General features: G+C 43.1%; 6 protein-coding genes and 1 non-coding gene across 9 annotated transcripts in view; 3 read left to right on the top strand and 4 right to left on the bottom strand.

The window, feature by feature from the left end:
* LOC139371350 (leiomodin 1b (smooth muscle)) overlaps nt 1–2,424 on the bottom strand; it is a 6,296-nt gene extending 3,872 nt beyond the window's left edge. Inside the window, exon 1 of the mRNA XM_071111697.1 lies at nt 1,916–2,424. Within this exon, the coding sequence (XP_070967798.1) occupies nt 1,916–2,176 (261 nt within the window). The 5' untranslated portion in view covers nt 2,177–2,424. The remainder of the gene's footprint in view (nt 1–1,915) is intronic.
* Nucleotides 2,425–5,531: 3,107 nt separating this feature from the next.
* LOC139371349 (protein shisa-4-like) lies at nt 5,532–13,862 on the bottom strand. The gene is made up of 5 exons (XM_071111696.1): nt 13,555–13,862; nt 12,009–12,186; nt 10,062–10,198; nt 7,668–7,871; nt 5,532–7,220 (listed from the first exon to the last, which is right to left on the bottom strand). Exons 1-5 carry the CDS (start codon nt 13,628–13,630, stop codon nt 7,171–7,173), a joined length of 645 nt encoding a protein of 214 aa, XP_070967797.1. The 5' UTR covers nt 13,631–13,862; the 3' UTR covers nt 5,532–7,170.
* Nucleotides 13,863–19,963: 6,101 nt separating this feature from the next.
* LOC139371347 (importin-9) lies at nt 19,964–44,137 on the bottom strand. 2 transcript variants are annotated; one of them, XM_071111694.1, is made up of 22 exons: nt 43,950–44,137; nt 41,474–41,535; nt 41,235–41,321; nt 40,895–41,096; nt 40,489–40,784; nt 40,287–40,387; nt 40,024–40,082; nt 35,753–35,904; nt 34,495–34,593; nt 34,187–34,293; nt 32,601–32,740; nt 32,073–32,235; nt 31,599–31,825; nt 31,097–31,245; nt 30,624–30,752; nt 30,251–30,526; nt 29,699–29,865; nt 29,395–29,528; nt 29,095–29,214; nt 21,490–21,609; nt 21,103–21,179; nt 19,964–20,884 (listed from the first exon to the last, which is right to left on the bottom strand). In XM_071111694.1, exons 1-22 carry the CDS (start codon nt 44,113–44,115, stop codon nt 20,774–20,776), a joined length of 3,144 nt encoding a protein of 1,047 aa, XP_070967795.1. In that variant the 5' UTR covers nt 44,116–44,137; the 3' UTR covers nt 19,964–20,773. The 2 variants fall into 2 exon arrangements, with proteins under 2 accessions (XP_070967795.1, XP_070967796.1); XM_071111695.1 differs by having other exon boundaries at nt 20,189–20,884; nt 40,287–40,333; nt 43,950–44,136.
* Nucleotides 44,138–50,237: 6,100 nt separating this feature from the next.
* On the top strand, nt 50,238–50,313 carry trnae-uuc (transfer RNA glutamic acid (anticodon UUC)). The gene has a single exon. It is a non-coding gene; the product is annotated as a tRNA-Glu (tRNA).
* An 8,811-nt stretch (nt 50,314–59,124) lies between these two features.
* On the bottom strand, nt 59,125–110,004 carry LOC139371346 (guanine nucleotide-binding protein G(s) subunit alpha-like). Of its 2 annotated transcripts, XM_071111692.1 has the most exons (11): nt 97,281–98,607; nt 94,831–94,903; nt 90,140–90,194; nt 89,841–89,960; nt 82,457–82,554; nt 60,947–61,075; nt 60,753–60,811; nt 60,486–60,606; nt 60,155–60,285; nt 59,825–59,892; nt 59,125–59,662 (listed from the first exon to the last, which is right to left on the bottom strand). In XM_071111692.1, the coding sequence occupies exons 1-11, from the start codon at nt 97,462–97,464 to the stop codon at nt 59,516–59,518; spliced, it is 1,185 nt and encodes a 394-aa protein (XP_070967793.1). In that variant the 5' UTR covers nt 97,465–98,607; the 3' UTR covers nt 59,125–59,515. The 2 variants fall into 2 exon arrangements, with proteins under 2 accessions (XP_070967793.1, XP_070967794.1); XM_071111693.1 differs by lacking the exons at nt 59,125–59,662; nt 59,825–59,892; nt 97,281–98,607 and adding an exon at nt 109,457–110,004 and having other exon boundaries at nt 59,900–60,285.
* A 3,418-nt stretch (nt 110,005–113,422) lies between these two features.
* Nucleotides 113,423–114,765, top strand: LOC139371344 (glutathione peroxidase 1-like). The gene is made up of 2 exons (XM_071111690.1): nt 113,423–113,724; nt 114,027–114,765. Exons 1-2 carry the CDS (start codon nt 113,647–113,649, stop codon nt 114,372–114,374), a joined length of 426 nt encoding a protein of 141 aa, XP_070967791.1. The 5' UTR covers nt 113,423–113,646; the 3' UTR covers nt 114,375–114,765.
* Nucleotides 114,766–119,944: 5,179 nt separating this feature from the next.
* Nucleotides 119,945–133,521, top strand: LOC139371343 (RNA-binding protein 5-like). The gene is made up of 25 exons (XM_071111689.1): nt 119,945–120,064; nt 120,322–120,346; nt 121,079–121,244; nt 124,804–124,962; nt 125,186–125,255; nt 125,671–125,744; nt 126,598–126,681; nt 127,009–127,069; nt 127,438–127,500; nt 127,634–127,794; nt 128,017–128,114; nt 128,214–128,301; nt 128,383–128,454; nt 128,554–128,617; nt 128,988–129,079; nt 129,195–129,312; nt 129,552–129,643; nt 129,773–129,955; nt 130,172–130,312; nt 130,438–130,515; nt 130,629–130,814; nt 130,953–131,027; nt 131,162–131,265; nt 131,859–131,988; nt 132,376–133,521. Exons 2-25 carry the CDS (start codon nt 120,339–120,341, stop codon nt 132,499–132,501), a joined length of 2,493 nt encoding a protein of 830 aa, XP_070967790.1. The 5' UTR covers nt 119,945–120,064; nt 120,322–120,338; the 3' UTR covers nt 132,502–133,521.
* Nucleotides 133,522–144,179: the final 10,658 nt, after the last annotated feature.

Here is a 144,179-nt window from a genome sequence, read left to right as displayed (position 1 = left end):
GACAATGAATACAATTGCATTTTATCAATGGTCTTGAGGCACTGCCCCATGTCGCAAGGATCTGTACACAATTCCTGGAAGCTGTCCCAGTTCTTCCATGGCCTGCATACTCACCAGACATGTCACCCATTGAGCATGTTTGGGATGCTCTGGATTGACATGTACAACAGCGGGTTCCTGTTCCTGGCAATATCCAACAACTTTGCACAGCCATTGAAGAGGAATGTGACAACATTCTACAGGCCACAATCAACAGCCTGATCAACTCTATGCGAAGGAGATGTCGCATTGCATGAGGCAAATGGTGGTCACTGGTGGACACTGACTGGTTTTCTGATCTACGCCCCTACCTTCTTTTTAAAGGATTCTGTGACCAACAGATGCATATCTGTATACCCAGTCATGTGAAATCCATAGATTAGGGCCTAATGATTTTATTTCAATTGACCACACGATCTGTCACTTCCTGCTATGAACTATTACTCAGTAAATATTTCTTAAATGTTGCATGTTGCATTTATATTTTTGTTCAGTAGTTTTCTACGGTATCATCCAATTTGAATCCAGATATTGTGTTTAATGTGTGTTTAATTTGTCAATGTGCCTTGCCTGTTATGGTCATCCCTGCATGGCCACCATTCTATGATGTCAACTAGCAACAGCCCTATTAAGATGATTAATCACAGGCCTGTCCTCCAGCTCCAAATCCAAATCAGTCTGTATCCTTGATTATGTAACCCTGTAACCCTTTGTTTACCAATGATTACACAAAAACATGCATTTGCTCATTCAAATTCTCAAAAAATATTAAATATTAAAATGAGTCTTGGTAATACCAGTCTAGTTTTATTTCAAAGCTATTTATGAAGAATAACATATTGGCTCCCTTCGAGCACAGTATGACAAACTATGATATAATCCCACAGCATGTAATGTAAACTTGACATTATATACCATGTGTTTACAGTGTGCATGGGGGAGCCTTTTTATAGTGCAGAAATACATTTGCAGAGCAGCTAAGTGTTTGATTTGTGAGCCTTGCTCCGTCTGTTTTGCTGTGCAAGGCTGTGGCCCTGGCAGATGTGTCCTTAAAAGGCGGTAAGGAACAATCAACCAAGGAATTCCATCAGGCCGGGATTAAGAAGCTCCACAGGGCCCAGGCTCCATCATCTAAAGTGCCTTTTTTGACACACTTCCAACGGCTACCTCATGGCTCGGTTTCCCCCTACCTGGTGGGCCCTATGTCAAAAAGCTGTCACTTACAAAAACAACAAATATTTGACCTATAAACTACAAAGCTACTACAATCTGACATCTCTGTATCTTTAAGCATTTCCTCTGTTTACCAAAGGAGACTTGAGCGAAGAATGTGAAAGCCTCTTAGGGGTATACAATAATGTTTTTTCTGGCATTAGAACTAGCAGCAGTGGAGCATGATTTATGTGGAGCATGAGCTGCTGGAATCTTTTCCAAGGTCCCGTTGGCAGGGGAATAAATGTCAGAAGTATCATCAAAATACCTGTTCAAGAAACACTAACCTAAATGAACTATTAGACATTTGTGAATTGTAATTTGTTTATCTGGCTTCCAAAAGCCAGTCCTATTAACCAAAATGTGTTTTATTATAGTATAACAGTTATGTGAAACGGGTGGAGCTGATGTGATGGGGTTGAAAGTAGTCCCGATCTGAAAGGATGTGATCAACTTCCACCACTATCGGCTTTGTCAACATCGCTGAGATTAAACAGATTTATCAGTTAAGGGATAAACCAGGTAGATTAACATAGGATAAACACCTAAAGTGACAGATTGTGTGGTAAAGCATCTCAGAAGGCAGACTTTAGACCATCTCAGTCTCACACATAATACACATTAACTGTGGAGGTTCCACTGACTTGATGTTCAGTTATCATACCTCAATAGACTGTTCCCTTTGGCTGAGCTTCCCTGGACGCTCTCGGCTGTCCAGCTTAGCATCCCGGTCCCGGACAGCGTTAGTGGCAGGCTGTTCTATGACTAGTTCCTCGTTGGGATCCAGGTCCGGTATCACCAACACTTCCTTCTCCAGCTCCTCCATCTCCTCAGGGGACAGGTTGGACAGCAGGTTGTCCAGATCAGGGTCCTCGCTCACCTGCCGCCCCGTTCGCGTCAGTCCCCTAACCTTCCTCCTGGACATGGTTACCTCTGGCTGGAGAACACTCAAAGAAAATACCCTCGGAGCAGAACAGGTGTAAAGGGTTTGTAGCCTATGGTATCTCCTTTAGAATATTGTTCTTTCCTAGTGTAGGAGCCTGCAGAATATCGGCCATGGGCCGAAGGTGGTGTCTCTCTCACTGAGACGCCACCAGAGGCATCAATTTTGGTGCTAAGAGGGAGGACTAGAGACTCGGCTTGCAGTCAGGTACCAGTATGGAGTGTTAGCCTATCATGAAAGTTGGTGTGTGAGGCTGGGACATTCTTTGAAATCCTGTGAAACTGCATGTCCATATTCAGTATAGGGTACATAGTCCTTTAAAGGCAAAGGGAAGGGCGGCGGTTTACAGAAATGCCAAAGCATAGTATAACACAGAGCTACTTCCTCTTTCATGATTACAGCATTACTTCAATAGGGTTCGGTGTTCAATCAACACAGACTTCATAAAAACAAACTTGTAAAGTTGAATTTGTATTATAAGATGTGTCCATGCTATTGAGGTGTTTTATTACATAGTTTCACGAGATAACTAATAACGAGCTAATGACTACAAAAACACATGAAACATTGTTCCAACATGAAAAGTCTAACACTGTGCTGAAATACTGTACATTCAAAAATTGCACTATGAACTAAAAGAAGAGGGATATTTCACTTGGTGGAAAAGTAACAAATTGAGGACATCTACTGGTCAAAATAGTAAACTTCCATCAGGGTAGCCTAGTGGTTAGAGCGTTGGACTAGTAACCGGAAGGTTGCAAGTTCAAATCCCTGAGCTGACAAGGTACAAATCTGTCATTCTGCCCCTGAACAGGCACTGTTCCTAGGCTGTCATTGAAAATAAGAATTTGTTCTTAACTGACTTTCCTAGTTAAATAAAGGTAAAATAAATAAAATATCATGACCCCTTTCATACGTTCAGTGATAGATTGACCTTACATCAGTGGCAACCTGTAATTCAGGGCAGGGGCTGCCCCACCTTTTAATCTTAAAACAAATAAAATGTGTTGTATTAATGCCAAAATAACATGCATGTCACACATCAGTATGCAAACAGTGTAAAAAGATAATAAATAATAATTGACTTAATAAAGCTGCATACAAACATGGTCGTTTTCTTGAGTAAGGCAGTTCCAAAATGTAGGTGTTTCAGTCTAGCTGTGCTTTCTATGGTTGTGGGGCAACCAGCGGAAAATATGGAGCGTAAGGGTTGGTAATGTTCTCTAGTTGCACCGTGATTGGCTCAGTGTTCTGTCACTCATGAGGATACTACGTCACCACCAAATCTAAGGATAGAGCTCGAAAATTCAAGACCCTTGGATGCTGCCATAGAGTTAAATTAGAAAGTGCCCATCCAAGAAGGCTCAAGGTCATTGGCCACAGATACAGTGACGTAAAATCATGTTATATCTACAGTAGCTTTGATTGGACTGATCATGTCAACATCATACTTAGCTAGCAGTCATCATGAATGAAGTCGACAATCTACTGGCAAATCATTTTTAATCGTTGTCATATGAAGAGAAATAACTAACAGAAAATATACATAAAACATATTGGTGCTCATCGGCCATTGGACATTAACATTACACAACAAGTTGGGAATCACAAATTCAACAATGAGTTTGGAAGGAATCCGTGGCTAACTGCAAGCATTGCAAAGCAATCACTAACCTGCTATTCAGTGGAGTGTGTATGTGGTCTAAGTGTCTCTTTTCCAAGCTTAAAAGGATAAACATTCAACATTGGCCATGCTGTCAATCCAACATGACTTATGCCGCGTTCTAAACAACTGGAAACTCGGAATTCTGAGTTCCAGACAACTGGGAACTCTGGGGAAAAAACGAGATCCGACTGGGAAAATATGTTTTGAGCAGTCATCCAACTAGGAATTGAGATCACTTTCTAGAGCTCCGACCTGAAGATCACTGAATTCATCATGATTCGACCAATTTTTTTTCCCAAGTTACCAGTTGTCTTGAAAGCCCCATAAATCCAGAGAATGCCAGACTTTGATGACAAAATTTGCCCACGAAGGACCGCCGCGCTACTTTCCTGTTCAAGTGAGCACAGCACAAGGTGAGTCCAAAAATGTATTTTATGCTGCTGATGACGTAATATGCCAAATGATGTAATATGCCAAGGAGATAGTATTACTTTCTTAGCTACAGTATACTTAAGTTTATGTTGTGTAGTAAGATGTTAGTAGCCCATGTGCCTCACCCTAATAATTTGGTCCCTTCCCCCCCCTCTTAATTTTGCCTACTGTTCTGACTTGGTGGTGCACATGTAGCCTATAGTCTGTTTTAGAGAAATGTACTCATATATTTTAAGAGCTTTCATTGCCTGCTTATATGCCCCCTTTATTTATCCTGCGGTTCTGACTTGGTGTACAGGGAGAATACTGTAAGAACGGCCCATGTTCTGAATTCTGTCGCTGTACATTTCAAAACTGCTGAACAAATAGTTATATTGACTACGTTCGTCCTAGCTCGCTCATTAATGTCTTCATCAAAATTACGCATTGCCTCTTATCCATCGTCATCTCCTTATGTCATAGTTTGTACATCTCAATTGTCAGGCCACATTTGTTTCAGCAAGTCAGCCATGTTTTATTTTTTAAACGCAGTAAATGAGGCTGAATGAAGCGTTTCACTGCCAGACAAGACTCCACTGATAGCCAGGTATAGCATTGGTAAGGTATTCGGATTGTTGTTGGGACACCTTTATGGGCTCCTGAGTGGCACAGCAATCTAAGGCACTGCATCTCAGTGCAAGAGGTGACCCTACAGTCACTGGTTCGAATCCAGGAGGAATCACATCCGTGATTGGGAGTCCCATAGGGTGGCGCACAATTTGCCCAGCGTCTTCCGGGTTTGGCTGGGGTAGGCCGCCATTGTAAATAAGAATTTGTGCGTAACTGACTTGCTTAGTTAAATAATTATGCACGCCCAATTTTTCAGTTTTTGATTTGTTAAAAAAGTTTGAAATATCCAATAAATGTCGTTCCACTTCATGATTGTGTCCCACTTGTTGTTGATTCTTCACAAAAAAATACAGTTTTATATCTTTATGTTTGAAGCCTGAAATGTGGCAAAAGGTCGCAAAGTTCAAGGGGGCCGAATACTTTCGCAAGGCACTGTATATATATATATATTATTTTACAAATTATTTGCCCGACCAAGATTTATATTCTAAAAACACCCCTGCTTAACATACTTACTTTTCTGCCTTCCAACCAGATTCAGAAACCACCTTGAGGGCGTCATCAACAAAACCTAATAAACTCAAGTTTCACACAATCAAGGTAATGATATCATTGATTCCAAGGCAAAAATCAAAAGAAATATTTTTTAACTATGGGTATTTGAAATGCAATTAAAGACAGCTATTACAGCATTTTACATTCTAAAGTTATAATTTATGTTATTAGAAAAAAACAGCACTTACAACATCCATTAAACCACCAACAAGTAATATCTGGTAACTGTTCTACTAGTAACAGATTTGATTTACACGCTGGTAAAAATGTTAAATGTACACAATAAAATAAGTGCATTCATAAAGCAAACCCATCAGCAAACCCAGTAGAAAGTCAAGTATGTACTGTGCTGTGCATATTACTTTACATGTTGACAATAAATAAAGTAATCAAGTAATTCAAATTGTGACATAGTTACAATAGTGTGTCGTTGTTAAACATTGACACATAAACAGTAGCTGAATAGGGAGAATCACTAGATATTTTGCATAATTGTTCCACCTTTTTCATGCCAAGATTCTCAGTGTGCTTTCAAACAACTCGTGTTTTCAATGGAAAAATGTATCAAGAATCTCAGTGATGGTAAAATAGAATGTCACCTTATCCAACACATTTGACCTGGATGAGCCATTCACTGGCTGGTAATAGTAAACTGTACCACACATTCCCTACACGTCATGTGTGATGTTAGAGCTGCACAGTAGGACAAGGGGCACAACGATGGCTCAGAGGGAAATGTAATAACCAGAAATATAACCTGTAAAACAAAATGCTCAAACCATTTAACAGTACAATGTTTTTAAAAGTTGCGATAGTATGTTAAAACGATAATTATTTGTTAATACGCAAACCTTCGAACATAAAATATGTTTGACAAAATACGTATTGAAATTGCTTATCTTGAATTCACGATGACATAAGGCTCAGATTTGTTATTTAAGTTATTAAATATACATTGACCTGATATATTACAGGAAAAACATTTACACAGCTGCCACTAATAAATAAACTTTCTGACAACTGATTACGAAGACACATTGGGACGTGGCAGAACCTGTATAACTGACTCTCTAATATGAATAGAGTTAATGATATTCTATTTGGAAAGACAAGCTAAGCGTGAGAGGGCAAAGAAATCCCCACAGAATATGAACCTGCAGTAAGAGCTGGCTAAAGGGATCCGATAGAGCGAGAGGAGCAATCAACTCAGAGCATTCTGACTTTTATACAACATATGGATCTACCATCAGCTCCCACACACAGTGTTATCTGCAGGCAGGTATGACCTCTGTCTGTCCACTACCAGATTAAAGCCAAGCCAACATGTGAAAATAGATGTTGACCATTGCTTAAGTCAAACGTCTTAAAACAGAGAATTAATGTCAAACAAATGGTAGTGTGTGACTTTATAGAATGGGTTACCCTAATTGTGATGGATGGATGTGAGAGTGAGTGCATGGATGCAGGATGGTTACCTCACTTGGTGTGAAATTTTCCAGACTGTCAGTAGGAATCAAGTTCAGTGTCAGGACTGACAGGAAAACCCAACTCAACACATGCTCTGTTCCATTGAAGGATGTAGTAAATAAAGGAAAGTGCCTCTTTCACTGGACAACCACTAGGAGAGCTGAGTTGTCTCGTGGTCGCCTTCTCTTTCTGACGCAGTCCTTTCTTTGTCCTTCTCATCTCCCACCATGTACATGTTATCATCCCATCAGTGACTGGGGTGGGGGGTGTACTGGGGTGGGGAGTAAGGAGGGGGTGCTGTGACACACAACAGTAAAAAGGTCTATTATTATTTATAAACTGTGTGGTTCGAGCCCTGAATGCTGATTGACTGATAGCCGTGGTATATCAGGCCATATACCACAAGTATGACAAAACATGTATTTTTACTGCTCTGACTACATTGGTAAACAGTTTATAATAGCAATAAGGCACCTCTGGGGTTTGTGATATGGCCAATAAACCACGGCTAAGGGCTGTGTCCTAAGAAGAGTCCTTAGCCGTGGTATATTGGCCACACTCAGGCCTTATTGGTTAAATAAAATATCTGGCTCTAGATCTTTATGAATTACAACCCATATTAATATTAGCCTCATGATTTTGCTTAAACTTCAGACATTGATATTGCATTAGTCTAAAAATCAAATCAACCAATGAAAAATCATGTCAGTCAGTATTAATAACAAAGTGTGGTTGTCCTCTTACCTCCCTGAGGGTAGCCAGGGTCTGCCATGGGGTACGGGGGATACGGGCCGGGGTGCATCATGGGGTACGGCTGTGGCACGCCAGGATACTGAGATGCCATTGGGTAACCAGTGTGTGGATAATCTGGATGTCCCATCACCAGCGGCTTGCCGTAAGCGTCATACATGGGCTCCACGGGGTAGGTGGCCATAGGGATGTGCTGGGCTGAAGCATACAGGTTGTAGTGAGCTTCCTTATCAGTGAGTCAATATGGAAATACAGTACACTGGAATCTCACTAATTCAATGAATCCCCACCCCCATTTTCACTTTTTCTCAAATCCTTTTCACATACAGTGCCTTGCGAAAGTATTCGGCCCCCTTGAACTTTGCGACCTTTTGACACATTTCAGGCTTCAAACATAAAGATATAAAACTGTATTTTTTTGTGAAGAATCAACAACAAGTGGGGCACAATCATGAAGTGGAACGGCATTTATTGGATATTTCAAACTTTTTTAACAAATCAAAAACTGAAAAATTGGGCGTGCAAAATTATTCAGCCCCCTTAAGTTAATACTTTGTAGCGCCACCTTTTGCTGCGATTACAGCTGTAAGTCGCTTGGGGTATGTCTCTATCAGTTTTGCACATCGAGAGACTGAAATTTTTTCCCATTCCTCCTTGCAAAACAGCTCGAGCTCAGTGAGGTTGGATGGAGAGCATTTGTGAACAGCAGTTTTCAGTTCTTTCCACAGATTCTCGATTGGATTCAGGTCTGGACTTTGACTTGGCCATTCTAACACCTGGATATGTTTATTTTTGAACCATTCCATTGTAGATTTTGCTTTATGTTTTGGATCATTGTCTTGTTGGAAGACAAATCTCCGTCCCAGTCTCAGGTCTTTTGCAGACTCCATCAGGTTTTCTTCCAGAATGGTCCTGTATTTGGCTCCATCCATCTTCCCATCAATTTTAACCATCTTCCCTGTCCCTGCTGAAGAAAAGCAGGCCCAAACCATGATGCTGCCACCACCATGTTTGACAGTGGGGATGGTGTGTTCAGTGTGATGAGCTGTGTTGCTTTTACGCCAAACATAACGTTTTGCATTGTTGCCAAAAAGTTCAATTTTGGTTTCATCTGACCAGAGCACCTTCTTCCACATGTTTGGTGTGTCTCCCAGGTGGCTTGTGGCAAACTTTAAACAACACTTTTTATGGATATCTTTAAGAAATGGCTTTCTTCTTGCCACTCTTCCATAAAGGCCAGATTTGTGCAATATACGACTGATTGTTGTCCTATGGACAGAGTCTCCCACCTCAGCTGTAGATCTCTGCAGTTCATCCAGAGTGATCATGGGCCTCTTGGCTGCATCTCTGATCAGTCTTTTCCTTGTATGAGCTGAAAGTTTAGAGGGACGGCCAGGTCTTGGTAGATTTGCAGTGGTCTGATACTCCTTCCATTTCAATATTATCGCTTGCACAGTGCTCCTTGGGAAGTTTAAAGCTTGGGAAATATTTGTGTATCCAAATCCGGCTTTAAACTTCTTCACAACAGTATCTCGGACCTGCCTGGTGTGTTCCTTGTTCTTCATGATGCTCTCTGCGCTTTTGACGGACCTCTGAGACTATCACAGTGCAGGTGCATTTATACGGAGACTTGATTACACACAGGTGGATTGTATTTATCATCATTAGTCATTTAGGTCAACATTGGATCCTTCAGAGATCCTCACTGAACTTCTGGAGAGAGTTTGCTGCACTGAAAGTAAAGGGGCTGAATAATTTTGCACGCCCAATTTTTCAGTTTTTGATTTGTTAAAAAAGTTTGAAACATCCAATAAATGTCGTTCCACTTCATGATTGTGTCCCACTTGTTGTTGATTCTTCACAAAAAAATACAGTTTTATATCTTTATGTTTGAAGCCTGAAATGTGGCAAAAGGTTGCAAAGTTCAAGGGGGCCGAATACTTTCGCAAGGCACTGTAACTACGCCTGACATTAGAACTACACACACCCCCAACTGCAACTCCACACACCCCCAACTGCAACTCCACACACACCCCCAACTGCAACTCCACACACACCCCCAACTGCAACTCCACACACACACCCAACTGCAACTCCACACACACACCCAACTGCAACTCCACACACACCCAACTGCAACTCCACACACACCCAACTGCAACTCCACACACACCCAACTGCAACTCCACACACACCCAACTGCAACTCCACACACACACCCAACTGCAACTCCACACACACACCCAACTGCACACACACCCAACTGCAACTCCACACACACACACACACACACACCCAACTGCAATTTTAAAATTGACATTTGCCAAAAACAATATACAGTACTTCATCACATCAACACATTGTGCTAATATCAACCCAACATGTTACCATCATAGTGCGTCCTGCCCCGCTGCTGTCGCTGCTGGTAGAGGTAACAGCAGGAGCACATGAAGCAGCTCACCATGGTAGCAATGATAGCCACGAAGAGCAGGATGGACGAAGCCATGCTGGCGATGGTGGTAGGGCTAGGAGAGGGAGGGATGGGAAGACGTTGGATTCTTTCTAAAAACACTCAGAGTTCATTATGTAGAGAAGTATCAGTGTTCCAACTACCAACTGTCTTCTTCCAGAGTAACTCTGTGAGCCCAAAGTTTCAGGGTTTATGAACAGCTTTCAAGTCCCATCTCCGGCTCAGCTCAGCTATTCACAAATCTTCTCAGAGTATTGCATTTGCCTTTTAGATCATAATAAATTAAGGTATATGGACAGTGGGGACCTAATCCTAGTTTCTATGCATTTCGATGGGTTGCTGTGAGTTTATATATTTTTAATATATTTTTTTCTTTATTTCACCTTTATTTAACCAGGTAGGCTAGTTGAGAACACGTTCTCATTTACAATTGCGACCTGGCCAAGATAAAGCAAAGCAGTTCGACACATACAACAACACAGAGTTACACATGGAGTAAAACAAACATACAGTCAATAATACAGTAGAAACAAGTCTATATACGATGTGAGCAAATAATGTGAGATAAGGGAGGTAAAGGCAAAAAAAGGCCATGGTGGCAAAGTAAATACAATATAGCAAGTAAAAACACTGGAATGGTAGATTTGCAGTGGAAGAATGTGCAAAGTAGAAATAAAAATAATGGTGTGCAAAGGAGCAAAATAAATAAATACAATAAATACAGTAGGGAAAGAGGTAGTTGTTTGGGCTAAATTATAGGTGGGCTATGTACAGGTGCAGTAATCTGTGAGCTGCTCTGACAGTTGGTGCTTAAAGCTAGTGAGGGAGATAAGTGTTTCCAGTTTCAGAGATTTTTGTAGTTCGTTCCAGTCATTGGCAGCAGAGAACTGGAAGGAGAGGCGGCCAAAGAAAGAATTGGTTTTGGGGGTGACCAGAGAGATATACCTGCTGGAGCGCGTGCTACAGGTGGGTGATGCTATGGTGACCAGCGAGCTGAGATAAGGGGGGACTTTACTTAGCAGGGTCTTGTAGATGACCTGGAGCCAGTGGGTTTGGTGACGAGTATGAAGCGAGGGCCAGCCAACGAGAGCGTACAGGTCGCAATGGTGGGTAGTATATGGGGCTTTGGTGACAAAACGGATGGCACTGTGATAGACTGCATCCAATTTGTTGAGTAGGGTATTGGAGGCTATTTTGTAAACGACATCGCCGAAGTCGAGTATTGTTAGGATGGTCAGTTTTACAAGGGTATGTTTGGCAGCATGAGTGAAGGATGCTTTGTTGCGAAATAGGAAGCCAATTCCAGATTTAACTTTGGATTGGAGATGTTTGATGTGGATCTGGAAGGAGAGTTTACAGTCTAACCAGACACCTAGGTATTTGTAGTTGTCCACGTATTCTAAGTCAGAGCCGCCCAGAGTAGTGATGTTGGACAGGCGGGCAGGAGCAGGCAGTGATCGGTTGAAGAGCATGCATTTAGTTTGACTTGTATTTAAGAGCAATTGGAGGCAACGGAAGGAGAGCTTGCCTGGAGGGTTGTTAACACAGTGTCCAAAGAAGGGCCAGAAGTATACAGAATGGTGTTGTCTGCGTAGAGGTGGATCAGAGACTCACCAGCAGCAAGAGCGACATCATTGATGTATACAGAGAAGAGAGTCGGTTCAAGATCTGAACCCTGTGGCACCCCCATAGAGACTGCCAGAGGTCCGGACAACAGACCCTCCGATTTGACACACTGAACTCTATCAGAGAAGTAGTTGGTGAACCAGGCGAGGCAATCATTTGAGAAACCAAGGCTGTTGAGTCTGCCGATGAGGATGTGGTGATGTGGTTACACACACACACACACACACACACACACACACCTGAACTGGAAGAGCATGCAGCGCTTCTGCTCCCTCTCAGTGATCCTCTTGAGGCCGTCCAAGCAACAGTAGCGCTTGTGGCAGTTCCCACAACAGAAGGTCATGAGGGGACAGGGGACCCCGTTGTGCCAAGTGCCATTCTTATCCACGTACCACAAGCAGTCATCAATGGCACCCACTGCAGAGACAGACAGACAGACAGACTTAGAAGGGTGGGCTTACAGAGGCAATAGAAAGCTGATTACACTCATCCTGAGACCACTCAGGGGTCTTAATATATTTAGTTAGACACCAAAACAGCCCATCTGCTACATCTCACCGAATAACTACTGTGTAATTAGACTTGAAAGAAGAGGTTGGAGAATGACACAGTAAAAATGTTCAGAGGTTACAGGCAGCAGGCTGTCCTTTTGGGCCACCTGCATAGAGGTCCTGCATATAGGTCCCTCCAAACTCATATTAATAAGTCATTAATATAATTTCCTTCTGGCCCAAGGGACTACAGATTCATCTATTTGAGCCCATGTCATATGAAACCATGTGAATTGAATTAAGTCAATCCACATTTAGTGCTATATATATACATACATATATATATATATATACATACATATATATATGTGTATATATATATATATATACATACATACATACATATATATATATATATATATATATATATATATATATATATATATATATATATATATATATATATATATATATATATGTATATATGTATATATATATACACATATATATATGTGTATATATATATATATATATATGTATATATGTATATATATATATATATATATGTATATATATGTATATACATACATACATACATACATACACACACATACACACACACACACACACATATACATACACATATATATATATATATAATGTAATTCTATAATGTAATGTAATTTATTAAACAGTTAATTGATTGATCAGTTGATTTCATCCAATCAAATTAGATGCAGCAGGATAATTTCTGCCAATTATGTATTGTTGACACCAATGGGTTCTAATACTGTTGATTTACAGCTTATTTTGTGCTGAATAAAATTAATAAAATTCACATAATTAATTTTCAATAAACCGGTAAGACTATTAGAGATACAATTACGAAATTAAATAACACATAGCGTTAGACCTTTAACAGAATAACAATTGTCTACGTAGGCTAGGGAATATTTGGCTATCGCGCGTTTCATATTTGAGACCACCATATCTTGATAGCAATTCTTAAATACAAAAATCCACATTAGTTTAATTAAAAAAATTATAAGGTCGATAATAAATATGAGTAAAATAGGCGGAAAACAAAAAATGCATTAATACTGTCTGGACCATAGAAATAGAATGAATGTATATTATTTCTATGGTTGGACACCATTTTAGCCCTAGGTGTCGAGTGGATTCGACCGCTACAATGTATGGATGGATACATTTTACACATGTTACAAGAATGTATCAAGAAATATAGCCTAGTGCGGCCTGTTAGAAAAAACCAAGCAGCATTGTCAATACTTACCCTGCCAGGCGGAAAGAAGGACGGTGATCACCGGCAGAGCCATAGCGATAAGGGACATCTTGCCCACTGTAAACATGCTATGCAAAATGGTTCAACTGCTGATTTTCCGGAAACCAATGGCAGATTTAACAGCTATTTCGCCCCATACGCCGCTATAAATAATAATCTATATAATAATGCTCTAGTTACGGAATTATATGACAATCAGAAATGAGGTTAATTATCAACAAAATCTGGATAGAATAACATCGCATGTGACGCTGTTCACCCAGTGAGACCCAATGAGATTCCGTAGCGCCACCCTGGCCTCCGGTGGAAGGAATACATTGCACATTATTCCATTAAATATTTTTAACGATAACAGCCAGAATAACATCCTACAGTACACAGGATAAGAAGCCTCCTGTTGAGTTAAGTGACGGCTGAGCTGTTATTTTCAGTCTGTACCCTGTATAAAAATTCGTAAATTACCCCAAGCCAGTAGTTTACAAAACAACATGTGTTGTTTACCAATACAATGGTTCTTCTACATTTCCTATTCATTTATATAATTACTCGTTTATTTTTCAAGTGATTCGGTTTTTAAATGTTTCTCCTTTTCTAAATATGAATAGAAGTAGCAGTCATAAAAACATATGGCAATAAAAGTCCTGCATTACCCATTCTCTTGCACAAAAACCCAATTTACAAGCAGGGTAATCTAAGAACCACTAAAAATTTGACTTGTGTAATGCATGGCAGCTTCATGTACTTCTAATTTACATTTGAGAAGAGACACTGTGTGACTGCCAACACTTACGAAAGCACATCAATTTGTAAAATAAACACTCACCAAATTCTTCCTGAAAGAGATTGCAATTGTCAAATGAGTCAAGGCCCTAAAGGAAATGTCAACCAAACCAACAGAAATCCAGTGGTGTAAAGTACTTAAGTAAAACTACTTTAAAGTAGTGCTTAAGTATCTGTACTTTACTATTTATATTTTTGACAATTTTTACTCCACTACATTCCTAAAGAAAATAACGTAATTTTTACTCCATACATTTTACCTGACACCCAAAAGTACTTAGCAGGACAGGAAAATTGTCCAATTCACACACTTATCAAGACAACACATCATCATCCCTTTTGCATCTGATCTGGCGGACTCACTAAACACAAGTGCATCTTTTGTAAATTATGTCTGAGTGTTGGGGTGTGCCCCTGGCTATCCAGAAATGAAAAAAAAAATAATGAACCATAAACAATTAAATGAACATGCACCTGTGGAATGGTTGTTAAGACACTAATAGCTTACAGACGGTAGGCAATTAAGGTCGCAGTTATGAAAACTTAGGACACTAAAGAGGCCATTCTAGGGCAATAAATTGCAATGTCCGTACTGTGAGACGCCACTACAGGGAGACAGGACGGACAGCTGATCGTCCTCGCAGTGGCCGACCACGTGTAACAACACCTGCACAGGATCGGTACATCCGAACATCACACCTGCGGGACAGGTACAGGATGGCAACAACTGCCCGAGTTACACCAGGAACGCACAATCCCTCCATCAGTGCTCAGAATGTTCGCAATAGGCTGAGAGAGGCAGGTCCTCACCAGACATCACCGGCAACAATGTCGCCTGGGCACAAACCCACCGTCGCTGGACCAGACAGAACTGGCAAAAAGTGCTCTTCACTGACGAGTCGCGGTTTTGTCTCACCAGGGGTGATGGTCGGATTCGCGTTTATTGTCGAAGGAATGAATTTTACACCGAGGCCTGTACTCCGGAGTGGGATCGATTTGGAGGTGGAGGGTCCGTCGTGGTGTGTTGCAGCATCATCGGACTGAGCTTGTTGTCATTGCAAGCAAACCCAATGCTGTGCGTTACAGGGAAGACATTCTCCTCCCTCATGTGGTACTCTTCTTGCAGGCACATCCTGACATGACCCTCCGGCAATAACAATGCAACCAGCCATACTGCTCATTCTGTGCATGATTTCCTGCAAGACAGGAATGTCAGTGTTCTGCCATGACCAACGAAGAGCCCGGATCTCAATCCCATTGAGCACGTCTGGGACCTGTTGGATCAGAGGGTGAGGGCTAGGGCCATTCCCCCCAGAAATGTCCAGGAACTTGCAGGTGCCTTGGTGGAAGAATGGGTTAACATCTCACAGCAATAACTGGCACATCTGGCGCAGTCCACGAGGAGGAGATGCACTGCAGTATTTAATGCAGCTGGTGGCCACACCAGATACTGACTGTTACTTTTGATTTTGACCCTCCCCCCTTTGTTCAGGGACACATTATTCAATTGCTGTTAGTCACATGTCTGTGGAACCTGTTCAGTTAAATTCTCAGTTGTTGCATCTTGTTATGTTCATACAAATATTTACACATATTAAGTTTGCTGAATATAAAACACAGTTGACAGTGAGAGGACGTTTATTTTTTTTGCTAGTTTAGAAGGAATAAAATTATTAATACTTTTACTTTTGAAAGTTAAGTATATTTAGAACCAAATACTTTAAGACTTTTACTCAAGTAGTATTTTACTGGGTGACTTAATTTTACTTGAGGAACTTTTTATTAAGATATCTATACCTTTACTCAAGTATGACAATTGAGTACTTTTTCCCCCACTGAAGAAATCACAACACATGGTATGGGCAGCCATAAACTACGGACAACGAACACAAATCTGGATTTGATAAGACACTATAGGTGAGTAGGGGTGTTCACATTCTTGAATGAAAACAAAGGAAAAGTACTCGGTTGTCTTTGTATTCACACTGCCCTTGCCTTTGAATGTGCAACTCTTTTGCCAGTTCACTTCACCTATTTGGTGGTCTGAGTCCCCCTTGCATTCACACTGCTTTGTTCAGAAAGGAAACACCATGAGATTATGTTAGGACAGCGCCTAGCCACAGAAAACCATACAGCCATTTTCCAGCCAAGGAGAGAGCTCACAAAGTCAGAAATAGCGATGAAATTAATCACTAACCTTTGATGATCTTCATCTGGTGGCACTCCCAGGACTCCATGTTAGACAATAAATGTGTTTTGTTCGATAAAGTTGATCTTCATGTCCAAAAATCTCATTTGAAATTGGCGCGTTATGTTCAGTAATGCATTGTCTCAAACAAACACCCGGTGAAATTGCAGAGCCAAATCAAATAACATAAATACTCATCATAAAACACTGATGAACGATACAAGTGTTATACATAGGATTAAAGATACATTTCTTGTTAATCCAGCCGCTGTGTCAGATTTCAAAAATGCTTTACGGCGAAAGCAAACCACACTATTATCTGAGGATAGCACCCCATCAAACAAGCACAGAAAATCATATTTCATCCCGCCATGCGCAACACAAAACTCAGAAATAAAGATATAATTCATGCCTTACCTTTGAAGATCTTCTTTTGTTTGCACTCCAATATGTCCTATAAACATCAGAAATGGTCCTTTTGTTAGATTAATTCTGTCGTTATATATCCAAAATGTCCATTTATTTGGCGCATTTGATCCAGAAAAACACCGGTTCCAACTCGCGCAACATGACTACAAAATATATCATGTTACTTGTAATCTTTGTCCAAATATTTCAAACAACTTTCCGAATACAAATGTATTTTTTTATGAAAGTAATCAATCAAATGTAAGGAGGGATGAACAGTGTTCGATACCGGAGGAAAAAAACATGAAGCACGTGATCTGGAACGCGCATCAAAATATCAGAGAGCCTTAGCCTGGACCCTCGTTTTGGACAGCTGTACTTCTTCATTTCTCTAAAGAAAAACATCAACCAATTTCTAATTTCCACATCCAGTGGAAGCAATAGGAACTGCAACGAAGTTCCACAGAAATCTAGGAAACCCATTGAAAACACTGTCACCTCACAGACATCATTCAAACAGTTTTAGAAACTTCAGTGTTTTCTATCCAAATCTACCAATTATATGCATATCATAGCTTCTGGGCCTGAGTAGCAGGCAGTTTAATTTGGGAACGCTTTTCATCCGGTCGTGAAAATGCTGCCCCCTATCCCACAGCTGAAGTCGGAAGTTTACATACACCTTAGACAAATACATTTAAACTCGGTTTTTCACAATTCATTAAATCCTAGTAAAAATTCTCTGTCTTAGGTCAGTTAGGATCACCACTTTATTTTAAGAATGTGAAATGTCAGAATAATAGTAGAGAGAATGATTCATTTCAGCTTTAATTTCTTTCATCACATTCCCAGTGGGTCAGAAGTTTACATACACTCAATTAGTATGTGGTAGCATTGCCTTTGAATTGTTTAACTTGGGTCAAACGTTTCGGGTAGCCTTCCACAAGCTTCCCACAATAAGCTGGGTGAATTTTGGCCCATTCCTCCTGACAGAGCTGGTGTAACTGAGCCAGGTCTGTAGGCCTCCTTGCTCGCACACGCGTTTTCAGTTCTGCTCACAAATTTTCTATAGGATTGAGGTCAGGGCTTTGTGATGGCCACTCCAATACCTTGACTTTGTAGTCCTTAAGCCATTTTGCCACAACTTTGGAAGTATGCTTGGGGTCCTTGTCCACTTGGAAGACCCATTTGCGACCAAGCTTTAACTTCCTGATGTCTTGAGATGTTGCTTCAATATATCCACATAATTTTCCTACCCCATGATGCCATCTATTTCATTAGATGCACCAGTCCCTCCTGCAGCAAAGCATCCCCACAACATGATGCTGCCACCCCAGTGCTTCACGTTTGGGATGGTGTTCTTCGGCTTGCAAGTCTCCCCCTTTTTCCTCCAAACATAACGATGGTCATTATGGCCAAACAGTTCTGTTTTTGTTTCATCAGAGCAGAGGACATTTCTCCAAAAAGTGTGACCTTTGTCCCCATGTACAGTGGCAAACCGTAGTCTAGCTTTTTAATGGCGGTTTTGGAGCAGTGGCTTCTTCCTTGCTGAGCGGCCTTTCAGGTTATGTCGATATAGGACTCGTTTTACTGTGGACATAGATACTTTTGTACCTGTTTCCTCCAGCATCTTCACAAGGTCCTTTGCTGTTGTTGTGGGGTTGATTTGCACTTTTCACTCCACAGTATGTTCATCTCTAGGAGACAGAACGTGTCTCCTTCCTGAGCGGTATGACGGCTGTGTGGTCCCATGGTGTTTATACTTGCATACTATTGCTTGTACAGATGAACGTGGTACCTTCAGGAAATTGCTCCAAAAGATGGACCAAACTTGTGGAGGTCTACAATTTTTTTTCTGGAGGTCATTGCAGATTTTTCCATGATGTCAAGCAAAGAGGCACTGAGTTTGAAGGTAGGCCTTGAAATACATCCACAGGTACACCTCCAATTGACTCAAATGATGTCAATTAGCCTATCAGAAGCTTCTAAAGCCATGACATCATTTTCAGCAATTTTCCATGCTGTTTAAAGGCACAGTCAACTTAGTGTATGTAAACTTCTGACCCACTGGAATTGTGATACAGTGAATTATAAATTAAATAATCTGTTTTAAGCAATTGGAAAAATTACTTGTGTCATGCACAAAGTAGATGTCCTAACTGACTTGCCAAAACTATAGTTTGTCAACAAGAAACTTGTGGAGTGGTTGAAAAACGAGTTTTAATGACTCCAACCTAAGTGTATGTAAATTTCCGACTTCAAGTATATATAAATATAGCTAATAGATAAGTCATCTTTTAACTAAATACAATCCCAATCTAATCAAGTAAATATTATTGGTAACAGAATAAATAGAAGAATACTGCAGATTAAATAATGCTGTACTTGAAAATTTCACTCAATTTAGGCTACTGCCCCTTTAAAAGCTAGCGTTGATTTTTTGGTTAGTGCTAAGTCTTCACACTATTCAAACCCCACAATCAAATAAACAGTTTATGAAGCTTCCTTAGCCTATAGATAACACTTTGCAAACAAATAATCTGAACATTGTGCCAGCACCAAACTCCACACATATATTTGGGCATTTCTGTATGTCCTTGACACTTGCTAAAGAATATCCAAAAACAGCACACATTATTTCCACGAACCTACACATCATCTTCTTTCTTTTGTGCCACAAATGTGAGGGGTTATGGCAGGGGAAACTGTGTTGCAGTAGTCTAGTGTGTGGTGCAGGAAGAATGACAACAATACTTTGTGAGCTGTGTTCACATTGCCCTAATATAGGGAACCGGACCACGGGACTAAAGCAAACCGAACATAGACCACCCCGAGATGTCTCCATTCAGTTCGCTTCAAATGCTCTTTTGAGTGCTCCAAGTTTCTTTGGAGTGTTCACACAGCACAAAAAATTATGTGAACAGCACTGAGTACAGACAAATTGTCTGAAAGGGACCAAATGTGAAAATTTGTACTGCACATTCTTCACTATCTGGGAAAGTGACCAAATAACAATGGAAACAAAAATGGTGTCCTATTGGGACTTTTATTGAGAAATTTCACCCCAACTAGTGGGTAAAGGGAAATGAAAAGGCGGTGAGTCACCATGGCAACGGTGTGAATCCCCCATAACCACCCAGGCCCCAGTCGCAACCAGAAATCCTCAAGGTTTTCATCCCAATCAGAAAAGTCAATGGTTTCTGAAAACAAGGCCACCAAAGTTTCTTACTCAGTCTCAAAGATATATTTCTCTTTGTCTGTCCATCGTCATGAAGTCTCTTTTGCCTCTTGGAAGTTTTTTTTTATTTTTTTACAGAAGCACAAAAATAAGTGGGTCGAGTTACAAATGGGACACAGTAAAGACTCCGTTCATATATCACAGCTGCCCTGCCTGCCTGTCCCATTGCAAAACATCAACCCCTCTGTCACATTCCAAAGTCCTCCCACAAGTACAACAGGGCAGAGGAGCGAGGAGACACTAAGGAGGTGTGGTCCCACAACAGTCTCCCAGCCCTCCCTGGGAACAAATCAGGGTGTCCCTCACGACCTTCTCTCGAACTTCTTCCGTCACATCCCTCCACAAATCCGCAGTCTTTTCCTGGTCATCCTTTAAGTCAGAATAGAAAGACAGGATGTTATGGGTAAGTCATGTCTGTCTCTTCTCTCCCGCTTTACCTCCCCATGATCTTCTGTTGGAGATGTAGGTAAAGCATCAACAACTGCTTGGCCAATCAGAGCCTCTCCCACACTCAGGGGTTGGTGATTGGTTGGTGAGAGTGAGGGATTGGGCAAGAGTGTTCTAGTAGGGTTGACATAGGGAAGTGGATGGGAGCAGGTTTAGATGCCGATAGTCTGCAGGACTCTCCTCTCAGCGTCATTGAGATGGCCAGAGAACATGCTGTAGCACGGCGACTGGGCAAACTGGGTCAGGAAATCTGTCAGGTAGGCCTGGAACACACAGTACAACAAACTTTATTTAAAGTTAATTTAAAACATTAAAATACAACCGAAAGGACAAACCGTTGAAATCTGTTCAATACAACTTGATCAATCTCCTTAAGGTCAATTAAGAGGGCACAGTTGGAGCACAACCACGTCAGCCCTAAGTAGTCATGTTTTTGTGAACTAAATCTGAATGACAGATCAGTATATTAGCGAGGCATTACCTGAAGGTCTATCTGATATATGGGGTCCTTCAAGGCATCTGGATCCTCCTCATCATCATCCTCATAGTAGTCTTCATCTGAGAGATTCAAAATACATTTTGATACCTGTGAAACATGGCAGATAGAGCCAAGATGGCTGCCTACTACACTGATGGAGGAGCCAGACCTCTAGAAGAGGCTGAGGGAGGGAAGTTATTTTGTCACCATGATGAATTATTTTGTAGCCGCAAAGCTTCGGTGCATTTTTCATTCTTACTAAGCATAAGCCATAAATAATAAGGGCTTTTAAATTATTTCACTACATGAGTGCCTTGATTACTTCTGTTTTTTTAACTTCTTTTTCGGCATTGTTTACTATCCAGCAAACTTATTTTGGTCTATTCTTACCATATTTGTTGGAAGCGATGAGGTCAGATAGCAGCTGCCCGGCCAGCCCTTCATCCTCCTCATCATCCTCCTCCTCCTCCTCTTCTTCTGCCTCCTGGTCCTCCCACATTCCACCTGAATCTGCAGTGACACAACCAAACAGCTTGGGATTAGATTCAACAGGGCCTACTTGCCTTCACAATACTAAACACACACATGAAGGCCGTTTGTGGTCCTCTGTAGCTCATTTGGTAGAGCATGGCGCTTGCATTGCTAGTGGGAAAACTCCCAGGACCACCCTTTTTTAAAATGTATGCATGCATGTCTCAGTCACTTTGGATAAAAGCATCTGCTATAGGGGATATATTATATTACATACAGTGCATTCGGAAAGAATTCAGACCCCTTCACTTTTTCCACATTTTGTTACCTTAGACTTATTCTAAAATAGATTAAATAAAAAAAAGTCCTCAATCTACATACAATACCCCATAATGACAAAGCAAAAACAGGTTTAGAATTTTTTGCAAATTTATAAAAAATTAAATAAAATTGCTTATTCACAAGTATTCAGACCCTTTGCTATGATACTCGAAATTGAGCTCCGGTGCATCCTGTTCCCATTGAATTGATTGGACATGATTTGTAAAAGGCACACATACGTCTATATAAAAGTTCCCACAGTTGAAAGTGCATGTAAGAGCAAAAACCAAGCCATGAAGTCGAAAGAATTGTCTGTAGAGCTCCGAAACAAGAATGTGTCGAGGCACAGCACTGGGGAAGGGTACCAAAAAATGTCTACAGCATTGAAACTCCCCAAGAACACAGTGGCCTCCATCATTCTTAAATTGAAGAAGTTTGGAACCACCAAGACTCTTCCTAGAGCTGGCCGCCCGGCCAAACTCAGCAGTCGGGGGAGAAGGGCCTTGGTCAGGAAGGTGACCAAGAACCTGATGGTCACGGACAGAGCTCCAGAGTTCCACTGTGGTGGTGACAGCATCATGCTGTGGGGATGTTTTTCAGCGGCAGGGATTGTGAGACTAGTTAGGATCGAGGCAAAGATGAACGGAGCAAAGTACAGAGAGGTCCTTGATGAAAACCTGCTCCAGACCTCAGACTGGGGTGAAGGTTCACCTTCCAACAGGACAATGACCCAAAGGACACAGCCAAGACAACACAAGGATGGCTTTGGGACATGTCTCAATGTCCTTGAGTGGCCCAGCCAGATCCCGGACTTGAACCCAATCAAATATCTCTGGAGCACAGAGCTTGAGAGGATCTGCAGAAAAGAATGGGACAAACTGTGCCAAGTTTGTAGCATAATACCCAAGAAGACTCAAGGCTGTAATCGCTGCAACAAAGCACAAGGTGCTTCAACAAAGTATGAGTAAAGGGTCTGAATATTTATGTAAATGTAATATCCGTTTTTAATTTAATACATTTTGATGGGCTTGGTACCGGGGTACGGTTCGCTGCAAGTGAGAACGTAGTCCGGAACAAAAACAGGGAAAGGGGATATTAGTCAGTTGTACAATGCATCTACCGCATTTAACCCAACCCCTCTGAATCAGAGTGGTGTGGAGGGCTGCCTTAAAATCGACATCCACGTCTTCGGTACCCGGGGAACAGTGGGTTAACTGCCTTGCTCAGGGGCAGAACAATAGATTTTTACCTTGTCAGCTCGGGGATTCGAACCAGCAACTTTTCGGTTACCTGCCCAACACTCTAACTACCAGGCTACCTGCCGCCCCAAAGAACCAGAGGCACACATTATTATTTGTTGTTTGACAATAGCATTTGATGAAATGCACGCAGTAGCCAACCATAGAATGTTTCAGAGATACCAAGTTATGAGTAGCAGCACATTTATGAGCACATCCGATGCAGATTAAGGGAGACGGGGAAGTAAATATATACACTAAACTAAAATATTAAAACTCAACAATTTCAAAGATCAAAGAGTTACAGTTCATTTAAGGAAGTCAGTCAATTGACATATATTAACCAGGCCCCAATCTATGGATTTCAATAGGCATCAGGATCTCATCATGGTATCTCTGTGCATTTAAAATTGCATTTGTGTTCGATGATCAAATTAAATTTGAGCATTTGCCCACTGAAAGTCAGCTATGACACCAAACTGCAGGCAGGTGAAGACTCGTGAGGATGACAAGCACGCAGATGAGCTACTCGGAGACGGTTTCTGACAGTTTGTGCAGAATTTCTTTGGTTGTGCAAACCCACAGTTTCATCAGCGGTCTGGGTGGCTTGTCTCAGATGACCCTGCAGGTGAAAAAGCCAGATGTGGCATCCTGGGCTGGCGTGGTTACACGTGGGTCAGTGATTGTGAGGTCGGTTGGACGTACAGCCAAATTCTCTAATACGACGTTGGAGGCCGTTTATGGTCGAGAAATTACTATTAAATGTTTTGGAAACAGCTCTGGTGGACATTTCTGCAGTCAGCATAGCTATTGCACGCTCCTTCAGAATTGTGTTGTGTGACAAAACATTTTAGAGTGGACTTTTATTTTCCCCAGCACAAGGTGCACCTGTGTAATGATCATGCTTTTTAAATCAGCTCCTTGATATGCCAAACCTGTCAAGTGGATGGATTATCTTCACAAAGGAGAAATGCTCACTAACAGGGATGTAAGCAAATCTGTACACACAATTTGAGAGAAATAAGCGTTTTGTGCATATGGACAATTCCTGGGATCAATACAAAGGCAATCAAAAAATTGAATCAAACATTTCATGAGAGCCCTGGCATTCAGAGTTTGAGTGGCAGTGAGAGCCAGCTCCTCATAGCTGGTTGGTGCATGGAATAAAGTAAGTGTTTCTGTTGCGCAACATTTCTACAGGCTACGCAATTGCATGAGAAAACAGAGTTTTGATGGCCTCAATAAGGATCCCGTCATCTTTCTATAGGCTAGGCTTATATTTATTTCTCAACATTACATGTATTAACACATCGCTTCTGTTCTGACAGGTGCATGATAATGGACCATTCTAAACTAATTTCACACATTATTTAGAATACGTAAAGACCAGTGCCTAAATTTGTGAAAATTGGAAGGTACCAGAACAAAAAGTGAGCTCGAGAGGGGATTGACCCGGGGACCTGAGGTACCGTAACACATGGAGAATAAATAATAATAACAATTCACCTTTATAATAAAGCATTGCATGCATATCATGGTATTTGCGTAATGGCATAGAGCAGTAGAGTGAAGGCAGTTACAGAAGTTGCACACATGGGGTACATTTTTAGTAGCCTAGGGTCTGGAAAAGTGTTGGCCTTTTATAAACGCATTTAATGCATTTCTAAGTCCTTTTACATGACTGGAGACAGGCAGAATCTATTTTAATACTGCACAAATTATCTACAATGTCAAGAAAAAGTATGTGAACCCTTTGGAATTACCTGGATTTCTGCATAAATTGGTCATAAAATTTGTCACAACCATAGACAAACACTGTGTGCTTAAACTAATAACACAAATTATTGTATTTTTCTTGTCTGTATTGGATACATAATTTAAACATTCACAGTGTAGGTTAGAAAAAGTATGTGAACCCTTAGGCTAATGACTTCTCCAAAAGCTCATTGGAGTCATGAGTCAGCTAACTTGGAGTCCAATCAATGAGAAGAGATTGGAGATGTTGGTTAGAGCTGCCCCGCCCAATAAAAAAAAATCCCAAAACAAAACTCACAAAATGTGAGTTTGCTATTCACAAGCTTTGCCTGATGTGACCCATGCCTTGAACAAAAGACATCTCAAAAGACCTACGAATTGTTGACTTGCATAAAGCTGGAAAGGGTTACAAAAGTAACTCTAAAAGCCTTGATGTTCATCAGTCCACAGTAAGACAAATTGTCTATAAATAGAGAAAGTTCAGCACTGTTGCTACTCATCCTAGGAGTGGCCGTCCTGCAAAGATGACTGCAAGAGCACAGCGCAGAATGCTCAATGAGGTTAAGAAGAATCCTAGAGTGTCAGCTGAAGACTTCTAGAAATCTCTGGAACATGCTAACATCTCTGTTGACGAGTCTACGATACATTGCTGCAGGTCTGAAGTTTGAAAAATAGCACCTGAATCTTCCACAGTGCTACTGGCAAAATATTCTGTGGACAGATGAAACTACAGTTGAGTTGTTTGGAAGGAACACACATCACTATGTGTGGCGAAATAAAGGCACAGCACACCAACATCAAAACCTCATCCCCACTGTAAAGTATGCTGGCGGTAGTATCACGGTTTGGGGCTGCTTTGCTGCCTCTGGACAGCATGCTATCATCTACGGGAAAATGAATCCAAGTTTATCAAGACATTTAGCAGGGGAATGTAGGACTATCTGTCTGCCAATTTAACTCAACAGAAGTTAGGTGATGCAACTGGACAACGACCCAAAACACAGAAGTAAATCAGAATGGCTTCAACAGAAGTTAGGTGATGCAACTGGACAACGACCCAAAACACAGAAGTAAATCAGAATGGCTTCAACAGAAGAAAATACACCTTCTGGAGTGGCCCAGTCAGAGGCCTGACCTCAACCCGATTGAGATGCTGTGGCATGACCTCAAGAGCGGTTCACACCAGACATCCCAAGAATATTGCTGAACTGATAGTTTTGTATAGAGGAATGGTTCAACATTCCTCCTGACCGTTGTGCAGGTCTGATCCACAACTACAGAAAATGTTTGGTTGAGGTTATTGCTGCAAAAAGGAGTATCAACCAGTTATTAAATCCAAGAGTTCACATACTTTCCCCACCCTGCACTGTGAATGTTTACATGGTGTGTTCAGTAAAGTTCATGAAAACGTATCATTGTTTGTGTGTTATTAGTTTAAGCAGACTGTTTGTCTATTGTTGTGGCTTAGATGAAGATCAGATCACATTATGACAAATTTATGCAGAAATCGAGGTAATTCCAAAGGGTTCACATAGTTTGTTAGTGTCAAAGTAGCCGGAGATCAATAAAAACGACCTGGTCTTAAATCCATCAATAGTCTAAGGCCTAGGTGTGTGGAGATACATATTGTAGGCTACAATATGAGTTAATTATAGTCCTAAAAAAGCTTTCCAGTTTCACTGACTCACCCAATGCTGCGCAGATCACACGCTGGTAATGGCCTACATGTTTGTGCCAAACGCCCATCTCTAGTTTTATGCAGTAAAACCATATTTGGAAGTTGATCAAAGATTTTGATAGCCTACAGCATAGTCTTTTCAGCAGGAGCCATTTGCTTTCCAACCTGTTACCCTTCGATTGTATTTGAAATCTTGCGAAAGGCCTGTTTTGTCTGCATGCTGTTCACTGACAGATTTGATGCGCGTCCTCAGCTGTATGCTATGCCTTATTGGGCTACACACAATACACAGCTAGGCATTTTTTTGAAAGAAGCTACTGATCCTGCGAGGCTAAATTATAGGCCTTCTCATGGTGTAGTAGACGATTAATAATTACTTTATCTTTCTGAACAGACAGCAGTAATTCTCTAACTTTGGAAAATGTATTTCAATTCAACAGATTTGACTAGCCACTAAACAATACAAGTGGATCCCAGGTTTCTAGTCCTGCTATATTTATTGCTCACTTAAAATAAATTAAGCACATGAATCCGCTTTACAAACGGTGTAGCCTACCTGGCATATTAAAAAAACTATCTGCACGTAACCTCCATTTGCTATTTGAGTGCAGGTTATGGATGACTTTTTTTTGTGGGCCATTCTTAATAAAAAAATTATTCCACACATATACACACAAAAGTATTTGGACACCCCTTCAAATTAGTGGACTTCAGCCACACCCATTGCTGACAGGTGTATAAAATTGAACACACAGCCATGCAATCTCCATAGACAAACACTGGCAGTAGAATGGCCTTACTGAAGAGCTCAGTGATTTTCAACGTGACACCATCATAAGATGCCACCTTTCCAACAAGTTAGACAAATTTCTGCCTTGCTAGAGCTGCCCCTATCAACTAAGTTCTGTTATAGTGAAGTGGAAACGTCTAGGAGCAACAACGGCTCAGCTGCGAAGTGGAAGACCACACAAGCTCAAAGAACAGGATCGCTGAGTGATGAAGCACGTAAAAATCTTTGTCCTCGGTTGCAACACTCCCTACCAAGCTCCAAACTGCCTGGAAGCAACGTCAGCTCAAGAACTGTTCATCTGGAGCTTCATGAAATGGGGTTTCCGAGCAGCTGCACACAAGCCTAAGATCACCATGTGCAATACCAAGCGTCAGCTGGAGTTGCGTAAAGCTCACTGACTCTGGAGCAGTGGAAACGCTGTCTCTGGAGTGACAAATCACACTTCAACATCTGGCATTTGGCAGATGCCAAGAGACCGCTACCTGCCTGAATGGATAGTACCAACTGTAAAGTTTGGTGTAGGAATAGTCCATGGTTTGGGCTAGGCCCCTTAGTTCCAGTGAAAGGGAATCTTAACGCTACAGCATACACTGACATTCTAGACGATTCTGTGCTTCCAACTTTGTGGAAGGCCTTTCCTGTTTCAGCATGACAATGCCCCCGTGCACAAAGCGAGGTCCATACAGAAATGGTTTGTCGAGATCGGTGTGGAAGAACTTCACTGGCCTGCACAGAGCCGTGACCTCAACCCTATCAAACACCTTCGGGATGAATTGGAAAGCCGACTGCGAGCCAGGCATAATCTCCCAACATCAGTGCCCGACCTCACTAATGCTTGTGGCTGAATGGAAGCAGGTCCCTGCAGCAATGTTCCAACATCTAGAGGAAAGCCTTCCCACAAAAGTTGATGCTGTAATAGCAGCAAAGGGGGGGACCAACTACATATTAATGCCATGATTTTGGAATGAGATGTTTGACGAGCAGGTGTCCACATACTTTTTGGTCATTATCAAGTCCTTGTTAAATTGTGAATGAGACTGATGTGCTGTGCAGCCTGCTCAAGAAACAGAGCGCTTCAATTTCAAGCCACTTTTTTCAAATCAGAATTCGTCACATCATGCAGCCTTAAACTATATGTTCTGATTTCTAATACATTCTAACGTTTGTATCACAACTAAAGTAGAATTAATAACTCTAAATTAGAAACACATAGGAGGACCTGTTTCTTTGTTAATTGCGCAACACAGAACAGCTGCATGTGTACACTCCCTCGGATATTGTTTGGGGAAAAATATCCTTTCTATTTTATTCAGCTATGTTCAATTGTGTTGTTCTTACTATAAAATAAATGCCACAGGAATAATAAGCTAATCTTGCCTGCTAAATGAACTTGTGTAGCCCACAGCCATATGGCCTAGCCAGATCAGGACCTGACATAAGGACAACTCAGACTATGCTATTCTGTTCTTCTGAAATATGATAGAAAGAAAAGCCTGTTTCTTTAGATCTGCCTAAAATAAATAGATTCATTGTGAAGGTGTAGGATATATTAAAATGGATTTATTAAGAGTTTTTAAAATGTTTATTTTCCAAAGGTCTGCATCAGTGGGTTGTTAGCTGTGTGTGGAAGCCAGAGATGCTGAAGGCGTTTATATTCATTAACTGTCAATTACAGTGAGACCGGCAGTTATTTGAATGACAATCACCGGCTGACAAAATGTAATGACCGCCACAACCCTGACCTTGACTCCAGTCTGCTGCGGCAGCTCTGGTTGTGTTGGCCTCCACCACTGACGACAGCTCATTGACAATCAGCTTAAAGACCTTCACTAGCAATGGAATGTTGGTCCACTTCTCTGGATCTGGGGAGAGACAGACAGACCTTACAGCCACACTGTAAGATGTGCATACCATCAAAGAGTTGAGCCCCCAACAGAAGCATATAGCCAATGCACCCCGTGTCATACATTAGACAAGATAATGGGGGAGGATGTTTTTTGTGTCCTAAATGCAAAATTAGAGAAGTGAGCTGTGGGTCGTACTCTTGGCAGACTTGGAACGCGTGCGGATGCCCTCGTCAGGGCCAAATATCTCCTCTCCCTTGACCACGATGTCCTGGAGACGCTTGTCATTGGTGTTGAGGCCGTGCTGCAGCAGCTTACACAGGGCTACCGTACTGCACAGGGACAACACAGGAGACGGGGAAACACAAACATTACAAAAGGGAAGAAAATTCCAGGTCATAAATAGGTGGAAAGGGGAGTACAGAGAGGAACACACCTTTTCTTCACCAAGTTGAAAATATTCTACTCTACCATCTATCTTGAGGAGTGTGGATACACTCACCTGACTTTACCCTCGTACTGTCCGTAGAAGAGGTGCTGTCGGCTCATCCACTCAGCCATGACAAACTCCAGGGCTGGTTTCCCCGTTGGACCCGGCAGACTGCACAGGAACTCCAACAGAGGCTCCAGCTGAGAGTGGACCAGGTGGGCAAATACCATGATCAGAGACTGGGGGAGAGGAGGAGAGAGATGGTGATCAGAGACTGGGGGAGAGGAGGAGAGAGATGATGATCAGAGACTGGGGGAGAGGAGGAGAGAGATGATGATCAGAGACTGGGGGAGAGGAGGAGAGAGATGATGATCAGAGACTGGGGGAGAGGAGGAGAGAGATGATGATCAGAGACTGGGGGAGAGGAGGAGAGGAGTCGAATGTCAACAGGGTCTATATGGGTGGCAATAAAGTAATTGCTGGACAACATTGATGCAAGGCTCAAGATTAGTATAAATTGAATAGCGACAGCTTGGCGTGTTGAAACCTCAACATCACAGAGAACACTGATAGATTTAAAGAGGAAAGTTCCAGAGAGGGACAAACAGAATTGTTACGTCCTACCTGCATGACGCTGAGGGTCTCGGCCTGCTGCATCTTGCTGAGGATGGCTCTGAGGATTTGGTCTAACTGCTCTCCAAGCTCAGTGCCGGCGCGGGCGATCAGCGTGGACACCAAACGGCCCACGAAGGCAGCGGTGAATTCTGATGTCCTGGGGTCAAGCAGTTGACTGACCACCTGCATCACGTACCACAGACCACTGTGGCCCTCCGTGTCCCTCCACTGGCCCACCTGCTCCAGGGCAACTGACACATACGCCCGCAGACACTCACCCCCGTTCTGGAAGAGAATAGGGTTAGAGTTCATATAATTACAAAGTGTACTGGTGTAAGAGCAGTTGGTATTAACATCGGAGTCCTTCTCGGTGTGTGTGTACCTGTATTGTGGTGTTGTCGTCTGTGCGGAGGGTACACTGGGCCACCACAGGGAAGGCCTGGCAGACCAGCATCTCAGAGAGCGGGGGTTTGGTGTGTCGGACCACCGTGGTCAAGATGTCTATGGCGGTCTGTCAGGGAGAACACAGGAGACAACTGTCAATATATGACTGACTAGAACCCTAAACGTTGATGGTAAACAAGGAGGCCAGACCACCAACCATGGTCCTGGAGAGCGCAGGCTTTTAATCCAGCCCAGCACTAACACACCGGATTTAACTAAGTCAAAGAAATGACTACTTGATTAGTTAAATCATATGTTCGAGTACCTGGCTGGAATAAAAGCCTTCACACCCCTGTAGCCTAGGCCCTGGGTTGGTGACTACTACCAACTCTGTTAGGCCCCGACACACAGTGCTGCTGCAAATTAACCACTTCCATAGTAGCTAGAGGCACCAGACCAGTGGTGACTTACTGCACACAGACCGGAGGGGATCTTGTCAGGCGGGGCCTGCATGATGCTGACCAAGGTGGGGATGAGGCGCATCTGCATGGGGCCCTGACACGCCTCGATCTGGGCCAGTTCCTTAAAGATGTCCTGGGCCAGAGACGCCACCACCGGGTCTGGGGAGAGGAGGGAAAGTAAGATAGAGGCACATGGGTTGATCTGTAAGGAATGGATAGTCATAGTGGCAGGTAGCCTAGTGGTTAGAGCGTTGACCAGTAACGGAAAGGTTGCTAGATCGAATTGCCGAGCTGACCAGGTAAAAATATGTTGTTCTGCCCCTGAACAAGGCAGTTAAACCACTGTTCCTAGGCCGTCATTGAAAATAAGAATTACTTCTGCCTTGTCTAGTTAAATAAAGGTTAAATAAGAAAATAAAATATGGTAATATCTAAATTATCTATGGGACTCAATGATACACTAATAATAAAATACAAGAGCACCAACTGCCAAGGTTACTATAGTTACCCACCGTTACTATACTTGAGAAAGATGGCGATGGTGAGGGGGCAGATCTTGTTCTCTGCGCTGGTAGTGAAGGCTGGGTCCACAGTGCAGACGATACACAGTGTCTCCATGACCAGGGTGAGAACCTCGGAGCTGAACTGGGCTGCCAGCTGCACCAGTCCGTCCAGAACAGCAGGCAGGAACGGCTGTAGGACATGGGTACTCTCAGACAGCTTCAACTGGTCACAGTACCTGAGGAGAGCACACACACAGAATTACCACCTGCATACCAACACATTTAATGTTATGGTGTAGTGACGGATTGTGTGGTATGGCTAGTTGGGTGACAAACTAGAGGGATTTATCCATCTATCTACTGTATGACATCATCGCTTCTACCTGGCCTAGCTTACTGCTATTATTATGATGACTGAAGAAGTGTAATCTACAGCTTGTCAGAACTATCGAGGTTTAAGTGTTGAACTTTCATCTCCCTCACCCCCAGATGGCGCGTACGGCTGAGATGCGGACTGAGGGGGGCTGACTGTCGTGCAGGCCGCTGACGGTGGCCTGGAGGAACTGCTGGATGAGCTCAGGGGACATGGCTGCTGTGAAGCGGCTGGCCGCCCACAGGGCTCGGCCCAGCAAGAACGGAGAGGCCGCTGGGGGAAGAGAGGAGGGAGGGGTTATTATATAAGCATATACGGTACCATGAGTCACAGTCCAGACCTCCAGGCCTTTGATGTCTGAAGGTTATTGTTTCTCCCTCACTCTTTATTGATCACGTAATCAATTGATCACTGATTGATTTTTGATTTGCAAATAAATTCATTAAAAATCCTACAATGTGATTTTCTGGATTTTTTTCCTCATTTTGTCTTTCATAGTTTAAGTGTACCTATGATGAAAATTACAGGCCTTTCTCATCTTTTTAAGTGGGAGAACTTGCACAATTGGTGGCTGACTAAATACTTTTTTGCCCCACTGTAACTGAACATGGCTGCCCGGAGATGAGCGACTGACTAACCTGTGAGGTTAAGGTCAGCCAGGATGACGTTAGCCAGGAAGCCGTGCATATCAAACTGAACACGGCCGTTCTTCACGTTCTCTGTGATGATGGTCTTCACTGAGCCCAGAGCTAACATACAGGCCTCATGGATCTTCCACCTGCAGAAGGGGACAACACAGGAGTAAGGAGAGAGCACACCTACAGTGCTGATGGTTTAGCCATGGGGTGCAACTCAATAGTAGAACGCAATGTTCACTCATGTTTTTCTGTCACTTAGCAAATTTCAGGTCTGTTGAGTGCAAACTTGAACATTCAGAAAACACTGAGGCTGTACCCGCTTTAAGTTACAATTTCAGACAGTGGTCAAGTAGGCTACTGTGGCTATTTGGACCATAATGTAGGCCTATCAGAGTGGCCTACCCTAACAAAAAAAAATGGAAAAAAAATGCATCCAATAACATTTTAACAGGGAAATAGCTGTTCTATCATTCAGCCTGCAGTAGCAGCCAACGTGTTCAATGTAAGCCTACATTCCATGAGACTTTTGAAAAAAACACGCAGGGCTTGACATGAGTCTATTTATCCACTTGTCCTTCAGACAAGGAGGTGACAGAAAATTTGTTTTTTGATGCAAGAAACCCCTTTACAAAATAAAATGCATTATTATTCCCATACCATTATTACAGAGAATCAGACAAACTATTCTACCCTCTGCCTATTGGCTACTTAGCTTATTCAAACCTATCTCAAAACACAACACTGCCCCTTTAAGACAACAAAAAACCTCTTTACTCGACTCCCTCTTCCTAAGATGTCTAGAAATGTACATGTTTTGTGCTCTTGTTGGAAGCAATCACTCCCCCATTGCTGACTACAAATGATCTATAACTGGGCTAAGAACTCACTAACTAGCAAAGGATATGAACAAATGTGAACACATGGCTACATGCAGCTCTGGCTTTGATGTCAAAACAAGCCGTATCTACTCACGCTCATGCTGTAAACACAATCCAGTTCAAAGAGAATGGCACAGATCCATATATGGCAATGGTCTGTTTGCATATAGGCCTACTGCAGCGCTGATTGGTTATGCCACACCGGTCTGTGTAGAGTAGGGGTTGAGTAGTGGGTGTCAATGCAATAGAATCCTACTCTGATGCTTTCTGCCTACAACAAAATCTGCAGCATAGTTAGTTTTGCATTATAAGTCTTACGTAGTTCGTTTTGTTTCGGTATGTTGCATTGAAAGTGGCTAATATTGCATTGATTCGATCACAATTCCCACAGTAAATCAAAATGTTGTTCGTGTTAACTAAGGGGGGGAAAAAAAACGTGCTTCTTTTCTCTGGGTGATATTTCTTCTGCGGGGCAGTCCCAGGGGAGCAGAACGCGGGAACACTGGTTGAAAGTAATCTCATCACCTTGTTTTCTGTCTGCACTGACAAAAATACCTGGACAGATTAAAGGAAATTCCTGAAAGGCTTCCATATTGCTTTCACCTAACGCGTGTTTTCAGTTCAACGCCGAGGACAAACAGGAGACAAGGACTATTAATTAAGAGGCATCCACTTTGCCATGTCATGCAGCCGGTGTGTGGTCCTCACCAGTGCTCATTGCCACTGTTCTTGGCCTGCTCGGCATCCTGCAGGTGCCTTGTTGCTGCTGCAGCCAACGCTGCCGCACTCTCGTTCTGGAACTCTGTCGCCACAGCCTATTGAAAGAGGAGGAAGGTTGGAGTGAGAAGTCTTCTCTCCAGAAAGGTCACATTGACCAGAACGTAAACATGCAGAAGTAACTGTGGAGTGAAACTATGGGGTTCACACACACACACACACACACACACATCAAAGGTAGTGCACTATATGGGGAATAGGGTGCTATTTGAGCTTTGCCTACAGACTGAGGTACTCACCAGCAGCAGGTCCTGGGCTGAGATCCTGACGGAGTAGGAGAAGGTGTCGTCATCCTCGTCCTCCACAAACTGCTGGGGGTTGGCCGTCCACACCTTGATCTACAGATACACGACTACTGATGAGGAACACATACAACCATGGCATCATAGACTATGGATGAGGAACACATACAACCATGACATCAAATGGGTTTGTAAAGACAGTGGCAAATCAAATTCAAGGACTTTAGTGCTTTTTCAAGCACCAACATTTATTTTCAAAGACCATCAATTTGTAATAGTTCCTTTTACGCAATTGTTCGTAGTCGTCACCAGATGGCAGTATATCTCCACAACCTCTTGAAAAAAAACACGTACTATTCATCACTACCTTACAAGTTTTACTCAATAATAGGCATTCACTAGTTATTTACTAAATACACGAGTGGTAAGTCAGTACTAACGTTGTAATTTGAGTAGAGATGAGCAGAGTTTTGCAACGGTGAACACACATTTCCTATTCGCATTACTACACAATTCCAGCTTAAATGACTATATTGTATTTTTATTTTGTATTGGGGGGGGGGGGGGGGGGGGGGTCTACTAATTAATAGCTACGAAAAAGCGACTTCATTCCAACTGGCAGCTTTAGTGTCACCGGTTCGGCAGAAGAGCTGGTGGGCTGTGTGAGGAAAACAGAACCTGAACAGCCACCAGAACGGCAGGAGCACAGCTGCCTCTTGATAAAGCAGATTATCACAGCTGCCTCTTGATAAAGCAGATTATCACAGCTGCCTCTTGATAAAGCAGATTATCACAGCTGCCTCTTGATAAAGCAGATTATCACAGCTGCCTCTTGATAAAGCAGATTATCACAGCTGCCTCTTGATAAAGCAGATTATCACAGGCGCCCCTTGATTGAGGCAAAAAAGCTCTGGAGAGAAAAAGTCAATGTAGAATTGGCGCTAGTGCATGATGCAGCATTGTCTTTCCCCCCTTCAGGGCTGACTCACCAATGCTCGTCTGGCAACCAGAGCGAGAAACTATTGAGGAAATAAAACTTGGTCGTCTGCCTGGAAATTAATTTAAGACCAAAACATTGTTCTAATGTTTTTCATATGAAATCATTTTCTGTTCTCCTCACATTTTAATTCAAGTACTTTTTAAGTACCAACCAATTTAAACATCTCAAGCACCTTGTGCGAACCCTGCATCAGACTCAGCACCATTAAAAAAAACGGTCTCTCTCACACATACACAGGAGTGAGGGAGTGTGTACCTGATCCTCCGTGATCTGCATGTAGAGGATGATGTAGTAGATCAGCTCAGGAAGAGCCTTCTTTACTGTGCTCTTGAACTTGCTGTTCTCCAGCAAAGTGTGAACAAACTCAAAGATGCTAAACACCAGGTTCTCAAAGCCCAGAACCTCACCTGGAAGAAAAACGCACAGTTGGCAGACCATGGCACTTTCAATGCCAGAATAATTGGTTTGATTTCCGGAACCCTCCGCATGTAAAATGTATACAATGATGACTAGTAGCTTTGGATAAAAACGTTTATTAAAATGGCGCATACGCATGCATATAGAATACCAGTCAAAAGATTGAACACACCTACTCATTCAAGGGTTTTTCTTTATTTTGACTATTTTCTACATTGTTGAATAACAGTGAAGTATTCAAAACTATGAAATAACACATATGGAATCATGTAGTAACCCAAAAAAATAGATTCTTCAAAGTAGCCACCCTTTGCCTTAATGACAGCTTTGCACACTTTTGGCATTTTCTCAACCAGCTTCATGAGGTAGTCACCTGGAATGCATTTCAATTAACAGCTGTGCCTTGTTAAAAGTTCATTTGTGGAATTTCTTTCCTTCTAAATGCATTTGAGCCAATCAGTTCTTGTGACAAGGTAGGGGTGAAATACAGAAGATAGCCCTATTTGGTAAAAGACCAAGTAGATATTATGGCAAGAACAGCTTAAATAAGCAAAGAGAAACGAAAGTCCATCATTACTTTAAGACATGAAGGTCAGTCAATGCGGAAAATTAAAGAACTTTGAACCTTTATTCAAGTGCAATCGCAAAAACCATCAAGAGCTATGATGAAACTGGCTCTCATGAGGACCGCCACATGAAAGGAAGACCCAGAGTGACCTCTGCTGCATAGGATAAGTACATTAGAGTTAACTGCACCTCCTATTGCAGCTCAAATAAATGCTTCACAGAGCTCAAGTAACAGACACATCTCAACATCGACTGTTCAGAGGAGACTGCGTGAAATCAGGCCTTCATGGTCGAATTGCTGCAAAGAAACCACTACTAAAGGACACAAAGAAGAGACTTGCTCGGGCCAAGAAAAACAAGCAATGGACATTAGACCGGTGGAAATTGTCCTTTGGTCTGATGAGTCCAATTTTGAGATTTTTGGTTCCAACCGCTATGGCTTTGTGAGACGGATGATGAACGGATGATCTACGCATGTGTGGTTCCCACCGTGAAGCACGGAGGAGGTGTGATGGTTCTTTGCTGGTGACATCATCTGTGATTTATTTAGAATTCAAAGGCACACGTAACCAGCATGGCTACCACAGCGATACGCCATCCCATCTGGTTTGAGCTTAGTGGGACTAGCATTTGTTTTTCAACAATACAATGACTCCAAAAACACCCCCAGGCTGTCTAAGGGCTATTCGACCAAGGAGAGTGATGGAGTGCTACATGAGATGACCTGGCCTCCACAATCACCCAACCTCAACCCAATTGCGATGGTTTGGCATGAGCTGACCACAGAGTGAAGGAAATGCTTCCAACAAGTGCTCAGCATATGTGGGAACTCCTTCAAGAATGTTGGAAAAGCATTCCAGGTGAAGCTGGTGGAGAGAATGCCAAGAGTGCGCAAAGCTGTCATGACAAAGGGTGGCTACTTTGAAGAATCAAACATGTTAAATATATTTGGATTAACACTTATTTGGTTACTACATAATTCCATGTGTTGTTCCATAGTTTGTGTCTTCACCACTATTCTACAATGTAGAAAAGAGTAAAAATAAAAACCCTGGAATGAGTAGGCGTCCAAACTTTTGACTGTTACTGCGCGCACACACACACCTCGACTTTTTCCACATTCTGTTACGTTACAGCCTTCATCAAAAATTGATGAAATTATTTTATCCCTTATCAATCTACACACAATACCCCATAATGACAAAACAAAAATGGAATTTTAGAAGTGTGAAAATGTATTAAAAATAAAAAACTGAAATATTACATTTACATAAGTATTCAGACCCTTTACTCAGTACTTTGTTGAAGCACCTTTAGCAGCGATTACAGCCTCAAGTCTTCTTGGGTATGACGCTACAAGCTTGGCACACCTGTACTTGGAGAGTTTCTGCCATTCTTCTCTGCAGATCCTCTCAAGCTTTGTCAGGTTGGATGGGGAGTGTTGCAGCACAGCTATTTTCAGGTATTCCAGAGCTGTTCAAATGGGTTCAAGTTCGCACTCTGGCTAGGCCACTCAAGGACATTCAGAGACTTGTCCCAAAGCCACTCCTGCATTGTTTTGGCTGTGTACTTAGGGTCACTGTCCTATTGGAAGGTCAACTTTCACCCAAGTCTGAGGTCCTGAGTGCTCTAGAGCAGGATTTCATCAAGGACCTCTCTGTACTTTGCTCTGTTCATCTTTCCCTCAATCCGGACTCGTCTCCCAGTCCCTGACGCTGAAAAACAACCCCACAGCATGATGCTGCCACCACCATGCTTCACCATAGGGAGGTTCCAGGTTTCCTCCAGATGTGACACTTGGCATTCAGGACAAATAGTTCAATTTTGGTTTCATCAGACCAGAAAATCTTGTTTCTCATGGTCTGAGAGTCCTTTAGGTGACTTTTGGCAAACTACAAGTGGGCTGTCATGTGCCTTTTACTGAGGAGTGGCTTCTGTCTGGCTACTCTACCATAAAGGCCTGATTGGTGGAGTGCTGCAGAGATGGGAGAACCTTCCAGAAGGACAACCATCTCCACAGAAGAACTCTGGGACTCTATCAGAGCTCACCTCCCTGACCAAGACCCTTCTCCCCCATTTGCTCAGTTTGGCCAAGTGGCCAGCTCTAGGAAGTCTTGGTGGTTCCAAATCTCTTCCATTTAAGAATGATGGAGGCCACTGTGTTCTTAGGGACCTTCAATGCTGCAGAAATGTTTTGGTACCCTTCCCCAGATCAGTGCCTCGACACAACCTGTCTCAAGAGCGCCACGGACAATTCCTTCAACCTCATGGCTTGGTTTTTGCTCTGACGTGCACTGTCAACTGTGGGACCTTATATAGACAGGTGTGTGCCTTTCCAAATCATGTCCAATCAATTGAACTTACCACAAGTGGACTCCAATCAAGTAGAAACATCTCAAGGATGATCAATGGAAACAGGACTCAATTTCGAGTCTCATAGCAAAGTGTCTGAATACTTATTGTAGAAAAGGCCCATGTGATCGGGCCATCAGTTATTGTTTATAGTTATTACCGCGGAGCGCGGCTTGGAGCGCACGCTTCAAACATATTGTGTAATGTGAATTGTCAATGATCACAGCCCTACGGATCCTCATAGGCCAATTATGCAATCGATATGGTTAATATGTAATGCAATTAATTACATGTACACATGAAGACAATTGAAAGGGTGAAATGAGAAACGTCATTGTTTGCTAACTGATCGACTTTGATAAACTAATGGGGGTTATAGATTGAATAACCATTCACTATTTGTATCCTTTCATGATTTATGATAAATAGTTACGAGCCTATATGACTCATGGATGATTACTATTGACTTCTTAATGAACTGGATTGTTGAATTCCCTAATTATGTTAATCATGAATGATTGTTAAGACTTGATCTTTGTGATTATGAATTTGATTGGATACATGTTATTTGTTTCCTTTGTGATGCAGCACAGACTACTCAGTAAATATACCACTTTATGGTTAAAGGAATTCCTGCCTCAGTCTCATCCATTCCTCTGTCACCTGACCCGTGACCACCTGTTCACCTTCACTGTCAGTCATCCTACCTGTCCAGCTACCCACACAGATTCCACTAATCTTTCACTTATGTAAATGGGGTATCTGTTTTTAATTTTTAACACATTCACTCAAATGTCTATAAACCTGTTTTCGCTGTGTCATCATGGGGTATTGTGTGTAGATTGATGAGGATTTTTAAAAATCCATTGAAGAATAAGGTTGTAACGTAACAAAATTTGGAAAAATTCAAGCGGTCTGAATACTTTCCGAATGCACAGCACAGCACAGCACTGCACAGCACACACACCTGATCTAGAGGACTTGAGGAAATTATATAGTAATAGCTCACTATGTTCTATACCACTATCTATAGCTACTGTATGTTATAATGCTTTCTATATCCATCTACTGTATGTTCTAGATCAGCCCATTTAAAATGATTAAATCAATGTTACAAGTTCAATTAATCATGAACAATAACAAGTGATCTAAATGCATGAAAATAAGAACAAGACTAAGGTTGCACTCACCATCAGAGTCGATTGGATCGTCTACCTCCTCTGTGTAGTTGACCTCTGTTCTGACATAAGTGCACAACTGGTTAAGGAAAACCCATTCTCAGGACACAGACCAGTGTTTACCTGATCACCCTCTACAGTTAGGTGAATAGGTCACATTCCAAGAGGAACATTGCCAATCATTATGGACAGATATGAACCAAAGCTATGGGAATTAATAGACATTGAGCTATATGAAAGTGGAGAGGACATGGTTGCAGCAGTGTGAAGGATATAAAGCGGCACTCTCTGTCAGGGTGTTCCAGACGATGGGCAGGATCTGCTGCATGGACGACACCATGGGTTTAGGGAAGTTCTTCACTAGAGCTGTCACGGCCTGGCGAAGAGATATTAGGTGAAAAGAAGGTAACATCTGACCTACAGAACCCATAAGGCCAACCTCATCTAGCATATGAATCCTTGTGGTAATCTTCTCACCTTGAGGACCTCCATCTTGAGGCCGCTGTCTGAGGAGGGTCCATCAGGCATCTGCAAGGCCAGAATGAACGCCTCAGTGAACTGCTGCACCACAGGGAAGATCAGGGCCTTGGCTGCTCCCTTCTCCAGCTCCTCTATCGCACAGATCAGGTTGGCACAGGTGGAGAAGATCTCCACGGCTCTGGAGCGGGTACGGATGCTGTAGATCTCCATCATGGAGAAGATCTTGTACATCTCAGGCAGGATCACCGGAGCCACCAGAGGCATCTGAGTGTCTGTCACCTCACGGGTAAACTCTGAGAAAAAGCCAGAAGAATTATGTGAATACACTGAGATCCATGCATACAAACAGTTAAGAGTGGGAACGGCGCACAGGAAAAGGGGTCAATTTGGGATGTGCGTGTACCTGTGAGGACCCTCATTGCCCCATGCACTGCGTTGACGTCGCCACTGACCAGCATGTCCATGAGGATGGTGAAGAGCTGAGGCCAGGCCTCTGGCCAGTCCCAGTGGGCAATGGCCGACACAGCATATGCCACACTGGACCGCACCTTACTGATGGACTCCCTCAGGCCTCCTGGCAACAGCTCCCTGATGGCTGCCTTGGCCTGGAGAGGAGAAAGAGAGAGATTTTAGGCAGCATCAGTGGTTTTGTAACTCCTCTTTCTCAAAATATTTTCAAATAGTCAGCCATCAAAAATTATACATTTTGTTTAGTTGGAAGAACGACGTGTTGCTTTGCTTACCCGGTCTGTGGTCTCTGGGGGTCTGAACTTCTCAGATAGGGAACACCAGTGGGTCTCCACATACTGCTTAAGGATGACTGAGGCCAACTGGACAAAACACACATACGTATAATTGATTGATATAGTAGAGTAAAGGAGATACAGAGATGTGGTCTCACATACACAAGACATAGAATTAGAGCGCTAGAATACTTCTAGAGTTAGAATAGGAAGAAGAATGACAGTTTCTGTTTACTAACCTGACGAATGGCCAGAGCTCCCCGAGGGTCCACAGTTAGCTCCGCCAGGTGGACTCCAAACTCTTCCAACACAAATGGAGCAACAACACAGTGGACAGATCATCAAGAACACATCAATCATCAGATCACATTAGCCTCACATGACGTGCAATATCGGAAACTATGACGGGCATGCAAGGAAGGGACAAAATGTCAGAAATATTCTTATGATTGGATTCATGACTTTGATTTGAAGAAGAAAAAAAACGTACATATCACATTTAGTGCTGAGTGATTATTGATTTGAGGTCGGATTAATTATATTAAACACGGTTTTCAATTGTTATTATTATTTCTTTATTTTTACATTAAGTGCACTACGCATGGTGGGAATAAAACAATTACTAAACGTCCCATGATGGTAGTGACTGCCCATTACTGCTTATCACTTATTAGCCATAATTTATTCACATTACTTCAGTTGTTATGGTCATTTGTTCGACAACTATTATTTCATTCCAAGTGATCATCTCTATAGAGCTGCTGCCTGACAAAATCACTGTATCAAAGTAAATAAGGCATACTTTTATGACTGCTGAATACCAACTATCAAATCACTTAGATCATGTATTTTCAGGTAGAGATACTGCGAAGCAACTGCTCTCTATCCCTCTCGAATGCACGTTCTTCTCTCCGGCTCCGTGCTCCACACAGACCGGACAAGTAGGCGCGCAATGGATTATGGTAATTGTAGTTAATTACCAAGTTATGTGCTAAACTATGTAAAATATTGGCCTGTTGGAAACTACAACTCCCTACTACATCGCAGTTTGGGCTTGATATGATTGCACAAACTGCACATTGAGGAAAAAAACGCAATGAAAAGGAATTCAAATAATTGAACAGTGGGCCAATTTGGTGTTTAAAAAGTGACATTTTTGGGGGGGGTTAATTGCTCAGCGCTTACATCGATTAAGCACATTCGAGCATTTACAACAAGCACCGTCTCTTCCCCCCAAAAAACTCTTCCAATCTGTATTAGGCTAGTCAGTGAGACTCAGAACCTCATCCCTACAATGTGCCACGCTCTATCCCAGCTTTAACTGAGTGACATCAGAGTCCAAGAGACAATGTTAGTGCTGACAGCTCTAGCTATACATAGAGTAGCTCCCTCAGAAAGAGGCCTGCCGGGCCCATTCTTGCTTCTGTGACACTACAGTGGATCCCGACAGACAGCCTGCACAATCAGCCTTTTTGTCATGCTGGAGGAACGCCACAGACAAAGGCACTGTACACACTGTCCCTATATTCACCCCTCACTGTACTTTGGATTAGTGGCAAGCTGATTTTGGGTAGCTAGCTAGTTACTACACTTTGCTATATAGCTAGGTATAGCTAGAGCCATGCATTTAGAATTGGGCCAATGCGCTTTCTGCATTATGATGGAGCATATACATGACACTTCAACATTCTATGACAGCCACCTTAGCTCCCTATTAACATTACATGGGGAATATTTAAACAATGGTATGTAACTGAAGGTCTAGAATTATAACTATATATGGTAGCTATAATTCATTCAACATGCATTGGGTAAAAGGGCGTGTGCAGTATTTAACAGATGGAAAATTCATTTATTCAAAGGGGAACAAGGAACAATACGTTGTTTTGCTGAAAAAAATTAAAACAAGTTGTCAAAAGCATTGATGATGTCCGCACAGGGTTAGTTACACAAATATTGTATGTCAGTGTACAAAGGCTTGAAGCAGCAAGGCGGGAATACTACGAAATCATATTCGCGGGAAAACGTGACATTCCAAATCGAATGGTTGCTATAGCGACCCTAAAACGATTTGAGCTTTGATTATAGATTCATCAACACTATGTTCTTCTGTAATTACAAGTGGAACGCAAGGCCCGAGATAACATTACACAAGTAATTTGGTAACTAGCTAGCTAACGTTAACTAAGAAACGTCTTATCTGCTGTATACGGTCAGCCCATCTAGCTAGCTAGCTCTTTGTATTAGTCAAATTGCCATTTTAATTTCAGGCAGTGTCTTCTTTATTGAATTGGTCCACCACATCGTGTGTTGACATACTTCACAGAAAATTGAATCAAAAAGCTGCTAAATTTAACAAGCAAGCAAGGATTATGAAGGTAGAGTGCGCTTCACACACATGGTTTGTCTGTCAGCTAACTAGCTAGCTGCTAACTAGCTAGTTGGAATAAGTTAGCAAGCTGGATTAATTTGCGCCACTTGCTAGCCAACTGAATAGGAGAGAACATCTTAACTAGTTAGTTAGCTACATATTCTGTTTTATCATAGCGAGCGAACGTTAACAGTATTAAGTAACATGACAGTAATTGTGTTGTATGCTGTGGCTGGCTGGCTAGCTAGAATGTATCTTTCCGTAAAGGCCCATATGCATGGAAGTTATCATGCCATTCCACTCTCTTCATCAGCTGGTCTCGCAATGCTAGCATCCATGCTTACCCTCTGTCACTTCCAACACTTTTATTTGCTCCTCCGCGGCTGCTCGCACTTCTTGAACCGGGGACAGGATAGCCGTCAACGTCTCAATCAGGGCTTCTTTAAGTCCTTGTTGAACCGGTCCAGCAGCCGAAGCCGAGCCAGGACCTGCTGCACTCATGCCTGCCATGTTTTCACACACACAGCCTGAGCAAATCAGTATCTCGTCAGCAACATTGGAAAAAGTACTTCCGGGTCACGAAATTTCTGAAACGTTCCAAATAAAAGTCCCTAAGTAATAGTAGAATATGTTCAACCTATATTTTATTCGTGATGTATGTAAAATAATTGTCTAAACAGTAACAATGATTCATATTTGTTCATATGTAAGTGACATTTGCATTAAATCTGGGTTTTAAAACATGTTCCAATATAAAAAACAAAATGCCTCCAATGCAAATTGATTCCTTGTGCCAATGTAAAAGAAGGGTAGAGAGCAGTAGGGTCTGTAGAATATTTATATGGTGTCATTTCATGAGGCTCTGAACAATACTGACTGTTGCTGGCCTTTTACTGTGGTCAAACAGTTGCTGCCCTGAACCTTAGTAACTGTTACTAGCCGACTACCACTACCCTGCACCTTAGATACTGCTTTGTCCTATGTACATAGAGTCATTGAACACTGGTCACTTTCATAATGTTTACATAAAGTGGGGCAAAAAAGTATTTAGTCAGCCACCAATTGTGCAAGTTCTCCCACTTAAAAAGATGAGAGAGGCCTGTAATTTTCAACTATGGCAGACAAAATGAGAAAAAAAATCCAGAAAATCACATTGTATGATTTTTAATGAATTGATTTGCAAATTATGGTGGAAAATAAGTATTTGGTCAATAACAAAAGTTTATCTCAATACTTTGTTATATACCCTTTGTTGGCAATGACAGAGGTCAAACGTTTTCTGTAAGTCTTCACAAGGTTTCCACACACTGTTGCTGGTATTTCCTCCATGCAGATCTCCTCTAGAGCAGTGATGTTTTGGGGCTGTTGCTGGGCAACACAGACTTTCAACTCCCTCCAAAGATTTTATATGGGGTTGAGATCTGGAGACTGGCTAGGCCACTCCAGGACCTTGAAATGCTTCTTACAAAGCCACTCCTTTGTTGCCCGGGCGGTGTGTTTGATCATTGTCATGCTGAAAGACCCAGCCACGTTTCATCTTCAATGCCTTTGCTGATGGAAGGAGGTTTTCACTCAAAATCTCACGATACATGGCCCCATTCATTCTTTCCTTTACACGGATCAGTTGTCCTGGTCCCTTTGCAGAAAAACAGCCCCAAAGCATGATGTTTCCACCCCCATGCTTCACAGTAGGTATGGTGTTCTTTGGATGCAACTCAGCATTCTTTGTCCTCCAAACACGACGAGTTGAGTTTTTACCAAAAAGTTATATTTTGGTTTCATCTGACCATATGACATTCTCCAAATCTTCTTCTGGATCATCCAAATGCTCTCTAGCAAACTTCAGACGGGCCTGGACATGTACTGGCTTAAGCAGGGGGACACGTCTGGCACTGCAGGATTTGAGTCCCTGGCGGCGTAGTGTGTTACTGATGGTAGGCTTTGTTACTTTGGTCCCAGCTCTCTGCAGGTCATTCACTAGGTCCCCCCGTGTGGTTCTGGGATTTTTGCTCACCGTTCTTGTGATCATTTTGACCCGACGGGGTGAGATCTTGTGTGGAGCCCCAGATCGAGGGAGATTATCAGTGGTTTTGTATGTCTTCCATTTCCTAATAGTTGCTCCCACAGTTGATTTCTTCAAACCAAGCTGCTTACCTATTGCAGATTCAGTCTTCCCAGCCTGGTGCAGGTCTACAATTTTGTTTCTGGTGTCCTTTGACAGCTCTTTGGTCTTGGCCATAGTGGAGTTTGGAGTGTGACTGTTTGAGGTTGTGGACAGGTGTCTTTTATACTGATAACAAGTTCAAACAGGTGCCATTAATACAGGCAACGAGTTGAGGACAGAGGAGCCTCTTAAAGAAGAAGTTACAGGTCTGTGAGAGCCAGAAATCTTGCTTGTTTGTAGGTGACCAAATACTTATTTTCCACCATAATTTGCAAATAAATCCATTAAAAATCCTACAATGTGATTTTCTGGATTTCTTTTCTCATTTTGTCTGTCATAGTTGAAGTGTATCTATGATGAAAATGACAGGCCTCTCTCATCTTTTTAAGTGGGAGAACTTGCACAATTGGTGGCTGACTAAATACTTTTTTGCCCCACTGCACTGTATTCTAGTCATGGCTCATCCTATAAAACTACTGCTTTACACACCTTTTCTATTCATATACTATCCATACTGTCTATATATACTGAACAAAAATATAAATGCATCATGTACAGTGTTGGTCCCATGTTCCATGAGTTGAAATAAAAGATCCCAGAAATGTTCCATATGCACAAAAATGTTGCGCAGAAATGTGCTTACATCCCTGTTAGGGAGCATTTCTCCTTTGCCAAGATGATCCATCCACCTGACAGATGTGGCATTTCAAGAAGCTGATTAAACAGCATGATCATTACACAGGTGCACCTTGTGCTGGGGACAATAAAAGGTCACTCTAAAATGTGCAGTTTTGTCACACAACACAATGCCACAGACGTCTCAAGTTTTGAAGGAGCATGCAATTAGCGTACTAACTAATTTAATGTTAATTTCTCCACCATAAACTGCCTCCAATGTCGTTAAAGAGAATCTGGCAGTACGTCCAACTGGCCTCACAACCACAGACCACGTGTAACCACGTCAGCCCAGGACCTCCACATCCGCCTTCTTCGCCTGCGAGATCTTCGGAGACCAGCCACCCAGACAGCTGATGAAACTGAGGAGTATTTCTGTCTGTAATAAAGCACTTTTGTGGGGATAAAAACATATTCTGATTGACTGGGTATGGCTCCCAATTGGGTGGGCCTATGCCCTCCCAGGCCCACCCATGGCTGCGCCCCTGCCCAGTCATGTGAAACCTATAGATTAGGGCCTAATTCATTTATTTCTGTTGACTGATTTCCTTGTATGAACTGTAACTCAGTAACATCGTTGAAATTGTTGCTTGTTTCGTTTTTAATTTTTTTTCAGTATAAACATACTGAATATACCGGACTCTAAGATTGTGCCTTCTGATATTTCTTAATTTCTTTCTTTTCACCTTTGGATTATGTTAGTATTATTTTGTATTGTTTTCTTGGTGTTATTACTGCACCGTTGGAGCTAGAAACACAAGCATTTCGCTGCACCTGAGATAACGCCTGCAATTCTGTGTACACAACCAATAAACTTTTCTTTGATTGGGTGTCATTTCATTGGGCTCTGAATAATACGGAGTGTTGCTGGGTATTTAGACCTAAGTCCCACATTAAATAATACCATATATAAATCCCACTGACCCTACGCCACTTTTACATCAGCACATATAATAATTCTCTCTATAAGCCAATGTGTAATTTGTAGGCCTACAGGGTATTGCATTGGGACCAATAGAATAGATGGAGTAGAAAGTGCTGCTGGGAATTCAGATCAGTACTAGATCAGTAGGGTCTGTAGAATGTTTTAATTTACTCAACGTGTGCCACCTTATCTTATATAAAGTAGTAATTATCTTTAGTTTAAAATGTTGTAACATAATTGTTCCATTATACACTATGCAAAGCTGCAAAAAAATGACTGATTTCGTATCGTACACATAGCGTTTTACCGCATCATTTTTATTTTGAAGGCTAAATCAGAAAACCGGAAATGTTAATGTTGTTGCAGGAACGCTAATGTTGCTGCCGTGACGCTAACCCTGGGCAGCACGCTACAGTCAGTCACCTGGGAGGATGAAACACCCGTGAAGCGCTCCAATGCATGGACAATTCTTATCAGTGGTGTAAAGTACTTTTGTAAAAATACTTTAAAGTACTACTTATGTCGTATCTGTACTTTACTTTACCATTTATATTTTTGACAACTTTCACTTTACTACATTTCCTAAAGAAAATAATGTACTTTTACTTCATACATCTTCCCTGACACCCAAAAGTACTCGTTACATTTTGAATGCTTGGCAGGACAGGAAAATTGTCAAATTCACGCACTTATCAAGAGAACATCCCTGGTCATAAGTATTGCCTCTGATCTGGCGGACTCACTAAACACACATGCTTCGTTGGTAAATTATTTCTTAGTGTTGGAGTGTGCCCCTGGCTATCCGTAAATAAATTTAAAAAACAAGAAAATGGTGCTGTCTGGTTTGCTTAATGTAAGACATTTGAAATTATTTATACTTTCACTTTTAATATTTAAATATATTTTAGCAATTACATTTACTGTTGATACTTAAATATATTTAAAACTAAATACTTTCGACTTTTACTCAAGTAGTATTTTACTGGGTGACTTCCACTTCTACTTGATTCATTTCCTATCAAGGTATCTTTACTTTTACTGAAGTATGACAATTGGGTACTTTTCCCACCACTGGTTTTTATTATACCGCAGTCACAGAATTTCTAAACCCAGAGGCGCAACATCGCGAGACTTCCGGGAACGCTTACTAAACAGACCACACCGGGGTTTGGAGTTTCAGAAGCCAATGACAGAAGTGAACAATTCGTCCTTGGTTATTAGATTTCGAGAAAATTAAAGGCACAACCTTTAACAAGCATAAAAATCATAGTGGGCAGAACAAGCAAGGAGGTGGGCAGAGCCAAGCACGAGTTAGCGAGATCCTATTGGCGCGTTCTAGCAAAATTTCCATATTTCCGTTTGGGAACGACTACTCTGAAGTGCGCGTGTGCAATAACTAAATTCGCCCATGCAATGCTTCGAAAGAACGCTTTTTTTGTGTGACTTTGGCAAAGGGTAAAGTCTACCAAACTTAGCCCACTCTATTCATAACATACTCTTGTTTTGGAAACGGAAAACTGTATTGAGATTAAATGTTTCAATGATGAGAGAATTTGCAGAAAGTCTGCCAAAATCCATCTCGCTCCATCTTCTCTCACTGACAGCTCATCACACCGGATGCTTCACATTTATACATCCGGTGAAATATCTCATTGTGACAGTAAGGTCTTTGTGACTGTTTTCTAACTGTACTGTCTTTGACTCAGTGGCATGGACGGCGATGGCAGGACTTCAAAATAATTCTTTACACATTACCTGGGATGAATGTCAATAGTTTAAAATCCATCCATCTCGTTCATCTGCATTAATCTGAACACAGGTGAACATATTGTGTTGGTTACCTGCCTAGTGTCTACCTGGTATTTGCTGTGACCTCTACATTTCTTTGAAATCAGTGTAGATGAAGAAAAGGAGACCAGGAAATGAAGTCTCTTTAGATGCAATCTTGGCCTAGTAATGCAATACTTCCTGACTGGCCAACCGTGGGTGTTGAGAATAGGCAACAACACCTCTGCCATGCTGACCTTCAACAAGGAGGCTCCGCAGGGTTGTGTACTCCTCCTGTACTCCTTTTTTTCCCCACAAGTGTGTGGCCACGCACGACTCCAACTCCATCAAGTTTGCTGACGACACGATGGTGGTAGGCCTGATCACCAACAGCGATGAGACAGCCTACGGGGCGAAGGTCAGAGAACTGTCAGGACAACATTCTCTCCCTCAACGTCAGGATGATCAAGGAGCTGATCGTGGACTACAGGAAACAGGGGGGTTGAGCTACACTATTGAGAGCATCCTGATTGGTTGTATCACCATCTGATATGGCAACTGCACCACCTGCAACTGGAAAGCTCTACAGAGGGTGGTGCGGACTGCCCAGCGCATCACTGTGGGGCTATCTCCCATCCATCCAGGACATACATGCCAGGCGATGTCTGAGAAAGGTCCCAAAAATAGCCAAAGACTCCAACCACCCAAGACATGGACAGTTCTCCATGCTCTTGTCCGGCAGGAGGTACCGGTGCATCAATGCTCAGACAAAACAGACTATCCCCTGGCGTTAAGACTGTTAAATGTTGCGGGGTGGCAGGTAGCCTAGTGGTTAGTGTGTTGAACTAGTAATCCAAAAGGTTGCAAGATCGAATCCCTGAGCTAACAAGGTCGTTCTGTCGTTCTACCCCTGAACAAGGCAGTTAACCCACTGTTCCTAGGCCGTCATTGAAAATAAGAATTTGTCTTAACTGACTTGCCTAGTTAAATAAAGGTATAAAAAAAAATGGCTAACAACTACTCCCTCTCACAGACTCTATGACCATCCACAGGTCTTTACACACTCAGACACAACCTACACTGCTGCTAAAATGTTTATTGGGTTCTGTGTGGCTCAGCTGGTAGAGCATGGTACTTTCAATGCCAAGGTTGTGGGTACAATTCCCACAGGGGACCAGTATGAAAATGTATGCAAGCTACTGTAAGTTGCTCTGGAAAAGAGTGTCGACTAAAATGTGATTAGATGTATTATTCCAATACGCTGCTGTCTATTGATTGCCATTACGAATAGTATTTATCCAGCTACTGGTCACTATTACTCCTGTTTACATGTATATTGCATATTACCATTGGATTTGAAATGATACAATGACTATGAGGTTAAAGTTCAGATTGTCAGCTTTAATATGAGGGTGTATTACCCTCTCCCTCGCCCTCTCCTGTAAACCGTTTACAAATTACAACACTTTTAGTTTATAGTCCCCCCATTTTAGGGGACCAAAAGTATTGGGACAAATTCACTTATATTTGTTTTGAAGTTGTAAAAAGTTAAGTATTTGGTCCCGTAGTCATAGCACGCAATGACTACATCAAGCTTGTGACTAGAAATGTTTGATGTATTTGCTGTGCCCAATAGAAATGAATGGTAAGTAATGTATTGTGTCATTTTAGAGTCACTTTTATTGTTAATAAGAATATAATATGTTTCTAAACACTGATACATTAATGTGGATGATACCATGATTACGGATAATGCTGAATGAATCATGAATAATGACGAGTGAGCAAGTTAGTGGCATAAATTCACTTTGTGGAATACACGTATGTGGACACTCCTTCAAATTAGTGGTTTCGACTAATTCAGCCACCTGTTGCTGACAGGCGTATAAAATCAAGCTCACAGCCATGCAATCTCCATAGCTAACATTGGCTGTAGAATGGCCGTAATGAAGAGCTCAGTGACTTTCAACTTGGTACCGTGCTAAGATTCCACCTTAACAAGTCAGTTTGTCAAATTTCTGCCCTGTTAGAACTGTCATGATCAACTGTAAATGCTCCTATTGTGAAGTGGAAACGTTTCGGAGCAACAATGGCTCCACCGCGAAGTGGTAGGCCACACAAGCTCACAGAATGGGAGAGCAGTGCTGAAGAGCGTAAAAATCGTCTGTCGTTGAATGCAACACTCACAGTTCCAAACTTACTCTGGAAGCAACGTTAGCACAAGAACTGTTTGTCGGGAGCTTCATGAAATGGGTTTCCATGGCTGAGCAGCCACACACAAGCCTAAGATCACCATGCGCAATGCCAAGCATCGGCTGGAGTGGCGTAAAGCTTGCCGCTAAACGCGTTCTCTGGAGTGATGAATCACACTTCAGCATCTGTCAGTCCAACAAACAAAAATCTGAGTTTGGCAGATGCCAGGAGAACGCTACCTGCCGAATGCATAGTGCTAACTGTAAAGTTTGGTGGAGGAATAATAGCCTGGGGCTGTTTTTCATGGTTCAGGCTAGGCCCCTTAGTTCCAGTGAAGGGAAATCTTAACGCTACAGCATACAATGACATTCTAGACGATTCTGTTCTTCCAACTTTGTGGCAACAGTTTGGGCAAGGCCCTTTCCTGTTTCAGCATGACAATAGCAAAAAGCGAGGTCCATACAGAAATGGTTTGTCGAGATCGGTGTTGAGAGCCCTGACCTCAACCCCATTGAACACCTTTGGAATGAATTGGATGCCCGACTGCAAGCCAGGCCTAATCGCCCAACATTAGTGCCCAACCTCACTAATGCTTGTGGCTGAATGGAAGCAAGTCCCTGCAGCAATGTTCCAACATCTAAGTGGAAAGCCTTCCCAGAAGAATGGAGGCTGTTATAGCAGCAAAGGGGGACCAACTCCATATTAATGCCCATGATTTTAGAATGAGATGGTCCACGAGCAGGTGTCCACATACTTTTGGCCATCTATTGTATAATTTACCCCCTTCCAAAATGCTACCCTCTCCTGTTATTGTAATGGTGGGAGGTTAGCATGTCTCGGGGGTATGATATTTGTGCGTCCGTAACTTTCTTACCCATCATTATTCACGATTAATTCAGGATTATCAGTAATCATAGTAGCATCCACATTAATGTAAGCGTTTAGAAACATATTCTATTCTTATTTGCAATAAAAGTGACTCCAAAATGACACAATACATTATTTACCACTCATTTCTGAAACTCAACAGCAAATGCATCCAACAAATTTGTAGTCACAAGCTTGGTGTAGTCATTGTGTGCTATGAATATGGGACCAAATATTTACCTTTTTACTACACATCTATGTGAATTTGTCTCAATACTTTTGGTCCCCTGAAAGGGGGGGGGGGGGTTAGACTACGTACAAAAAGTGCTGTAGATTCTAAACGGTTGACCCAATATGGGTGAAAATACCCGCAAATGAAAGCTGACAGTCTGCACTTTAACCATAGTCATTGTTCGTATCATTTCAAAAGTGCCAAAACAAAAAAAGAAGTGTCACAATTCTTTTGGAGCTCACAGTTCATCCACTTTTTTTTTTTACACATATAAACCCACCTCATCCACTCCAGTAAGGTACTGGCGCTGACTTGTATATACAGTGCATTCGGAAAGTATTCAGATCCACATTTTGTTACGTTATAGCCTTATTCTCAAATTGTTTAAATAGTTTTTTCCCCTAATCAATCTACACACAATACCCCATAATGACGAAACAAAAACAGGTTTTTAGAATTTTTTGCAAAAGTATTAAAAACAAAACACTGAAATACCACATTTACACAAGTATTCAGACCCTTTAGTCAGTACTTTGTTGAAGCACCTTTGGCAGCGATTACAGCCTCGAGTCTTGGGAATGACGCTACAAGCTTGGCACACCTGTAGTTGGGGAGTTTCTCCCATTCTTCTCTGCAGATCCTCTCAAACTTTGTCAGGTTGGATGGGGAGTGTCACAGCACAGCTATTTTCAGGTCTTTCCAGAGATGTTCGATCAGGTTCTGGCTGGGCCACTCAAGGACATTCAGAGACTTGTCCCGAAGCCACTCCTGCATTGTCTTGGCAGTGTACTGAGGGTCGTTGTCCTGTTGGAAGGTCAACCTTCACCCCAGTCTGAGGTCCTGAGCACCCTAGAGCAGGTTTTCAACAAGCATCTCTGTACTTTGCTCTGTTCATCTTTCACTCGATCCTGTCTCCCAGTCCCGGCCGCTGAAAAACATCCCCACAGCATAATGCTGCCACCACCATGCTTCACCTTAGGGATGGTGCCAGATTCCCTCCAGACGTGACGCTTGGCATTCAGGCTAAAGAGTTTCATCAGACCAGAGAATCTTGTTTCTCATGGTCTGAGAGTCCTTTAGGAGCCTTTTAGCAAACTTCAAGCAGGCTGTCATGTTCCTTTTACTGAGGAGTGGCTTCTGTCTGGCCATTACCATATAGGCCTGATTGCTGGAGTGCTGTTGTCCTTCTGGAAGGTTCTCCCATCTCCACAGAGGAATTCTGGGACTCTATCAGAGCTCACCTCCCTGACCAAGACCCTTCTCCCCCGTTTGCTCAGTTTGGCCAAGTGGCCAGCTCTAGGAAGAGTCTTGGTGGTTCCAAACTTCTTCCATTTAAGAATGATGGAGGCCACTGTTTTCTTGGGGACCTTCAATGCTGCAGAAATGTTTTGGTACCCTTCCCCAGATCTGTGCCTCGACACAATCTTGTCTCTGAGCTCTACGGACAATTCATTCAACCTCACGGCTTGGTTTTTGCTCTGACGTGCACTGTCAACTGTGGGACCTTATATAGACAGGTGTGTGCCTTTCCAAATCATATCCAATCAATTGAATTTACCACAGGTGGACTCCAATCAAGTTGTAGATACAGCTCAAGGATGATCAATGGAAACAGGATGCACCTGAGCTCAATTTCGAGTCTCATAGCAAAGGGTCTGAATACTTGTGTCAATAAGGTATCTGTTTTTTATTTGTAATACATTTGCAATAATGTCTAAAAAAAACTGTTTTCACTTCGTCATTATGGGTTATTGTGCGTAGATCAATGACGAAAATGTTTTATTTCATCCATTTTAGAACAAAGTTGTAATGTAACAAAATGTGGACAAAGTCAAGGGGTCTGAATACTTTCCGAATGCACTGTAATTGCATTCTCGTGTTCTTTAACTCTCATCGTAGTTCTTGTGTGGCTTTTATTCTAACTTTCATTTTTTATTCTATTTTTTCTATGATTATCACTGCATTGTTAGGAAAGAGCTCTCAAGGTAAGAATTTCACTGTACACCTGTTGTTTCCTGTGTGCACGTGGCAAATAAACGTTGAAACTTGAACTCATGATCTATCCAGTTGTTGTACCCGAACAAAGCCTCCTATCCCGTGTGTGTGTGTGTGTATGTGTGTGTGTGTTTTACTCAGACAGTGTAACACTGCTTTTACAGACGTAATTTAAGTCTTTGTACAAAATGTACAAGAAGTGTTAGACACATGGAAAAGCAACATACATTGAAAACACTCAATGTAAAAATAAAAAAAGCCAGGTGTTTTTTGGTGCTAAAATTACACTCACTTATTGCTGCAGCGAGTTGGGCTAGGAAAACACAGGAGACATCAACATAACTATACTAAATTAACGAAATAGCTGAAATCTGGTTTCTCACCACTGTCACAGTACCACCATTTGAAAAAGGCAAGGGCTATGCCTCAAGAGTGAGGCTTAGTGTACTCTCATGTTCAAATCTGGCAAAAGTTGACAAATAAATACATAAATACTACTATGCATTTGTAAATCACAGAGCCATGGCAGAGCATAGTCATATGGCTGAATGTGTACTGTCATTTTCTATAGTACAGAGAGGGTCATCTTGGTTGTCACCTGGTAGTAGGGCAAGGCTGCAGAAATAGAAGAGGCTCAGTCTGGTGAATATGGACATGACAGAAAATGGTAGCTTCGAAAAATACATGGTACTCAGCCTCTGCAAGGCAGAACTAAAAATGAACCAAACACTAATACATTTTTTCTTATTTTTTTAAGCAAAAATAATTAGGTTTATGTAGAAACAAGCGATGTTTTGCATTTGGATATTATCCTCTCCTTTAAAAGAGTTAAAGCTTAAAAAAAGAAATACAAATGAGTATAAACTCCCATTACACCCAGATTAAATGTAGGCCGATGTTGGTGACAAACAACGAAGAAAACCTGGAGAGAGCTCACAATGGAGATACTATAGAGAATAACATACATATAAAATATACAATCTGAAATATATTTTATATATATTAAATTGTGTTAGGGTTTAATATATTTTACTTCAAAACATTAGGATGGGATGTCTGCTAATTTTCCTTCTTAAATTCTATTATATATAAAATCATAGGAAAGTAAAGCAAAACAAATTAATCAACGGACAAACAAATGTGGGAAAATGGTAACTAAGCAACAGATGGCAGCCTCGTCCCCTCATCCCACCCCTACCCAGGGTGGCTGAGGCTTGCCTAGCTGTACAGCGCAGTGAAACATACCTTACATCTTAGCTCTTAGCTCATTTTATATGTACAGTCGTGATCAAGGCACAGGGATCTTCTACAAGTAATTTTTTGTTCAATAAAGTTGTACAAAATAATACATTTTACAGTCTGTACAAGAATAATAGTCCAGCAGTAAAATAAAGACAGACAGACTGAATGCTCGGAGGCTGGGAGACAGGAGAGGTGGCAGGGATGTGTAGGTGGCAGGGACAGGGATGTGTAGGGGTAAGTGATGAGGACAGGACTCTGTGTGTGTGTGTGTGTGTGTGTGTGTGTGTCATGTCTGTCCTTTGCTCCCTCAACTTTTTATTTCCGTGTGTTGTGGTCATTCTTTCCTTGTTAAATAAAGTCGGTCTACAATCCCCAGGTGTGGAAAATAGTTCCGTGTTTTGTGAGCTGGAGTCTGGTAGCAGCGGGAAGGGAGGGAGAAGGAGAATAGACGGGGTGATTTGGGAGGTAGGAAACAGGGTTAAATGGTGCACAAAGGCAGATCACACACAGTGTACACCAACACACAACATGGGGAACTAACAAACTTAAAAGTTGACTTGTGTAATTACAGGAATATATAATATTTATATATATATATACACATATATAAATATCTATCTATATATATCTATATATATATATATATATAGCTTGGATTTTTTTCACTGCATGACGTTCACTGTATGCATGAATTCATGTATTATATGTTGAGATTTTCCTCATTGATTCCAGAAAAGCAAGTCATGTGACAGTCTTGTGTCCGAGTCACACTCAGTTCTACATGCATCCATCCATCCATCCATCCCCAGGCAGAACGTGCTCACAACCCGCTTCTTTATTGGTTACATTCCTCCATTTTTCCGAACTGTACCTACTGCATCTCTCGAGGACATCTCTTGCCAGAGTAACTGAAGATTGTGTGTGTGTGTGTGTGTGTGTGTGTGTGTGTGTGTGTGTGTGTGTGTGTGTGTGAGAGGAATATTTCCAAGTAGAAGAATGAATGTGAGACACTGAAAATGAGAGAGGGTTTCCTTGCGTTTGTTTTTGAGAGCGAGAGTGCACGAGGAAAAAAGCCACGGATTGCACATTGCAGTCCTGGTTTGTTTACCTTGTACAGTACTGTGTTTAGGAGTCTGTTGGTTTGTTACAGGTACAGTACTGTGTTTAGGAGTCTGTTGGTTTGTTACAGGTACAGTACTGTGTTTAGGAGTCTGTTGGTTTGTTACAGGTACAGTACTGTGTTTAGGAGTCTGTTGGTTTGTTACAGGTACAGTACTGTGTTTAGGAGTCTGTTGGTTTGTTACAGGTACAGTACTGTGTTTAGGAGTCTGTTGGTTTGTTACAGGTACAGTACTGTGTTTAGGAGTCTGTTGGTTTGTTACAGGTACAGTACTGTGTTTAGGAGTCTGTTGGTTTGTTACAGGTACAGTACTGTGTTTAGGAGTCTGTTGGTTTGTTACAGGTACAGTACTGTGTTTAGGAGTCTGTTGGTTTGTTACAGGTACAGTACTGTGTTTAGGAGTCTGTTGGTTTGTTACAGGTACAGTACTGTGTTTAGGAGTCTGTTGGTTTGTTACAGGTACAGTACTGTGTTTAGCAGTCCTGGTTTGTTACAGGTACAGTACTGTGTTTAGGAGTCTGTTGGTTTGTTACAGGTACAGTACTGTGTTTAGGAGTCTGTTGGTTTGTTACAGGTACAGTACTGTGTTTAGGAGTCTGTTGGTTTGTTACAGGTACAGTACTGTGTTTAGCAGTCCTGGTTTGTTACAGGTACAGTACTGTGTTTAGGAGTCTGTTGGTTTGTTACAGGTACAGTACTGTGTTTAGGAGTCTGTTGGTTTGTTACAGGTACAGTACTGTGTTTAGGAGTCTGTTGGTTTGTTACAGGTACAGTACTGTGTTTAGGAGTCTGTTGGTTTGTTACAGGTACAGTACTGTGTTTAGGAGTCTGTTGGTTTGTTACAGGTACAGTACTGTGTTTAGGAGTCTGTTGGTTTGTTACAGGTACAGTACTGTGTTTAGGAGTCTGTTGGTTTGTTACAGGTACAGTACTGTGTTTAGGAGTCTGTTGGTTTGTTACAGGTACAGTACTGTGTTTAGGAGTCTGTTGGTTTGTTACAGGTACAGTACTGTGTTTAGCAGTCCTGGTTTGTTACAGGTACAGTACTGTGTTTAGGAGTCCTGGTTTGTTACAGGTACAGTACTGTGTTTAGGAGTCTGTTGGTTTGTTACAGGTACAGTACTGTGTTTAGGAGTCTGTTGGTTTGTTACAGGTACAGTACTGTGTTTAGGAGTCTGTTGGTTTGTTACAGGTACAGTACTGTGTTTAGGAGTCTGTTGGTTTGTTACAGGTACAGTACTGTGTTTAGGAGTCTGTTGGTTTGTTACAGGTACAGTACTGTGTTTAGGAGTCTGTTGGTTTGTTACAGGTACAGTACTGTGTTTAGGAGTCTGTTGGTTTGTTACAGGTACAGTACTGTGTTTAGGAGTCTGTTGGTTTGTTACAGGTACAGTACTGTGTTTAGGAGTCTGTTGGTTTGTTACAGGTACAGTACTGTGTTTAGGAGTCTGTTGGTTTGTTACAGGTACAGTACTGTGTTTAGGAGTCTGTTGGTTTGTTACAGGTACAGTACTGTGTTTAGGAGTCTGTTGGTTTGTTACAGGTACAGTACTGTGTTTAGGAGTCTGTTGGTTTGTTACAGGTACAGTACTGTGTTTAGGAGTCTGTTGGTTTGTTACAGGTACAGTACTGTGTTTAGGAGTCTGTTGGTTTGTTACAGGTACAGTACTGTGTTTAGGAGTCTGTTGGTTTGTTACAGGTACAGTACTGTGTTTAGGAGTCTGTTGGTTTGTTACAGGTACAGTACTGTGTTTAGGAGTCTGTTGGTTTGTTACAGGTACAGTACTGTGTTTAGGAGTCTGTTGGTTTGTTACAGGTACAGTACTGTGTTTAGGAGTCTGTTGGTTTGTTACAGGTACAGTACTGTGTTTAGGAGTCTGTTGGTTTGTTACAGGTACAGTACTGTGTTTAGGAGTCTGTTGGTTTGTTACAGGTACAGTACTGTGTTTAGGAGTCTGTTGGTTTGTTACAGGTACAGTACTGTGTTTAGCAGTCCTGGTTTGTTACAGGTACAGTACTGTGTTTAGGAGTCTGTTGGTTTGTTACAGGTACAGTACTGTGTTTAGGAGTCTGTTGGTTTGTTACAGGTACAGTACTGTGTTTAGGAGTCTGTTGGTTTGTTACAGGTACAGTACTGTGTTTAGGAGTCTGTTGGTTTGTTACAGGTACAGTACTGTGTTTAGGAGTCTGTTGGTTTGTTACAGGTACAGTACTGTGTTTAGGAGTCTGTTGGTTTGTTACAGGTACAGTACTGTGTTTAGGAGTCTGTTGGTTTGTTACAGGTACAGTACTGTGTTTAGGAGTCTGTTAGTTTGTTACAGGTACAGTACTGTGTTTAGCAGTCCTGGTTTGTTACAGGTACAGTACTGTGTTTAGGAGTCTGTTGGTTTGTTACAGGTACAGTACTGTGTTTAGGAGTCTGTTGGTTTGTTACAGGTACAGTACTGTGTTTAGGAGTCTGTTGGTTTGTTACAGGTACAGTACTGTGTTTAGGAGTCTGTTGGTTTGTTACAGGTACAGTACTGTGTTTAGGAGTCTGTTGGTTTGTTACAGGTACAGTACTGTGTTTAGGAGTCTGTTGGCTGCACTGTCACTTTCTTACTTTGAAACACAACGTCCCCAGGAGAAGGTGTTTGTTTTTCAGGATGGAAGGGGAGGGCTGGTTGAGTGACGAGGGGACTAACTGATCAAGGATAGGCAGAACACTGGGAGTCTCTCCTCCCACTCACATCACAAGAGCTCATATTGTCGTAGGTGCATCCTCTGAATGATGTCTCGACAGTCGTTAAAGACGCGCCGGATGTTTTCAGTGTCCACTGCGCAGGTGAAATGGGGATAACAATAGTGCCTTCCATCTCCGCTGGCTGTGCTGATCCTCTGAAAAGGCCACACAGAAGAGAAGGGATTCATTATCACATATGGTTGTGTGCATATCGGCCTGACTTCTATACACTTTTGGTGCTACTACAGTCTCACAATATGCTTGGTTTCTTACACAAAAAGGTAAACAAAACAGTGACTAGACATTAATGAATGTACCAGAAACTCATCACGTATGAAGTACTTTGCCCTTGTGACACGAGGATCCTCCCCTGGCTCTGGTGTTGCTGGTTGGGAAGGACAGAGACATCAAACCCAGTGGACATCAGTTATATACCAGCATCTGTTTAATCTGTTTAATCACTGTATACCAGACATTTTCATTTCCATCAGTAAAATAATCCATGTTAACCAGATTCATTCTTCACCAGAGAAGAGTTCGCAAAGTGATCCAAAGTGTTCAAAGTTATATTATTACAATTGTTACATTTACAGATAAACTTGAAACGTTGCCAGTCTTGAATAGTTCCAGTAGAGAGTTTCCCTTACCATCATCTGGTGTAGTGTAGCGCCCAAACTCTGGGAAGTACTCTTCAATTTTAGATTTCCCCACAAGCACCTTCTCTGCTAGCAGATCCTGTTTGTTCAGGAAGAGAATGACAGAAATGGTCCGTAGCCACCTGAGGAGAGAAACAATAACAAAGGGAGTTGAAGTGGATGTATTCAAATCAATGACATTTTAAATTAGCATAAAAAGGTCAACAATCCATATCGGCAACTGCTGTGGTTGGGAATCACACAAAACAACAGTATGTCAAGGACAGGAGTGGCTTTGTAAGTGGGAGAGAACTGAAAGTGGTAGAGGCCAGAGAGGTCTTGCCTGTTGTTCCAGATGTTCTTGAAGAGGTTGAGGGCCTCCTGCAGCCGGTTGGTCTGATTGTCTTCCCGGATCACCATGTTGTAGCTGCTACTGGCTACCACAAAGATAATGGCTGTCACATCTGGAGGGACAGACAGACAGACAAGGAGATAACCACCACTGGGTTAGACATGATACTGGACATGGATGTGAAGGTGGATGTATCACATGCTTATACACTAATTGGAGGTAGAAATTCAACAGCATTAGATGGTGCAGAGACCTTACCATTAAAACACTGAATCCACTTTCGGCGTTCATCCCTCTGACCTCCAACATCAAACATACTGGGAGAGGAGAAAAGACAGTGAGTTACTTACTGCCCAATATATCCACTGATAACAAGTAGTAGAAACACAGAGGGATCAACAGTTAACTAGGGTATTCATCTTGAAGAAAAATGGCTGCCATTTCAAACTCACTGAAAATTGACTTTGTCTACTTGGAATCTTGTCTCAAAAATCCCAGAAGTCAGTACTCTGCATCTCAACAGGTCCTGATCAGTAGGAGAGTAGTCACTCTGCTTCACAATTTCAATCTTTTCTAGAAAGCTGTAAAAGAGGATTACACATTTATTGACAGATATTAAAGGACACAATGTGATATTTATAGAGTATATTGTGCATACAACTGACAGAAATACATAATTAGTACTATACCCAAATGGACAATACTCCAAGAAATATAACAATATTCTTCATTCATGAGAGACAGATGACCGAAACCCACACAGTACCCAGAATTACCAAACATCAGCCTACCAACTCTGAAACATTCTCAAACCAGAACTATTGTCAAATACCAAAACCTCACTGGGTGCTGCATTTGAGACATTAGATTTCTGTTATCTGTCTGTGAATTCAGCCAACTACATGTTTCACCATACATTTCCTGTCAAACTAATCAGACCGTAAACATTCTCAAGATGGCACTAGCTAGCGGTCATTCTGCCACTTGGCAAATTCCATACCAGGCAGACTGAGACTCAGGGAGGGAGACTTTAGTCTCCAACCAGTAAAGCAAAAAGATAACACTTCCACAACTGACCAGCAGAGGGCTATTCTCCACAGCCAGATCAGAGGTTTGCAGTGTGATCAGTGTGATGGCAACGCTGTTCCCAGCCAGACAAGGCTGTAGTAGTAATAGTGAGTGGGGGGGGGGACTCTGTAAATGTTATATGCATATAGTTGAACCATTAAATATGGTTCAACTACGCTGAATTTAGACTGATGTGACTTGTTGTGGCCAGCCAGCAGACGGATCGGATCCTCCCTCTTTTTCTACATGGACTGCCGTCATTGGTCCAGTCTACTGGGCAGAATGGTGTGACAAGCCCAACCTCACACCATGGTCATAGGCTACACATTTCAATAGTGTGTTGTGTCGTCCCAACAGTCAAATATATATATTTTATTTTTTTAACCTTTATTTAACTAGGCAAGTCAGTTAAGAACAAATTCTTATTTTCAATGACGGCCTAGGAACAGTGGGTTGCCTGTTCAGGGGCAGAACGACAGACCTTGTCAGCTTGGGGGTTTGAACTTGCAACCTTCCGGTTACTAGTCCAACGCTCTAACCACTAGGCTACCCTGCCACCCCAATACAATGACTGCTGTCTGAAATGAAGGTAAAACAGCTAAATTCCACAGTGAAGTGCAGTGATTCAGGGCATTACTGAAGATCCCCATGGAGACCAATAAACTTTGATTTGATTGGAGACTAGCTGTAGGAATGTGAGGCCTGGTAACCTGTCTCATGTCCAGAACCCCAACATGGACAATCAGTGTGCTGCTTGGCTGCCTCTCAGGGAAGAGGTATATAACCCTCTGATATAACTAGGAATGTGACACACTGGTGTGAAATGTGACCAGAGGCCTGCAGGTCACACACAGAGAGAGGAGGGGGCTGGCTGGCTGGCTGGCTGGCTGGCAGGTAGGCAGGCAGGCAAACATTCACATAGACAGACATTCACATAGACAGACATGCTTCATGCTCACACACGCACTCATGCGCAGAGCCAGCTAGCTACCACCTCCCTCTTGGGGCTGAGTGGCAAGGCTGTTCTCATACCACAACTGCTCTGATGTGCCCACAGTTCCAGTCCAAATACACATCTCAATTTTAGAATTTCTCCCTATTAATAGAGCTAGTCCTATAATAACCCTTCCCCAGTAGTCAGACTGAATAATGATGTAGAAACACTAACCTGGTGTGCTTTTATTGGTGGCAGACTGACGTTTGTTTTTATATTTTCTTTAACTAGTTTGGTGATCTCAAAAGTATTTCTGGGATATAGTCTGTGTCCATTTATCCAGCACTGGTAAATGGACATTTAACTTACCACCCCAGCCTTTGAGATTTCCAGTAATGTCAGTATCTTTAACTTGACTATATTTAACTTGAAGTAACAATAGCCTAAGTTTAATAACAGAGACATGTTCTACAAAGCAGGCTATAATGTGGCATAACTTAATAGCTCTGGGGCATAGCTCCAAAAATCTTAAAAGACAACACACACACACTGAATCACGTGAATTATATAACAATGATTATTTGTTTACATTTTCCACCAAAGAAAATATATGGGATCTACTGATGCCAACCGATAACATTGTACAGTCAAATTGTTAATGGGTCAAGTTCACCTCATTGAACTAAAACCCCCTAAAATACATCATTTAAAAAAGGTCAGAATTTTGAGGCATTGTCCTCTCACGATTTTCTATTTTCAACTAAACGGTAAACACATTCTGGTTTGTACAACATGGGTTTAGTACAACATGGGTTTAGTACAACATGGGTTTAGTACAACATGGGTTTAGTACAACATGGGTTTGCTTATTGTTGGTTAAGAGTCCTAATAATTGTTCTACTTCCGATGAAAGACGTGTAAGGAGTCTTTCTAAATGTTTTCCTACATCTCATAATGTCATCCACTGCATATCTGGACCTGTTTCTCAGCCGTCCCCCAGCCTATAACTGATCCACCACACATTGTTAGAGAAAAGACAACTCCGAGCCAGCCTTTCCAAGAGATAATAATATTCCACACCATGCTAGTGAGCAGTGTCATGGCGGTGTTTGCTAGCTGAGCACATGCGCAGAAGATGCTAGATCAGGAACAGAGAGTGGACCTGGAACATACATGGATACATTGATACAGAGATTAACCATGCAAGTCTACCATGCAAGTCTACAAGTCTATCAGTTTTGTAAAAAATTTGAAACGTGGCTTAATACATATTCCTTGAATATGAATGTCCTGATCCTAATCTTTACAAAAATGTTGATTACAGATTGTAAATAGTATGATAATTAAACCCATTACATTGGATCATCATTATTATAACTACATTAAATATATTATTGCAAACCACCCACTATTTCACTATCCCTAACATCCATCCATATTTAAAGACACACACACACACACACACACACCCAGAAGACGCTCTGACACAGAAGAGAGGGAGAAAGGGAGAAAAGAGAGAGAAGACATTACAGAGCTGCTCCAAAAATAGCTCCCTGGCGCCCTGGCCTCCAGCTTGGTTGTTATGGTGACAGAACCACAGGCGATATAAATAGACTATCAGCTCCAAATCTTTAGTGACTGGAGTGGGGCCAGAGAGAGGGAGAGACAGACACAGAAAAGAAAGAGGAGAGGGAGAGAGAGAGAGAGAGAGAGAGAGAGGCAGGGAAATAAGAAAATAGGGGGAGGGAAACGTGGAGAGAGACCAGCAAAGGGAGGGTGAGAGCCCCCCCAAAAAGGGCTGTTGAGCACAGAATGCTGGAAGTAGAGAGGGAAAGGGGTGACAGGCTCTAAACAGGAGAGCATTCTAGAAATAACAACTGTCTGGCAACACGGGCTCTAAACAGGAGAGCATTCTAGAAATAACAACCGTCTGGGATCGCAACAATGTAACTACTTACGCAGACCAGGGGTGTATTCATTAGTCGGAATCTGTTTTGCAACAGACACGTTTACGGTTTACTCTGCGAACCAAACTGAAGCAAACAGAGCAAGTGGGACGAAACCGGGAGGGACCTACCTGAATTTGTCCAGCTGCAAGGTCGTAACACTGTAGTGCGTCTCACAATTTTCCTGGAATGTATCCATTTGTCTCGTTTTCGTTACAAAACATTTTGTAACAGAAAATGTTTTGCAATGGAATCCGACTAATGAATACACCCCAGGAAAGTTGTGAGACGCGCTACAATGCTATGGCCATGCACCTGGAACCAACAACTGTTTACCTATTCTCACGCTGGAAATGCAGTCAGCTAGATAAATAGGGAGGATTTTATATGCGTGCAGTGTGTGCGACTACACGAAAATACCCACACACAAACTCAGGCCTTTCAGTTTGAAAAGCCCTCTTACGCTCTCCACCAACCCTGTTTCCAGTGAAACCTCTCACCCTCCCCCTCTCTCTTTGCCTCCCTCTCTCCTTCCTTCTCTCCCTCATGTGATGACTCAGTCCCAGCCATTTCCTGCAGAGACACTACTACAAACTGGATGGGGAGAGAGAAAGAGAGAGAATGGGAGAGAAGAGTTTACCAAGTGAACAATGTATAGCAGAAAAGTAAAGATAGTGTGGCTTTGAGAGAAAGTAGAACTGACAGGCCAGACTGAATGGTCTATAGCTCCGTTGATACATATGTCAGTGGCTAGTAGGCTAGGCCAGGGGTTCTCAAACTGGGGTCGCGGAGGTACTGCAGCAGGTCAACGGCCAGATCTAAAAATATTTAGTCACATTGTTTACGTTTCATGAAAAACATTACTAACAACAACAGATTTAATGAATGTTGGCCAAGGGATCCGTGGAATAAGTCTAGAGGGTGTAATATAGTACAATATAATATCATTGTGTTAGCTAAAATGGATGTTCTTAACCCTGGGCAAAATGGGTCTGGGAGGCTCACAGGGATATTGGTATCCACAGTACTCTACCAATTATACATTTTAGAACTTAATACTTATTGTATTGCCCTTAAACATTTTTGATTTTATAATTACATAAATGCACTGTAATTTAAGCTTTAAACCTGCAAAATGTGTAGAATTACAGGACATGAGCTTTAAAGCTGCAACAACAACAAAAATCTCTGCCCAAGGACTATACTTTTTTGAATAGCAGGAAATGAGCTTGAAAACTGCACACATTTCTCTCCAATGCCAGGAGGTGGGCCTTTAAGGAGTGGGTTGAGTCACTGATGTGACCTTCCTGTCTGGGTTGGCGTCCCCCCCCTTGGGTTGTGCCGTGGCGGAGATCTTTGTGGGCTATACTCGGCCTCGTCTCAGGATGGTAAGTTGGTGGTTGAAGATATCCCTCTAGTGGTGTGGGGGCTGTGCTTTGGCAAAGTGGGTGGGGTTATATCCTTCCTGTTTGGCCCTGTCCGGGGGTATCATCAGATGGGGCCACAGTGTCTCCTGACCCCTCCTGTCTCAGCCTCCAGTATTTATGCTGCAGTAGTTTATGTGTCGGGGGGTTAGGGTCAGTTTGTTATATCTGGAGTACTTCTCCTGTCTTATCCGGTGTCCTGTGTGAATTTAAGTATGCTCTCTCTAATTATCTCTTTCTTTCTCGGAGGACCTGAGACCTAGGACCATGCCTCAGGACTACCTGGCATGATGACTCCTTGCTGTCCCCAGTCCACCTGGCCATGCTGCTGCTCCAGTTTCAACTGTTCTGCCTGTGATTATTATTATTTGACCATGCTGGTCATTTATGAACATTTGAACATCCTGGCCATGTTCTGTTACAATCTCCACCCGGCACAGCCAGAAGAGGACTGGCCAACCCTCATAGCCTGGTTCCTCTCTAGGTTTCTTCCTAGGTTTTGGCCTTTCTAGGGAGTTTTTCCTAGCCACCGTGCTTCTACACCTGCATTGCTTGCTGTTTGGGGTTTTAGGCTGGGTTTCTGTACAGAATGTTGAGATATCAGCTGATGTACGAAGGGCTTTATAAATACATTTGATTTGATTTAAAATGTTCCTTCCCAGGGCCCCGAGACTTGGTTCATGCACTGCCAAAGTCAGATTAAAACTCCTTGTATACTATTTTATCTCACTAAAGAAGAATTTGCTATCACATATGGGGTTCCTGGCCCAAAACGTTTGAGAACCCCTGGCCTAGGCTACTCCACACAGCCTTATTTCCTCAGCATTCCCAAAGCTGTCCACATCAGCCTGAGGGGAGCAGCTCAACAACCTCTCTCTGCTTTGTCTGCGGCATCGCACCTTCACTTCCCAGTCCTGTTCACTGAATTATGTAGTGCGTTTAGGTACAAATCTTATCAGGGAAACTGAGATACAAATGCAAAATGAAGCCTAGTTTATCAAGTTTTGGTATGGAATACAGAATTAGTACAAAGCAAACACAATTTTGACTCGAGGGACACATTGGGCTTTTTAAAAACCAGCGGAGGGCCGATTGGTTCATCAAAAGCAATTTGCGGGCCAGAAAAAGGGCAGTTATTTGACATTTTTTATTTAACTATCTAGTTTCGACATTCAAGAGTGGCCTGGAGTGTTTTGTACACTCCTCCCCACCCATGATTTTGACAGAGCAATGAGCAGTGCGATTGTCAGACAAGACCGTAATACTCCTAATACACAGGGAAAGAGCTTTTTATTTTGAGATTCATTTCTGTGACATTCATGTAGGACTGAGATGTATGCAGGTTAACCGTGCTCTCACTAGGTCTCAACCACAGATCAAAACTACTTGACATGTTGTTTTGGGTATCTGTTTGGTTTAGTATCTATACTACCATAACGTCTATACTGTATGTTGCTGTTGGAACTCAAGGCACTCCCCAAATTGACCCCCAATTCATAACGGGATCCAGTAAAAGTTTGCCCTCAAGAATCTGTAACGTAACATGTTTTATCCCGGTTGTTAAGGAATGAAAATGTAGCGCTCAGCCAGAGAAAGACATTTTGACAACACAATCAGCAATATACTTGCAACAACAGCCATTTCATAACTTCTTGGCCTAATATGTGACGCCCATGAGAGGGTGGTAATCCATGTGGTATAGAATGAAATGAGGCAAATACATGAGGCTCCCGAGTGGCAGAGCGGTCTAAGGCACTGCATCTCAGTGCTAGAAGCATCACAGCAGACCCTGGTTCAATCCTGGGCTGTATCACAACTGGCCGTGATTGGGAGTCCCATAGAGCAGCGCACAATTGGCCCAGCATCGTCCAGGTTAGGGTTTGGCCGGGTTTTACATTTTTTTGTTAATCTTTATTTAACTAGGCAAGTCAGTTAAGAACAAATTCTTATTTACAATGACGGCCTACCTGGGAACAGTGCCTAGTTCAGGGCAGAACGACAGATTTTTACCTTGGGTAGGCTGTCATTGTAAATAAGAATTTGTTCTTAACTGACTTGCCTAGTTAAATAAAACTACGGAGCGTAGGGTTGGTAAATGTGACAAGCCATGCAATCACATGGACATTGTATATGAAGTGATTGCCTACAGTCTATTTCAGCACCTTTCGGACAGTCAACATGTCACCCTGTTGCATTGCTAAAATGATTAAGATACACTACCAAGTCCTTATCACCGCCACAGAGAGGGGGGAATACTACCAAGTCCTTATCACCGCCACAGAGAGGGGTGGGGAATACCACCAAGTCCTTATCACCGCCACAGAGAGGGGAAAACAACCAAGTCCTTATCTCTGCCACAGAGAGGGGAAAACAACCAAGTCCTTATCTCTGCCACAGAGAGGGGAAAACAACCAAGTCCTTATCTCTGCCACAGAGAGGGGAAAACAACCAAGTCCTTATCTCTGCCACAGAGAGGGGAAAACAACCAAGTCCTTATCTCTGCCACAGAGAGGGGAAAACAACCAAGTCCTTATCTCTGCCACAGAGAGGGGAAAACAACCAAGTCCTTATCTCTGCCACAGAGAGGGGAAAACAACCAAGTCGTTATCTCTGCCACAGAGAGGGGGGGGAACACTACCAAGTCCTTATCTCTGCCACAGAGAGGGAAAAACAAACTAGGCCTTATCTCTGCCACAGAGAGGGGGAAACACTACCAAGTCCTTATCTCTGCCAGAGAGACGTGGGAACACTACCAAGTCCTTATCACCGACACAGAGGTTGGGGAATACTACCAAGTCCTTATCACTGACACAGAGGTTGGGGAATACTACCAAGTCCTTATCACTGACACAGAGGTTGGGGAATACTACCAAGTCCTTATCACTGCCACAGAGAGGGGGAACACTACCAAGTCCTTATCACTGCCACAGAGGTTGGGGAATACTACCAAGTCCTTATCACTGCCACAGAAAGGGGGAACAATACCAAGTCCTTATCACTGCCACAGAGGTTGGGGAATACTACCAAGTCCTTATCACTGCCACAGAGAGGGGGAACACTACCAAGTCCTTATCACTGCCACAGAAAGGGGGAACACTACCAAGTCCTTATCACTGACACAGAGGTTGGGGAATACTACCAAGTCCTTATCACTGCCACAGAGAGGGGGAATACTACCAAGTCCTTATCACTGACACAGAGAGGGGGGAACACTACCATGTCCTTATCACTGACACAGAGACGGGGGAACACTACCATGTCCTTATCACTGACACAGAGACGGGGGAACACTACCATGTCCTTATCACCACGGCCACAGAGACGGGGGAACATTACCATGTCCTTATCACTGCCACAGAGAGGGGGAACACTACCAAGTCCTTATCACTGCCACAGAAAGGGGGAACACTACCAAGTCCTTATCACTGACACAGAGGTTGGGGAATACTACCAAGTCCTTATCACTGCCACAGAGAGGGGGAATACTACCAAGTCCTTATCACTGACACGGAGAGGGGGGAACACTACCATGTCCTTATCACTGACACAGAGACGGGGGAACACTACCATGTCCTTATCACTGACACAGAGACGGGGGAACACTACCATGTCCTTATCACCACGGCCACAGAGGCGGGGGAACACTACCAAGTCCTTATCACTGCCACAGAAAGGGGGAACACTACCAAGTCCTTATCACTGACACAGAGGTTGGGGAATACTACCAAGTCCTTATCACTGACACAGAGACGGGGGAACACTACCATGTCCTTATCACTGACACAGAGACGGGGGAACATTACCATGTTCTTATCACTGACACAGAGACGGGGGAACACTACCAAGTCCTTATCACTGACACAGAGAGGGGGGAATACAACCAAGTCCTTATCACCACGGCCACAGAGACGGGGGAACACTACCATGTCCTTATCACCACGGCCACAGAGACGGGGGAACACTACCATGTCCTTATCACTGCCACAGAGAGGGGGAACACTACCATGTCCTTATCACTAACACAGAGACGGGGGAACACTACCATGTCCTTATCACTGCCACAGAGACGGGGGAACACTACCATGTCCTTATCACTGACACAGAGAGGGGGAACACTACCATGTCCTTATCACTGACACAGAGACGAGGGAACACTACCATGTCCTTATCACTGACACAGAGACGGGGGAACACTACCATGTCCTTATCACTGACACAGAGACGGGGGAACACTACCATGTCCTTATCCCTCCCACAGAGACGGGGGAACACTACCATGTCCTTATCACTGACACAGAGACGGGGGAACACTACCATGTCCTTATCTCTCCCACAGAGACGGGGGAACACTACCATGTCCTTATCACTGACACAGAGACGGGGGAACATTACCAGGTCCTTATCACTGACACAGAGACGGGGGAACACTACCATGTCCTTATCACTGACACAGAGACGGGGGAACACTACCATGTCCTTATCACTGACACAGAGACGGGGGAACACTACCAAGTCCTTATCACTGACACAGAGACGGGGAACACTACCAAGTCCTTATCACTGCCACAGAAAGGGGGAACACTACCAAGTCCTTATCACTGCCACAGAGGTTGGGGAATACTACCAAGTCCTTATCACTGCCACAGAGAGGGGGAACACTACCAAGTCCTTATCACTGCCACAGAAAGGGGGAACACTACCAAGTCCTTATCACTGACACAGAGGTTGGGGAATACTACCAAGTCCTTATCACTGCCACAGAGAGGGGGAATACTACCAAGTTCTTATCACTGACACAGAGAGGGGGGAACACTACCATGTCCTTATCACTGACACAGAGACGGGGGAACACTACCATGTCCTTATCACTGACACAGAGACGGGGGAACACTACCATGTCCTTATCACCACGGCCACAGAGACGGGGGAACATTACCATGTCCTTATCACTGCCACAGAGAGGGGGAACACTACCAAGTCCTTATCACTGCCACAGAAAGGGGGAACACTACCAAGTCCTTATCACTGACACAGAGGTTGGGGAATACTACCAAGTCCTTATCACTGCCACAGAGAGGGGGAATACTACCAAGTCCTTATCACTGACACAGAGAGGGGGGAACACTACCATGTCCTTATCACTGACACAGAGACGGGGGAACACTACCATGTCCTTATCACTGACACAGAGACGGGGGAACACTACCATGTCCTTATCACCACGGCCACAGAGGCGGGGGAACACTACCAAGTCCTTATCACTGCCACAGAGGCGGGGGAACACTACCAAGTCCTTATCACTGACACAGAAGTTGGGGAATACTACCAAGTCCTTATCACTGACACAGAGACGGGGGAACACTACCATGTCCTTATCACTGACACAGAGACGGGGGAACACTACCATGTCCTTATCACTGACACAGAGACGGGGGAACACTACCATGTCCTTATCACTGACACAGAGACGGGGGAACACTACCATGTCCTTATCACTGACACAGAGAGGGGGAACACTACCATGTCCTTATCACTGACACAGAGACGGGGGAACACTACCATGTCCTTATCACTGACACAGAGACGGGGGAACACTACCATGTCCTTATCACTGACACAGAGACGGGGGAACATTACCATGTCCTTATCACTGACACAGAGACGGGGGAACACTACCAAGTCCTTATCACTGACACAGAGAGGGGGGAATACAACCAAGTCCTTATCACCACGGCCACAGAGACGGGGGAACACTACCATGTCCTTATCACCACGGCCACAGAGACGGGGGAACACTACCATGTCCTTATCACTGCCACAGAGAGGGGGAACACTATCATGTCCTTATCACTAACACAGAGACGGGGGAACACTACCATGTCCTTATCACTGCCACAGAGACGGGGGAACACTACCATGTCCTTATCACTGACACAGAGAGGGGGAACACTACCATGTCCTTATCACTGACACAGAGACGGGGGAACACTACCATGTCCTTATCACTGACACAGAGACGGGGGAACACTACCATGTCCTTATCACTGACACAGAGACGGGGGAACACTACCATGTCCTTATCACTGACACAGAGAGGGGGAACACTACCATGTCCTTATCACTGACACAGAGACGGGGGAACACTACCATGTCCTTATCACTGACACAGAGACGGGGGAACACTACCATGTCCTTATCACTGACACAGAGACGGGGGAACATTACCATGTCCTTATCACTGACACAGAGACGGGGGAACACTACCAAGTCCTTATCACTGACACAGAGAGGGGGGAATACAACCAAGTCCTTATCACCACGGCCACAGAGACGGGGGAACACTACCATGTCCTTATCACTGACACAGAGACGGGGGAACACTACCATGTCCTTATCACTGACACAGAGACGGGGGAACACTACCATGTCCTTATCACTGACACAGAGACGGGGGAACACTACCATGTCCTTATCACTGACACAGAGACAGGGAACACTACCATGTCCTTATCACTGACACAGAGACGGGGGAACACTACCATGTCCTTATCACTGACACAGAGAGGGGGGAACACTACCATGTCCTTATCACCACGGCCACAGAGGCGGGGGAACACTACCAAGTCCTTATCACTGCCACAGAAAGGGGGAACACTACCAAGTCCTTATCACTGACACAGAGGTTGGGGAATACTACCAAGTCCTTATCACTGCCACAGAGAGGGGGAATACTACCAAGTCCTTATCACTGACACAGAGAGGGGGGAACACTACCATGTCCTTATCACTGACACAGAGACGGGGGAACACTACCCTTATGTCCTTATCACTGACACAGAGACGGGGGAACACTACCATGTCCTTATCACCACGGCCACAGAGGCGGGGGAACACTACCAAGTCCTTATCACTGCCACAGAAAGGGGGAACACTACCAAGTCCTTATCACTGACACAGAGGTTGGGGAATACTACCAAGTCCTTATCACTGACACAGAGACGGGGGAACACTACCATGTCCTTATCACTGACACAGAGACGGGGGAACATTACCATGTTCTTATCACTGACACAGAGACGGGGGAACACTACCAAGTCCTTATCACTGACACAGAGAGGGGGGAATACAACCAAGTCCTTATCACCACGGCCACAGAGACGGGGGAACACTACCATGTCCTTATCACCACGGCCACAGAGACGGGGGAACACTACCATGTCCTTATCACTGCCACAGAGAGGGGGAACACTACCATGTCCTTATCACTAACACAGAGACGGGGGAACACTACCATGTCCTTATCACTGCCACAGAGACGGGGGAACACTACCATGTCCTTATCACTGACACAGAGAGGGGGAACACTACCATGTCCTTATCACTGACACAGAGACGAGGGAACACTACCATGTCCTTATCACTGACACAGAGACGGGGGAACACTACCATGTCCTTATCACTGACACAGAGACGGGGGAACACTACCATGTCCTTATCCCTCCCACAGAGACGGGGGAACACTACCATGTCCTTATCACTGACACAGAGACGGGGGAACACTACCATGTCCTTATCTCTCCCACAGAGACGGGGGAACACTACCATGTCCTTATCACTGACACAGAGACGGGGGAACATTACCAGGTCCTTATCACTGACACAGAGACGGGGGAACACTACCATGTCCTTATCACTGACACAGAGACGGGGGAACACTACCATGTCCTTATCACTGACACAGAGACGGGGGAACACTACCAAGTCCTTATCACTGACACAGAGACGGGGAACACTACCAAGTCCTTATCACTGCCACACACTACCAAGTCCTTATCACTGCCACAGAGGTTGGGGAATACACCTACCAAGTCCTTATCACTGCCACAGAAAGGGGGAACACTACCAAGTCCTTATCACTGCACACAGAGGTTGGACACAGAGAAACACTACCTACCAAGTCCTTATCACTGCCACAGAGAGGGGGAACACTATCACTGCCAAGTCCTTATCACTGCCACAGAGGTTGGGGAATACTACCAAGTTCTTATCACTGACACAGAGACACAGGGGGGAACACTACCATGTCCTTATCACTGACACAGAGACGGGGGAACACTACCATGTCCTTATCACTGACACAGAGACGGGGGAACACTACCATGTCCTTATCACCACGGCCACAGAGACGGGGGAACATTACCATGTCCTTATCACTGCCACAGAGAGGGGGAACACTACCAAGTCCTTATCACTGCCACAGAAAGGGGGAACACTACCAAGTCCTTATCACTGACACAGAGGTTGGGGAATACTACCAAGTCCTTATCACTGCCACAGAGAGGGGGAATACTACCAAGTCCTTATCACTGACACAGAGAGGGGGGAACACTACCATGTCCTTATCACTGACACAGAGACGGGGGAACACTACCATGTCCTTATCACTGACACAGAGACGGGGGAACACTACCATGTCCTTATCACCACGGCCACAGAGGCGGGGGAACACTACCAAGTCCTTATCACTGCCACAGAGGCGGGGGAACACTACCAAGTCCTTATCACTGACACAGAAGTTGGGGAATACTACCAAGTCCTTATCACTGACACAGAGACGGGGGAACACTACCATGTCCTTATCACTGACACAGAGACGGGGGAACACTACCATGTCCTTATCACTGACACAGAGACGGGGGAACACTACCATGTCCTTATCACTGACACAGAGAGGGGGAACACTACCATGTCCTTATCACTGACACAGAGAGGGGGAACACTACCATGTCCTTATCACTGACACAGAGACGGGGGAACACTACCATGTCCTTATCACTGACACAGAGACGGGGGAACACTACCATGTCCTTATCACTGACACAGAGACGGGGGAACATTACCATGTCCTTATCACTGACACAGAGACGGGGGAACACTACCAAGTCCTTATCACTGACACAGAGAGGGGGGAATACAACCAAGTCCTTATCACCACGGCCACAGAGACGGGGGAACACTACCATGTCCTTATCACCACGGCCACAGAGACGGGGGAACACTACCATGTCCTTATCACTGCCACAGAGAGGGGGAACACTATCATGTCCTTATCACTAACACAGAGACGGGGGAACACTACCATGTCCTTATCACTGCCACAGAGACGGGGGAACACTACCATGTCCTTATCACTGACACAGAGAGGGGGAACACTACCATGTCCTTATCACTGACACAGAGACGGGGGAACACTACCATGTCCTTATCACTGACACAGAGACGGGGGAACACTACCATGTCCTTATCACTGACACAGAGAGGGGGAACACTACCATGTCCTTATCACTGACACAGAGACGGGGGAACACTACCATGTCCTTATCACTGACACAGAGACGGGGGAACACTACCATGTCCTTATCACTGACACAGAGACGGGGGAACATTACCATGTCCTTATCACTGACACAGAGACGGGGGAACACTACCAAGTCCTTATCACTGACACAGAGAGGGGGGAATACAACCAAGTCCTTATCACCACGGCCACAGAGACGGGGGAACACTACCATGTCCTTATCACCACGGCCACAGAGACGGGGGAACACTACCATGTCCTTATCACTGCCACAGAGAGGGGGAACACTATCATGTCCTTATCACTAACACAGAGACGGGGGAACACTACCATGTCCTTATCACTGCCACAGAGACGGGGGAACACTACCATGTCCTTATCACTGACACAGAGAGGGGGAACACTACCATGTCCTTATCACTGACACAGAGACGAGGGAACACTACCATGTCCTTATCACTGACACAGAGACGGGGGAACACTACCATGTCCTTATCACTGACACAGAGACGGGGGAACACTACCATGTCCTTATCTCTCCCACAGAGACGGGGGAACACTACCATGTCCTTATCACTGACACAGAGACGGGGGAACACTACCATGTCCTTATCTCTCCCACAGAGACGGGGGAACACTACCATGTCCTTATCACTGACACAGAGACGGGGGAACATTACCATGTCCTTATCACTGACACAGAGACGGGGGAACACTACCATGTCCTTATCACTGACACAGAGACGGGGGAACACTACCATGTCCTTATCACTGACACAGAGACGGGGGAACACTACCAAGTCCTTATCACTGACACAGAGACGGGGGAACACTACCAAGTCCTTATCTCTCCCACAGAGACGGGGGAACACTACCAAGTCCTTATCACTGACACAGAGACGGGGGAACACTACCATGTCCTTATCACTGACACAGAGAGGGGGAACACTACCATGTCCTTATCACTGACACAGAGACGGGGGAACACTACCATGTCCTTATCACTGACACAGAGACGGGGGAACACTACCATGTCCTTATCACTGACACAGAGACGGGGGAACACTACCATGTCCTTATCACTGACACAGAGACGGGGGAACACTACCATGTCCTTATCACTGACACAGAGACAGGGAACACTACCATGTCCTTATCACTGACACAGAGACGGGGGAACACTACCATGTCCTTATCACTGACACAGAGAGGGGGGAACACTACCATGTCCTTATCACCACGGCCACAGAGGCGGGGGAACACTACCAAGTCCTTATCACTGCCACAGAAAGGGGGAACACTACCAAGTCCTTATCACTGACACAGAGGTTGGGGAATACTACCAAGTCCTTATCACTGACACAGAGACGGGGGAACACTACCATGTCCTTATCACTGACACAGAGACGGGGGAACATTACCATGTTCTTATCACTGACACAGAGACGGGGGAACACTACCAAGTCCTTATCACTGACACAGAGAGGGGGGAATACAACCAAGTCCTTATCACCACGGCCACAGAGACGGGGGAACACTACCATGTCCTTATCACCACGGCCACAGAGACGGGGGAACACTACCATGTCCTTATCACTGCCACAGAGAGGGGGAACACTACCATGTCCTTATCACTAACACAGAGACGGGGGAACACTACCATGTCCTTATCACTGCCACAGAGACGGGGGAACACTACCATGTCCTTATCACTGACACAGAGACGAGGGAACACTACCATGTCCTTATCACTGACACAGAGACGGGGGAACACTACCATGTCCTTATCACTGACACAGAGACGGGGGAACACTACCATGTCCTTATCCCTCCCACAGAGACGGGGGAACACTACCATGTCCTTATCACTGACACAGAGACGGGGGAACACTACCATGTCCTTATCTCTCCCACAGAGACGGGGGAACACTACCATGTCCTTATCACTGACACAGAGACGGGGGAACATTACCAGGTCCTTATCACTGACACAGAGACGGGGGAACACTACCATGTCCTTATCACTGACACAGAGACGGGGGAACACTACCATGTCCTTATCACTGACACAGAGACGGGGGAACACTACCAAGTCCTTATCACTGACACAGAGACGGGGAACACTACCAAGTCCTTATCACTGCCACAGAAAGGGGGAACACTACCAAGTCCTTATCACTGCCACAGAGGTTGGGGAATACTACCAAGTCCTTATCACTGCCACAGAGAGGGGGAACACTACCAAGTCCTTATCACTGCCACAGAAAGGGGGAACACTACCAAGTCCTTATCACTGACACAGAGGTTGGGGAATACTACCAAGTCCTTATCACTGCCACAGAGAGGGGGAATACTACCAAGTTCTTATCACTGACACAGAGAGGGGGGAACACTACCATGTCCTTATCACTGACACAGAGACGGGGGAACACTACCATGTCCTTATCACTGACACAGAGACGGGGGAACACTACCATGTCCTTATCACCACGGCCACAGAGACGGGGGAACATTACCATGTCCTTATCACTGCCACAGAGAGGGGGAACACTACCAAGTCCTTATCACTGCCACAGAAAGGGGGAACACTACCAAGTCCTTATCACTGACACAGAGGTTGGGGAATACTACCAAGTCCTTATCACTGCCACAGAGAGGGGGAATACTACCAAGTCCTTATCACTGACACAGAGAGGGGGGAACACTACCATGTCCTTATCACTGACACAGAGACGGGGGAACACTACCATGTCCTTATCACTGACACAGAGACGGGGGAACACTACCATGTCCTTATCACCACGGCCACAGAGGCGGGGGAACACTACCAAGTCCTTATCACTGCCACAGAGGCGGGGGAACACTACCAAGTCCTTATCACTGACACAGAAGTTGGGGAATACTACCAAGTCCTTATCACTGACACAGAGACGGGGGAACACTACCATGTCCTTATCACTGACACAGAGACGGGGGAACACTACCATGTCCTTATCACTGACACAGAGACGGGGGAACACTACCATGTCCTTATCACTGACACAGAGACGGGGGAACACTACCATGTCCTTATCACTGACACAGAGAGGGGGAACACTACCATGTCCTTATCACTGACACAGAGACGGGGGAACACTACCATGTCCTTATCACTGACACAGAGACGGGGGAACACTACCATGTCCTTATCACTGACACAGAGACGGGGGAACATTACCATGTCCTTATCACTGACACAGAGACGGGGGAACACTACCAAGTCCTTATCACTGACACAGAGAGGGGGGAATACAACCAAGTCCTTATCACCACGGCCACAGAGACGGGGGAACACTACCATGTCCTTATCACCACGGCCACAGAGACGGGGGAACACTACCATGTCCTTATCACTGCCACAGAGAGGGGGAACACTATCATGTCCTTATCACTAACACAGAGACGGGGGAACACTACCATGTCCTTATCACTGCCACAGAGACGGGGGAACACTACCATGTCCTTATCACTGACACAGAGAGGGGGAACACTACCATGTCCTTATCACTGACACAGAGACGGGGGAACACTACCATGTCCTTATCACTGACACAGAGACGGGGGAACACTACCATGTCCTTATCACTGACACAGAGAGGGGGAACACTACCATGTCCTTATCACTGACACAGAGACGGGGGAACACTACCATGTCCTTATCACTGACACAGAGACGGGGGAACACTACCATGTCCTTATCACTGACACAGAGACGGGGGAACATTACCATGTCCTTATCACTGACACAGAGACGGGGGAACACTACCAAGTCCTTATCACTGACACAGAGAGGGGGGAATACAACCAAGTCCTTATCACCACGGCCACAGAGACGGGGGAACACTACCATGTCCTTATCACCACGGCCACAGAGACGGGGGAACACTACCATGTCCTTATCACTGCCACAGAGAGGGGGAACACTATCATGTCCTTATCACTAACACAGAGACGGGGGAACACTACCATGTCCTTATCACTGCCACAGAGACGGGGGAACACTACCATGTCCTTATCACTGACACAGAGAGGGGGAACACTACCATGTCCTTATCACTGACACAGAGACGAGGGAACACTACCATGTCCTTATCACTGACACAGAGACGGGGGAACACTACCATGTCCTTATCACTGACACAGAGACGGGGGAACACTACCATGTCCTTATCTCTCCCACAGAGACGGGGGAACACTACCATGTCCTTATCACTGACACAGAGACGGGGGAACACTACCATGTCCTTATCTCTCCCACAGAGACGGGGGAACACTACCATGTCCTTATCACTGACACAGAGACGGGGGAACATTACCATGTCCTTATCACTGACACAGAGACGGGGGAACACTACCATGTCCTTATCACTGACACAGAGACGGGGGAACACTACCATGTCCTTATCACTGACACAGAGACGGGGGAACACTACCAAGTCCTTATCACTGACACAGAGACGGGGGAACACTACCAAGTCCTTATCTCTCCCACAGAGACGGGGGAACACTACCAAGTCCTTATCACTGACACAGAGACGGGGGAACACTACCATGTCCTTATCACTGACACAGAGAGGGGGAACACTACCATGTCCTTATCACTGACACAGAGACGGGGGAACACTACCATGTCCTTATCACTGACACAGAGACGGGGGAACACTACCATGTCCTTATCACTGACACAGAGACGGGGGAACACTACCATGTCCTTATCACTGACACAGAGACGGGGGAACACTACCATGTCCTTATCACTGACACAGAGACAGGGAACACTACCATGTCCTTATCACTGACACAGAGACGGGGGAACACTACCATGTCCTTATCACTGACACAGAGAGGGGGGAACATTACCGAGGGAGGGTTTTCACTTTCCCTCTCTAACCCAGACAGATTTTCATTCCATGCCGACACCATCATTGATGCTAAAGTTGTCTCTCTTTCCCCAACACACACACACACACTAATTCTTTCTCCTTCTGCAGCTAGCCTGAGTTAAAAATAGCTCTCCCTCTCCCCTTCTCTGCTTCTCCGTTTACATAAGTACACAGCGGGGGGAGGGGAGCACTTCCGGTGTGGCTACCCAGCATCTGATCCACAACACAGGCTGGGCTGCTGGGTGTGGGAGACTGGAGGAGGGCTGACATACATACCCCGCAATGCAGGAAAGACCTCCATCTATATGTCTCTCCCCCTTTAGCCTGCACCTAACTGTCTGTCTACCTGCCTGCCTCTCCGTCTGTCGTCTTCCTGCCTGTCTTTGACGTTCCAGGAGCGGCTCGCATCCCCGGGCTAAGAATAACAAACCAGAATCACATTTCAAAACAAGGGAGAGAATTCATGATCATCTTGCTGCAAAGCTTTAATGCCCCCCCCCACCACCAACAGCATCCATCTTCCAAGAACTCTGGATTCATGTGACCAGTGCATGACTTATAACATAGTCAGGTCTGACAGAGACAAAAAACAGATAAGAAACTATTCCAGAAATGAAAAGCTATGAGCCGATGAGGGAAAGGTAAGCTCTACTGTAAAACCCTCTCCCTCCCAACACAGCCAACCCTCTCCCTCTCAACACAGCCAGCCCTCTCCCTCCCAACACAGCCAACCCTCTCCCTCCCAACACAGCCACAATGAAAATATATTGGAATATGCACAAATCTCCAGCATATACAAATAAAAAAACAAGCTATTGTAAAACACAATCTCAACAACAGCCACACTGTAGAGTGAAACAACAGCCATACTGTAGAGTGAAACAACAGCCATACTGTAGAGTGAATCAACAGCCACACTGTAGAGTGAAGCAACAGCCACACTGTAGAGTAAATCAACAGCCACACTGTAGAGTGAATCAACAGCCACACTGTAGAGTGAATCAACAGCCACACTGTAGAGTGAATCAACAGCCACACTGTAGAGTGAAACAACAGCCACACTGTAGAGTGAAACAACAGCCACACTGTAGAGTGAAACAACAGCCACACTGTAGAGTGAATCAACAGCCACACTGTAGAGTGAAACAACAGCCACACTGTAGAGTGAAACAACAGCCACACTGTAGAGTGAAACAACAGCCACACTGTAGAGTGAATCAACAGCCACACTGTAGAGTGAATCAACAGCCACACTGTAGAGTGAATCAACAGCCACACTGTAGAGTGAATCAACAGCCACACTGTAGAGTGAATCAACAGCCACACTGTAGAGTGAATCAACAGTCACACTGTAGAGTGAATCAACAGCCACACTGTAGAGTGAAACAACAGCCACACTGTAGAGTGAATCAACAGCCACACTGTAGAGTGAAACAACAGCCACACTGTAGAGTGAATCAACAGCCACACTGTAGAGTGAATCAACAGCCACACTGTAGAGTGAATCAACAGCCACACTGTAGAGTGAATCAACAGCCACACTGTAGAGTGAATCAACAGTCACACTGTAGAGTGAATCAACAGCCACACTGTAGAGTGAAACAACAGCCACACTGTAGAGTGAATCAACAGCCACACTGTAGAGTGAAACAACAGCCACACTGTAGAGTGAATCAACAGCCACACTGTAGAGTGAATCAACAGCCACACTGTAGAGTGAATCAACAGCCACACTGTAGAGTGAAACAGCCACACTGTAGAGTGAATCAACAGCCACGCTGTAGAGTGAATCAACAGCCACACTGTAGAGTGAATCAACAGCCACACTGTAGAGTGAATCAACAGCCACACTGTAGAGTGAATCAACAGCCACACTGTAGAGTGAATCAACAGCCACACTGTAGAGTGAATCAACAGCCACACTGTAGAGTGAATCAACAGTCACACTGTAGAGTGAATCAACAGCCACACTGTAGAGTGAAACAACAGCCACACTGTAGAGTGAATCAACAGCCACACTGTAGAGTGAAACAACAGCCACACTGTAGAGTGAATCAACAGCCACACTGTAGAGTGAATCAACAGCCACACTGTAGAGTGAATCAACAGCCACGCTGTAGAGTGAATCAACAGCCACACTGTAGAGTGAAACAACAGCCACACTGTAGATTAAGGATGTCATTGTCAGCTGGACAAATTGAATAAGTCAGCAACAAAGCAGTTAAATGAATACTTAACCTGTCCTGAAGTTTGAGTCTGTGTGTGTGTGTGTGTGTTTCATAAAGGGGCAAAGAGTGGTTGGGTACTTACTACTGTGCACAGTCGATCAGCTGGTACTCATTGGATCTCTCGAAGCAGGCCTTCACCCCCTCGTCTTGCCATAGGGTCTTAGCATGCTCATAGAACTCCTGCAGAACAACATAACACAGAGAACTGGATCAGGCCAGTACATGGGTAGACAGTTAAACCGGTTGCCAACTTGGACCCAACTCAGATTAGAAAAGTCCTTCAACATTATTTACATTTCAGGTATTCATTTCATTCAGGCAATAGAAAATATAGTCCTAGGCCCTACCCCCGCGGCCCTACCCCCGCGGCCCTACCCCCGCGGCACACCTGTACATCTCAAATTATTGGATAATTGAGCGATAGTTCACCTACATACAGTACGTAGGATCTTAATTTTAGCCAGTTTCCTACAGCAGGAAAATAATCCTGGAGCAACAGGAAATGTGAATTATGTGGATTATAGACGGGTTGGTTGTTTAGGGAAAGGGATACCTAGTCAGTTGCACATCACGGAAAGCATTCAACCAAAATGTGTCGTCCGCATTTAACTCAAGCCCTCTGAATCAGAGGGGGGTCTGCCTTAATCAATGTCCAAGTCATCAGTGCACTGGGAGAAGTTGTTGTTTGGGGTTAAGTGCCTTGTTCAAGGGCAGAACGGCAGATTTTTCCACCTTGCCGGCTCTGGGATTTGAACCAGCAACCTTTATGTTACTGACCGCGCACTCTTAACTACTGGGCTACCACTAGCAACTACAATGTGTGCACAGCTATGGGGAAAAACAGAGTGGTTATCGCGACGTTGTCAGCCAACCCGTCTAAAATTAATGGCCATTTTTGTATGGGTTGATACATTTTTCGTAAGGGAAAATCAAGTCTGAAATTATAAAGTGGAAATTACAAACTTCAGAAGCCTTTTTAAACTCCAAATACACTACATGTTCTACATGTCTTTAGCCTATCAGAAGGTAAGATGAAGAAGCAATGCTTGTCTAAATCTATCCTATCTAACCTACCCAGGCTTTTGCTCTAGTCATATTATAGCAAACTACACCAGCTAATCCTGAGGAGGAGATAATTAATATGATCATATGTGTTTAAAGTTAGACTGAAACAAAATCCTGCAGGAGCTGCCCAGGAGGGTTGGCAATCCCTGGGCTAGCATAGAGGCTAATAGGCTGACCACACCGCTCGCGTCGCAAAATAAATTTAGAAATCTATGTTTTTCAATTATTGCACCCACACTGCTCACGCGTGTCAACGAACGTCCTTTCTATTTCTGACGCAGATCGCACTGCAAGTCCTGCCTCTCCCATCTCCTCATTGTTTTATAGAAGCAGGTACCCACGTGCCATCTCCTCATTGGTTATACCCACGTGGGTGATTGAAAGACGAACTGTGTTGCCGGTCGGTGTAGTAATATTATGAAAGTTTAGATGCCAATAGCCATATAAGTTCAAAGATGAAAATGCCTGGAAGGAGGAGAGATGACTAGAAACTATTCAGTTGGCTGTTTTATGTGTGGATTAATTGTCGGAGTAGAGGACCTTGTGCATTTCAGGTAAAATAACAACTCAATGTTTATATCCCAGGACAAATTAGCTAGCAACAGCAAGCTAGCGAAATAGGACAAATTAGCTAGCAAGTGCAAGCTAACTAGCTAAATTGCCATAAATGTTTAATGCTTTTCGACCCGTTTCCAAATTAATGTAATTGGTTCAGAGTTTGTTTTGATATTTTAACCTGTGTGTCGTGATCACGTTTGGTGTGGGGGACAAAATACATTTATGCACGATGGTGCAAGCGCGCAGCCTGTTTGAATTCCATGTAAGAGTCAATTGGGAATTCAACACTAAATCAACCAATCAGAAAATACTTTTAAGCTGAAAATGACATATTTGGGGCGGGCATTGCATGTGTTTTCCTTTAAGTGGTCTCATTGAACCTACAGCCTTAGTTGACAGTGGTGAGTGGAGACAGAGTGGGCACAAGACACAAGAGATACAGAGTGAAGAAAACATTCATCAAATCAAGCAGCCTACACATGAACGATGAGGGACAGCAACACCATAACAGAACCTTGTCTTTCCAAATGACAAGGACTCTCTAAGCATCCCCAACTAGGCCTCTGGAGTCCAGACAGTAACAAGACACAGGCTTACATGACAATTGATATGACTGCCAATGCCTGCATGCAAAAAAAAACAACAGAAATGTCAGTCTCACTGACCACGCTAAAATCCTGACATTCACTCATGTTGTAAATCAATCAACGAGCATTTTAACGCTAGTCACTAATTAGTAGGGTCAAGTGTTTCTCCTAAACATGTGGCAGGTAGCCTTAAGGTTAGAGCATTGGGCCAGTAACCGAAAGGTCGCTGGATCGAATACCGGAGCAAGGTGAAAAGGGTACAAAGTGAAAAATCTGTCACTGAGACCTTGAGCAAGGCACTTAACCTTAATTGCTCCTGGGGCGCTGTACAATGGCTGTGATCCTTCTCCCTGAGGGTATCTCAGGGGGAGATGGGATAGGCAAGAAACACATTTCCATTACACCCTTGTGTGTAATAGGACAAATATAATAACCCCCCAAAATATTATAACCAAATAGGCTAAAACTCCTGTCCCTATTCTTGAGGTATATCATCAGCGTACATAGCTGAGGACAGACAGATAGCAAGACACCTGTCCTGGTTCAAACTGGTGTTATATTTAGAGAAGTACAGAAGAGGAGGAGACAGATGAGGACAACGAACATATGGGTTGAGGAAGTTCACTGAGACAAAAGGCCATTACGTACAGTAGAAGAAACCAAACTCTTTAAGGAAGACACTGGGATGTAGTCAGTATATTCAAGGCATTGGCTAAGTTTAGGTTTCCTGTCCCTGTTCCCTGTCAGAACCCTAAGCAGAGCGAAGCGGCAGGCAGAGTCAACCAGTCAGACTGGTTTCTGGTAGGCCCTAGCCTAGGGCCAGGGGATAGGGGGAGGGCGAGAGGGAGGAGGAGGCGGCAGCAGCCAATCAGATAGTCTTCTCTGGCCAAACACACACAAACCCACATTAATATAATGAGTTAGATGCTTCAGAAAAGTAGTCAGAAGCCACAGACATTCCAATCCACAATATACAGTGCATTCAGAAAGTATTCAGACCCATTGACTTTATTCATTTTTTTTTAACATTACAGCCTTATTCTAAAATGGATTAAATAAATAATAAATCCTCATCAATCTACCCCATAATGACAAATACAGGTTTTTGAAATGTTTGCAAAATGTATTCAAAATAAAAAACAGAAATACCTTATTTACATAAGTATTCAGACCCTTAGATATGAGACTCTAAATTGAGCTCAGGTGTATCATGTTTCCATTGATCACCTTTAATACAGTGCCTTGCGAAAGTATTCGGCCCCCTTGAACTTTGCGACCTTTTGCCACATTTCAGGCTTCAAACATAAAGATATAAAACTGTATTTTTTTGTGAAGAATCAACAACAAGTGGGACACAATCATGAAGTGGAACGACATTTATTGGGTATTTCAAACTTTTTTAACAAATCAAAAACTGAAAAATTGGGCGTGCAAAATTATTCAGCCCCCTTAAGTTAATATTTTGTAGTGCGACCTTTTGCTGTGATTACAGCTGTAAGTCGCTTGGGGTATGTCTCTATCAGTTTTGCACATCGAGAGACTGACATTTTTTCCCATTCCTCCTTGCAAAACAGCTCAAGCTCAGTGAGGTTGGATGGAGAGCATTTGTGAACAGCAGTTTTCAGTTCTTTCCACAGATTCTCGATTGGATTCAGGTCTGGACTTTGACTTGGCCATTCTAACACCTGGATATGTTTATTTTTGAACCATTCCATTGTAGATTTTGCTTTATGTTTTGGATCATTGTCTTGTTGGAAGACAAATCTCCGTCCCAGTCTCAGGTCTTTTGCAGACTCCATCAGGTTTTCTTCCAGAATGGTCCTGTATTTGGCTCCATCCATCTTCCCATCAATTTTAACCATCTTCCCTGTCCCTGCTGAAGAAAAGCAGGCCCAAACCATGATGCTGCCACCACCATGTTTGACAGTGGGCATGGTGTGTTGCTTTTACGCCAAACATAACGTTTTGCATTGTTGCCAAAAAGTTCAATTTTGGTTTCATCTGACCAGAGCACCTTCTTCCACATGTTTGGTGTGTCTCCCAGGTGGCTTGTGGCAAACTTTAAACAACACTTTTTATGGATATCTTTAAGAAATGGCTTTCTTCTTGCCACTCTTCCATAAAGGCCAGATTTGTGCAATATACGACTGATTGTTGTCCTATGGACAGAGTCTCCCACCTCAGCTGTAGATCTCTGCAGTTCATCCAGAGTGATCATGGGCCTCTTGGCTGCATCTCTGATCAGTCTTCTCCTTGTATGAGCTGAAAGTTTAGAGGGACGGCCAGGTCTTGGTAGATTTGCAGTGGTCTGATACTCCTTCCATTTCAATATTATCGCTTGCACAGTGCTCCTTGGGATGTTTAAAGCTTGGAAAATCTTTTTGTATCCAAATCCGGCTTTAAACTTCTTCACAACAGTATCTCAGACCTGCCTGGTGTGTTCCTTGTTCTTCATGATGCTCTCTGCGCTTTTAACGGACCTCTGAGACTATCACAGTGCAGGTGCATTTATACGGAGACTTGATTACACACAGGTGGATTGTATTTATCATCATTAGTCATTTAGGTCAACATTGGATCATTCAGAGATCCTCACTGAGCTTCTGGAGAGAGTTTGCTGCACTGAAAGTAAAGGGGCTGAATAATTTTGCACGCCCAATTTTTCAGTTTTTGATTTGTTAAAAAAGTTTGAAATATCCAATAAATGTCGTTCCACTTCATGATTGTGTCCCACTTGTTGTTGATTCTTCACAAAAAAATACAGTTTTATATCTTTATGTTTGAAGCCTGAAATTTGGCAAAAGGTCGCAAAGTTCAAAGGGGCCGAATACTTTCGCAAGGCACTGTATGTTTCTACAACTTGATTGGAGTCCACATATGGTCAACTCAATTGATTGGACATGATTTGGAAAGGCACACACCTGCCTCTATAAGGTCCCACAGTTGACAGTAAATGTTAGAGCAAAAACCAAGCCATGAGGTTGAAGGAATTGTCTCAGAGTTGCTCTTTGGAGATGGGAGAACCTTCTAGAAGGACAACCATCTCTGCACCACTCCATCAATCAGGACGATGGTAGAGTGGCCAGACAGGAACCACTCTTCAGTAAAATGCACATGACTTAGAGTTTGCCAAAAGGCACCTAAAGGACTTCTCTGGTCTGATGAAACCAAGATTGAACTCTTTGGCCTGAATGCCAAGCATCACCTTTATTTAACTAGACTAGAACAAATTCTTATTTACAATGACGGCCTACCAGGGAACTGAGTTAACTGCCTTGTTCAGGGGCTCGGGGATTCGATCCAGCAACCTTTCGGTTACTGGCCCAACGCTCTAACCACTAGGCTACCTGCCGTCACATCTGGAAGAAACCTGGCACCATCCCTAAAGTGAAGCATGGTGGTGGTAGCATCATGCTGTGGAGTGTTTTTCAGCAGCAGTGACTTGGAGACTAGACAGGATCGAGTGAAAGTTGAATGGAGCAAAGTACAGAGAGATCCTTGATGAAAACCTTCTCCAGAGCACTCAGGACCTCAGACTGGGGTGAAGGTTCACCTAACAACAGGACAACGACCCAAAGCACACAGCCAAGACAACGCAGGAGTGTCTTCAGGACAAGTCTCTGAATGTCCTCGAGTGGCCATGCCAGAGCCCGGACTTGAACCCGATCAAACATCTCTGGAGAGACCTGAAAATAGCTGTGCAGCAAATCTCTCCCCTTCCAATCTGACAGAGCTTGAGAGGATCTTCAGAGAAGAATGGGAAAAACTCCCCAAATACAGGAGTGCCAAGCTTGTTGTGTCATACCCAAGAAGACTCAAGGATGTAATCACTGCCAAAGGTGCTTCAACAAAGCACCGAGTAACGGGTCTGAATACTTATGTTAATGTCAAATTTTTGGTTTGTCATTATGTATTGTGTGTAGATTAAAGGAGAATTATTATTTTTTAAATCCATTTCAGAATAAGGCTGTAACGCAACAGAATGTGGAAAAAGTCAAGGGGTCTGAATAGTTTCTGAATAGATTACTTTGGCACAGCAACAGACCATATAAAATATCTCCAAATCTATAGAAAGCATCGGGGAAAATTCTCACCAAGTTTCACGTTTTAGTCGTATGTATGGGATACACACGGTATACACCGTCCAATGAAATGCTTACTTGCAGGTTCCTTCTCGACAATGCAACAACAATAAGAAATAATACAAGGCTCAGTAGAATAAACATTTTAGCATCAGTATAACACAGGAAGTCACAAGTCAATATTTACAAGTTTTACAGAAGAGGGGATTGGGGGGCAAACTCTCACCTAAAGATGCAACTTCTGATTCAGAATAGGAAAACTGCTTATCCTGCCTGCCTGCTTATCCTGCCTGTTTCCCTGTCTGTCTGTCTGCCTACCCAGCTGCCTGCCAACCCTGGGAACAGGCAGTTTGGAAGGAATCCCTGAGGGTCCTGGTGTTTCAGAGGGGAACTCCCATCAGACTCATTTAGTGTTATTAAACACAATCAGTGTTAACAGGCACAGGCCATGCATCTCTCAGGTGAGAGCCTCATTCAATTGTGAGCATCCCAAGGAGAGCACACTTGCTAATTACTGAACCACAAAACAGCCAGACACCATACTGTAGTAGCTTTCATGGCTGATGTGATGTTCCTCGAGGAACTTATTGGCTATTCCTCCATTCACTGACTGGTCCTATTCCTCCATTCACTGACTGGTCCTATTACTCCATTCACTGACTGGTCCTATTCCTCCATTCACTGACTGGTCCTATTCCTCCATTCACTGACTGGTCCTATTCCTCCATTCACTGACTGGTCCTATTCCTCCATTCACTGACTGGTCCTATTCCTCCATTCACTGACTGGTCCTATTCCTCCAGTCACTGACTGGTCCTATTCCTCCAGTCACTGACTGGTCCTATTCCTCCATTCACTGACTGGTCCTATTCCTCCAGTCACTGACTGGTCCTATTCCTCCAGTCACTGACTGGGTCTATTCCATCCTGCCTTAAATTCAAACACATAGACCTATATCACGTTAGCAGCCAGTTTGACTAATGTTCATAGTTCCATCAGTTTGAGGTGGACATTTTTCTTTGGGGCAAGAACTCAGAATGAGACTGCAGAATCCAATTAGGGTTTGAACTAGTCTGTTAGCCCACTGAGCTAAACGAGCACCATCAGAGAACAACCCGGAAACATGCCAACATGACAGGGAGAATAAGTAATTATTAATTAGAAAAATACTTACCGATGTAAATTCAAAATCCTTCTGATTTACTAGGTTGAGGATGTATTGGATTCGGAACTGGTGTGCTGGGTTGGCTAACCGGACTGGGGGCGTCAGTGTACTCATGGCTGTCACGATAGTCTGGAATGGAGGAAAATAGAAAAACCTTGATTTACAAAATCTACAGACATTTTTTAAATGTTTTTGTAAATCTTGAAATGTGTTAAAGACTTCCTCTATTGGGATACTAGTACTGCTAACTCATGTAAACAATGTAACCAAGAGGGAGAAATCAGCAGTAAACAGCACCAATTACTGACCTCTATAGCTTCTTTTATGTTGTTTTTAATGTCTTGAATTTTCTGTTTTTTCTCCCTGTGAAGCACGAAAATAGATATTTAGAATCACGATAATGAGGAAGTCAGTGTATAACAGCATACCACCTTAATGTTATCAAAATCACCATAAAGGTGTAGCAATGCTTGACATGGAAAAGAAGAATGGCAATCTTTACTCATTGAAGTCTGCAAACCCTAAATAAGGGCCAGACCACACAGATTTTGCATCCATAAAAAATGGTTGCCAATGGTTTTTCTATGGGGCTCATGCATTGATGGACAATAGAGACAATTTAATTTGGATAGATAAATAGTGCATTCTTCATGCATTTCATCAGTCTGTGTAGCTGGGCTGATAGAATGTAGGAGTTTCAGTGACAGAGTAAAAGCAGTGCACTGTACGACTGAGAGGAGGCTCCACTACATTCCTCACACTAAGACCTCAAAACACCCCGTTTAAAATAAACTGCCATACCAATCTCTTCTCACCACTGCCATTCCACTCCTCTCCCTTATCATCCACTCTCCCTATCATTCTGTCACTCCCCACCTCCCATCGCCTTCTGTCCTCCTCATCCCACTCTCCAGCACCTTGTACTGACTGGCACTGCCTGTCCAACTTCCAGTAGGTAGGTACAACATTCTAGTCTGAGGGGCAGGCTGAGACAACCACACGGAACTGAAGCAAGCACGATAGAGATCCCCTCCCTCCATATATTTATCAATAGCCTACACCAGGGTATCTGGCTGTGGAACACAAACCCGGACAACAACTGTCCTGAATTGACCATCAATACAATCTGTATACGGTCCCTGCTATGGACTGACTGACTGGCTGATGTGTGTGTGTGTGTGTATGTAATTTTGACCTACTATGTTTTTAAATTGCACTATTTCTATGAGGTGATCAGTATTATATGTTGCGTATGTCATGTAGGAGCAGTCGTTCTTGTACGTCCAACAAAAAGGCCCCCTCTGGGACAATAAAGTTGATCTGATCTTATCAAGACCTGTCAACTGTGCCATATGGGGAAGCCAAGGTGTGGAATGATCAGAATCATGAACAGTAAAATTAACAATACAGCCACTGTACGTAACCTGAGAATCCACAGAAATGGAACCTGAGTGAAGTCATATTGTTGGGAAACAAAAGCTTAAGGCAAATTACTGTTTTTAATGAGAGGTCCTACAGTATTGATGTTGGCATACTATATGACATACTATACTGGCTAGGAAAATAAGTTAGTGAAACCAAAATCGTCAGCATTTTCTCTCGATGAGCAGGGTTACAAGACCTACTAGCCTGAACGCAGTAGGCATGTGATTTCAAACGATTCAAAAACTATTTCAAGGATCTGTTGAATAATTGGTGCCATCTAGCAAAACACTTGTTGTTTAAAAAACAGTTTATAAAATAGGCAATTCATAGAGCAATACACTTTGTAAATATTATCAATTAACTCAAGCAGTTTCACCTATAGTCATAACAAAACACCCAGTCTCTGGCGACAAACACCCATATACTCTCTGGGGTGGGGTGGAATTAAACACCCAAGATAATTGAAATTGTAGCTACATTGAAAGAAACAGGTGAATATGCATTAGCCAAAGTTCACCATCACACTCGCACATACCCTCACAGTGAATTTACTGTTCCTTGCTACCTTGTCACTTTTGTATTTATTTTGTATGCTGGAGTACGCATATCATTTGACAACAACACTTACAATGCCTCTTACTTCAGGAGATCTCACTGATGATATCAGTATGTGTAATTCGGTTGTCAAGGTAACAACCTGTATCTGCTGCTACATTTACATTTGAGTCATTTAGCAGACACTCTTATCCAGAGCGACTTACAGTAGTGAGTGCGTACATTTTCATTGATACTGGTCCCCTGTGGGAATCGAAGCCACAACCCTGGCGTTGCAAGTAACATGCTCTACCAACTGAACCACACGGGATAATGGCAGGTACGCGCTCACCCCTAAACAAGCTGAACCCCAATATTTATGAAAAGGCATTTGTACGTTTCGACTGTGGTCCTGAACTTGGTCGACCCGGAATGAAAATGCCACCCCCAGGTTAAAAAGAAGTGTGAACCCTCTTGTCTCTTCAACCTGATTGGGGTGAATGCCAGTGTGGGATTGTCATTCAAGCCATATACTACAGTATCTATTTATTTAATAAGCCACGAGGGGGTGTGGTATGTGGCCAATATACCACGGCGAAGGGCTGTTCATAGGCACGACGCATCGTGGACTGCCTGGACACTGTCACGACTTCCGCCGAAGTTGGTCCCTCTCCTTGTTCGGGCGGCGTTCGGCGGTCGACGTCACCGGTCTTCTAGCCATTGCCGATCCACTCTTCATTTTCCATTTGTTTTGTCTTTGTTTTACACACCTGGTTTCAATTCCCCAATTACATGTTCATTATTTAACCCTCTGTTTTCCCCATGGTTTTTGTGCATGTTTGTTTTATGTATTTCGGTCCGATTGTGATGGCTTGGTATTACTACATGCATTTGGTCATTTTGAGTAAAGTTACTTTTATTACTCATCTCTGCTGTCCTGCGCCTGACTCCTCTGCACCAGCTACACCCAGACCTTTTACAGACACAGCCCTTAGCTGTGGTATATTGGCAATTTAAACTCTGCAAAAAAAAGAAACGGCCCTTTTTCAGAACCATGTCTAAAGATGTCTATTAAAGATAATTCATAGAAATCCAAATAATTTCATAGATCTTCATTGTAAGGGGTTTAAACACTGTTTCCAAAGCTTGTTCAATGAACCATAAACAATTAATGAACATGCACCTGTGGAAAGGTCGTTAAGACTAACAGCTTACAGACGGTAGGCAATTAAGGTCACAGGTATGAAAACTTAGGACACTAAAGAGGCCTTTCTACTGACTCTGAAAAACACCAAAAGAAAGATGCCCAGGGTCCCTGCTCATCTGCATGAACGTGCCTTAGGCATGCTGCAAGGAGGCATGAGGACTGCAGATGTGGCCAGGGCAATAAATTGCAATGTCCATACTGTGAGACGCCTAAGACAGCGCTACAGGGAGACAGGACAGACAGCTGATCATCCTCGCAGTGGCAGACCACGTGTAACAACACCTGCACAGGATCGGTACATCCGAACATCACACAGGTACAGGATGGTAACAACAACTGCCTGAGTTACACCAGGAACACACAATCCCTCCATCAGTGCTCAGACTGTCCACAATAGGCTGAGAGGGGCTGGGGACTGAGGGCTTGTAGGTCTGTTGTAAGATAGGACCTCACCAGACATCACTGGCAACAACGTCGCCTATGAGCACAAACCCACCATCGCTGGACCAGGCAGGACTGGCAAAAAGTGCTCTTCTCTGACGAGTCATGGTTTTGTCTCACCAGGGGTGATGGTCGGATTTGCGTTTATCGTTGAAGGAATGAGCGTTACCCCGAGGCCTGTACTCTGGAGCGGGATCGATTTGGAGGTGGAGGATCCGTCATGGTCTAGGGCGGTCTGTCACAGCATCATCGGACTGAGCTTGTTGTCATTGCAGGCTACCTCAACGCTGTGCGTTACAGGGAAGGCGTCCTCCCTCCTCATGTGGTACCCTTCCTGCAGGCTCATCCTGACATGACCCTCCAGCATGAAAATGCCACAAGCCATACTGCTCGTTCTGTGTTTGATTTCCTACAAGACAGGAATGTCAGTGTTCTTGAGCACGTCTGGGACCTGTTGGATCGGACGGTGAGGGCTAGGGCCATTCCCCCCAGAAATGTCTGGGAACTTGCAGGTGCCTTGGTGGAAGAGTGGGGTAACATCTCACAGCAAGAACTGGCAAATCTGGTGCAGTCCATGAGGAGGAGATGCACTGCAGTACTAAATACAGCTGGTGGCCACAACATATACTGACTGTTACTTTTGAGTTTGACCCCCACCTGGTTTAGGGACACATTATTCAATTTCTGTTAGTCACATGTCTGTGGAACTTATTCAATTTATGTCTCAGTTGTTGAATCTTGATATGTTCATACAAATATTTACACAGGTTATGTTTGTTGAAAATAAACTCAGTTGACAGTGAGAGGACATTTCTTTTTTTGCTGAGTTTATCACAAACCCCCAAGGTGCCTTATTGCTATTATAAACTGGTTACCAAAGTAATTAGAGCAGTAAAAATAAATGTTTTGTCATACCCGTGGTATAAGGTCTGATATACCACGGCTGTCAGCCAATCAGCATTCAGGGCTTGAACAACCCAGATTATACAGGTATAAAATCTAAACAATGAATCATCCTGAGAGAATCCTAGGGCCTCGGTTACCAGTTTAAAGTCTGTGTAATACAAAAGGAGTAAGAACCCTATGGGCTTCAGTAAGGCTGCGACGATACCAGCATCGCGATACTCATTAGTCTCCTGCAACAAAACCCGAAGCGGATTTAACTTCTTTAAGAAAACAGCCCTAATGATGGAAGCAAGCATAATTATTTTGTCATCCAGAGTCACATTTATTTAAAAGGACCATAGACTTTGACCTGCTTCAGTTTTTCCGTGAAAAGAATATTGCTACACTGGTATCGTCCCGGCCCAAGCCTTCAGTGGCACCTAGAAAATAATTAGTGCTTGACACGGTTCTGCAAAGATTTATGAAATGAGGGGAAATAATACTTACTCTGCGTTGAAGCCATTCACATGCAATATTCGCATCTGTTTAACTATCGTGCTCTTCCCAGATTCACCAGCACCTGCAAACAGAGAGAACAGGAAGATAAATCTAAAGACCTTTCAAAAAACACCTCACTTGACAGTGGTCTCTTTAGGGCGATATCAATTCCCTTGAGCTAAATTCTAGGCATGCAAATCACACATTACTTCAGTGTTCAACCAAGTTATAACCTACTACAACTAGGTCCCAGAGTGTTTCCTGGTCAGATAATATGGTTAGGAAGAAATCCTAACCTCTAGTGATGACTGTCCACTAACCACGGAACATGGAATGCTGGGAACATTTGGGGATATTCGGAACAGTCATTCCCCACACATTGAGGAACGGAGAGAACAAACGCTGCTCCTTCGTGCTAACAGCATGCTACATGCTAAATTAAAATGAAAAGCAAACAGACCAGATCCTAACATGGGCCTAAACATCTTCTTTTTTTTCTTCTTTTTTTTACTTCTCTCCAAGGGAAAAACACACCAATAATGTAGCGAGTTGACTAGGTAGACTTGTCATAAATACCTAGGCCCCTATAAAATCCCAAATGGTAACCAGGTTTCCGGGATCCGGTCAAACACATTCTTACTGTGCAGCAACAAAAAAAATGAATTGGAATAAATATGCAGCTTTTACATTTATTTTGTATGGTGAACATACTTTTGTTGAATTAATGTATCCAAAGAATGTGAATTATTTTAGTGAATGAAGAATGTTGTTGTTGGATAAGTTAATAGGGACCCTAGTCATTGTCACTTCAGACTAGAATCAATGTCTGTATTGTTATTAGGCCTAATACTGTAAGGTCAAAAACATAGAACGTGATTTCATGTTGTTTGTAATACCAATGAGGATTAAATTGCTCCAAAAGATGAGCCTACCAAATCAAGCCAATTAAAGGAAAAGATCAGTAGTTAGTCTAGCCAGCTATCCAAACTTGTTGTAATCATGGCCGATTACCGGCCGGGCACGTATGGCATGTGCCCAGAGGTCCTGACCTCCGGAGCCACCATTGATTTTGTTAGTCACTCTCAGTCAGATATCATATTAAGAAACATTTTGTAGAATTGCAGGAAATGTCTCTGTCCCATGGCAAAATGTGTAGAATTGCAGAAAACTTGCTAACTATACAGACGTTTTTATCTCAATATCAAATAATTCTGTGTAACAAATAACTACCTTACTGTGATTGTTTTCATTTAAAATGGTCAAAAATAAACAAAAAAATAGCTTCTTAGCAAAGAGCAATTTCTCAAGCAATTTTGCTAGGACTGTTTGGGAGTGGTCTTAGGGAGGGGAAAAAAGAAAATGAGCTTTTATTGGCAGAGAAGTTTGGAACTCTGTTTTTTATCTTTCTTATTTACCCCAAAGCTCAATCCCACCAAAACAGGTTGACATTTCAGGGAGTCTTTTCAAACAGTAAAAGGGCCATTATCATCATGTTCACAATGTCACAGTATTATTCTAACCTCAGTGTGGAAATATATATAAAACACTAGAAAATCATGTTTTTGACTGCACTGGGCCTTTAAAACTGCAACATGTTATCTATGCTCCATGGCAAAACGTGTAGAATTGCAGGATATGAACTTTAAAACTACACTTTCTCTCTCCACCGGCAAGAGGGGGGCTTCTAAAATGGTTTTCCGTGAGGTGTGGGTGTGGGGGTCACCCAACCAAATCTTGCTTAGGGCCTTTAAATCCTAGAGCCAGCCCTGTGTAATTGGAATAACTCCATTACTATACCATTATAAAGCAATTACTATGAAACAACACGCTAATACAATGGTGTTACTTGAGTAATTACAGTGTTATTACATAGGTAGGACTAGGTAGTAGGTAGGACATAGGTAGTACATCTTGATTACTCTAAGCCTACTGTCAAATAAATCAGTCCTGGTATTAGCAACGATTATGATTAAAAGCACTCCAAGGAAAACGTAGTCCATGATGATGAAAACTCAAATTTCTGATGACTATAACATATAGGTTACTCTTCCAAAGTCAGGCATATAGACAGACACACATTGCTAGGCTTACACCACAAGCAATAATTCCACTAGTCAGATGGCATCATATGCAACAATGTTGCAAAATAAGGGTACAAATCCTTTTGGTGGCTTTTCATGAACAGCTGCTTGAAATGACACACCTGTTGTCAGTGTAAGTCTTTTACAAGAACAAAGTCCTATCGAAAATGACAGCAAAACCACACGTAACCCCCATTGCAATAAAACAAATGGAAGAGTCTTGGTTTAATAGACTGGCCAGGAAGAACATGGGCCTACATACAATACGGTCATTTACCACGTCAGACCCTTGTCATCCTCAAATGCCACAATAGGTATATGGCAGGGATACCCACATTAAACATGGCATGAAACACTTAACCAATGTCAGAAACCTACCTAATAGCAGAAGCCGGTGAGTAGCTCGGTAAATCTGTTTGTCTTTTTGAAGCTGTTTCTCTATCTTTTTGTTAGCTTCCCTCTGTGTCTTCTCCTCATTACGTTGGTCTTCGGATTTACTATTGCCCAGACAACCCATCTTCCCAAAAACCCAATAAAAAGGTTCGGGGGAGGGGGGATTCATATAATAAATAATTTCTAGATTCCTAGATTGGGCCAAGAGAAAGACACCTTGCTCAAGATGGGTGACATCTGTATTGCCAGTTGCAGACTAAAACCTGCGGAAGATTAAGACCAACCAAGCCGTAGCCTTTATCACAGTTATTAGTGTTAAATATCTGCCGGCTAGAATAGATTATTCAGTGAGACAAGAGTGGTGGTGCTAATCACGACACTCAGGCCGCCCTCTCAGACAGTTGATTCATATAATGTTTTCACTGTAAATCCGCAATATAGTCATCAAGATTCATTTCAGTGTTGAATATTATCCTTCAACGTTACAATGTACATAAATGATCTCGAGTTGTCGTAGAGCTGAAATCCACACTGAATTCTAGCAAATGTCTCATCTAGAATCCATCATTGGTTTCACTCGTAGAATTATGACTACTGCCATTCAAAACATTTGCGTATTTCCCTTTTTCTTGTTCAATCCGTCCTCAGCCCCAGCGTGACAGGCAAAGCAGATAGAGGGTGGATAAAAAAAAAAATTAATATTTCCACTAAAATGACGGCATGTGGATGCAGGGTTTCCTTCTTCATCCGAATGTATTTTAAATCCAAGACAAAACGTTTTTGTTGTAACTTTGTCAAATATATCCTGTTTTAGTCAATGATATTAATTTAATTCCCCTCCTCGTCACAGATGTTGGCTGCTTTTGGGGTTTGTCCAGATCAAAAAGGCCCTTCTCTCGGTCTTTTTCTTTACCGCTGTAATATGTATTTCTCCTCACATCGGTAAGCTTTTCTAGGCGAACATTGCCTTCAGTAGGTTTTGTTGTATGCAATGCAATTTCCCCGATTCAGGTATATTTATGAAAATCATTCGTTATTTTCTTGTTTTTCTCGTGGGTAGAGCCCGCTGTCAGTCTAAGCTTTGTATTCCTTTTGAATTCGTATGGTAGCCTAAGCCTGGATATATGTGCATATCGATATATGAACATACCGCGGTAGGCCAATATAACAATTCATCCAACGATGACAGTTATTTTTTCATGTAAAGGCCAGATCTGCTCTTGCATAAATGTGAATAGATTCGTTTCTTTTAAGTATTTATATGCATTTTTGTCATTTTCTCTGAGAATTGTACATTGAGATAGAAAGCGTTAAAGAGATGGGGTGGGGCAAACAGCTCTCACTGAACCCTGGGAAAGACCAGAGTGTAATCACATGATTGCCCAAAACGTCATGAAGTTGCGATTCCGAAGAGAAAAGGCGCCCTCTTTGAAGAACTGATCGTCCATACAGGGCAAGTGGACTACTGTAGCACAACAGATGCATCGTAACCATTATAACATGGATACACAGAATGTATTAATACTCTATTCAGTCTTGACTTCTTTATTCCCTCTCTAAATCTCTGAATGTTTTAGTGGAAATAAAATAAAAAACATAAAAGGATTTGTAAAGGGGTAGTTTAAAACTGGTTGAAAATTCTCATTATTCTACAAGAACCAAATAAGTACACCATGTTAACCATTTGTTTTCATTTATTATAAACCATCTTTAAATTAATAATAACCTCATTATAAACCACCCCTTTATAAAGAATGGCAGTATATTAATATACATTTGTTTATGGGTTAATTTGTAGATATGAATAATAAAAACACATTGCACTTCTTGCCAGATTTAGGCTTACTAAATTTACTGCTTTACTGGGTCTTTCCATTCCCAAATGTGACATATCAGCCCAGCCTTAAAAAATACCATCCTCTATTAGCATGCTTGAAAATAAATGTGCCCACATTGTGATCAGATTTCCCACTGCATTTAACAACATTTATCTGACCACAGCACAGACTGTATGAGTATGTGGCGTGAAGACACCAGGGGTCTGTTTCTGAAGCACAGCAATATACAATCAATGTAAGTTCTCTAAAAAATGACTGTGTCTATGGTTATTTGATAGTTGCCCAATTATCATTTGTGTAACCTATTGTCATGTGTGTTGTCAATAACAATGAGTGACTAATATCAGAGCTCAAATTCTTCCGTTAGTGTTTTTGAACTTATTTTGTGAACTAGGAAGTCCTTCAGCTCATATGGTCGAATGAGTATCCCACTGTTTTGTGTAAATAAAAAAATGTAGGCTGGTATATTTCCTTTAACCATCATACAGGCCGGTATATTTCCTTCAATAAATGATTCGGAGCTATTATCCACTGTAAAAAAACACTGCTATTGCTTTTGAATATTTTTTTGACCTAAAATTTGAAATGTAGAGATTCAGATGATAATTGGAAATCATACAGGCCGGTACATTTCCTTCAACCATCATACAGGCCGGTACATTTCCTTCAACCATCATACAGGCCGGTACATTTCCTTCAACCATCATACAGGCCGGTACATTTCCTTCAACCATCATACAGGCCGGTATATTTCCTTCAACCATCATACAGGCCGGTACATTTCCTTCAACCATCATACAGGCCGGTACATTTCCTTCAACCATCATACAGGCCGGTACATTTCCTTGAACCATCATACAGGCCGGTACATTTCCTTCAACCATCATACAGGCCGGTATATTTCCTTCAACCATCATACAGGCCGGTATATTTCCTTCAACCATCATACAGGCCGGTATATTTCCTTCAACCATCATACAGGCCGGTACATTTCCTTCAACCATCATACAGGCCGGTACATTTCCTTCAACCATCATACAGGCCGGTACATTTCCTTCAACCATCATACAGGCCGGTATATTTCCTTCAACCATCATACAGGCCGGTATATTTCCTTCAACCATCATACAGGCCGGTATATTTATTTTAACCATCATACAGGCCGGTATATTTCCTTCAACCATCCCATCATCGTCACTATTTCACCATGGTGTGCGTAGTTCATCTCCAAAGGCCTAAAAGATGTCAACCTTCAAATCTACAGGTAACTGCCAAAAATAAAGGAAACACCAACATAAAGTGTCTTTATAGGGCTTTGAGTCACCACAAGTCAGAACAGCTTCAATGCACATTGGCATAGATTCTATGAGTTTCTGGAACGTTATTGGAGGGATGTGACACCATACTTCCATGAAAAATGACATAATTTGGTGTTTTGTTGATGGTGGTGGACAACGCTGTCTCATGCGCCCCTCCAGAATCTCCCAAAAGTGTTCAATTGGGTCGAGACCTGGTGACTGAGACGGCCATGTCATATGTTTTACATTGTTTTCATGCTCATCAAACCATTCAGTGACCACTAGTGCCTTGTGTATGGCGGCATTGTCATCTTATGGTGGCATAGCCATGGTAGCCAAAATAATGGCCAGCCCAGCATTTTAAACATGGCCCTAAGCATGGGATGTTAACTGCTTAATTAACTCAGGAACCACACCTGTATGGAAGCCCGTCTTTTCAATAGAATTTGTATCCCTCGTTTACTTAAGCTTTTCCTTTATTTTGGCAGGAAATATGACCACTGAAAGAGAACAAGGAGTTCACAAAATGCAGCTTCCGTGGCTAAGGTGTGGTTCAAATGTTTTACTATAGAGCATTGCTGTGTGGAATCCCTGCGTGTCTGCCTTGATCCCCCTGTTCCTTTAATGGACGTTTACCTCATAATACAGGGCAATTCTCTGTATTGTGTATGTACACATTATTTGTGTTCAGGGTGACCGTAACAACAATAAGAAAATGTCTAAGCACTTCAACCTGTGCCCAATTATTTCGCAGCAAAACTAATAAAATAGTTACATATGATTAACTGATTAACTGATAATGAAAATTCCAAACTGAGGTGAAAAGTATGGTAATATTTGTTACTTTTTTTTTATCGATGAGCAAAAAAGATTCAGTATTCTACATTCAAATGCAATGCCCAACTCTTGCCAGTACGGGGCAGAATTTAGTTACAGTTGTATCATACCTGAGGCTTCTCAGCAATCACACTGGATTCTAGGATTTGAGCAGTGGCGATTTTAGCATGTAAATCTTGATGGGGCAAACTCAACAAAAACAATTATATGCATGCCAGCAAAGCCACTACACAAGACAGCAAAGCAATACATTAATTGCACTATAACAGTAACAAACGGTGCCCACAAACTGTTAGAGCCTACATAAAGCTGTCCCAACAGCAGAGCTTTCTTTTCAGCACCATGGAGTGAATCCTTACCACTTCTACACCTGGCTATCAGCGGAGCCTTGTCTGGCAGCGAAACAGTTCATTCACCAGAAACCGTGGATTGATGGCAGCATTCGTGTGAAACTGAAAGCGCGAACCACTGCTTTTAATCAGGGCAAGGTGTCTGGTAACATGACCGAATACAAACAGTGCAGCTATTCCCTCCGCAAGGCTATCAAACAAGCTAAGCGTCAGTACAGAGACAAAGTAGAATCTCAATTCAACGGCTCAGACACAAGAGGCATGTGGCAGGGTCTACAGTCAATCACGGACTACAGGAAGAAATCCAGCCCAGTCACGGACCAGGATGTCCTGCTCCCAGGCAGACTAAATAACTTTTTTGCCCGCTTTGAGGACAATACAGTGCCACTGACACGGCCTGCAACGAAAACTTGCGGTCTCTCCTTCACTGCAGCCGAGGTGAGTAAGACATTTAAACGTGTTAACCCTCGCAAGGCTGCAGGCCCAGACGGCATCCCCAGCCGCGCCCTCAGAGCATGCGCAGACCAGCTGGCCGGTGTGTTTACGGACATATTCAATCAATCCCTATACCAGTCTGCTGTTCCCACATGCTTCAAGAGGGCCACCATTGTTCCTGTTCCCAAGAAAGCTAAGGTAACTGAGCTAAACGACTACCGCCCCGTAGCACTCACTTCCGTCATCATGAAGTGCTTTGAGAGACTAGTCAAGGACCATATCACCTCCACCCTACCTGACACCCTAGACCCACTCCAATTTGCTTACCGCCCAAATAGGTCCACAGACGATGCAATCTCAACCACACTGCACACTGCCCTAACCCATCTGGACAAGAGGAATACCTATGTGAGAATGCTGTTCATTGACTAGAGCTCGGCATTCAACACCATAGTACCCTCCAAGCTCGTCATCAAGCTCGAGACCCTGGGTCTCGACCCCGCCCTGTGCAACTGGGTACTGGACTTCCTGACGGGCCGCCCCCAGGTGGTGAGGGTAGGCAACAACATCTCCTCCCCGCTGATCCTCAACACTGGGGCCCCACAAGGGTGCGTTCTGAGCCCTCTCCTGTACTCCCTGTTCACCCACGACTGCGTGGCCACGCACGCCTCCAACTCAATCATCAAGTTTGCGGACGACACAACAGTGGTAGGCTTGATTACCAACAACGACGAGACGGCCTACAGGGAGGAGGTGAGGGCCCTCGGAGTGTGGTGTCAGGAAAATAACCTCACACTCAACGTCAACAAAACTAAGGAGATGATTGTGGACTTCAGGAAACAGCAGAGGGAACACCCCCCTATCCACATCGATGGAACAGTAGTGGAGAGGGTAGCAAGTTTTAAGTTCCTCGGCATACACATCACAGACAAACTGAATTGGTCCACTCACACAGACAGCATTGTGAAGAAGGCGCAGCAGCGCCTCTTCAACCTCAGGAGGCTGAAGAAATTCGGCTTGTCACCAAAAGCACTCACAAACTTCTACAGATGCACAATCGAGAGCATCCTGGCGGGCTGTATCACCGCCTGGTACGGCAACTGCTCCGCCCTCAACCGTAAGGCTCTCCAGAGGGTAGTGAGGTCTGCACAACGCATCACCGGGGGCAAACTACCTGCCCTCCAGGACACCTACACCACCCGATGTCACAGGAAGGCCATAAAGATCATCAAGGACATCAACCACCCGAGCCACTGCCTGTTCACCCCGCTATCATCCAGAAGGCGAGGTCAGTACAGGTGCATCAAAGCTGGGACCGAGAGACTGAAAAACAGCTTCTATCTCAAGGCTATCAGACTGTTAAACAGCCACCACTAACATTGAGTGGCTGCTGCCAACACACTGACACTGACTCAACTCCAGCCACTTTAATAATGGGAATTGATGGGAAATGATGTAAATATATCACTAGCCACTTTAAACAATGCTACCTTATATAATGTTACTTACCCTACATTATTCATCTCATATGCATACGTATATACTGTACTCTATATCATCGACTGTATCCTTATGTAATACATGTATCACTAGCCACTTTAACTATGCCACTTTGTTTACATACTCATCTCATATGTATATACTGTACTCGATACCATCTACTGTATCTGCCTATGCTGCTCTGTACCATCACTCATTCATATATCCTTATGTACATATTCTTTATCCCCTCACACTGTGTACAAGACAGTAGTTTTGGAATTGTTAGTTAGATTACTTGTTGGTTATTACTGCATTGTCGGAACTAGAAGCACAAGCATTTCGCTACACTCGCATTAACATCTGCTAACCATGTGTATGTGACAAATAAAATTTGATTTGATTTGATTTGATTTGATTTGAGCCTCATTTACTGCCTTTTTAAAAAACATAGCTGATATGGCTGACTTGCTTGAACAAATGTGGTTTCTACTGACAATTGAGATGTACAAACTATGGCATAAGGAAACGGTGAGCAGATAAGAGGCAATCCGTCATTTAGATTGAGACATTAATGAGTGAGCTAAGACGGACATAGTGAATATAACTATTTGTTCAGCACTTCTGAAATGTACAGCGACAGAATTCAGAACATTGGCCGTTCTTACAGTATTCTCCCTGTACACCAAGTTAGAACAGTAGGATAAATAAAGGGGGCACATAAGCAGACAATGAAATCTTTTGCAAAACTCGATGATAACAATTCTCTAAAACAGGCTATAGCCTACATGTGGACCATCAAGTCAGAACAGTAGGTTAAGTTATGAGGGGGAACGGGACCAAATTAATAGGGTGAGGCACATGGGCTACTAACAGCTTACATTTATTTTGTTATTTAGCCTTTATTTAACTAGGCATACACTTACTATTACTTTCTTAGCTACAGTATACGTATCTCCCTGGCATATTACATCATTTATGAGGCAGAATACAATACATTTTTGGACTCCCCTTGTTGTGCTGTGCTCACTTGAACAGGAAGGTGGCATGGTGGTCCTTCTTGTGGGCACATTTTGTCACCATTCTCTGGATTTATGGTGCTTTCAAGACAACTGGGATATCGGGAAAAAACAAGTTTGAATCATGACGTCAGGGATCTTAAGGTCGGAACTCTAGAAAGAGGCCAGAGTTCCCAACTTGGAATTCAGATTTGGATGACCGTTCCCCAACGTATCCCCCCCCCCCCCCCCCCCCCCCCCCCCCCCCCAGAGTTCCCAGTTGTCTTGAAATCACTGAAGTCTGAGATTTTCCAGTTCCGAGTTTCCAGTTATTTTGAAAGCAGCGGAAGTCATACTGGATGGGCACTTCTAATGTAAATCTATGACAGCACCCAAGGGGCTTGAACTTTATAGCTCTCCCTGTAGATTCTGCAGTGACATAGTGTCCCCATGAGTGACAGAACACTGAGCCAATTACGGCGTAACTAGAGAACATTACCACCCCTACCCTCTGTATTTTTATTTATTTATTTAACTAGGCAAGTCAGTTAAGAAAAAAATATTATTTACAATGACGGCCTAACCCGGATGACGCTGGGCCAGTTGTGTGCCACCTATGGGACTCCCAATCACAGCTGGATGTGATACAGCCTGTAATTGAACCAGGATCTGTAGTGACACCTCTAGCACTGAGATGCAGTGCCTTAGATCACTGCGCCACTCGGGAGCCCCTGAGCACTCTAAAAATGAGGGGTTCAACAAGGGTTCTTCTAAGATCCTCAAATTTCTTTGAAGAACCTTTGTCACGTTCGTTATAAGGATCGGACCAAGGCGCAGCGTGGTATGTGTACATTCTTATTTATTAAAAGAATGAACACTGAACAAACTAACAAAATAACAAAATTAAACATGAAGCTATACAAACGAGTACTGACAGGCAACTACACATAGACAAGATCCCACAAACACCAAAGGGAAAATGGCTAACTAAATATCATCCCCAATCAGAGACAACGATAAACAGCTGCCTCTGATTGGGAACCATATCAGGCCACCATAGATATACAAAAAACCTAGAGAATACAAAAACTAGCGTACCCACCCTAGTCACGCCCTGACCTAACCAAAATATAAAGAAAACAGCGATATCTAAGGTCAGGGCGTGACAACCTTAGGGTTCTTGGCACTGAAAATGGCCTCCAAAAGGTTCTTCCAAGAACCCCATAGGAGGTGGGGTTCATCGAGGAACCTCCTTAGTTAGTGGGGGTTCTTGCAGAAACCTAACTGCCCAATTGAAACATTTGAATTTGAAAGGATAGCACTTAACTGAAAATGTAAAGATCTCAATTTAAGGTAAGGTTTGTCCCTTGTATGATCTAAATTGATATGGTTTGATGATGATACCATGCCAATTGTGGTATGTTATGCAGATCACATGTACCATTCTCCTCCCTTACCTCTTCAATAAAAATCCCATAGTCCTCTACAATTATGGACAAACTATGTGTATGAAAACCATTATCAAAACAGTTTTTTTCATGAACATTTACCACAAAAACCAAGGTATGAATACTGTTGTGTGCATGTTTTGTTAATCATCTGTATAAGTACTATTTTTTGGATTCACATATTTTACCCTCCCTACACCTCTGATGAACATAACAGGAAACCTGTTCGATCACCATGCACTGCAACATTTTTCTGTCTATGGATACGGAGAACATCAACACATTAACATCAACACGCCAGACGATATATCCATTGGACTTGGGGTTTACCTCATATTTGGCTTTTTTTAAATTCTGCTTTGTCACTAAAATCATAATAAACACTGACAACTAAAATATTGTGTTATTGTTATGCATATTTTTATTAGTAATAATAGGGGAGAGGGGGGGGGTAGTTCAAAAATTAATCCCAAAAGGTTATTTGAGGATCCATTAAAAGGGGTTCTTTGAAGAACTTATAGGGGTTCCCCCACAGTTTCAATTTGAAGAACCCCTAAAGGATACTCCTGGAAGCTTTTATTTTTGAGTCTACCACCACAGAAAGCACTGAGCTAGGCTGAAACACCTGCATTTTGGAGCTGTCTTACTCAAAACAAAAAAGAGACCATGTTTGTATGCAGCTTTATTAACTCAATTATTATTTATTTTTTTACATTGCTTGCTAACTGATATGGGACATGTATTAATGCCAAAATAACATGCAAAACAGGCAAGAATAAATACACATACATACATACATACATACATATACACATACACACACACACACATATATACAGCGGGGAGAACAAGTATTTGATACACTGATTTTGCAGGTTTTCCTACTTACAAAGCATGTAGAGAGAGGTCTGTAATTTTTATCATAGGTACACTTCAACTGTGAGAGACGAAATCTAAAACAAAATTCCAGAAAATCGCATTGTATGATTTTTAAGTAATTAATTTGCATTTTTTTGCATGACATAAGTATTTGATACATCACAACAGCAGAACTAAATATTTGATACAGAAATCTTTGTTTGCAAATACAGAGATCATACGTTTCCTGTAGTTCTTGACCAGGTTTGCACACACTGCAGCAGGGATTTTGGCCCACTCCTCCATACAGACCATCTCCAGATCCTTCAGGTTTCGTGTACTCATCCTTCTTCTTCCTCCAAACCCTGCAAGTGGAGTTTAGACCAAAAAGCTAAATTTTTGTCTCATCAGACCACATGACCTTCTCCCATTCTTCCTCTGGATCATCCAGATGGTCATTGGCAAACGTCAGACGGGCCTGGATATGCGCTGGCTTGAGCAGGGGGACCTTGCGTGCGCTGCAGGATTTTAATCCATGACGGTGTAGTGTGTTACTAATGGTTTTCTTTGAGACTGTGGTCCCAGCTCTCTTCAGGTCATTGACCAGGTCCTGCCGTGTAGTTCTAGGCTGATCCCTCACCTTCCTCATGATCATTGATGCCCCACGAGGTGAGATCTTGCAAAGAGCCCCAGACCGAGGGTGATTGACCGCCATCTTGAACTTCTTCCATTTTCTAATAATTGCGCCAATAGTTGTTGCCTTCTCACAAAGCTGCTTGCCTATGGTCCTGTAGCCCATTCCAGCCTTGTGCAGGTCTACAATTTATCCCTGATGTCCTTACACAGCTTTCTGTTCTTGGCCATTGTGGAGAGTTTGGAGTCTGTTTGAATGAGTGTGTGGACAGGTGTCTTTTATACATGTAACAAGTTCAAACAGGTGCAGTTAATACAGGTAATGAATGGAGAACAGGAGGACTTCTTTAAGAAAAACTAACAGGTCTGTGAGAGCCGGAATTCTTACTGGTTGGTAGGTGATCAAATACTTATGTCATGCAATAAAATGCAAATGAATTACTTAAAAATCATACAATGTGATTTTCTGGATTTTTGTTTTAGATTCCGTCTCTCACAGTTGAAGTGTATATATATATATATATATATATATTTGTTTTTAGCCTAACAGGTGGGGCTCAAAATAAGCGGGGCTCTGCCCTACCTGCACTGAATGACATGTCGCCACCGGATTTGAGTTTCAAAACAATTAATCTGGCTAAGAAGATGTAATAAAATTAAACAAGGTAGCTCCTTTTTTGTTTTCTACAAATTAGCATTTTAGCACAATCATACCTCTACTTTGTTCTGTTATTCTAAAAACAACATTTCAAACTCCAACAAGAGGTCCCCTAAGGACACAGAAGATAGCCTTAGCTAACAGGGTGGAGATCATCAGCAGAACAACGAAGAGAAGCAATGATTAAGATAATAACTAACTAACTCACACCTGATTGTTCATAAGCATACGTAGGTTGTCATTCTGCTCATGTCCAGTCTGTTCTTAAACCTACAGCCCACATGACTAGTGTATTTTGGTCACAGAGCCCACACAGTTCTTCCACTTGTGTCTGCAGACTGCCCTCCTTTCCTTGTGTAACGTAGAAAAAAGGGGCAGCTTCTATAAAAGGCAAAGGAGCTAAGGGTCTCCTTGTGATACAGTCTATAACTAACTATAGGTTGTATCAAGGTCTTACTTTGCTAACACTTTTGATTAAACTTTTTTTTTAATGAAACCTGTTCTCCTTCACTTGAGCAAATCAAAACAACGCCTTCCACAAGAACTGGCATAAGCAGTTACAAGCAGCCATAAGCAGTTATTACATGTCCTTATGGATCATTTTCTGCATATATATATATGTGTGTGTGTGTGTGTGTGTGTGTGTGTGTGTGTGTGTGTGTGTGTGTGTGTGTGTGTGTATAAGATACATATAATGCCACATTTAGCTTATACAGTCTGCTTTTCAAATTAATCTTGTTTTGGTCTCTTTTCTCAAAAAGCAAGCATGTGAGAATCTGCCTGTTCTCATATACCCTCAAGGCAGCATTAGCCTCTGAAACCTATGATAGCATGTCGTTTCTTAATTCACTCACTAAATAAACTGTGAGTGTAATAACAAGCGATAAATAGGGGTGTATGTACTGCTGTTGCATATTTACACTTACAACAAACAGTCCCTCAAAAATAACGTGTTGTTTGGACATCAATAAGCATCACCCACAACGGTGTAGAGAAAGCAGCTGAGATATCAGTGTAGATAGCCAGTTCGATATCAGAGGGAACTACAACGTATAAGGTCTTGACTCTTGATATATTGGTAAAATGACATTAGTGATTTAACAAGTGCAGGGCCTAGCCTATATATGGTAACTATATCCAATTTCAGTGTGAATATTCTGCTGAATAAAAACACAGAACAAGCTTATTAGCAGTCATGGCAGATCAGTCAGGTTACTTGTCCAGTTAGCAAATGATCACAAAGCTGAGATCCTTATGGACATATGGCCAAATATACAGTGCAGAGCACAACACTTTAAATTAGGTCGTTTAACAGTTCAATTAACCTACCCAATAGCAGAAGCCTGTGGGTTTGTTTGTACTCCCTCTTCTCTGCTTTCAGACTCTTGTCTATGTTCCGACTTCTCTTTATTTCTGCTTTGATCCGTGCTTTCTCCTCCACTCTGCGTTGATCCCGAAGCTCCAGGTCGGAACAATTATCCTGCTGCCCAGGCTCGCCATCTAGCCCAGCATTAGCACCCGTTCGCCCGCTGTAGGTTATCGATGAGTGCGGTCCTATAATCCTAGATCTAAAACTATGGCACATCCCCATAACGAGCCGCCAGGTTATAATTCAATTAGCTAACACTGACTGAGCGTGGAAACACCATTATAACAGTCTCGCTGTTTATTTTCACATCCCGTTAGCGGACATGGGGTCCGTGCAAGGACCAAGGTGTCCCCTTCTCGCACTTGAATGTTTTTTCTGAAAACGTAAAAACCACTCACAGTATCTGACGAATATGAAACTGAACGACGCACAGTTTCAGTGCTTCTAGTGTGATATATTTAAGTAGATAGCTTGTTGGTTTGCCCTATTTTGATATCGAAGTGCTTCCTCATCCTGTTACCATTTTTAGGAGCAACAGGGGGAGGCAGAGGAAAAGCCACGCTTTTGAGTCACATGATTTGCGTCATTCATAGCCTGCCTTAGCACACCTGATTCAATCTCAAATCAATCCCTCTCACATAATATACATACTGTACTCTCACAGAATATACATACTGTAGGGTTATAGCTTCAAGGCTCTTTTCAGTGTCAGAGTACTTACTGTCAATCACCGTATTCTTATCGGCAGACTCGACAGCCTTGGTTTCTCAAATGACTGCTTCGCCTGGTTCACCAACTACTTCTTTGAGTTCAGTGTGTCAAATCGGAGGGCCTGTTGTCCGGACCTCTGGCAGCCTCTATGGGGGTACCACAGGGTTAAATTCTCGGGCTGATTCTTTTCTCTGTATATATCAATGATGTCGCTCTTGCTGCTGGTGATTCTCTGATCCACCTCTACTCAGACTACACCATTCTGTATACATCTGGCCCTTCTTTGGACACTGTGTTAACTAACCTCCAAATGAGCTGCAATGCCATACAACACACCTTCCGTGGCCTCTAACTACTCTTAAACGCTAGTAAAACCAAATACTAGCATCACTACCCTGGACGGTTCTGACCTAGAATATGTGGACAACTACAAATACATAGGTGTCTGGCTAGACTAAACTCTCCTTCCAGACTCATATTAACCATCTCCAATCCAAAATCAAATCTAGAATCGGCTTTCTATTTTGCAACAAAGCCTCCTTCACTTACGCCGCCAAACTTACCCTAGTAAAACTGACTATCCTACCTATGGCGACGTCATCTACAAAATAGCTTCCAACAGTCTACTCAGCAAACTGGATGTAGTCTATCACAGTGCCATCCGTTTTGTCACCAAAGCCCCTTACACCACCCACCACTGCGACCTGTATGCTCTAGTCGGCTGGCCCTCGCTACATATTCGTCGCCAGACCCACTGGCTCCAGGTCATCTATAAGTCTATGCTAGGTAGGGCTTCCCGGGTGGCGCAGTGGTCCAAGGCATTGCAGTGATAGCTGTGCCACCAGAGACTCTGGGTTCGAGCCCAGGCTCTGCTGCAGTCGTCCGCGACCGGCAGGTCCATGGGGTGACGCACAATTGGCCCAGCATCGTCCGGGTTAGGGAGGGCTTGGCCAGCAGGGATATCCTTGTCTCATCACGCACTAACAACTCCTGTGGTGGGCAGTGCACGCTGACCAGGTCACCAGGTACGGTGTTTCCTCTGACACATTGGTGTGGCTGGCTTCCGGGTTGAATGTGTGTTGTGTCAAGTAGCAGTGCGGCTAGGTTGGGTTGTGCTTCAGAGGACGCAACCTTTGCCTCTCCTGAGTCCATACGGGAGTTGCAGCAATGAGACAAGACTGTAACTACCACCAATTGGATACCGCAAATAAAAAAGGGGTGAAAATAAAATTAAAAGTCTAAAGCTCTGCCTCACTGGTCACAATAACAGCAGGTATATTGCTTGCTACTTGCTACTATGGCCTTTTACACACACTTTGTTTTTTCTATTGTGCTATAGACTTGTTTATTCCATGTGTAACTCTGTGCTGTTGTTTGTGTCGCACTGCTTTATCTTGGCCAGGTCGCAGTTCTAAATGAGAACTTGTTCTCAACTAGCTTACCTGGTTAAATAAAGGTGAAATAATTGTTTTCATTTAAAAATACCCAAAGCCTCCTTTGGCCGCCTTTCCTTCCAGTTCTCTGCTGCCAGTGATGAGTACATAGTACATAGTCCATCTGTAAATAGCCCACCCAATCTACCTACCTCATCCCCATATTGTTTTTATTTACTTTTCTGCTCTTTTGCACACCAGTATCTCTACTTGCACATCATCATCTTCTCATCTATCACTCCAGTTTTAATTTGCTAAATTGTAATTACTTTGCTACTATGGCCTATTTATTGCCTTACCTCCTCACGCCATTTGCACACACTGTATATAGACTTTATTTTTTTCTATTGTGTTATTGACTGTACGCTTGTTTATTCCATGTGTAACTCTGTGTTGTTGTTTGTGTCGCACTGCTTTGCTTTATCTTGGCCAGGTCGCAATTGTAAATGAGAACTTGTTCTCAACTAGCTTACCTGGTTAAGGTAAGCTGGTTTTAAATAGGCAAAATAAAACTGATAGACCGCAATTGTGTTTATCTGAAAATGTCAATATCTTACTTTGAAAAGGAAATATTTAGATGAAGATGGATTATATTAACACTACTGTTAACTGCTGGGTTATTGCTATCATGCGGTGCCTTTCCTGTCCCCAGGAAATATCACTTCTTATTTAGTGTATAGTAGTCAGACATGCGGATTTCAAAAAGCTTTAAATACAAGGTCAGGTGTCCTTTACCTTAAAAACTCACAAATATGGATATTAAAAGCGAATTTTATGCATTTTCTAAATAAAAAATCAGTGGACATAGGAGTTTCTGCCATGTCCCCGGAGGTTATTCATCAACTTCTACGAGAAATATAAGCCATAAAATAATACAATATTTTAAAAAAGTCTTCATTATTTTATAGTTCTAGTTAAATTCTCTCTCATAACTTTTTTACATGATTATTGTATTTATTATTATTTTATTTAAGATTTACTGTGTGTCCCTGATATCACTTTCCACCCTGTTAGTTTGTTGTAAATTTTCCATTTAAGAAAACAACCCTTTCCTACAATGACACCACATTCAGGAAGTGTCATAATTTATTTGGTGGGAAAACAACGGTGCAAAGATAAATAAATATAAACACTCAGATGTATCTATTTTACCATTGTTTCATGTTGTTAGTCTGTATTTCCCACTCATTTACACCTTGTTAGGCAAAATTATATATACAAACAAAATCGAAATGTTAAACTATGTTTGATAGAGAAGTTAAAATCCTGTTCAAGTGTTTACCATTATTCTAGATCATTCTTGGTCACTCACGGAGTTATGGCTAATTTAATCTCCAAATGTCCACTTTATTAGGTTCCCTGTTAAGAATTTTTTTTCTGAAGGAATATACATATAATTTTTTTTATATTTTCCCCTTTAAAATTAAGAGGTCCAAAAGGCACTGCTGTGTATGTGTTATAGATTTTTCAGATTGGACCAAAAAAATCGGATTAGGGATGTTTGTGATCGACTAGAATTCATCCCATGGAGGAACCTCTCTAAAATTGCCAATAGATGGCAGCAAATTCTAACTAGTTTGGTACAGCCGGAGCCGGCTTCATAATGTTTTGTATTTACTCCAACCTTAATATATACTCAAATTAAGGACATTCGTTAGATGGATAATTCCATATCATTATTTCCACATAAATACTTTAACTTTATTTTAAACTAATTTTTCCCACATTTTTCACCATCGGTGGTTCTCGAAACTGCGACTTCCTCAAACTTTGAAAAGTCGCACCTCCCCTTTTCAGTTGCTGTACAAAAGCTAAGAAAACGGAAGTTATCCGAAAGTTAGACGTCGTTGCTTCATGAAATGGCTGGGAAAATAAAGAAGTTTTACGACTTTTCAGCTAAATTGCTGTCTGGAGATTTGCTACATTTCTCGTCCCTAAAGGATAAAGTTGTGCTTATTGAAAATGTGGCGTCACTCTGAGGAACAACAACCAGGGACTACACTCAGATGAACGAGCTCCATTCGCAGTATTCTGAAAAGGGGCTCGTGGTTCTTGGGGTGCCCTGCAACCAGTTTGGCCATCAGGTAGGCATTCACTTATTTTTCTATATGAATTTCAATATTGCAGATTATTCAGTCTTATATTTGAAATGTGGTGGTCAAGTAGTGGTCAACTCTCAGACTGCGAGCCCAAATGTAGTTTGTGGCAGTTGTTGCAACATTGTAGATTGGTAATAACAACAATATTGTTAAACTCTTGTCTGTGTAATACTTTTGGGACTCATCATTGAAACATTCGTAGTCCCCCCCATGTTGTTAACATGCTTCAATTAAGATCATTTCTGAAACAGATTTATTGTTTATTGATTCTGATTCTGTATAAACAGGAGAATTGTAAGAATGATGAGATCCTGAGGTCCCTGAAGTATATCCGTCCAGGAAATGGCTTTGAGCCCAAATTTCCACTTTTTGAGAAGATGGATGTGAATGGGAAGGATGCCCACCCCTTGTTTGTGTATCTCAAGGATAAATTGCCATTCCCCTCCGATGACACCATGGCCCTCATGAGCGACCCCAAGTTCATCATGTGGAGCCCTGTCTGCAGGAATGACATCTCCTGGAACTTTGAAAAGTTCCTGGTCAGTCCTGATGGAGATCCTTACAAGCGCTACAGCAGAAGGTTCCTGACCAGTGACATTGAGGCAGATATTAAGGAGCTACTCAATGTGAAATAAACCGTCCAGGCAGAGCTCTCACAGGGGTACAGTGGTGGTGGTGATAAGGATGTAGAGGGCCACAGGAACAACACAGAATGTCTTCACTCTCCTGTTAATCAGCAGTCGCACATTTTCTTCATCACAATCACAATATCCCTTCACCAGTACCAACGGCTTTTGCTACTAGCATCTGCCTCTGTAGGAATGCTGCATTTGTTTCAATTGGCTTTGCTCTCCTGTGCAAGATACTCTTGTTTTTTTAGGCTCTTTACTGAATGAAGACATTCCTTAAAACCTTTGTTGTGAGGGGAGTTTCTGATAAAGATGTAAAGTCCTGAATCTAACAGTAGTGTATTACTCATGTATAGCAAAGACCAGTCAGTGGAGAAATAAATGTAATAAAAACATGTTTTTTTTTGGTTTTCATTTCCGTTAACTTTATGTAATTCTACATTTGAGGAGTAATAACAGTCACTTGAGGAGTGATAACAGGTTGATGGTTGATATTAACATACAATCAAAGTTTTTACAACAGAGCAATGTTCTATAGATTGTTACAATCAAATAGTTTTAATATTGGTTATAAATACTATAAACTGACTTTATGGTGTATAAAAAACAGAAACTACAGTAACTTGAACCAATGAAATATGACAGCCTAGATGTCTCTCTACAAAATAAAGTAGAGGGATACATAAAAAACTGCAAGTTTGCTGCTGAATAATTCACTTCTCTGATTGTTCTATGTATTGTAAAGTGAGCCCAGATTTAATCCTAATTTCAGACAGGTTTGTCTTGAAAATCTTTCCTGAGGAGTTGTTATCAACAGAAGCCTATGTCACGATGCTCTGTGTACAGATAACTGGCTGAATGAGGGCCTTGTCATTGAGTACAGAATTCATTGTAATAAACAGAAAAACCATACTCCCTTTCCATCTGCAACACAATCTCTAACATGCAGTGGTCCTCCTCTGAACTGGACACATCTCCATTGCTGCTGCTTCTGTCCTCTACTAAGCTGTCTGAACTGTGTTCCTCTGGTGATAGAAACTCCTTGTCTACGTCCTGATTCCCACACACACGGTGCAGCTCATTCTCAAACTCCAGTTTAGCCACTAGATCCTCCAGAGTCTGGATAGCTGAAGTCCCTTTGCAGGGGACACAATGCAAGCTTTGAGTGGTTGGTGTTTGCCATCTCCTTTATGTGATAGCTTTGTGTCTTTAAACTAGTACAAGGGCTGACCTTAAACATTCATTTTGTTTATCATTGAAATGTGGAAAAATGAAAAATAACCATCAGCGTGTGAACATCACAAATTGTGTTTTAACTAATCTTTAATTAGTTGGTGTTTTAATACTAACCTAAAACTTCAAGTAGATCTTTAGGGAATGGAGCTTCGGATTTGCTTGACAGTGCAAAGCCCTCCCTTTTATGCCTTGACTTCTCTCGCCTTTTGAATGACAAAATGACAAATGACCTCAAAATAACATTGTTATAGTATAGCCTATTGTAATTAAGTCTGTTTGCTTTTTATGTATCCATAATCTCTATACCTGACAAGTGGTTCCTCAAATTGGAGTTTTGTTTGTGAGTCCTTGCTGGACTTATCAAGAGAAGAAGGTGTAGAGATCTCTAGTGCTGTAATATCCTCCATTGCACGGTCCAAGGCATCAGTTAGCCCTTGTCCTTGTTTACACTGTTTCAGGCTTGTTGGAGAGGCTAATGCTGTACAAATTAAATGGTTATGGTAGAATAGTGGCTGATATCCCATAGCGTCCGCTGGAAGTGCATCAGCAGTTGTCCTATTTTAAAGTCAGTCCCTGACAGAGTCTATTATTATATTTTTATTTTGAACCTTTATTTAACTAGGCAAGTCAGTTAAGGACAAATTCTTATTTGCAATGACGGCCTACACCGGCCAAACCAGGACGACGCTGGGCCAAATGTGCGTCGCCCTATGGGACTACCAATCACGGCCGGTTGTAATACAGTCTGGATTGCAATTAGCCCATGTCAACTAACATTTTATAGTTTACTAGGTGAGTTAGTCGAACCAGCTATCTAAACCTTGGCCGAATTACTGACCAGGCACTCAAGGCATGTGCCTAGGGGCCCTGACCTCCAGGGGGCCCCCATTGATTTTGTTTGTCACTCTCACTCAGATATCTGTAGTAGAATGTGTAGAATTGCAGGAAAATAGCTTTAAAATTGCTAAATGTTTTCACCGTCCCAATTTAAAATGTGTAGAATTGCAGGAAAATAGCTTTAAAGGTGCCGGTTTTCTCTCCACTGCCACTTAAATATTTTGCCTATGAGTTGCCCCCCCCCCCCAAAAAAAATACCCAGATCTGAGTGGATGACCCATGTTTCTGGGCATATTGACCCTGACCCCTTTGACATTTGATAAGGCAAGTTTCTTAGCTATTTTTTTTTATTGATTATATAAGTATAGAAATTGTCATTGTTGGTATGCCTAAAGCTTCAAGCTAATAGCAACAAAAAACACATAGCTAAACTAGCTACCTTTGTACTTCAGCACCATGGAACAGCGATCGGGTGTTATATATATATATATATATATATATATATGCTAGCTATTTCGTGTCAATCGATCTGAAATAATAAGTACGTTAACATTAGCTCTTGTGTGTGGTGCGGGTTAGTGCTTGTTGGCCTCACCATTGTCGCTGATGTTGCTTGTTTGATAACTCTGACTGATTGTTAAAGTTCGAACTTGCTAAACTTCTGAAGGTCTTGGAATCTGCAACCGCCATCCTTGTCTCGTGATTAAGTAGCTAGTTGGACGTGTTGAATGTGGCTCGTGAGCAAACTGATTATGAACATGTAAACTCTTTCGTGTGAGTTTATGTTGCTGGAATGGTTTCTGAAGTTGACATTTCAAATAGTTATTGGGAAGGGTTGTGGCTACGGTTAGGGTTTGGACGTCCCAAGTATCCCGGATAGCTCTTACCATGCGATCAACCCACCCAACCCCCCTTGATGACAGCATTTGGCGCACCCTACCAGACGGCGGAAGTATTGAGTTTAGCAAACTCGTAAAGATGTCTATCCAGGATGACCCAGTTCAAAGAGAAATCCATCAGGATTGGGCAAATCGCGAGTATATAGAAGTGATCACGAGTAGCATCAAGAAGATTGCCGATTTCCTAAATTCATTTGGTAAGCTTTACCCAAGGCATTCCTTCCTGCTTTCGTCCAGTGGCTCGCTCGTTAGCTATCTAGCTAAACAAGCAACCGACCACTCCTAGTTAACGTTAGCTAGCTAACGAATACTTGCTAGCTAGCTTGGACTACGTACGGGTAGCGGTAACAGTATTTGATAGCTGGCCAGCGTGTAATGTTGTTACTGTCTTGTGAGCTTGTCATGACCTGAGAGAGCATAGCCCTGGTGCAGTCCATTGATGGTTGCTTATCTAGCCCGCATACGACGCTAGCTTTAGGTAGCAGTGGTTGTTGCACAACAATTGCCAGTGGTATTATGAATGTCCTGGTCCCAGATATAATGCCTTCTTTAGCCAACTCTAATTTGGCATGCCAAGTAGTGTCTGAGGAGTTAGTTACACATTGCATACAGAGATCTGGGGTCAGGTTAATGCTATATTGTTATACATTTCTTTTTTTTACTATTGTCTGGCATCACACAATCCATATGTTTGAATCGAGTGTCCTGTGGATTGTGCTATGACCTCGAGGTTATATTTACTGTAGTGATTCTACCTAAAATGAATTTGACCCTAATAGCTTAATAATAATAATAGGGCCAAACCAATCTAAGCCAAACTGTACTCAGCTGGCATGGCTACGCATCCATCACAATTGCTGGAACCTTGCTGGAATGGACAATATGAAATGAATAAGAACAAAACATCAAGTCAATTTTCATGTGAATTTATTTTCCAGATATGTCCTGTCGGTCCCGGTTAGCCACTCTTAATGAGAAGCTAACTGCCTTGGAGCGGAGGATTGAATACATTGAAGCAAGGGTAAGTGGTTTTGAAATATGCACATGATGGTATGAGGTTATAAAATACTGGTACAGAAAAAAATCTGTTGGAACATCTGAAATTCATTATGTATCTGTTTCTCACTCCCAAGGTTACTAAAGGTGAAACCCTGACCTAGACCTCCAGATGACTACTGAAACACCATGAATACACCACTTTTCCTAATTTTCTGTTAATTATTTTATACGTACTTACTGTATAGTTTACATTTGGCTTTGCCTAAACATCAGACTTTCCCATGGTTACTCCATGGATATCCGTCTGAAAGAAGTCGCTGTTAAAAAGACGCAATTGTCTCTACAAAGCAGAATGTTTACTAAAATGATATTTACACTTACTCTACCAGTTGTACATGCTGTTGGTCCTTTTGGCAATAGGTGGAGATAGGGTATCCACAGGAAAGTGTTGTTTACCTGACTTTTTGTGGCGCCAGTAGGTTCTGTCGCTTGTATTTTCAATCTATTGATGCATTGCACGTGATGCACAATATGTAGACAATAGCCGAATATAGTCGACCGAAGAACATTTCCTCGCAATCAGCAGGAAGTGTTTGCTGTTAAGTTTTGCTCAGCCATATTGTGTAAGTGTTTGTCAAGTGCAAATTACATCCGTATTGAAAATAAAATACAAACGATATACAGACTAGCGTACTGAAGATCGGGTTGATAACACTTACCTGTGGATATTTTGTATCAGATTACCTCTGACATAGGGACAAAATTGGCAGGCAACAGGTAAAGTAAGCTGAAATGAAGTTTGTTCAACATTCTGACTTGTAATGGGACTGTTTGGGAATGCTGAGCCTACATATTAGTGACAAGTGTGTAAGTATTTCACTCACTGATTCTACGAAGAGGCTACATTTGGCTCAATTTGTTTTGGACCTTTTTTTGTTTGATCCTGAACATATACCTGACTATTTTGTGTGTTAACAGTTTTAAACTCCATACTAAATTCATGAGAAGGCTATTTCATCCATTTTTATGGTTCAAACAGTGTATTATGTGCACTCAATCGTAGAGTGGAGAAGGACAAGCTTATCACTCAAGAAATCACTGTACAACTGCATTCTTGCTTTGTTTATCTTGCCAAGTGAATGTCTAAGCATACATCCACCTGTGTTTGAAACATTTGAACAGTTGATTTACCTGCTGTGAATCATGAATGACAAAATCAAAATGAGAGGCTTATGTCCCCATGTGCCAAGTTGACACTTGCTCTTTGTGTGTATTTATTAATCTTCGATTACTATCTCATGGTCATGTTTGTACAGTACATAGTGACAATTGTTTTATGGCAAAAAAATAAAGAAACTAACATTGAAAGTGCAGCTATGTGTCATTTTCTCCAGACAAAAGGTTTAAGTAGTAAAGATTATTCATTCTCACGCTCACAAGCTCCCGATGTTGCCTTTCATTAAATGTTATAGACCTGTGTGAAATGTTTTAGGCCTGTGAAAACCAGGCAGGACAGGCTACACCTAGCCTCGTACGAAGGCACCGATCACCCTTGAAAAAACTTCGTTACCCAACATGCATCGTCTTTTTCCACGTTCCAGCCCTAAGCATCTTGGGAAGGAGAAAGTGTTGACGAGTCAAACACCATTTTTCCCTTTGAAATGTGCAAGTCCTTGAATTGTTTTCAAACATATTTGTATACTATTTTAAAGCTTGTTTAAACTGGTGAGTTACAATGCTTCTGTATAGTTGTACTCCTATGCGTTACTATTTGTGTTCTTAACCTAGGTACCAGCTAGCTCAAGGCAAGTCTCAATCAGCTAACGTTAGCTTGAAGCGTACGTCATTGTGTCTCCATCTTGCCTCTGCTTTCAGCAGACAAGCCGACTATCTAGCTAACTAGGTTGTATTTACATGCTGGAATAATAATACAAAATTGTTTTTCTTGTCCCCCAATTCCACACATCTCCACCCTTTGATAGTCGTGGCAACCATTGAAATGGGACGGTGAGTTTAAATCAGCATACAAATATTGTAGGTACTGTATTGTCTCGCTAGCAAGTTAGCTAACGTTAACAAGCTACTTTTTTGTTTGACTTTTTATTTAACTAGGCAAGTCAGTTAAAAACCATTTCTTATTTTACAATGACCGTCTACCCCGGACAAACCCTCCCCTAACCCGGACAAACCCTCCCCTAACCCGGACAAAGCTGGGCCAGTTGTGCCCCGCCCTATTGGACTCCCAATCACCCTCGGTTGTGATACAGCCCGGGATCGAACCTACTAAGTTAGCTAATTTACAACTACACTTGCAATAATATGTCGGTCAAAGTAATTTAGCTTGCTGATTTTGGCTTATGTAATGTTTACCATTCCATGGTTTGCTAGTAAGCAACTCTCCCTCCTATTAAACTAGCTAGGGCTTTAGGCATCGCATCGTCAGTGACATTCTCAGTATGAGAACGCACAACCAGGTCTCAGCATTTCGTATTTAGTCTGAGACCAGACTTGAATGCAGTGGTTTGTTGGATAACCCTCTTGACTAAATCCACACACAACAATTTCATCTTGAAGAATAAATCAGAATTGGGAAGATTACATTTCTAACTGTAAATAAAAGTACTTGGAAGTTATCTTGACCAATATACAATTGCATTGGAACACATTCTTTATTCATTGAGTGTGTCAAATTTCAATCAGCTTTTTACTGTGTATATGTATGACTGACTGTGTGCACAGGTTGAGTCGCACAGAGCGTAGCGGCAGATACGGCGGCAACGATCTGGGCCGGGGTGAGTCAGAGTGGCGTGAGAGGGGAGAGCAGGACATGCGCCGATGGGGAGAAGAGAGACACAGCGAACGCTACGATGGAGGAGAACGCCGGGGGAGCAGAGGCAGTCCAGAGGTATGTGTTCTGAGTCAGACACCCAGTGACATGACTTGTAATGGGAGTGCATCCAAAACCAATCTCATTGATTACTAGTAGAGTCCCCTGATCAGGGACCGGTATCAACGCTGGGCCGGGGCCAGTGAATCTCGTCTGTCCTGACCGGGGCAATAACTTTTCAGCACATTTTTGCCTTCCGGTTCAACATTTACCTTTAGTGTCACGTTCTACCATGGAAAAGCATTAAAGACTACAAGTATAAAATTCATGCAATTTGAACAATTTGATTTGTCTTTCATTCTAACACCACCATGCTCAAGCGAGTCACAACTTTCAGAGCAGTACATGAGTTGATGCCTTCACACTAGAGGTCAACCGATTAATCAGAATGGCCGATTTCAAGTTTTCATAACAATCTGTATTTTTGGGCGCAGATTTATTTTAAATATTTTAAATTTTTTAAATTTATACCTACATTTAACTAGGCAAGTCAGTTAAGAACACATTCTTATTTTCAATGACGGCCTAGGAACGGTGGGTTAACTGCCTCGTTCAGGGGCAGAACAACAGATTTATTTTCCTTGTCAGCTTGGGGGATCCAATCTTGCAAGCTTACAGTTAACTAGTGCACGCAATAACGACCTGCCTCTCTCTCGTTGCACTCCACAAGGAGACTGCCTGTTACGCGAGTGCAGTAAGCTAAGGTAAGTTGCTAGCTAGCATTAAACTTATCTTATAAAAAAACAAATAGCGTTTCAAACGTCACTCGCTCTGAGACTTCTAGTAGTTGTTCCCCTTGCTCTGCATGGGTAACGCTGCTTCGATGGTGGCTGTTGTCGTTGTGTTGCTGGTTCGAGCCCAGGGAGGAGCGAGGAGAGGTACGGAAGCTATACTGTTACACTGGCAAAACTAAAGTGCCTATAAGAACATCCAATAGTCAAAGGTATATGAAATACAAATGGTATAGAGAGAAATAGTCCTATAATTCCTATAATAACTACAACCTAAAACTTCTTACCTGGGAATATTGAAGACTCATGTTAAAAGGAACCACCAGCTTTCATATGTTCTGAGCAAGGAACTGTAACGTTAGCTTTCTTACATAGCACATATTGTACTTTTAATTTCTTCTCCAACACTTTGTTTTTGCATTATTTAAACCAAATTGAACATGTTTCGTTATTTACTTGAGGCTAAATAGATTTTATTGATGTATTATATTAAGTTAAAATAAGTGTTCAATATGGGCCTCCCGGGTGGCGCAGTGGTTAAGGGCGCTGTACTGCAGCGCCAGCTGTGCCACCAGAGACTCTGGGTTTGCGCCCAGGCTCTGTCGTGACCGGGAGGTCCGTGGGGCGACGCACAATTGGCATAGCGTCGTCTGGGTTAGGGAGGGTTTGGCCGGTAGGGATATCCTTGTCTCATCGCGCACCAGCGACTCCTGTGGCGGGCCGGGCGCAGTGCACACTAACCAAGGTTGCCAGGTGCACAGTGTTTCCTCTGACACATTGGTGCGGCTGGCTTCCGGGTTGGATGCGTGCTGTGTTAAGAAGCAGTGCGGCTTGGTTGGGTTGTGTATCGGAGGACGCATGACTTTCAACCTTCGTCTCTTCCGAGCCCGTACGGGAGTTGTAGCGATGAGACAAGATAGTAGCTACTAACAATTGGATACCACAAAAAAGAGGGTAAAAAAAATGTGTTCATTCAGTATTGTTGTAATTGTCATTATTACAAAAAAAATATATATGTAATCGGTATCAGCTTTTTTGGTCCTCCAATAATCGGTATCGGCGTTGAAAAATCATAATCGGTCGACCTCTACTTCACACATCACACGTGAGCTTTCCAGAGGAAAAAGAAGTGCCCATCAATCTACTCGATGAGCTTATTTATTTTAGGGGAATGTGATTTACAAAAGTAAACCTTCAATAGTGAACATACTAACAAAATGCTGGCTACTGTTGGTAGTCTACAAATAGAAGCTACAAATATAACAACTAGTCTTGGCTAGCCTACTGTATGATCTGCATCATACAAATTTTGTGCTTCAGTTGCAATTCTCCACTCAGATGAAGAATGACCATTGGTGAATTTATCAGCAGACAACGGTCTGATTTGATGTGTAGCTACTTGTCTCGTGTAGCCTATTTATTTATTTTCCAGTAAAATGTGAGATTAACTTCAAGCTAAACATGGGGAAATATAGCTAGCTATGTTTTTTCTAGGAAAAACATTATAAATGTACCTTGCCTTTTCATTGTTAGCTCATTTACTTGTGACTGCTAGTGAAATAGCTTTGCACATCTGTTGTCATCTGATGAAAATGAAGCCATTTTCGGTGTATGTTTTGGTTTAATGTTTTTTTATGTAAAGGAAAACTATACTACAATATATACAAAAGTATGTGGACACCCCTTCAAATTAGTGAATTCGACTATTTCAGCCACACCATTTTCTGACGGGTATATAAAATCGAGCACACAGCCATGCAAACTCCATAGACAAGCATTTGCAGTAGAATGGCCTTAATGAAGAGCTCAGTGACTTTCAACGTTCCGCCATCATAGGATGCCACCTTTCCAACAAGTCAGTTTGTCAAATTTCTGCCCTGATAGAGCTGCCCCGGGCAACTGTAAGTGCTGTTATTGTGAAGTGGAAACGTCTAGGAGCAACAACGCCTCAGCCGCAAAGTGGTAGGCCATGTTTTTCATGGTTTGGGCAAGGCCCCTTAGTTCCAGTTAAGGGAAATCTTAACGCTGCAGAATACAATGACAATCTAGACAATTCTATGCTTCCAACTTTGTGGCAACAGTTTTAGGGAAGGCCTTTTCCTGTTTCATGACAATTGCCCCTCGCACTAAGCAAGGTCCATACAGAAATGGTTTGTCGAGATCGGTGTGAAAGAACTTGACTGGCCTGCGCAAAGGCCTCACCCCAACCGCATCGAATACCTTTGGGATGAAATGGAAGGCCGAAACCTAGCCAGCCCTAATAGCCCAACATCAGTGCCCGACCTCACGAATGCTCTTGTGGCTGAATGGAAGCAAGTCCTCACAGCAATGTTCAAACATCTAGTGTTGCCTTATTATCTATCCTGATGCCTAGTCAATTTACCCTGCCTTCATCTACCTCAAATACCTTTTATTATTATCATCTATCCTGATGCCTAGTCACTTTACACTGCTTTCATTTATATATCTCCCTCAAATACCTCATACACCTGCGCATTGATCTGGTTCTCCATTCTTGTATATTTTATTCCTCTTGTTGTATTTGGTGCATGTGACATACAATTTGATTTGAATATATAATACACAGAAAACACATTTTTGACTGCAATGCCCCTTTAATAAATATATATATTTATAATAACCAGATGTAGCCCATTTAATAGCTGAATATGGCGAGAAGGCATGTCAACCTATAGGCCCTGCATGAACCCAATGAACTTAAGAACTACACAATGTCCTAGCCAGTAGAAATTCTGTTCTGGACAGTAGGTTTTTGGTTATTTGGGATAGTGAGGACAAAAGTTAGCATTGGTCCATGCTAATGCACACTGTTTTATCCACTCCAGCAAAGAGACAGGAAGCGACGGAACAGCGATAGATCTGAAGACTGTTACCACTCTGATGGAGACTACCCTGAGCAGGAATACAGGGAGGAGCCAGGGGAGGAGAAGGAGAGTAAAACCATCATGCTCCGGGGCCTATCTCTTCACATTACAGAGGGAGACGTAAGTTTCTCTTTCTCTGCTTTAGACACACCACCTGTGGTTTGGTTGGCTGCCATTTTCTCTGCGAAGAAGGGTGGGGGCACTACTGTATAGCCTACTCTGTGAAGAGTAGGCTATACAGTGAAACTAAAGGAGACATTAGTAACTATGTATAATGTCAAGTGAAATGGGTTCCAGAACTTAAGGCTATGGATTTAATGTCTGTCTTTCTCTTGCCGTCCAGATCCGAGCTGCCCTGGACCAGCTGGAGGGACCCCAGCCAATAGATGTCCGCCTGATGAAAAAGAGAACAGGTGAGACCCAGGCGTACCACGCAGCCCCCCTCCCCCCACACTATATTTGACTACAGGGCCAATCTGCTTCAGTTTACTTCAGTTTTGCTATAGCAACATAAAAATCGGAAATTGTTAAGAATTAATGTCAAGCAAAGAAACAATTTTATTTTGTATTAAGATGTGGAGCGAAAAGGTAAGAAAGGCCATCAGCCAGCCAAGCTGCTTTAAATGAGAGAAACACTGATCATAGAGGCACACTGAGTATGTCTGGGCCAGTGTCATCCTGCAGCATTTCTTGCTATGGCAAAACCCAAAAGGAAGGGCCCACTGTTTGCCGTACTGGCCCCTGAAGCAGTTTGTGACAGAGTTTGAATGTTGTGCCCATGGACTCTGACTAACACTCCTCCCGTCTATATTTGAATGCTGTCTCTAGGTATAAGCCGAGGTTTCGTCTTCGTGGAGTTTTATCACTTGCAAGATGCTACCCGATGGATGGAGACCAATCAGGTTGCTTCACAATCGCCAAGTCTAGTTTTTTTTATTTGTTTTTTTTTTTTACCTTGGGGCTCTGAAAAAAGACAACCAAATGGCAACCAAAGTGATTATAAATAAGAACTGAGGTTTTGAAGGAAATGTGGATTTTTAGTTGGAGAATACAATATTGGAATCTGAATATGGTATCCAGAAAGACTGCATGATTTTAGAGGTTTATTTAGCATTTCACTGATCCTAATTCCATCCCACCCCCAATATTTTCATGGTGTAAGACTAAGTTAAGACAAGAAAATTGAACCATGTAGCCTAATTTATCGGAAGCTTAACTTAAAACACTTGATTTTCAAATCAGCTTTGAGATTGTAGTACCTTGCAATCTGGCTGGTAAGAGTTTCCTGATTTAAATAAAATTGGCCTAAGGCCTTCGGGGGACAAATGGTGAATTTCTACTCCTTATAGCCCAGTGGCCTCTCCAAATTTGAGCATCTCCCCCCCCCCCCTTTTTTTTGTTGTTGTTGATTTCTTTGATTTATGCTGTGCTTCTTAGCAAATGAATTTTCATCCAATGTCTGTTGTGGGGAGCTTATCCCTGGTTCCAGGAAAGCTGATAGCTGATAAAAGTATCTCTCATGTTAACATTATACACACTGCTCCGGCTCAGTCTGGACACTCGGGTCCCAAACACCTTAAGAACCCTCTGTACACAAGCTCACATACACATCTTTCTGTCTGTCTTTGACACAAACTCCAACCGGGGGTCCCTTCCCTACCTGCCAGCACTGCTTGTTCTTTGGTTGCAGCTAGAGTGAGACCTGTGCCTGCCAAGAAGCTTGAAATTACCAACATTTTGAACCTCCTCTTGCAGAAACTCCTGGTCATCCAAGGCAAGAGTGTGGCCATGCACTACAGCATCCCGCGACACAAGTTTGAAGACTGGCTCTGCAACACTGTAAGTTTCTTTTGTGGCTTGACTCCATGTCCAACCCTGCTGCCCACACTATATTTACCTTCCACTCCTATCTGAAATGCTGTAGTGACAACGTTAGGCCCTCAATTGTTAGTTACCTTATAGTCCAGAATGAGCTCCTGCCAAATGAGTTGGAGCACGTCGTTAGGTATAGGGATCCCTGATTTCATTAGTTGCCAGGGTGAGCATTTGGCTCAGGTAAGTACCGTATGCTGCACCGCTGTTAGTTTACTATTCATCTGAGGCAGCAGTGTCCTGGACATAAGTAGCTGTATTATCAATAAAAATGATGTGACCGGTTGCTTGCAGTGCGGCCTGTACAATTTCCGGAGGAGGCTGAAGTGCTTCAGGTGTGGAGCAGCTAAAGCTGGTAAGTAGTTCCTGAACCAGGAAGCCACTGCCTGCACCCATCTGGATGGCCTGAGACAATGTTCAGGCAAGAGGGGCTGCGCACAGGACCAGTACAGAATACTGATATATATACTTTAGAAATGCCAACCCTATTAACACGACTGTCATCATGGCCCCATAAACACTGACCAATCATATTCCTTAGTATTGTGAACAAATCAGATTTAGCTGAAAACGTACGTGAGAATTGACTGGCGGAATAGCGAGGATGTCAAATCCCTGTGGAGCTGATTTTTTTTTGTTGTTCTAACTCATGTCCTGGACTCTCATGGGTACTGAGGGTGAGATGACGTTAATGCCCTGCTCTCATTCTGTCTGCCTCAACAGAGGGTGAGACCAACACCACTGGAGTCACAGAGATCCAGCCGAGTGGAGACTACTACGGCGACAGTGAGTACCTCTCCACAAATGGGCAGCCCACAGACACACACCCATAATGTCCTGTCAGATGTCATGGGGGAGGGGGGGGTTTGAGGAAAGCCAGTGAGAGACTTTAGACTGTATGTGTTCATGTCCTCTCCAGCAATCATCCTGAGGAACATAGCCCCTTTGACCACGGTGGAGGCCATCCTGACATCCCTGGCCCCCTACGCCAACCTGTCACCCAGCAACATCCGTCTCATTAAGGACAAACAGACGGGCCAGAACAGAGGCTTCGCTTTTGTACAGCTCTCCTCCCCTCTGGTACGCCATCCTTTAAGAAGACGTCTCCACATATACACATGATATGGTCTTTGATTTTAGTTTCTCTACAGAACATCCTCTAACTTCATTGATGTCCCTTATGATTATGAATGGCCATATTGCTCGACTGGTGCTTCTCATCTTTGGCTTAATTAAGTGAAATCTGTATAAATATTTCTGTGTAAAATAGTCTTAAGTGCTTTGTTTTTTTCTGCGTCACAGGAGGCATCTCAGCTTCTAACCATCCTACAAGGACTACAGCCTCCTCTCAAGCTGGATGGAAAGACCATTGGTGTGGACTATGCCAAGAGTGCCAGGAAGTGAGTGTCCTGTCACAGATGTCAGTGGTTTTCAGTAAATTATGTCCTCAGAGGGCGTAGTGATGGCAGCGTCTCTAATCTTGACTCTCCTCTCTTCAGAGATCTCTTGCTCCCAGACGGTAACCGGATCAGTGCCTTCTCTGTGGCCAGCACAGCCATCGCTGCTGCCCAGTGGTCCTCCAGCCAGGTAACCCACACACCGCTCATATTCAGCCACAGTCTTTTGTTTTGCCACACACATACTAAGATGCAGTATATTCCTTCCTAGCCTCAGCAGGGTGCTGAAGGACATCTGTCAGAGTACAGCTACCTAGAGGAGGGCTACGCTCCCTACACACAGGTATGATGATCGGCGGGGAGGTTACCCCAGTCTGGAAATCCCTGGGGTTTATTGCAAATGCTCCAATGTGACTGACTGCCTTCCTTTCTGTGTTGCTAGGACTACCAAGCCTACTACCAGCAGGCAGCAGGAGACCCTTCCCAGGGAAATGGAATACTGGGAGGTAAGAGGAAACATACAGTCTGCAATTCATTCTGTGTCGTTACCTTTAACAGATCATTTCCCTGTAGAGAGGTCAGTAAGGCAGGGCTGTCATTTTGTCAGCTTTGCTGTACAGTGTTTCTACAGAACCCCTAGCTGCTTTAATAATTAGGGATAAAGAGGGTTAGGGGTGTTGGAATCCCAGGTGGTGGTGTCAGTGTTCTACATCAGTACGCTGTTGACACTACTTGTACTGTGAAGGATGTAGGAAGCATTGGAAGCATTATAACAATCATTGACTTGTACGGTAAGGCATCAGGTACTAAAGATCTGTTTCCAAATGAGGTGTTGGTAATAGCATGTTATAAAGCCTGGGAGTCTTGTATTGACAGCGGCTCCAGGTGTCCCAGCAGCTACAGGAGTGGTGATCTCACAAGGTGCACAGGTCTACCAATCCAACCTCATCAGTCACACTGCCACACAAGTAAGTCCTATGTATTTAACCTATGAGCTTGTCACGACACACAGCCTTATTTACTGCACAACTCACAATGTGCTCGCTGTAAAGATTCCCACAATTACCAATTATGTCTTTGCAGGCGTTGCAATTGGCCCAGCAACTGGAAGCCAAACAGACCGGAATTCACTCGGCAGCTGCGATGACAGCGCCGGTTTCCACAGCCACAGCGACACTCTCTGGACTGGCCACTGACACAGGTTAGAGCCTCACTCGCCTACCTGTGTGACTGACACTGCAGGTTCCCTGTCTGACTGACACTGCAGGTTCCCTGTCTGACTGACACTGCAGGTTCCCTGTCTGACTGACACTGCAGGTTCCAGTGCAGAATTGAAAACAATAGAACACTTGTGGAATGCTTTCAGATGTAAAATGATCTACTCTGTTCAAGCCAGGTGTTTGACTCTTTTAATATTCCATACTCTGTCTTCATCCTCAGCTGTACCTGATACCTCTACCTACCAGTATGACGAATCTTCTGGCTTCTACTTCGACCCTCAAACCGGCCTCTACTACGACCCAAATACCCACGTTAGTACCCACACACCAGTCTGTTTTCTCTTGCTGTTCTGCATTGTTCCACAATGCTGTCTGAGTTGTGCGAACACTTGGTCTGTGGATGTATGTGTTTTTATAGTGGTAGTTTCTCCTTTCCTTCAGTACTACTACAACTCTCAGACGCAGCAGTACCTCTACTGGGACAGTGAGAAGCAGACGTACGTCCCTGCCTCAGCCGCCGACCAAACTGAGCAGAGTGCGAATGCATCAGCAGCAGCTAGCAACGAGGCTAAGGAATCCAAGGAGAGGAAACAAGAAAAGCCCAAGAGCAAAACAGCTCAGCAGGTAGACAGAGGGATATCTAGACAGCATAACTTTAGACTTGTGATAATTGTGTGTAGTTTGTTCAAGTGTATTTGTCTCAGAGGGGGTAATTGGTTCTGCAGCAGAGGAGCACACAATACTTAACACACATTAAAAACACATGGATTACAGTGATACACAATGATACTGCTGAATACCGTGGTTGGTGTGTCTGAGTTGTTCTGGTTGGCCTTTCAGATCGCTAAGGACATGGAGCGCTGGGCGAAGAGTCTGAACAAGCAGAAGGAGAACTTTAAGAGCAGCTTCCAGCCCGTCAGCCAGGAGGAGAGGAAAGAGGCCGCGGCCGCTGACGCAGGCTTCACACTCTTCGAGAAGAAGGTAGCCATTTTAAGTCTATCCATGATAGTTTGAATCCTTTAGAAAACCCATCCAGGAAATCTTAACATTGACTTGATGGTAGATTGACGAGGTGGACTGAGTAGTGTTGTGGTGTGACTTTACAGCAGGCTGGAAGCTTGGAAATGCTGATGTCAGAAGCAGTGCAGCGCCCTGAGGAGCAGGCCCCAACCAACTCAGCCAAGGTAAGATATTGTTACTAGACTCCAATGTATGAGCTGCAATTTTAGAGTACATTTTCCAGTCTGGTATGGTAGCTACCTAGTTAATATACAACCATCTGGTTGTCCTTCTCCAGGTTGGTCTGGTGGCAGCCTATAGTGGAGACAGTGACCCAGAGGAAGGGGGTGCAGCAGAGCCGGAGCACGGTGGTGAGCAGGACGAGCTGACAGACTGGAAGAAGATGGCGTGCCTGCTGTGTAGGAGACAGTTCCCCAATAAGGACGGCCTGGTGCGCCACCAGCAGCTCTCAGACCTCCATAAGGTACTTATCACTGACTCGAAGGAAGAACTCCAAAATAGTCCACTTTCTCAACTGTTATGAAAAGCTAATCTGGGAAAGGAAGAGCTTGAAATGTATGAATGAAGTGTAAAGGTCTTTGACTTATTTGTCTTTTCCCAGCAAAACCTGGAGGTCCACCGCAGATCTAAGCTGAGTGAGGCTGAGCTGGAGGAGCAGGAGAGGAGAGAGACCGAGGTAACGGCTCAGACAGGGAGACGATGCTGCTAACTGTTTTAGTTGGAGTTCAGTTAATAGAAACCCTGTTATCAGGTGTTTCTACATTCATTCACACTCTCTGTGTCTCTTTCTTGCTCTCGGTCTTTGAACAGATGAAGTACAGGGACCGGGCTGCGGAGAGGAGAGAAAAATACGGCATCCCTGAACCCCCAGCACCCAAGAAGAAGAAATTCACCGCACAGCCAGCACCAGTCATGTTAGTGCTAGTGTTATGCCGTGCACTTACTTCTTAAGCCTTGTTCACACTGGCAGTTTGAAGTGACTCAAATCCATATTCTGATATTCCAAGACATATTTCAAACCACCTTCATAGGTGAAAAGAACCATGTGAATGTGCTAGCTAGCTAGCCAAAAAGGACTCATTTTGAAAGTTGGTTAATCTTATCCTTTGATGCGTTAAGTGTTCTACTATGATTTTGAACATTCAAAGCAACTGGGAAACTTCTATGGCAGGCATTGTCTCCTTAACGTGCTACATAACTTCTGACTGATAGGAAGCACGAGCACCACCACCAGTCAGCCTACACCACTGCACACACACCCATCGTTACTATGACATAGCATAGCCATGTCAGCAAATTACTGCTGTCTTAACAAACACCTGATTTGGTCGCTTGTAACTTGCTGTTTGGACAGTCAGTATTCCAAAACAGATTTGAAAAACAAAACTGTTTTGAGCATTAAGGTCTGCAGTGTGAACAAAGCATACGTTGACTCAAGAACCTACATTGATGTTCTGTGACATGAGATTGGGTAATAATGATTGTTGTGTCATTTCCCCCTCTGCAGTAACTATGAACAACCCACCAAGGACGGTCTGAACAGTGACAACATAGGGAACAAGATGCTGCAGGCCATGGGATGGCAGGAGGGCAGAGGTCTGGGCCGTAACCAGCAGGGCATCACTGCGCCTATAGAGGTGAATCTCGTCCAGTTAAACCAGTAATAGTGCTGCTTCAACCCAACAGCTAAACATAAGGAAACTGTTAAGGTGTCTTTCATATACAACAAGTCTGTTAATAAGTTTGCTGTATAAATGCGGAGCCGTGGTAGAGGTAGCATTCCCCGGCACGTCACATATACAACTTCCCACCGGAGACCAGGGTTCAATCCCTGGGCACACCCTTCCCACTGTCTTTCTCTCCACCTAATTTCCTTACTGTCTGAATGTGTTTAAACACCTAAGCAATATATTGGAAAATAAGTATATAGAGATGGATAGAGATTTTTTTTGTTATTTAATATGCCAGTGATTCCAGTGTCATATTGCTTTACTGATCACAGGCCTGCTGTAATCTCTCTACAGGCTCAGCTGAGGGCAAAGGGGGCTGGTCTTGGAACCAAAGGCAGCAGCTACGGCCTGTCTGCCTCCGACACATACAAAGACGCTGTCCGCAAAGCCATGTTTGCCCGCTTCACTGAAATGGAGTGATTTGCCCAATCCGCCTGCCTCCTAAGAATGGACACATCCTTCTGGACCTGGGCCCAGATTCACGAAACACTTCTTATGCAAAAACTTAAGAAGCTTCTTAAGGATATAAAAAGATGTTTGTAAGTGCAATTCCTCAACAGTATTTGAAGATTTTATGATTTTTCTTACCATCTTCTCAAATATCTTCTTGGGGTGTTTGTTGCTAAGCAACCGTTTTAACTAGCAATGCCAATCATGTTACCGTATTTCTTACTGAGATCACTATTCTAAAACATGTTCTTGGGTTTAAATAATCAATACTGATACTTTCAGATGAAGTTTGTGTGAATTAAACATGTTCAATTGTTTTCAATTGTATTTTCTCTCACTGCCCTGAGTTTAAGACAAGGGTTTCGCTATCTTGGAATTAACAACATTTCCATTAACTTTATTTTCAAGAATCTAATTACTTAACTTTTTGCTTAAGGAGAAGCATAAGAAATGTTCCAATAACCCTTTTTGAGGAATAGCATCTTTACTTAGTCTATAGTTAAGGAAAAAATGGCAGTTAAGAAGACATTTCTTCATAAGAAGATTTTGTGAATCTGGGCCCTGGTCCTATGTTCCCTTCCTTTCTGTGTGGGACCATCATCCAGGGGTATCCTAACATCCTTCCCTACAGTCATCCATTAAAAGACACCTTGAGATGAGCTGAAGGGATTGTAATGGCGGCATGGAGAAGATGACACGCTCGATAAGGGGATTGGATTGAGAATTATGTTTACTGTACTCATTAGCCTAGCAGGGAAGAGAGGCATAAAGAAAGGACTGGTCTTTATTGGAGAAAGTGTAAAACTATGAATTATGTAACTTTGAATTTGTGTATATATACGCACAGGTCATTATTTCCTTCTGTAAGAATGAAGATATCGACATGTTTTTCTCCTTTTGTTGTGGCAATAGTATTTAAATTATTGTACATTCTGTATGATATGCTTTCTCATTTTGTACAGAAAATATTAAATAAGATTGATCACTCAATTCGTGTGGAACATTGGTTGTAAGTGATGAGCGTAGCTCCCCAGGTATAGTGCAATGACTAAGTCACTGGATAAGTCTGCTAAATTACTAAAATATAAATTTACACAAGATGTTCAACTTTGAATCCTTAACATTTGAGTTTAATGCAAGGTTAATTGACTAGGATAACATGCAATCTAGAGTCACATACCAAACTTGCCTTCTCAACCGGTCAGTACAGAGACATAACATTGAGGAAATCCGGAATACATTTCTAGTGTGGGCTCTAGGGTCACATTTCTCCTGAAGCAGGGCCACTACATTTGATTTAAACCTAAAATAAATGTTCTGCAGATGCAGTCCACCCCACCCCCCACTTCAATTTCCTCTTACCACAGGCATGGCCATTCTAACAAACTGAAGCTAGAGAATACTGAACTACCTGCTACCAATTTTCCACCAGGATCTACCTGGTGACTCACTACCAGGTAATGGTGTTCCTCCCCGGTGACTCACTACCAGGTAATGGTGTTCCTCCCCGGTGACTCACTACCAGGTAATGGCGTTCCTCTCCTCCCCGGTGACTCACTACCAGGTAATGGTGTTCCTCCCCGGTGACTCACTACCAGGTAATGGCGTTCCTCTCCTCCCCGGTGACTCACTACCAGGTAATGGCGTTCCTCTCCTCCCTGGTGACTCACTACCAGGTAATGGCGTTCCTCTCCTCCCCGGTGACTCACTACCAGGTAATGGTGTTCCTCTCCTCCCTGGTGACTCACTACCAGGTAATGGCGTTCCTCTCCTCCCCGGTGACTCACTACCAGGTAATGGTGTTCCTCTCCTCCCCGGTGACACACTACCAGGTAATGGCGTTCCTCTCCTCCCCGGTGACTCACTACCAGGCAATGGCGTTCCTCCCCGGTGACTCACTACCAGGTAATGGCGTTCCTCTCCTCCCCGGTGACTCACTACCAGGTAATGCCATTCCTCTCCATGGGGCTCTTAAGCAGTCCAGGACTGAGTTTGGGAAACTGTGATTTAGCAGGCACTCTAATCCAAACAATGAGCTGGTGAAAGGGGCAGGGGGAGCCATTGGTCTAACAGAGAACCCCACTCACTGCCTGCTGGAGATGGATGGTAGCAGGACCTGAGCAGGCTAGTCTACCGGTTGATTTTGAATCCCAGCTTTTGAATGTAGAGACCCCTTTAACACAATCTTCAACACGAGCAAAGTTCATCACACCAGTAGACATTAGAAAAACAGGTGGCCAGCTGCAACACAATTTCAAGCATGGGGAGTCCATTCCAAGCTAAATGTCTAGAGCTTCTGGTGTTGGATACAAACACAATTGTGCAAGCAAATATGTCATTAGAACTGTTCGCACCATTGAGAAACTATGCACTTTTCAATATCTGAAATCTTTGAAGGAAATCATTGTGGATAGGAACACAAACAGTACATCTTTCCAACAGAGCATTAAGAGGAATAATGTACCAGTGCTTAACAATGCTAAGGCAAAGCCAGTCACAAAAGAGAAAAAAGTAACAATCAGCATTAAAAAGCGATCAAGTTCCGAGATGGAAATCTGCATGAGTTTTTCTCTCCCGAGAATACGAATGTCCTCCAGCCCTTTCAAATAACAGCATGCTTAACTTGCCCCCAGATCTTACATGCTAGGCCTGATCGCTGTAGATTCCTACCCACCTGTGCCTTCTTCTTTTGATGCACACCCGCAAAGTTTCCACATTTGGCAAATATGGCTGTAGTCTCTTCCAGCCTGGGGTAGAGCACCAATTGCAATAAAATCAATATTGAGTGGGACAGATACAAAGAAGATGGTCTAAAAGCCTCAACAAAAGAGGAGTGAGGAAAAGGCTTCAGAAAGAAAGTTGGGGAGACAACCAAGCTTCCATGTAAGTTCTGTGATTTTCTTAGAAATCCTTTTGACGAACAGGAGCTTTTCAAAATGTTGACACAGAAGGTGTGTGCCAATGAATCTGTCGATGGAAAAGAGATCTATGTTGTAACTGATGATTCTGTGGTGTCAAATGGGTCCATCTGACATCAACACCAGAATGTAACCACGAAGAGGCAGACAAAAGAGTACGCCTTTATCTTAAAGATGCCCTTCAAAAGGGTACAAAGACAATTGTCATTTAAACAGTGGATACTAACAATGTCCTCCTTGCTGGGCTGTTCTTCCCTTTTTATCAAGGATTATCCAACCTTAAAACTGTGGGTTGCTTTTGGTATGTGCTCCTGAGTGGTGCAGTGCTGCATTAATTAATAAAACAAATTATCCCCCTTTCAATCTCTCATTCACCCCTCAGTTACGCGTTACTTGTCCATGGGACCGGCTGACATTCACTCTCTGACCTTTTCACACTCTTTCCCTCAATCACTCACTCCCTCCTTCTGTCACTCATTCACTCCCTCACTCACAAACTCCCTCTTTCACTCACCAGGGATATAAATAGTACTCAAATATCCTATTCAAAGAGATGCACTGTTACTTTAATAACATTTTATTAAAGTAGAAGTAAAATGACTAACTAATTACAACTGTCATTACTGTAATTTCCAGAGGTGACTGATGCCTTTCTTTCCATGTCAGCTGAACCAATTCTGGAATCGTCTACTTTCACATTGCATAAGAGAGACACCTGTGTTCTCTATGGGAAGACAATTCGCCTAGGGATGGTGTCAATGATCTGAGGAAGGATCTCTTCTCCAAGAGGTCATTCTCAATGGAGAACGCCCCTCACAACACAGGCTGTACTGCTGCAATAGTCAAACCAAGCAGAGTTTCAAACAAGTATTTGGTTATTAACAAGTCTGAAAACCATTTATTCGGCACCATCACCAGAAAGATTTCGACGGTTGATTCCTGGGCACCTTTGTGGACACTTACCAAAGGCTACCAAACCTTGCAGGGATCACCTGAGGTATGGCTGCAGTGAGCCCCTCTGTTCTCGGAGTCTAGGTCAGGATGATGGATTATCATGCACTGCATTGTGCCATCGTCCGAAAACTTTTATTTTCTCCACAAATCAGAACTTAAAGAATACATTTGATATGACATTAAGTAATAATATGTTATTTTATGACAATTCACAGTAACTCACTTCCTGGTTAAGTTTACAATGGGCACCCTTTCTGGGACGTTTTTACATCACCTGAGGAATGTTTTTACCAAATGTGTGTGTGTGTGTGTGTGTGTGTGTGTGTGTGTGTGTGTGTGTGTGTGTGTGTGTGTGTGTGTGTGTGTGTGTGTGTGAGAGAGAGAAGAGAGATGTTTTTATGAAATGTTAGTAATTTGTGGGTTTCAACCTTCTGTTACATTTCAATCTGTCCACAATGTTCTTAAAACCCTGGACACTGTCTTTTCACAGGTTATCCAGATTGTGTTTGTGTTGTCATACCACACACACACACACACACACACACACACACACACACACACACACACACACAGATAGAGCGTGAACCCTCAAGGTGTTCACTGAAGGTCTTCTCTTGGCTATATCAGTCAATAATTGCGAAGACAAACATGCGTAACTTCTGCAGACCTGGACTACCGTCTGGTGCAATTGGCTCAGAACAGGGCAGCACGGCTAGCCCTTGGATGTACACAGAGAGCTAGCATTAATAATATGCATGTCAAATCAAATCAAATTGTATTGGTCACATACACATGGTTAGCAGATGTTAATGCAAGTGTAGCGTAATGCTTGTTTGTGCTTCTAGTTCCGGCAGTGCAGTAATATCTAACAAGTAATCTAACAATTACCCAACAACTACCTAATACACACAAATCTAAAGGGGGGAATGAGAATACGTACATATAAATATATGGATGAGAGATGGCCGAGCAGCATAGGCAAGGTGCAATAGATGGTATAAAATACAGTATATACAGTGCCTTGCGAAAGTATTCGGCCCCCTTGAACTTTGCGACCTTCTGCCACATTTCAGGCTTCAAACATAAAGATATAAAACTGTATTTTTTTGTGAAGAATCAACAACAAGTGGGACACAATCATGAAGTGGAACGACATTTATTGGATATTTCAAACTTTTTTACGCTACTTTGTAGCGCCACCTTTTGCTGCGATTACAGCTGTAAGTCGCTTGGGGTATGTCTCTATCAGTTTTGCACATCAAGAGAGACTGAAATTTTTTCCCATTCCTCCTTGCAAAACAGCTCGAGCTCAGTGAGGTTGGATGGAGAGCATTTGTGAACAGCAGTTTTCAGTTCTTTCCACAGATTCTCGATTGGATTCAGGTCTGGACTTTGACTTGGCCATTCTAACACCTGGATATGTTTATTTTTGAACCATTCCATTGTAGATTTTGCTTTATGTTTTGGATCATTGTATTGTTGGAAGACAAATCTCTGTCCCAGTCTCAGGTCTTTTGCAGACTCCATCAGGTTTTCTTCCAGAATGGTCCTGTATTTGGCTCCATCCATCTTCCCATCAATTTTAACCATCTTCCCTGTCCCTGCTGAAGAAAAGCAGGCCCAAACCATGATGCTGCCACCACCATGTTTGACAGTGGGGATGGTGTGTTCAGCTGTGTTGCTTTTACGCCAAACATAACGTTTTGCATTGTTGCCAAAAAGTTCAATTTTGGTTTCATCTGACCAGAGCACCTTCTTCCACATGTTTGGTGTGTCTCCCAGGTGGCTTGTGGCAAACTTTAAACAACACTTTTTATGGATATCTTTAAGAAATGTATTTCTTCTTGCCACTCTTCCATAAAGGCCAGATTTGTGCAATATACGACTGATTGTTGTCCTATGGACAGAGTCTCCCACCTCAGCTGTAGATCTCTGCAGTTCATCCAGAGTGATCATGGACCTCTTGGCTGCATCTCTGATCAGTCTTCTCCTTGTATGAGCTGAAAGTTTAGAGGGACGGCCAGGTCTTGGTAGATTTGCAGTGGTCTGATACTCCTTCCATTTCAATATTATCGCTTGCACAGTGCTCCTTGGGATGTTTCAAGCTTGGGAAATCTTTTTGTATCCAAATCCGGCTTTAAACTTCTTCACAACAGTATCTCGGACCTGCCTGGTGTGTTCCTTGTTCTTCATGATGCTCTCTGCGCTTTTAACGGACCTCTGAGACTATCACAGTGCAGGTGCATTTATACGGAGACTTGATTACACACAGGTGGATTGTATTTATCATCATTAGTCATTTAGGTCAACATTGGATCATTCAGAGATCCTCACTGAACTTCTGGAGAGAGTTTGCTGCACTGAAAGTAAAGGGGCTGAATAATTTTGCACGCCCAATTTTTCAGTTTTTGATATGTTCAAAAAGTTTGAAATATCCAATAAATGTCGTTCCACTTCATGATTGTGTCCCACTTGTTGTTGATTCTTCACAAAAAAATACAGTTTTATATCTTTATGTTTGAAGCCTGAAATGTGGCAAAAGGTCGCAAAGTTCAAGGGGGCCGAATACTTTCGCAAGGCACTGTACATATGAGATGAGTAATGTAAGACATGTAAACATTAATGAAGTGTCATTGTTTAAAGTGACTAATGATCCATTTATTAAAGTGGTCAGTGATTGGGTCTCCATGTAGGCAGCAGTCTCTCTGAGTTAGTGATTGTTCTTTAGCAGTCTGATGGCCTTGAGGTAGAAGCTGTTCTTCGGTCTCTCGGTTCCAGCTTTGATGCACCTGTACTGACCTCGCCTTCTGGATGATAGCTGGGTGAACAGGCAGTGGCTCGGGTGGTTGTTGTCCTTGATTATCTTTTTGGCCTTCCTGTGACATTTGGGTGCTGTAGGTGTCATGGAGGGCAGGTAGTTTGCCCCCGGTGATGCGTTGTGCAGACCGCACCACCCTCTGGAGAGCCTTGTGGTTGAGGGTGGTGCAGTTGTCGTACCAGGCTGTGATACAGCCCGACAGGATGCTCTCGAGTATGCATCAGTAAAAGTTTGTCAGGGTTTTGGGAGAAAAGCCACATTTCTTCAGCCTCCTGAGGCGCTATTGTGCCTTCTTCACCACACTGTCTGTGTGGGTGGACCATTTCAGATTGTCTGTGATGTGTATGCCGAGGAACTTAAAACTTTCCACTTTCTCCACTGCTGTCCCTTCGATGTGGATAAGGGGTGCTCCCTCTGCTGTTTCCTGAAGTCCACGATCATCTCCTTTGTTTTGTTGACGTTGAGTGAGAGGTTGTTTTTCTGACACCACACACCGAGTGCCCTCACCTCCTCCCTGTAGGCTGTCTCGTTGTTGTTGGGCATCAAGCCCACTACTGTTGTGTCGTCTGCAAACTTGATGATAGAGTTGGAGGCGTGCATGGCCACACAGTCGTGGGTGAACAGGGAGTACAGGAGGGGGCTGAGCAGGCTCCTTTGTGGGGCCCCATTGTTGAGGGTCAGCAAAGTGGAGAAGTTGTTTCCTACCTTCACCACCTGTGGGCGGCCCGTCAAAGTCCAGGACCCAATTGCACAGGTCGGGTTTGAGACCCAGGGCCTCCAGCTTGATGATGAGCTTGGAGGGTACTATGGTTAGGAGAAGGGTTAGCTTAAAGGGTTAAGGTTAGGGTTAGGGAAAGGGTTAGTTAACATGCTAAGTAGTTTCATAGTAGCTAAAAAGTAGTAAGTAGTTAAAAATGTGACAATTAGCTAAAATGCTAAAATTGTCCGCGATGAGATTAGAAATCGCAACCTTTGGGTCGCTGGACGTTATGGTTATACATTCACCCTACTTTTGTTTTTGCTTTAAGCAACCATCTGTCTTAAGTAACCATACCAAATGCAACATACACTACATGATAAGTATGTGAACACCTGCTCGTTGAATATCTCATTCCAAAATCATGGGCATTAATATGGAGTTGGTCCCCCTTTGCTGCTATAACAGCTTCCACTCTTCTGAGAAGGCATTCCAATAGATGTTGGAACATTGCTGCGGGGACTTACTTCCATTCAGCCACAAGAGCATTAGTGAGGCCGAGCGCTGATGTTGGGCAATTAGAACCGACTCGCACTCGGCGTTCCAATTCATCCCAAAGGTGTTCATGGGGTTGAGGTCAGGGCTCTGAGAAGGCCAGTCAAGTTCTTCCACACCGATCTTGACAAACCATTTCTGTATGGACCTCGCTTTGTGCACGGGGGTGTTGTCATGATGAAACAGGAAAGGGCGATATCCAAACTGTTGCCACAACGTTGGAAGCAGAGAATCGTCTAGAATTTCATTGTATGCTGTAACGTTAAGATTTCCCTTTACTGGAACTAAGGGGTCTAGCCCGAACCATGAAACAGCCTCAGACCCTTATTCCTCCTAAACCATTGGTGCCACATTGAAAGTCACTGAGCTCTTCAGTATGGACATTCTACTGCCATGTTCGTCTCTGGAGAGTTCATGGCTGTGTGCTCGATTTTATTCACCAGTCGGCAACGGTGTGGCTGAAATAGCTGAAACCACTAATTTGAAGGGGTGTCCACATACTTTTATATATATAGTGTATCATACTAATTTGAGTGTCTCAGATGTACATTTACTATGTTACGTCTAGTCTACGAGAACAGGCTGGAATAAAAGGCAGCCATTGTGAGTGTATCCATGAGTTTACCCGTCAAATTGCCTGGGATAGAATTTCCAAACATGTTCTATTCATTATTTTTCTATGGTCAAGTCTCTGTTGGCAGTAGTTGTGAGGTAAGGGTGGGTGTCAGCAGTGGGATTTTACTCTCTTGCCTGAATCACACTACAGGGCTGACCCAAACCATACTGTGCTGCCTGGCTCTAGTATTTTGTTTTAACATGGTCCTTTCCAGCACTGTTTCAGCATCAATGGGGGATGCTTAACCAGGCCAGACCAGCACCAGCTCGACTTGGTTCGACTCTTAGGCGTTATAGTGTGAATCAGGCGAGTTCAGGGGAATATCAGCTGACTGGGGGAGCCTGTCTACACACGACTTGATGGCCTCATGTTTAGCTCTCATTATCCCAGCTCTGTTTCCCTTTGGGAAAAGAACAACACACCTACTTACAATGCTGCCTGCATGTGATGTATCACATGGTATTAAAGGATGTTGTGTGCACCTGGCATCCACAGAGACGACATTGTAGGAATTGAGAAACAGTTATTAAAAATACATGACGATGGTCTCAAACAATACCTAGTCTGTTGACATTTTAACTCACTTGGCATGTGTATGCAATTTTGAAATGGACAGTAAAGCTAGCTGTCTTTTACACATGTTGACGCAAGTGCAGAAGATGTTGTGGTACAGTACAATACAATATACACTTATGAAATGAAAGTTTGATGAAGAATTTGTTACATTGACATTTTTTTACAATAAAATTAAAACAAAAGTAATGAATTGGAAACAAAATCAACGAGCTGCGAGGGCACTTCCTCATTTTTGTTATTTTTATTTCACCTTTATTTAACCAGGTAGGCTAGTTGAGAACAAGTTCTCATTTGCAACTGCAACCTGGCCAAGATAAAGCATGGCAATTCGACACATACAACAACACAGAGTTACACATGGAATGAACAAAACATAGTCAATAACACAGTAGAACAAAATAAAACAAAAAGTCTATATACAGTGAGTGTAAATGAGGTAAGATAAGGGAGTTAAGGCAATAAATAGGCCATGGTGGCGAAGTAATTACAATATAGCAATTAAACACTGGAATGGTAGATCTGCAGAAGATGAATGTGCAAGTAGAGATACTGTGGTGCAAAGATAAATAAATAAATACTGGGGATGAGGGAGTTGGATAGATGGACTGTTTACAGATGGGCTATGTACAGGTGCAGTGATCTGTGAGCTGCTCTGACAGCTGGTGCTTAAAGCTAGTGAGGGAGATATGAGTCTCCAGCTTCAGAGATTTTTGCAGTTAATTCCAGTTATTGGCAGCAGAAAACTGGAAGGAAAGACGACCAAAGGAGGAATTGTAATTGGGGGTGACCAGTGAGATATACCTGCTGGAGCGCGTGCTACAAGTGGGTGCTGCTATGGTGACCAGTGAACTGAGTGGGTTGTGTATGGGGCTTTGGTGACAAAACGGATGGCACTGCATCCAGTTTGTTGAGTAGAGTGTTGGAGGCTATTTTATAGATGACATCACCGAAGTCGAGGATCGGTAGGATGGTCAGTTTTACGAGGGTATGTTTGGCAGCATGAGTGAAGGATGCTTTGTTGCGATATATAAAGCCAATTCTAGATTTAATTTTGGATTGGAGATGCTTGATGTGAGTCTGTAAGGAGAGTTTACAGTCTAATCAGAAACCTAGGTATTTGTAGTTGTCCACGTATTCTAAGTCAGAGCCGTCCAGAGTAGTGATGCTGGACGGGCGAGCAGGTGCGGGCAGTGATCGGTTGAATAGCATGCATTTAGTTTTACTTGCGTTTAAGAGCAGTTGGAGGCCACGGAAGGAGAGTTGTATTGAAGCTCGTCTGGAGGTTAGGTAACACAGTGTCCAAAGAGGGGCCAGAAGTATACAGAATGGTGTCGTCTGCGTAGAGGTGTACCAGAGAATCACCAGCAGCGAGAGCGACATCATTGATGTATACAGAGAAGAGAGTCGGCCCGAGAATTGAACCATGTGGCACCCCCATAGAGACTGTCAGAGGTCCGGACAACAGGCCCTCCGATTTGACAAACTGAACTCTATCAGAGAAGTAGTTGGTCAACCAGGCGAGGCAATCATTTAAAAAAAACAACGCTGTCGAGTCTGCCAATAAGAATGTGGTGATTAACAGAGTCGAAAGCCTTGGCCAGGTCGATGAATATGGCTGAGCAGTATTGTCTCTTATTGATGGCGGTTATGATGTTGTTTAGGACCTTGAGCGTGGCTGAGGTGCACCCATGACCAGCTCTGAAACCATAGGTGGGTGTTAAGAGTAGAAGTTCAAAGGGCATAGGTGAGGGCACTGGTTGACCTATTATCTGTGCACGTGCCTCCCATGAAGTTATAGAAGTGTCTTATCATTCTTCTTGTTGTATGACATGGACACATTGCATGATAGCCCATGATTTATCTTTAAGAAATCTGATAACCTTGAGGCCTTTACTGTCCAAAGCCACTATTATTCTACAGTGTTGTTGGTGAAAAGACCAATGGAATTTATCATGGGCATTCAGATACTACATCACTTCAATTCTTCATGAGACAGTACATTATTGTGTCTCCCTCTCTATCTATGCCATTATATTGCAATGGGCTTGAGTCTGTGGGTTCATTCTTTCCAGAGGTCTCAGCTTTACCCAGGTTTCCAGCAGAGCATGTGTGTGTGCTGTGGCGCAGGCAGGTTTTTTTCTGAACAATGGATGTGGTGTAGCAAGGTCACGAGGGTTCTGTGAAAACTCTCTTATGCTCAGTGTCTTGGGAAACATAATAAACATATTCACTGTTGAATGAGACATCCTGGGTTACATAGAAGGGTTCAGTGAGGTGTAGCACATGACTTAGCAAGTTGATTGAGAGCATATTCACATTTACAGTGCTTTATGTTGTAATGATTCTCGCTAATGAGCCATGTTATCTCTACTTCCGCGATGCCTAGGTGTTTTGCCTTTCACGCCAGCGTCCCAGGTTTGCGTCTTTGTTCCTCTGTTTTCTACATTGGTTTCAGAAGTTGTATGGTGGCTGTGAGGCCATCATAATGCACGGCCGGATGTGTGAGGAGGCTGA

This window comes from Oncorhynchus clarkii, chromosome 17 (assembly GCF_045791955.1).
Source record: "Oncorhynchus clarkii lewisi isolate Uvic-CL-2024 chromosome 17, UVic_Ocla_1.0, whole genome shotgun sequence".
In the NCBI taxonomy this organism is placed as follows: Eukaryota; Metazoa; Chordata; class Actinopteri; order Salmoniformes; family Salmonidae; genus Oncorhynchus; species Oncorhynchus clarkii.
This window is presented reverse-complemented; position numbering and strand designations above follow the sequence as displayed.

Excerpts from the sequence above, each read along its gene's own strand:
- LOC139371349 (XM_071111696.1), bottom strand. The coding sequence starts at position 13,630 with ATGTTTACAGTGGGCAAGATGTCCCTTATCGCTATGGCTCTGCCGGTG. Across the intron at positions 12,187-13,554 it reads CCTTCTTTCCGCCTGGCAGG|TGGGTGCCATTGATGACTGC; the intron begins GTAAGTATTGAC and ends CTGTCTCTGCAG. Across the intron at positions 7,872-10,061 it reads GGGCAGGACGCACTATGATG|CCCAGCACATCCCTATGGCC; the intron begins GTAACATGTTGG and ends TGTATGCTTCAG.
- LOC139371347 (XM_071111694.1), bottom strand. The coding sequence starts at position 44,115 with ATGGCAGGCATGAGTGCAGCAGGTCCTGGCTCGGCTTCGGCTGCTGGA. Across the intron at positions 40,083-40,286 it reads CTGACAGAGAGTGCCGCTTT|TTATGTCAGAACAGAGGTCA; the intron begins ATATCCTTCACA and ends CCAGTTGTGCAC. Across the intron at positions 34,594-35,752 it reads TGCAGATCACGGAGGATCAG|ATCAAGGTGTGGACGGCCAA; the intron begins GTACACACTCCC and ends GTGTATCTGTAG.
- LOC139371346 (XM_071111692.1), bottom strand. The coding sequence starts at position 97,464 with ATGAATCCCCCCTCCCCCGAACCTTTTTATTGGGTTTTTGGGAAGATG. Across the intron at positions 60,812-60,946 it reads GTAGACAAAGTCAATTTTCA|TATGTTTGATGTTGGAGGTC; the intron begins GTGAGTTTGAAA and ends CTCCTCTCCCAG. Across the intron at positions 59,663-59,824 it reads TCATACGTGATGAGTTTCTG|AGGATCAGCACAGCCAGCGG; the intron begins GTACATTCATTA and ends TGGCCTTTTCAG.
- LOC139371344 (XM_071111690.1), top strand. The coding sequence starts at position 113,647 with ATGAACGAGCTCCATTCGCAGTATTCTGAAAAGGGGCTCGTGGTTCTT. Across the intron at positions 113,725-114,026 it reads GCAACCAGTTTGGCCATCAG|GAGAATTGTAAGAATGATGA; the intron begins GTAGGCATTCAC and ends CTGTATAAACAG.
- LOC139371343 (XM_071111689.1), top strand. Across the intron at positions 127,070-127,437 it reads GTGTGGAGCAGCTAAAGCTG|AGGGTGAGACCAACACCACT; the intron begins GTAAGTAGTTCC and ends CTGCCTCAACAG. Across the intron at positions 129,080-129,194 it reads TCAGTCACACTGCCACACAA|GCGTTGCAATTGGCCCAGCA; the intron begins GTAAGTCCTATG and ends ATGTCTTTGCAG.